The sequence below is a fragment of the Hipposideros armiger genome, unplaced genomic scaffold (assembly GCF_001890085.2).
Source record: "Hipposideros armiger isolate ML-2016 unplaced genomic scaffold, ASM189008v1 scaffold_61, whole genome shotgun sequence".
NCBI lineage: Eukaryota > Metazoa > Chordata > Mammalia > Chiroptera > Hipposideridae > Hipposideros > Hipposideros armiger.
Genome location: NW_017731411.1, coordinates 3,639,488 through 3,766,669, shown reverse-complemented (window position 1 = coordinate 3,766,669; position 127,182 = coordinate 3,639,488). Strand labels below are relative to the sequence as shown.

General features: G+C 40.5%; 4 protein-coding genes across 4 annotated transcripts in view; 2 read left to right on the top strand and 2 right to left on the bottom strand.

Annotated features, from left to right (window-relative positions):
• The first annotated feature begins 7,211 nt into the window (after nt 1-7,211).
• On the top strand, nt 7,212-30,265 carry ADORA2B (adenosine A2b receptor). The gene is made up of 2 exons (XM_019641490.1): nt 7,212-7,591; nt 28,565-30,265. The coding sequence occupies exons 1-2, from the start codon at nt 7,257-7,259 to the stop codon at nt 29,226-29,228; spliced, it is 999 nt and encodes a 332-aa protein (XP_019497035.1). The 5' UTR covers nt 7,212-7,256; the 3' UTR covers nt 29,229-30,265.
• On the bottom strand, nt 30,069-43,210 carry ZSWIM7 (zinc finger SWIM-type containing 7). The gene is made up of 5 exons (XM_019641492.1): nt 43,020-43,210; nt 40,446-40,467; nt 37,675-37,777; nt 32,647-32,751; nt 30,069-31,321 (listed from the first exon to the last, which is right to left on the bottom strand). The coding sequence occupies exons 1-5, from the start codon at nt 43,108-43,110 to the stop codon at nt 31,205-31,207; spliced, it is 438 nt and encodes a 145-aa protein (XP_019497037.1). The 5' UTR covers nt 43,111-43,210; the 3' UTR covers nt 30,069-31,204.
• Nucleotides 43,211-43,312: 102 nt separating this feature from the next.
• TTC19 (tetratricopeptide repeat domain 19) lies at nt 43,313-68,082 on the top strand. Its single transcript, XM_019641489.1, has 10 exons — nt 43,313-43,545; nt 43,631-43,764; nt 45,638-45,748; nt 46,200-46,238; nt 47,442-47,498; nt 47,818-47,879; nt 50,295-50,389; nt 64,560-64,714; nt 65,929-66,091; nt 66,771-68,082. Exons 1-10 carry the CDS (start codon nt 43,362-43,364, stop codon nt 66,902-66,904), a joined length of 1,134 nt encoding a protein of 377 aa, XP_019497034.1. The 5' UTR covers nt 43,313-43,361; the 3' UTR covers nt 66,905-68,082.
• Nucleotides 68,083-71,472: 3,390 nt separating this feature from the next.
• The window catches only part of LOC109382177 (nuclear receptor corepressor 1), a gene marked incomplete at its 5' end in the record, with an annotated part of 104,765 nt that continues 49,055 nt past the window's right edge, over nt 71,473-127,182 (bottom strand). Inside the window, 26 exons of the mRNA XM_019641488.1 lie at nt 71,473-71,830; nt 73,534-73,710; nt 76,292-76,513; nt 77,392-77,445; nt 81,806-81,948; nt 83,719-83,859; nt 92,836-93,059; nt 93,218-93,375; nt 93,798-93,926; nt 96,477-96,970; nt 97,172-97,337; nt 99,947-100,060; nt 100,568-100,717; nt 101,188-101,397; nt 103,666-103,893; nt 107,107-107,467; nt 107,734-107,990; nt 108,472-108,555; nt 109,915-110,055; nt 111,724-111,892; nt 114,138-114,238; nt 114,589-114,690; nt 114,794-114,914; nt 119,482-119,642; nt 120,423-120,596; nt 125,741-125,936. Of these exons, the coding sequence (XP_019497033.1) occupies nt 71,643-71,830; nt 73,534-73,710; nt 76,292-76,513; nt 77,392-77,445; nt 81,806-81,948; nt 83,719-83,859; nt 92,836-93,059; nt 93,218-93,375; nt 93,798-93,926; nt 96,477-96,970; nt 97,172-97,337; nt 99,947-100,060; nt 100,568-100,717; nt 101,188-101,397; nt 103,666-103,893; nt 107,107-107,467; nt 107,734-107,990; nt 108,472-108,555; nt 109,915-110,055; nt 111,724-111,892; nt 114,138-114,238; nt 114,589-114,690; nt 114,794-114,914; nt 119,482-119,642; nt 120,423-120,596; nt 125,741-125,936 (4,665 nt within the window). The remainder of the gene's footprint in view (nt 71,831-73,533; nt 73,711-76,291; nt 76,514-77,391; nt 77,446-81,805; nt 81,949-83,718; nt 83,860-92,835; nt 93,060-93,217; nt 93,376-93,797; nt 93,927-96,476; nt 96,971-97,171; nt 97,338-99,946; nt 100,061-100,567; nt 100,718-101,187; nt 101,398-103,665; nt 103,894-107,106; nt 107,468-107,733; nt 107,991-108,471; nt 108,556-109,914; nt 110,056-111,723; nt 111,893-114,137; nt 114,239-114,588; nt 114,691-114,793; nt 114,915-119,481; nt 119,643-120,422; nt 120,597-125,740; nt 125,937-127,182) is intronic.

Genomic DNA, 127,182 nt, shown 5'->3' with positions numbered 1-127,182 from the left:
AGCTGCCCTCCGTCTCACTCAGTCACAATCTCTGCTGGCTTTCACAACCAGAAATTATGGGGACTTTCCTCCCTGGCCTTGGAACCCTGGGCTTGGGTAGTGCTGGAACCTCTTGCTCCTCTCCAAGATATCCAAGATATCCCAAAGGCCATCAAGTAAGCAACATGAGGACCAAGAGGCAGGAAAGGGATCACAAGAGAGAAGAGTGTGCCATGCCACCCTAAATCTTGGAAATCCCAGGGTTCTCACACCCAATGGCATGCATGAGGCCTGCTGGTCAGATGCCAAAGGCAGCAGCACATGGAAAAGGCCCAGACGTAATAGTCACACGTGGGTGAGGGACTGCATCTCTGCCCCTCCTACCAGTCTTGAGGTGACTTCTTCTGCTTGTCCTTAGTTGTAGGGCTTCTGTTCAGCAAGATTTTAGGCAATTCTCAATGGTAGTTGTTTTGTAGTTTAGTTGTAATTTTGATGTGGTTGTGAGACAAGGTAAGCAGTGTTTACCTACTGTGCCATTGCTGAGATGGAGTGACAGAAGAGCAGTTTTCAGGCCCTCGGCCTCACTTAGAAGGGTGCTGGCTCATGTATTGGATGGCTGTCAGCTGTGACTGGTTGACCATAGGCTGTGGCCAGCTGACCATTAGCCACTGTTGTTTTGCATATAACTGCCACGGCTGCATTAGTAAATGCGGATGTCATGGGTTGTGTGGACCCTACTTCCTGTGTCTCGCCTGGTCGCCAGGGAGACTGTGACAGCAGGAAGACCCCTTGTTGGGGTATTGGTGGATGTTTGCTTCTTATGTCTCGACAGGCTGCCATCGAGAATATAGTGGTATGAACCCCCTATCTGTGGCTCTGTTGTTGTTCCTTTTTGGCCTCACTGGACTCGGCATGCATCTGCTGGGAGCTGAGCCCTGACATGACACTTGGCGTGACAGCCATCTTGACCGGAGCCCTCAATTCTGACAATATTTTTTTTTTAGCTGAGCCATCCTGCCACCTGTTGACAGCTCAGCGGCAGCTCAGCTTGGGCCGGGCATCGAACCACTGTTGCTAAGAGCTCAGACTCTTGAGCGAGCTCTTAACCAACTGAGCCACTCGGCCGGCCCCTGACAATTTTTGCTTTATGTATTCTTGGTCTCTGTTATTGGGTGCATACTTATTTATAGGGGATTGACTCTTTCATTATTATAAAATAGTCTTATTTGTCTCTAGTAAAGTCTATTTTGTCTGATATTAGCATAGCCACTCCAGTTCTCTTTTGGTGATTCTGCATGATATATCTTTTCCCATCCTTTTACTTTCAATCTACTCGTGTTTTTTATCTAAAGTGTGTCTCTTGTAGGCAGCATCTTTTTGGATCTAGTTTTTCTTATCCATTCTGCCAATATCTGCCTTTTAATTGAATGTTTAATCTATTTAAATTTAATTATATGCTGATAAGGTAGGATTTTTATCTACTATTTTTCTATGCATTTGCTATATATCTTTTTTGTTTCTCTATTCCTCCATTATGACTTCTTTTTTGTTAAATAGATATTTTCTAGTGAATCATTTTAATTTCATGTCAATTTTTGATTACATTTTTAGAGTATATAATAGTATACAAAAACTTTGCTCCTACATAGTTCCATTTCCACCTTCCTTTTTGCTAACATTGTCATATAAATCATATCTTTATAAATTGTGTGCCCATCAATACAATAATTTATAATTATCCTTTTATGCTGCCTTTTACATTTACATTTATACCATCTTTTATATTTACCTATGCAATTCCCTTTACTGGTGTACTTTATTTCTTCATGCAGATCTGAGTTACTGACTAGTGTCTTTTGTTTTATCTTGAATAATTCCCCTTAGTATTTATTGTAGGACTGCTAGTGGTGAATTTTTGCTTATTTACTCTCTTAAATTCTCCTTCATGTTTGAATAGTTTTTCTGGACATAGAATTCTTTGTTGAAAGTCTTTTTCTTTCAGCCCTTTGAACATGTTATCCACTGCCTGCTAGTCTCTACAATTTCTGATGAAAAGTCAGATGCTAATTTTATTGAGGATTCCTTACACATCATCAGTCACCTTTCTCTTGCTGTGTTCAAGATTTTCTTTGATTTTGGATTTGACAATTTGGCAATGATGTATCTAAATGTATATCTCTTTGATTTTTATCCTGCTTGGGGTTCATTGAGTTTCTTGAATGTTCAGGTTAAATTTTTTTTCATCAAATTTGGGGAGGTTTTCATCATTTTTTCTTTAAATTTTTTTTTCTGTTTTGTTCTCTCTCTCCTCTCCTTCTGGGACTCTCATTTTGCATAAGTCAGTACACTTGATGGTGTCCCACAGGTTTCTGAGTTTTTAAATTTTTCTTCAATCTTTTTATTTTCCTATTCTTTTAACTAGATAATTGCCATCAACCTTTCTTTAGTTCTCTGATTCTTACTTCTATTAGTTCATATCTGCTATGATCACCTCTAAATTTTTCATTTCAGTTATTGTACTTTTTAACTCCAGAATTTCTATTTGGTTCTTTTTCATAATTTCTATCTCTCTTTGAGATTCTCTATTTGATGAAACATCATTCTCATACTTTCCTTTAATTCTTTAGGCACAATTCTCTTTAGTTCTTTGAACATGTTCATAATAGCTGATTTTAATAATAAAGCCAACATCTGGGCCTCCTTACGGACAGTTTCTGTTAACTGTTTTATGACTGTGTATAGATCTTATTTTCCTGTTTCTATGTATGTCTCATGTTTTTTTGTTGAAAACTCGACATTTTAAACTATATAACATGGCAGCTATGAAAATAAGATTCTCTCCCCTCTTTAGGGTGTGTAGTTGCTGCTGTTTGTTGTTGTTGCTGTGTGCTTAGTGAATTTCCTGGACTAATTCTGTAATGCCCATACTCTTGGTTGTGTGTGGCAATTAAAGTCTCTGCTAAGTTAGTTTAGTGGTCATCTAATGACTGGACAGAGACTTCCTTAAATGCCTTGATTCCATAGGTCTCCCAGCCTTTGCAGAAGAGCTCAGTGTGTTTTGGGACATCCTTTCAAGGTCTAGCAGACAGCTTAAAACTCTACCCCAGCCTTCATTTTCTGCTTATTCAGAACCTCAAAGTCAGCCAAAGTGAGAGATTATGATATTTTCAGGTCTTTCCTGAGCATATGCACATGTATGTGGCTTTCTATATTCAGAATATGTCAGAGCTTCTCAAGCGCCTTACGGACATCTCACTTTCTGGTTTTTCTTTTTAAGTTTTTGGCCAGCCTCTTGTTGCCATCACCTCAGGCAGCTATACTGTTAAACTCCACTACCCCCCAATCTACACACACACACACACACACACACACACACACACACACACACACGTTTCTATACCTCCCACTGCCATTTCCTCAATAAAGTTTTTCACAATTTTTTATTAAACCAATATTTAATTATACATCAGAATTTCTTAGTGAGAGCAATATTGACATTTTAGTGTGATAGTTCTTCAGTTTAAAGGACATTTAACATCCCTGGTCTCTGGCCACAAAGTGCCAGTAGTGGGAACCAAAAACATGCACACATATTTCTAAATACCCTCTTGAGCTTAGGGGTCAGTATCACTTTTGTTAAGAACCTTTACTTCACAGTATTGTGACTATATAATTACATTTACTCTGAGACACATATGTATTCAGTTATTTCATTTTCTTTCTTGTTCAACTTCCTTTTCCCCCTAGTTACTAACTGCCTCCGTTATTTGCTTAGTTTCCAAGTATCTATCACCAATTACTTGCTAAGTTCTCCAAGTATACATAAAGTTTTCCTCAATAGCATCAAACATATCAGATGTTAGAGCTTATTTCTACTTTAATGGAGACATCCCTTCTATCTTCTTGCTCCAGTTGGAGTTGTTTATCCAGGAATCCTGCAGGGCAGTCATTGTAGAGATCCCGTCATTCTGGTAATTTCACTAAAATATTGTAAATTGGCAGATAGTTTACCTCTGTTGCCTGATGAAGTGGGAAATCAGAACAAAGTTCAGGATAATTTGGAGAATAAAGAAGTTATATTTTCTCTGACTGTCTTAGGGCAGAATGAATAAATGTGTGGTATTGTTTCATACATAAGTACAATAAGTAATTTTTAATGCGCCTCTATATTTATCATACAATTTGATTCTTATTTTAACTTTTACTCACATTTCACATTTGAGGTGCACTGCCTGGCATCCATTTTCCTCCTGAAATAATACATACAGTAACGGTATTAAGTGTTCACTATTTTGTGAATACTGTTCAAGGGCCCTAAGAAAAACAGTAAAGAAGAAATAAGAGACAGCCTTTTAGTCCAAGAACTTGAAATCCACCAGTGCTGGAAACAAGTGGTATGTGTGTGAATGGGCAGGAGTTTGATTTGACTTGTAGCTTCTTACTGTGTCCATCTCTGGGCTGAAGACCTGCATCTGGACACTTGGCAAGACCTACCCAACAGTTCACTGACAGAGGCTGAGGAGCCTCCTGGGACTGAACTCATCCTAAGGAAAAATGGGGCCAGTTCCAACTTGAACCACGTAAATCTTACATGTCAGAGGTCAGTAGGAATTCTGGGAATAGCAAGACACTCTCTGTAGACTCCCAGAAATGTCTGAGGGATTTCTGGGTAACTGGAATCAGGGGAAAGTAAGAACCAGTGGAATGTAGGCTGTTACCCCTGATGTGTCCCCATCTTTATATACAAGACAATGAGGCCTGGGATACTTAGGTTATAAGTTGGAAATTCCCTCTGACAGTCACACAAACACTGAAGGACAGTGTACATTGTCTTCTCTATTTCACATAAACTTGGTGAAGAGGAGAGGGTAGTTGTGTGAGTGAAAGAGCACTGTGCTAGGTGGGGGCTGGGCTGGGGAGAAGACAGAGAGGAGGGAGGCTCTGCTGTTGGGTGTCTGTCCAGAGATGGATATCAGTCATGTGGAACTCAGAGGACAGCAATACAGGCTAGGGGTAGGTAGGTAGGGCACAGGTGTGCAATGGGGATCCTTTCTACTCAGATGATTTGGGGAAGGTTTCATCAAGGAAGTAGGACTCTAGTAAGGGGAAATGGGGATTCCTGGCACAGAAAATGCTGGAGCTGAGCCCAGGGCCTGGAGGCTGCAGAGTGTACGGGAAGCACTGACAGCAACCAGCTGGCTTCTGTCCCACTGCCTCTTCTCCCTCTGCCAACTCTCCAGCCACTACTGCCAGGTAATGGTCTGATCCATCATGACCCTACGCAGGGACCTCCCTGGGCTGCTGTCCAGCACCTCCAGCAGATATAACCCAGCGCTCCATCTTGCTGGTTGAAGCCTTCCCTGGTCAGGCCATCTGTCTTTCTCTACTCTCCTGGGCATGGCTGTCCCTGAGCAAGCCCTTTGCATGACCTCTGCCCAGGATGGCCCCCTACCAAATACCTCCCCACTGTCAAGCATTACCCATTCTGCAAAAACCACCTCCCCAGGAAGCCTCCTATAACTCTTGCACCTTCTGCCTTGTCCAAAGATGTGCTTGGACAAATTTATTGATCTCTCTGAGGTTCTAGTTTACCATATACGTGGTAATAGTAGTTTGTGTCAACTGCTATGGGAATGTGAGTGATGGAGAAGGTGATATCAGAACTCAGATAGCATGGAATTTGTGGGCTTTCCATATTTTAACATAAAATTAAGTTTTGTTATTATAGAAGTAACAAAACGAGATGGAAAATGGAGAGAGAAAAAAATCCCCTATAATAACTTCACCCAGCCAGGTCATCTACTGTGAGTATTTTTGGAGACTTTGTTGCCCTCATTGTTACATAGGCAGATATTATTGCTCATGCCTGTTAGAGGTTTTCTTCTTCTTAATATACCATACAATCCATTCATTTAAAGTGTATCATTCAACAGTTTTTAGTATATTGACAGATCTGTGCAACCATTGCATTTAGAATATTTTTATCACCTTGAAAAAAAATCCTCTACCTTTTAACAGCCACCTCCACGTTTTATTTTTTATTTTTGCTTAACATTATTTTACAAGCATCTTTTCCTGTTGCCTGACAGTCTTCGTAATTACCTTGTCTGGTGACTGCTAGAAAAGGATTTTGGGTGGGGGAATGGCACCACCAGGTGTGCTCTACAATGATGATGTTGGTGAGGATTAGGGAACCTGGATGGAACAGTGAGTGGAGACCCAGGGAGAGATGAGGGAGGCGTGATGGCAGCAAGGAGGGACTGACCTAGAGTATGACTTCCCAGTGGAGAAAAGGAAAACTCTGGAAGCAGAATCCAAAGCACTACTGTTTGGGTTATCAGGAAGGATGGAGAAGGGTGTCAGCAGCCTTCCTGCATGGGTGAGGGTGGGAAGGGGTGGGTGGGAAGGTCAATAACTGAGTCCCAAAAGAGGAGAGGGCACAGATTTGGAGGAAGGTTGAAGATGAGCTTGATTTTGGACTTGCTGGATTTGGGGGTCTTGGGCTTCCCTGGCAGAGTTCAACAGTTTGCAGTGGGGTGCTCAGGTCTGGTACTGCAGGAGAGAGGTTTTGGAGTTAAGGGTGTAAGGGCCAAGTGTGAGACCTTGGAAGCCTGAGCTTATCCAGGGTGGCCCTGAAGGATAAAGAGAGGGCCTGAAGAACACTGGCACTTTAGGGAGAGTAGGAGAATGAAGGATGTGGAGCAGGTCACCAGGTAGGAGAGAGCAGAGCTGCAGCCTCCTGAGCAGTGGCGGGAAAGGAAGAGAAGATGCGAGGCTGGGGAGGCTGGCGAGCGAGTGCAGGGGTGGCGTGGTGCAGAGTTGCAGCATCGCACAGCCATCCTAGCCAGAGTGCTGCAACACGAAGGGACAGGTCGTATAGGAATGTGTGGCCCAAGGTGGCCTGCGACAGCTCGGGACACACCCACCGAGTTGGAGATTCAGGGAAAGTAGGGGAACTGGACTTTATCAGATGTGATCACCACAGGACTCCTCGAGGCCCCACGCCCGCGCTCCGAGATGCAGAAACTGGGGTGGCCCTGCGCTGGTTTTGGGCAAGGGGCGGTCTCTGCTGGGAGTCTAAGACGGACTGGCAGAACGGCCAATGGGCATCGCCTCCTCTCCGCGGTCCCGCCCCCTGGGTGCCGGCTCAGAGCATGCGAGCCTGGAGGGTCAGAAGCTGCTAGAGGACGCGCGGTCCGGGCGTTTGGGCCATGCCCGGCGGGGCCCACGCGGCTGCCCGGCTCTCTGTGCGGCCCGGGTAGGCGAGGCCACCGGCCATGCCGCTGGAGGCGCAGGACGCGCTGTACGTGGCGCTGGAGCTGGCCATCGCCACGCTGTCAGTGGCGGGCAATTTGCTGGTGTGCGCCGCGGTGGGCACATCGAGCACGCTGCAGACGCCCACCAACTACTTCCTGGTGTCCCTGGCAGCGGCAGATGTTGCCGTGGGTCTGTTCGCTATCCCCTTTGCTATCACCATCAGCCTGGGCTTCTGCACTGACTTCCACAGCTGCCTCTTCCTCGCCTGCTTCGTGCTCGTGCTCACGCAGAGTTCCATCTTCAGCCTCTTGGCGGTGGCCATCGACAGGTACCTGGCTATCCGCGTTCCACTCAGGTGAGGCGCGCCGCGGCCCTGAGCCCCATCGGAGCCCCGCCAAGGACCCCCGCTCCAGGGCCAAGTTCCTGCCCCCAGGCTGAGGCGCGCGGGGCGCTCTGAGCTCCGGTTCCCAGCCTGAAAGACACCGGCCATCCCCAGAAACGCGAGCATCTGGGCTGCCCAGACCCTCTGGGTGACCCGGGCGAGTCCCTAGAGGCCTCTGCTCCCGGGAATGCGCACGCCTCTTTAAGGGCACCTGCGTAGGGACAACTCTAGGGGTCCCGGGGAGTGTGGTCCGCGGGAGCCTGGCCTGCCGCGAGCGGGTGGAGGCCGGGGAGCGGATGGTTGGCTGATTGCATCTCTTCCTCTGCGGCGAGAACTGTTTCCTCACGCCCCTCACCCGCGGCCGACTGGCGGCCAGACGCGGCCCTGTGAGTGAGTGCTGGGGGTCCGGCAACCGGGGGGAGGTTCCAGGGCAACTTTGGACAATGGGACTTCGCGTTGTCAGAATGGATACTACTCACGACCCAACTTCAGAATGTACCTAGCACAAAATTGGGGCCAGGCCGCCCTGGGCGGAGAAGTGACAGTTAACTTTGGGGAATGCTATGGACATGTGTCCCTGCATTCTTACTGGTGACTCATATCTCCTCCATATACTTTTAAAAAGAGGTAAAATGCTCCTCTTTTTGCCAAGAGCCTTAGGGCCTCATGCAGTTGGGTAACCTTGTTTATCCCCGCTGCTCTGTCCCTGCAGGCTGAGAGAGCGCCATCAGGATTTTAGAAAACTGGAGAACTTACTCATCTTCTCTCTCTCCCACTCTGAGAAAATGTGGGATTCAGGGGATGGAGCCAGCCAGCAAGGGAAGTGGAGCCCCAATTGTAGCGATCAACGAATTCAGAGTTGAGCACTTTAGAGCAGGAGTGTTAGGGCTTAGTGACAGCATTTATGCTCTGCTTTGGCATTTCTGGGTTGGGTGAGCTTGGGATCTCTTTGGGTTTGGGGCTGAGACAGGAAATGGAGTCACAGGAGTAGGAGGGAAGGAAAGGAATTAATTTATTGAGTGACAACTGTGTGAAGCAGTTTATATCAAATTTATATTCTTTAATCCTTGCAGTAATTCCAGAGGGTAGGTACTATTACCTGCGTCTTATAGATGAAGGGATGGTGGCTCAGGGAGATTAGAGTCTTGCTCAGGATGGTGCATCTGGAATGAGTGTCGGAGCCGGGACTTGAACTCAGAGCTGGCACCATATTCCCACTGTGCCTTCAGGCTGTCTTGCAGGGGCTGTGTGTGGTATCAGTGTTTGGGATGTGGGCAGAAAGCAAACTGCCATTTCTAGACGTGGATCCTGCCTGCAGTAAATTGATGGTTGGAAGGGAAATGTGTCTGAAAGAATTGACTGGGAGAATGCTCCCAGAAGCCTTTTTAGCAGGCCGACACATTGAGCCTGGTCGCTATGGGTTGTGTTCTGGATGCCAATCTGAACAGGAACCTCCTGCTTGGCCGGGCTGTGAGCCTGATCTGCCTGTCTGGGCCTTTTCCATGTGCTGCTGCCTTTGGCATCTGACCAGCAGGCCTCATGCATGCCATCGGGTGTGAGAACCCTGGGATTTCCAAGGTTTAGGGCGGCATGGCACACTCTTCTCTCTTGTGATCCCTTTCCTGCCTCTTGGTCCTCATGTTGCTTACTTGATGGCCTTTGGACTGTTTGCATCCAGCAGGCAGTCTCAAGTCCCTACCCTGAGTTGCCCATATAACAGAAGCCCCTTGGGCTTGCCTCTGGCAATGGTCCAAAGAGACCCCAGCTCAGTGGGAGTTACTAGAAGAATCCCTTGCGCTCCTTGGAGCAGGAAGTTCCATTAAAAGTTTAAATCTGTTAGTTCTTGTCCTGGTTTGTGCTGGGTGGAGTCTTGAAAGAAATGGGTGTGGGTGTGTTAAGGGGAAAGAAATGTGAATCACAGGCCTCTAACTTCTCTTTTGCATCTGCTAAGAGCAGGAGAGGAGAGGTAGGGGTAGGGAGGGCAGAGCGCTCAGTGGAGAGTCACCATGAAGCTCATCCCATCCCTGCCCTCCTGGCCTACCCACGTGAGTTTAGAGGTCTGGAAGAGGTGTGTACAAGCAGCCCAACTCCCTGTCCCAGGAAGGTATGGGCCTCTGATCTGTCCCCACCCTCATGGTTAGAAGAGATGTACCGGTTCAGGGATCCTGAGCCCTCCTGGGGGCTGGTTCCAGTGAGCAGGCTAAAACGCAGATTATAGGTGTGTCCGTGTCCCCTCCCCCCACTTAGCCCCCAACCCTGGGCCCTACTGAATTAGAATCTCTGGGGTGGGGGTGGGGGTGTGTGATTCCAGTATCAGTATCTTTAAGTGGGGACTTCTTGTCCCACCAGAGTCTGGAAACCTTCCTGGAGTCAGGAAGACTTGAGGCCCCCCTTCACTGCATTGACATGGGCCAGGGGCCAGCTCTGACTTGGCTCTGAAGCCTCCCTTGAGGTCATGGAACTCCAGGTGGGAGTAAAGTTGGAAGTGCCCTGTTTGGGAGGAGGTGTCTTCCCCTATAAAGGCAGTCAGTGATGAAGATGAGGTCCAGGGAATGGGGGCAAATACAATCCTTGGACTTGTCCTAGGTTCCACCCAGTTCACTGGTGTGGTAGGTTTGGAGGGAATTTGGGTCCCAAGGCTCTGAGTGCAAGTCCTGTGGGGTCAGCTCTGATCACAGCTCAGGGCCACAGAGAACGCAGGCATTTACTAACCTGGGGAAGATTACAGTGCAGGAGGAAAGGGGAGCCCCGAGGGGATTCTAGGGACAAAAATGACAACTTTGGCCCGAATTGAAAAGGAGTAGTGTCTGCTCACATCAGGCTTTCAGAGTGAGGTGTACCTATAAACAAAAGAAAGTCCACCTCCTCTAGTTCAAGTCCACACAGTTCCTGATGTTCCTGGCAGAGGGTCCAGTCTCAGTGGTGTCACTGGGAGTGGGCAAGAGGGAGAGCGTGCAGGTACACACAGCAGAGCCAGATAGGCATTCCTGTCGGAGCTGGGGGATGTGTGCCCGTGGACCCCGTGTGTCTGTTCAGGCTGCTCCCTGACTCTCACTTCACCCTCACTTCTGACAGGAGCACTTTCTCCTCGCTAATCTTACCCTGTCCCCTTCTTGCCACTGCCCCAGCTGAGATGGGATGGGGAGGGTGACTGTGATTCACCTCTGTCTCGGGGCCTTCCTTACCCTACTCTGGACTGTTTCCCTGCACTGTGGTGTTGAGTGTCCAGTAGGCTGAGGCCAGCTGTTTCCCAGTGGGCTAAGGAGGGTGTTTTCCAGGGAGTGTTTGGCTGGCTGCATCCATCAACCGAATGAAAGGGGAGTGTTTGTCTGACCTGTCCATGGACTCTGAGCCTGTCACCCTCTCTTCCCCCTTTGTCACTTTTTCTGAGCCTCACATGTCTGGTCTGTGAATAGGGATTGAAGACTTCTTAGCAAGACTTGGTGCCTTGCGTAAACATGTGACCTCCTACCTCCTTTTAGCTGAGGAACAGTAGGGTGGGAGTTGGCAGGGCATTTGGGGTGTTTTTTCAAAAGTATTTTTTTTAATTGAGCTACATTTCCCATATGATAAAATTCACCTTTAATGTTGTGTTGAAATAAAACTGGGAAGGAAAATTTTGAACTCTGGGTCCTACCCCTCCAGCTTTTCCAAGGACTCCCTTCCTTGGGTTCTCCCTTCTCCACATGAGTATTTGTTTTTCTCTTCCAGATCATTCCTATTGTAGTGGGTTCAATGGTGGACCGCCCCCACCCTGCGCAAAAGATAGCGGTGTTCTAATCCCCAGAACCTGTGAATATTACCTTACATGGGAAAGGAATGACTACTTCCTTATATGGATGCTGAGAGGAGGAGCTTATCCTGGATTACCTGGTGGCCCCTAAATGCAGTCACATCCTTACAAAGTAGACGGGCAGAGAGAAGGAGGATGTGGTGTGAAGATGGAGGCAGAGACGAGCGCTGCGGCCACAGTCAAGGATGCTGGGCAGCCGCCAGAAGCAAGGACTGGATGCTCTCCTGCCAGCACCTTGATTTCAGGCTGCTGGCCTCTAGAACTGTGAGAGAATATTTTAAGCCACCAAGTTTGTGGCACTTTGTTACCGTGGCCCCAGGAAACCACCATTAATACATGAAAATGCTTAAGTCAACTCTCCATGAACTACACACCCTCTCCACTTACTGGTTTAACCTTTCTTTCCCCTCACAGTAAGCTTTTCCAACAGGTCATCCAGTTTCACTGCCTCTACTTTCGTTGTCACCACGGTGTCCCTGAATTGTTACTGTCAGGTCACTGTTGCACTGCTCCCTTTTTGGTAGAATCTAATGGTTGCTTCTTGGATGTTGTTGCACGTGTCCTCGTAGCAGCTCTCAGCCAGCTCTTGCGCGGCCACCATGGGCCACCTCATCTCTTCCTACTCCCCTATAACCATTCTCCACACAGCTGCCTGAGAGAATCATTTGAAACATGTGAGCTTACATCATTTCCCGGAGTAAAGCTGTGCAGTGATACCTAGAGTAAAATCTGAATGTCCTACCCTGGCCTCAAGGCCCTGCATGATCTGGCTTCTGTCCATCCATCTTGCGCCCCTTCCTACCTTACTTACCAAAGCCCAGCCATGCTGGTTCAAGTTCTTTCCCCAGCCACAGTCTCTGTACTGCCTTTCCTCACTTTCCCCCATCTGAATAGGCTTTTCTCAGCTACCACATTTATTTACCACTGACTCTATTGTTAAATTGTGTCTTTACTAGGTTATGGTCTCTTCCGGCCTGGAGCATGAGGTGAGGGTCTACCTCCGTGAGGGGAGAGGCTTGGGCTCATGTACCCAGGACCCAGTACTTGGCATGATGTCTTGCATGGAGTAGGGACCCACATTTTGGATAAATACATGAGTGACTAGGTGAAGAGTGTGTATTATGGAGGGAAGCTGGGGCAGTGTGGAAGGAATTATGCAAAAAATGACGTGGGGAGGGAGGGTCTAAGATGGCAGATCCCAGTAATGGGAAGAGCTCTCTGGTGACACGATGTCAGAAAAAAAGATCATCCAATAAGTTTTAGTGAAGAAATGAGGGGAAACCATCTTCTGAAAGGGTCTCTCACAGGTCCGAGGAGAACAGGCAGAGGTGCTCAGCAAGCCAGCAGGTGCTATGGGCAGGGGCTGGCCCAACGACATGCTGCAGTGCTCGGCGATGCCCCCTGCTCCTGGTCCTGGCTCTGGTGCTCATGCACAGTCCCGGGGCCATCCTGTTACCTGCATAAGGGGACTTAGCTCCCAGGACTGGGAAAAAAGTCACCTGGGACTCAGGAGGAGGGACTTGGGTGCCACTCTGCTGTTATTTACTCTCTGCTGTTAGCATACACGCTTCTCAACCCCACCTCCCAGCCTGGGCAGGTGCTGCCATTGGCTGTGGCTGAGTCCATGTCTGTAAGTGCTAATAGGAACCTCCAGCCTGGCTGGGGCTTGTTCCTGGGCACTTTAGTTCCCTGCTGGGCACATATGTGCCCAGGCAGAGGCTGAGGTGAGGTCTGGTCTGGTCAGTAAGGCCCTCAAGTACTGTCTCAGAACCTGGGTAATCCAATTCGGAGAGTCCCTGGAGGTCCTGTGCCCTTGCTGGGGTAGAGGCCAACCAGCTGGAGCACCTGGGAGCCACAGGGCAGGGAGAAGATGAAAGTGGAGCCTGTGAGCACTCAGTGTTGTGGATGAGAGAGTAGGGCTCCTTTGGGAGAGGGTGGCAGAACGGTCTGCCGGCCTGTCTGGGGACTGTGGCCTGGAGCTGCCCCCGAGGGCAGTGGGAGCACCGAGTGAAGCGCCTCTGTAGATCAGACCGCAGCATACTGCTCCGCGTTCTTGGAAGGGTGACGAGTCTGCCCCAGAGCAGCACTGGCAGCGAAGCAGCGCCTGGCCTCAGTCTCGAGAGTGTTTCCACAGAATTCTGAAAAGCACAGGTGGTTGCCTTTGATCATCTGAAATAGGCATGCGTAAAGGGACAAAAGTTAACATTCACACGACAGATAATCTGCGTTCCTTTCTCTAATGGCGTGCACAGGGTCTCCTGCCCTCCCAGCCTGGCACTGGCAGAACCAGTTGCTCTGTGAGACCCAGGCTCCATATCTCACTGTTTTGATCTGTCAGCTTGTCATCACAGCTGCAGGGACAGATATGAGGAATTATGTCCTCAGCTACCATGACATTAGAATTTTTAATATTGTGAACAGCAGCCATTCTTTGGGAGCCTTTTCTGTGTGCCAGGAACCTTACGTGCCTCACCTTGTTTAACCTTTACAACAATCTTATGGGGGCAGACACCTTCCCTCCTGTTTCACAGATGAGGAAACCAAGGCTCAGAGTTATGATTAGCCCAGGGTCACACAGAAGCCAGTACTGAGTAAGCCTGTCTTCCCAGGAACCTGAACCAGCATGTGAACAACTAAGGGGAGAGGCTCCAAGCACCGTGCTCATGCAGAAACACCTCCTTAATGAGCAGTCCATTCTAAGAGTGATGAGTGAGGACCAGCACATTGTGATTGGAGCACTTTAAATATTATAAGGAACAAAGACTACAGATAAATAGTAATATGGCTGACTGAGGAAGGAGAAAGCTATGCTTCGGCCAGTGTGCCCAAAATGTCACAGGATTTGACCAACAGCTGCAAGGACCTGAGGAGGATGTCTTTCTGCCTCTTCTTTCTTCAGATGGGGAAACTGAGGCCCAGCCTTTCCTAAAGCTTCAGCTTCATTGCTGACCTTGGACATTGGGCTTCAGACATAGTTATTCTCCCCTCAGCATTAACGGGTTGTGCTCCTGATCCCTGAGGCTAGCAGGCTGGAAGCACTGTCATAGGCAGCAAGAACTTAATGGCAGGTAGCAGATATACCTTTCTGACAAAGCTGAAGTTGAGAACAGACTGTCGCCAGCTCCAGGATGGCCTTCTCGCTCAGTCTGGGCTGCAGGAGGAAGAGGGAATGTTTTTTCTAGAGGGTCAATGCTGGATTGTCGGGGATAAATGGGAGGAAAGAGCATTCTGAGCTGAGGCAGAGCCTGTGTGCAGGAGCAGAGGGGGACACTACAGTCTTGGGTGTGGGTGGGTGTTTGAGAGCAGGCAGATCAAGGAGAACCTGGACGCTTGCTAAAGAGTTTGGTGTTGTCCTCAGGGTACTGGTAAGTCCATGAAGAAGGTGTTTTGTTTGGTTGTTTTGTTTTAACTTAGAAATCAGCAAGTGTGCACAGAAGTAAGTATTCACAAGTACATAAGGGCACAAAAGGGAAGGCGAAAGTGTCCCCTCCCTTGCCGCTTACCAGCCCCACTGCGGGCCAGCCCTCCCAGACTGTTTTCTGATGACATTTCTTCTGAGGGTCACTCCACTCTCTGTGGCAACACCTGGGCTTGTGCTGACATCTTTAAACAGAATCTGTTGACTCTACCACGTAACGGGGATTGTGGCTCACACAGCCCTCGTCCCAATGCTGCTCTTGCCAATTTTTGTTATACAGTATTTTTATGTTTTTCTGTGGATCATATTTCAGCCTCTATTTTTAATTCCACCAATTGTAGGCAGTATTTGTAAACTGTTAAAAAAATGAGGAAAAGTTTACTACTACCATTCTTTCGACATCTCTCCGCCTCCTACTATCAACTGTACCATTACTCTTAGCACACTACCTACCTAACAGAGGTTTTACTTTCAAAAAGGTAATTCATGCAGTTGTAAAGAAACCAAAACCACATAAAAAGGCAAACTGTGAAAGTAGTCACCAATCTCTGATCTATGTTTTCCCAATTTACCCATCAAAGGCAACCACTGTTTTACAATTTCTACACAAATTATGAACCGAACGCATTTATATTATACCATTATTTTTACAGTGTCAAGGTTCATACCATTTACATTTTATTCTATAACTATAAGAAAGTTTCCTGAACTTTGTAGAGAGTTTCTGAAAACTGAAAACTGATAATGGCATTTATGATGCTTTATTGGTATATTTCTTGTTCACCCCAGAACCGAGCAGTATGATTGGAGTAGGAAATGCACTCCTGTCACTAAACTTATGCTTCTCAAGAAGACAGGAGTAATGACCAGGTGGGGTGGATTCCATTTTTACATGCTATCCATTGCTCAGAATTACACCACATTTTGGTCTGTTTCATGTTTTGGATAATGACTTTCTCATTAGGAAATCAGAAGAAAGTTAAAGGAAGAACGTGGCTTCCCACATCTTTATGATGACCCAGCTTCTTCATCATCCTTGTCGCTGACTGTCCTAACATGCCTTCTGAGCATGCTGCATAGCTGTCAGTTGTGACTTCATTGTACTATTCGCATTGTTCGACCATTTCTTTTCTTCTTTTTTTTTTGTTTTAAGATTTTTATTGGGGAGTTGGGAAGAAGAACAGTGTTGGGGAATTGGGGAAGGGGAACATTGTGGGTTTTTTTCCAGGACCCATCAGCTCCAAGTCAAGTTGTTGTCCTTCAATCTTAGTTCTGGAGGGTGCAAGCTCAGCCCCAAGTCCAGTCACCGCTTTCAATCTAGTTGTGTGTGGGGGGGAGAAGTGGGGAGGGTGGTGAACCGGCAACCTTGTTGCATACTGAGCCATTCAGCCCTTTTGGCAGCCGTTGGCAGCGTGCAGCTGCTCAGCTCAATGTGCCATGTTCAATCTTAGTTGTGGGGGGGTGGGGGGGGAGGGAGACGCAGCCCACCATCCCATGCGGGAGTCAAACCGGCAACCTTGCTGCTAAGAGCACACGCTCTTGCCAGCTCAGCAGCAGCTCAGCTCAGGCACAGCTCACTGGCCCATATGGGAATCGAACCGGCCACATGTTGCTCAGAGCTCGCGCTCTTAACTAACTGAGCCACTCGGCTGGCCCATTCGACCATTTCTTGCATTCCATGTTTTCTTGCCCCTTTCTGGGACACCATATTTGTTTGTTTGTATACTCATCCTTAGGTAACCTTTTTAGAACATGGGAGATAAACTTCCTGGGTTCTCACATGCCAAAATGTTTTTATTTCTCACATGTGATTGGTAATTTGACTGGATGTGATTCAGAAGTTTAAAGGCATTGCTTTAATACGTATTGTTGCTCAAAAAGTCTGATGTGCATAAGATTCTTATTTGTGACTTGTGTTTCTTCTCTGGACACCTTTGGGATCATTTGCTTTGGCTTGGCCTGAAATTTCACGAGACTGAGTCTACATGTTGACTTTCAGCTTTTCTCCTTCACTGGGGATGGCACTTTTAGGCAAACTTTTCCGATCTGAAGACTTAGGTCTGTCTTTAGCTCTGAAATTTTAAAAAATAATATTTTCTTGATGATTTCCATATCTCCATTTTCTCTATTCTATCCTTCTGGGATTCTTAATAGATAGATGGATACTTCCCCTCCTTGACTGATCTTGTCTCTTAAATGTTCTCTTATATATAAATTTCTAATATTTTAGCTTTTCATTCTCCTCTCCTTTGAAGAGTTCCTTGACTTTCCCCCCTTAGTTCTTCTATTTTTTTTTATTTAGCATTCCTATTTTTATTTTGTTTTAAGGTTAAAATGTTTTAAAATTTTGAAAAGCCTTTTTTGGATTCACATGGCTCAGATTCCTTCATGTGACACTGAGTGTATATGAGTATAATCAAAACTCTTCCTCCCACCCCATCCTCCATCACTAGATCTCAAGCTTCAGCTTTGGGCAAGGGTGGAGGTGGGAATACATGCCCATCTCTGTGGTAGATGGGGGGACAATGACTGGGTAGGAGAGGCAGCCCACAAAGCTGATCCAAGCCAATCTTTCCCTTGATTTCTTTTCCTCTTGTAAATCCCATTCTGGAACCTGCTATCTGCTAGGCTGGAGCCTCTCTTCGCTGCCATCCCTGTTTCTGATCTAGGGCTTCATGCCCCATCCTGAAGATTCTATCTGCCTTCTGGTTTCTAGAAACTTATCAAAATCTCCTATTTGCTGATGTAACCCTCCACTTCTGTTTTTAGGATGGTTATGAATTTATTTCCTTTTGTGCCTGATATGGCCAGGTTTGCATTACAAAACAATGATGGACAGCAGGGAGGATGGATTGGAGGAGACTAGATTACGTAGGGTAGTCAGTTGTCATCCAGGAGAGAAGGAAGAAAGCATGACCAGGGCAGAGACTGTGGCGATAGGAGGAAGATTCTAGAGATGTTTGAGACATATAAAATCTGAACTTCTACACCAGAGAAGGTTGATATCTGAGGCCAGCCAAAGAATCTGACACTGTTTGGAGCAGAGGAGCCACAGGTAATGCCACATAGCCAACCAAAAGAGCAGGACAGAAAAGAATCCTGAGAACCAAAGATGGGACCTGAAACCACAATCAGTGAACAAGGACTAGAGACATGGCTGGTCAGGACCAGCTGGGGTGGGGCTTACAGGTGTGAAGCCTGCAGTGCCACTCAGCCTGTGCAACCGGCAAGAGTATCTGTGCCGACATCACATACTGCGTGGTATGAACTCTGACGATTAAGTTCACGAATGTGTTGCAACAATGTTGCTAACCTTTTTTGATGTCAGAGGGATTATTCATGATGAATTTGTACCAACTGGACAAACAGTTAATCAAGTTTACTATTTGGAAGTGCTGAAAAGACTGAGTGAAAAAATTAAGACGACCTGAACTTTTTGCCAACAATTCATGGCTCTTGCATCACGACAGTGCACCAGCTCACACAGCACTGTCTGTGAAGGAGTTTTTAGCCATTAAACAATTAACTGTATTGGATCACCCTCCCTACTCACCTGATCTGGCCCCCAATGACTTCTTTCTTTACCTGAAGATAAAGGAAATATTGAAAGGAAGACATTTTGATGACATTCAGGACATCAAGGGTAATACGATGACAGCTCTGATGGCCATCCCAGAAAAAGAATTCCAAAATTGCTTTGAAGGGTGGACTAAGCGCTGGCATCAGTGCATAGCTTCCCAAAGGGAGTACTTCGAAGGTGACCATAGTGATATTCAGCAATGAGGTATGTAGCACTTTTTCTAGGATGAGTTTGCGAACTTTATTGTCAGATCGCTAATGCTTGTGGCTGGAAGATGGGATCACAGGTGACAGCTCCTAGAAGACTTGCTGACTTAGCTGGATGTTGGGCATGATGCAGAGGGAAGAGTCCAGGGTGACTCCCAGATGTTTGGGCAGTGATACAATATAGTCTATAGTCAGATGTCCCCAATTATGCCAATCATATTCTTTATAGTTTTGTTTTTTCTATCTAGGTTCCAGTAAAAAGTCATACATGCATTTAATCCCTTTAGTTTCCTTTAATCTGGAATAGTTCCTCAGTCTTTTTTTTTTTTTCTCTTTTGAGACAGTAACATTTTTGAGGGGTCCAGGTTATTTGTTTACAGGAAGTCCCTTAATTTTAGTTTGGTTGTTTCCTTATGATTAGATTCACGTTAAAATGTTTTTGGTTGTTTAATGTTGGAATGCTATCTACATGATGTTGTATCCACTTCAGTCCATCACATAAGAAGGCATACTGTGTCAGTCTGTCCCATTGTTGGTATGTTAAACCTAATCGCTTGGTTTGCCAGGCTTGTCACTGTGAAGGTGTATTTTCCCCATTGATGCGTCTTGCCCAAAGCAACTACTACCATGTAAAATGGTAATTTTCTTTTTTCTTATTCCTTCCACCTTTATTAGTTGGCATTCTTCTGTAAAGAAGTTAGCCTTTTCCCTGCTCTTCCTTATCTTTTTAATATCAGCATGGACTTATAGAATTTTATTTTCATTTACGGTATTATAATCGATTCCTGTAACTCATTTTGATGCCCAAATTTGGCCAATGGGAACTGTTCAAGTTCACTTTTGCTTGAGTGCTCCCATCAATTTTGGGGGTACTTCCTCACTTTCTGGCTCAGAATGGTTTTTCAGACTCACGTGTTTTCCAGCTTGGGAATCAGCCATTTCTCCAAGGAGCCCTGCTTCCTTTCAGTAGAGAATGGTATTTAGAAACCAAGATTTGGGTGGGTATGCTTATTCCTACTGCAGCATCATTCCTTCTAGGCCCTTGCAATGAACAGAGCTAGGAGATGTTTTTCTTTTTAATAATGAGTTGGAAGAACTCTTGCTTATAGTAGAATGCCATCTAATTGACTAGGGATGACTGAGTTAAGCAAATCATCATTTGGCAACTTTCATAGCAATAACTGGTTCAGGCAAGAATCAACAGGTGCTAAAACTCATTGGTGAAAGTTTGATGAAAAGTAAAAAATTTACAAAGTCTCACAGTATCTATCACAGAATATCTATCTACTAATTGCAAAGGGAAAAAAATAGTTACAGTAGAGAAACCTAGCAGAGACCATGTAATCAAGTGATCAAAGTATCACCAGTAGTGGAACATACCGATATCATTGCCTCCTGGTATCTTCTTCTAACTGGTTGTTTGTGTATATGGAAGCCTATGCTTTTGACAATTAGTGTTATGTCTGAAGCAGTGTGTTTTTAACCCCAGTCATTAGAAGGGTACCTTTTAGGGGAGAGGACAAGGTATCTTTTCTTTTCTGATCTGGCTTTATGCAGCGGCCCTTTCTCTCAGGTCTCTTATTTCATGTGAAGGAGATCAGAGTCTATAGTGCAGGCACCTTGGGCTGTCTCTGAGTCCCACCTGATATATGAAACTAAAATGTGAGATTCACCAAAAAATAGCCTCAGTGGTGAACTCTGGGAAACCTAGTCCTGGCCCTCACCATCAATCTCAATGGGCTGAATCATTATCAGGTCACACTGCCTACTCTTGCCATAGTAAGCTGGTGGGGAGTGCTGGCAACTTTCTTTTCTGCTACCTGCATTCCTCATGCATTGTTCTTGGGTGACTGTGAAGGACAAATGGCATCTCTTCCAACCACCTTTCCATGTGGCAGTGGACTCAGCTCAGGCGCCAGCTAGGTCTACCAGCGGGATTCAGACATATCTGAACTTGTTGAAGTAGCTGAGCACATCTAGGAGCCAGAGTAGCTGAGGGTCCTAGCCTCCCTCAGAAGAAATTATCCTAAAGGTAAGCTCTAGTGAATACAGATTGCTCTATAGTAGATAGGAGGCACTGTCCTTTCCTTAGAATGCCCTGCAGACAGACTAACGCTATCACCATCTCAGACTGGAGACAAAGCAGATGGCCCTCAATATTTTTACCACAAATAGTAAATGAGAGACCTTCCCACTCTCAGACCTGAATTTCATATAAATAGAACCAAATGGTATCTACTCTTTTTGTGTAAGAATGCTTTTATTTGTATCTTAAATGTTTGCTAGAGTTCATTAGGGAAATCATGTAGGTCTTAAGTTTTCTGTGTTGGGAAGGTTTTTGGTTATATATTCTATTTCTTTAATAGATACAATGCTATTCAAATTTTCTATTTTTTCTTCTGTCCATGATAGAAAACCATTTAGTTCCATGAGAAATCTGAAACATGGGAAGCAACCACTCAGCATAAAAATTTCCCTCCTATACAGACAGCCTCTTGTCTATAAGCTGAAGCTCAAGACATGCTGACATTCCCCATGCCTTCTTTTGTTTGGAGTTACCAAGTGGGTGTCAAACATGTATGTGTGATTAAAAAGCCAGAGTTCTGGTCCCTTCTTATAAAGTTAGGCTTTTAATTCAGCATTTGCTTGCCAGGCCATGTTAGGTGTTTTGGATACAACAGAGAACAAGGTAGAGTCTATGCCATGAAGGAGTGCACGATTCGGTGGAAAGAGGAAGAAAATGCAGTTAAGTGGAGGTTCGTGAGGTGGGGGAACTGGGGAAATCGGTACCGTGGGAGCAGAGGCGTACATACTTCAGTACATACTGGTCTGCTTCCGGGTAAATTCCTGTAATGTGAACTAGTGCACGTGTGACAGGTACGCAGGGAAGGATATTAGTATAGTGCACACACCTGCTTTGGTTTATCTATGATTTTGCCCCAAGATTTGGAACAGTGGAAGTAGCATTACCGTCTTCAGCAGGGAAGGAAAAAGCCCCCAGTTTGACTGCTGTGCAGCAGAAGCCCTTTTGGGCACCCAGGAACAAGGAGAGAAATAACACTGCCTATCCTGGGCCTCCCTCCTCAGAAAGCCGCATCCCCGACTGTAGGTCTCAGGCACAGCTGGCCACACTGCCCGCCGTCCCCAACTTAATAACTGTGCCTTAGCTCAGGACTCCTTTCTCATTGACATTGTCTTGTCACCTATCAGCCCTGCTCTAATTAAAGTTTAGCCAGGATTTCCACTGGACTTTTACATCTCTAATATTTTATTACATCTCTAATATTCACTGTGGCAGCCTCTAGCCCTGCCGAACTGCCACCTAGGTGGTCTTAAGTATTTTGTTAATGCCTAGTTACAAAAGTTTGTAGGTTTTGAGTGGTCTGTCCTAACCCCGTTTCCACGTAAGTCCTGTTATTATTCAGGGCGATTTTAGAGAATATGAGGTTATTTAATTTTAGAGAATATGAGGTTTATGCTGCTTTATAGCAGAGATGTTTGTGTTACAGAGGAATGAAGCATGTGAGCTAAACAGAATATAAAGAAATAAGTCCCTAAACAATTTTAAGAAGCCGCAACAAAACTCCACATGCATTTACTTAGCGATTTACATTTATAAAGTACTTTGTACATATTATATCTGTGTTAAAAGCCCCAGCATGGAGGTGGATTCTGCAGCCACTATTATTGCCATTTTTCTGATGTCAGAGCTCAGACTCCATCCAGCCCCTGGCTGGACTGGCCAGGCTCAATGTCACTGCCCAGGGCAGCTGCCCTGAGAGCTGGGAACGCTGACTTCTAAGGCTGAGAGGGCAGCCTAGTTTCAGCTGAGGACTGCACAGCCAGGGAAGTCCCTGGCCCGGGAAAAGGCCAGAGACCCTGCTCTGGTAACAGGCCAGCACTTGTTATGCAGCACTTGGCGGCTCCCTTTTCATTATATAACCTGTGTCCACACTGTTCCCTTTTGTTGATTTCCCCCATGTGACTGTTATTCTAATAATCTCCTTAGCTAATGAGCCCCTTATATGGAGAATGGGTGGATCACAGTACAGCTCAGTGCACAGCAGTGGGCATAGCCACTTCCCAGACCGTGGACTTTCCCAGAACACCCCTTTTGTGTGGGCTGGAGCTGTTCTTGCTTGTTTGGAATAATAAAGCTGCCTGTTTCCTTTATTCCTTACTATACTGCCTTTCTGCACTTCTGTTACTTCTCCTGTACGTGGGGCAGATGTCTGGCTTTCCTGGCCTGACTGTTGTGCTCAGTATCCTCCACAGAAGAGCACTGGCTGGCATCGGGGCAGATGTAGGAAAGGACATGGTCCCACCTTTCAGGAATGTTTTGGACACACACACACACACACACACACACACACACACACACACACACGGATGTTCTGAGAGCCAGTGGTACACGTGGAGCAAGGCATAGGGTCCACAAGAAGAGACAAGCATTCAGGGAAAGGACAGAGGCACAGCTGGAAGTGGGAGATGAGAGGAAATGGCAGGTTACCAGCTCCGGCATCTTATGCCGGAAGCCCAGGGGCCATCCTGTCTAGCATCCTGCTGACTGCAGGAACACCTGTTTGCTTCCTGCAACATCCCTGTCTCCCACCTGTGCCTGGGCCCAGGCATGGGTCTCATGGGTACTGACTGTTCTGCCACTATGGAGCTGGAGCTCTGCTGCTACAAGTACTTCTGTCTTTGGAGGCCATACTTCTGCTGTGGGTCTAGTTGTGTCCAACAGAATAAAGAACATCTCTTTGTTGCATTTTAATAAAGGACTGCCTACCAAAGGGTAGCAGACACCTCTTCCTTCAAGTCCAATGCCCCCGTGGCTGGCTCCAGATGGGGTCTCCCTGGAAGCTGCGAGCAGCTTTGGCAAGGTCAGGTGTATCTAGAGAAGAAAGTGAAGCAGCTGACCTATGGCTGGGAGGCCAAGCAGAGGGGGTAGCTGGGATTTGTGAGAAGCGCCCTACCTAGGAACCTAGGGAAATGACTGCTTTTGGCAAAATCAGAGTCAGATAAGACTGGGTTTGTGTCCTAACTGCAATTTAGGGGCAGTGGGCCAATAATTCAACCTCTGTGAGCTTGTTTCCACATCTGCAAACTGGAGACAGCAGCTCTGACCTCCTGAGGCATGCACTGAGTGGGAGGTATGAGCCAGTAGCTTGATGAGTCCCATAGGTGCTCAGGCCGGGGAAGCTCTGAGTTCTGCACAGCTAGGGGTGGGGGTGGGGGGTGTCTGCAGGTATGTGTCTCCAAACTCTGGCATTTGGTCATATAGTTCAAAGGCTGCTGGAATGGGAAACTTACCTGCAGGTTAGGAAATTAGGAAGAACTTGTTTTAGATGAAGAAATGGATGATGAACTTTTACTTTTTTACTTAAAGCTTCAAGTGCCATTAATATATTAAAGATGAAAATATAGATGTGGGTTGGATATTTCAGCTTTAGCCAAGTATTTCAGGTCCTTAGAAAATAACTGAATTTATTTCCAACCCCACAATGCTCTATATACCTCTTGGCTGATGGGACCCAAAATCCCAACTCAGTTTTTTAAGAACTGTGTTCTCTGGGACATCGCCAAATTCCTATGTTCTCAGCCTCTTCTCTGAAGGTTCCCTCCACCACCTGGCCTTGACTGAGATCTGGCCCTCCCCCACAAGGACACTGCTCCCTTTCTTGTACCTTGGGCCTCAGGTGGGGACTTGGGCTAGAGCTCTTTTTCTTGATTCTCTCCACTCTCCTTTCCAGAGTAGTATACCCTTCACTCCTGCAAAAGACCTGAACCTTTGAAGTTCCCATTGTCCAAACCCACTCCTCCCCACCCCCCTACCCCCGCTGCCATCCCCAGTGCTGTCATCATTCTTGCTGACTGCACCGGCCACCCAGCTTGAGTGTTCTGTACCTGATTTCAATTCTCTTGTCTCCTCAGTCTTTCTCTCCCTCTTCCTTGCCTTTGATTCCCATAGTCCAGCCTGCACCTGGTCAACAAAAGCCACACCACCCTCAAAACCACAAAGGCAATCTGCTATACTTTTCTAGCAAGCTCCCTTTTCCACTCCTTGAGACAACTCAAGTGTCCTAGTCTTCTAGGTGATGATTTTTTCATACTTCTCGGAATAACAGCTATCCAAGGGGATGCTGCCCTCGTCTTCTCACCCCACAACCTTCACCTCCCTGCATCAGCCCTGTCCTTTCTTTCTCTTGCCACAGCAGAGAAGTGTCCCTCCACATGTGCCCTGGTCTCTACGTCCTCCGACCTCCTTAGATTCTTTGTTTTTTTAGTAATCTTACCTTTTTTTCCTGCATCTTCTCTCTTTCTACTGATCATCAGGATAGTAACCACCACCATTCTCTTGATCTTAATCTCCTTGCAACCCAGTCTTTGCTTTAATAGTTTCAGTATTAAATTTTAATACATTGGAGGACAAAGCCCTGGGAATCATCCTTGACTCTTCATCATCCTACATCTGATCCATCTTCGAGACCTGCTGGTTCTACCTCCAAAGTGTGTATCTATTTGCACCATCTCTGCTGTCACCCTGGTCCAAGTCAAGATATTTTCTTGAATTAACCACCAAAAGGTGTTCCCTAACTGATCTTCTTTTCTTTTTGCTCCCCTAAAATTCAGTCTCCACACTGTGAGCTTTATAAAACATAAATCATACCATTCTCCTGCTTCAACACCTTTAGAACTTCCCACTGCACTTTGACTATCAAAATCCAGATTTCTTCCTATGCTTATGAACTGACTCCCCTCTCATCTTACGTTCGTTCACATTTCCTTTTGCTTCTTTAGGAAAGTAAAATCCTTTCCTGTGAAAAGCCTTACACTTTGTCCTTTCTGCCTGGAATGCTCTTCTCTTCACTTTTCAATTTTTTTCACCCCTTCTCAGCCTTTAGCTCTGCTTAAGAGATGTCCCATGTCCAAGGTCTTCCTGTTTTCTCTTATCTGCATCCCATTTTGGTTTGGCCAAATTCATTTTGATTTGTAATTACACATTTGTGTGTTTACTTATTTTGTCTCTTCCATTAGTTTTACAACCCATGAGGGCTGTGATTGTTTCTAGTGCCTAGCAGAGTACATGGTACAAAGAAAGAACTCTGAATGAAATAATGAACCAACAGGGAAGAAAAGCTGTGATGGGGATTCAGAGCTGTGACCAACTGCTTCCCTGATGGAATCAGCTGCTTTTCCTTATCTAAGACAGTTTAGCATAAAGTAGTTTTTCACATGTGCAGGATACAGCAGTTTTGACAAGTTCAGATGTGGGTGGATTCCAGATGTTGTTTTTAACTGTAGTGGGAAGCCACCCCCTGTGAGTCCTCCATGTACAATATTGCTTTTTTAAAAAGTCAAGTAAAAGAAGCAGTATAACATGGTGCAAGGAACACAGGCCTGAGAGTCCTGACTTAGCTTTGGTCTTCGGTTCTTATGTTGCCTTTGTCACTCAAAGACTTTGTCTTTGTTTCCTTATTTGTAAAATAAGAGAGGTTGGACTAGAAATAAAAGTTCCTTCCAGTTTGTATGAATATGCTTTTGACTGCAGGTAACAGTGGCTTAAGCAATCAAGGCATTTAATTATCTCTTGAACTACTGGGTTATCGGAAAAGTCATGACACATTTTTGCAACGAAAAACAGAAAAAATACATCATGACTTTTCCGACAACCCAATAGAATATGGAGCCACAATAGCTCTAGGGTTGGTGTACTGGTTCAAAGACGTCTTCAAGGGCCTGGGCTCTTTGCCATTCGCTTTGTCTTCAGGCTTGTCCATCTTTTACAGAATGGCTGCTGCAGCCCTAGGCATAACAGCCTCTCACAAGAGCATCCAAAGCAGAAAGAGATGGGCATGGGGTATAGCTCTCCTCATGGGTCCCTCTCCTTTTATCAAGAAGTGAACTCTTTCCTGGGAGTATCCTCACAGACTTCCTTTTGTTTCATTGCCAGAACCACCTCATGTATCTACCACTGATCATTACTGATGAGAATTTGCTTACCCCAAATATAATTCTCCCCCCAGGGCTGGCCTGTAATCAGTTGTACTCAATTTAATACAGGTGAATCCTGTAAACAACAAAGGAGTAAGGCAAGGCTGTTCATAGATCTGAAGTCCTGTAATTCTATTGATAAGTGCTTGACCTTTCGGAGGCTGCCTTGTTATCCTGCAGGCACTAATTGCATTCTTCATGTCTCTGGTGAGGCAATGGCTAGGAATAACATTTTTTAAGGAATGGTTTTACTTGAATGAGGGGGGAAGCAGAAAGGGTTTGGAAATAGGTGGATTAATTGGCCAAGAAAAATTCAGTGAGCAACTAAGCCCATCAGGTCTTCTGAAGTAAAGGTCCCACAACCGAGCTGCCCACTGCTGAGGGATGCCCTCATAGGGAGCACAAGAGATTAGGGATCATTTCCAACTATGAGGCAAGATCTCAGTTAACTTCCTCAGCAAACTCGCTGAGTTCTGCCTGTCCAGGCTACAGCATTACATACTTCTAGTAAGCAGAATCCTGTTTGATAATCAATCAGGTAACAAATGAGAACTGTATCCACAATGGCCATATTATTAAAAATCTACTATGTGCCAGCACTGTACTAGGTCCTGAGGGTACCAATATAAAGGGACAAGGTCCTAGTCCTTAAGAGGTTGACATTCTACAATAATTGAGCAGAAAACAAATATAACAGAACAAGCTCTATGACAGTTGTGTGTATGGGGCCAAAGAGTGGGAGTGGCCATTTCTGCCTGATGCCTGAGAGGCGATCAGAAAAGGTGACACTTTAAACAAAAACATGTGTTTTGTCTGATGTTGGGAGCAGCCTGAGCCAGGAGCCACTGATTAGGAAAGGCAGGCTCTGGGTATGTGGGGCTGAGTTCTGGAGGGCTTTGTGGGCCATGCTGAAAAGTATGGGCTTTATCCTGCAGGCAAAGGGAATTGGACGTTTTCCATAGACAAGTCTTAAGGTAATGTGTATCAGATTATTTCCCCATTTTCCAGAGTTTAAGGTAAGATTTTATTTCACTTAATATGTTATATTTAATACATATTATGGACCAACTATTAATTGCTATAAACCACATATAGACTAGTTTATAACAAAATGTCTAAAATATTTTGATTTCTAGTGATTTTAAATAAGATTTAAGGGTTTAAAAATTACTAAAAAATGTAATATTTGCTAAGTTATCTCCCAGTTTTTATCAACTTTGCTGCTAGTAGACAGGGACGTTGCCAGAGCTCTCGGCTCTCCAGCAGGTTAGAGGCATTCAGGCAGGAAGCTCCCCACAGTCCAAGGCAAGCCTCTGCGTGTTTGTGGGAATCCCACCAGGCAGTGCTGCCTGACTCCAGGGGGCTCCAATCTTTACTTCCTGAGGCTTTTGGTCAAGTGTCATCTTATCATTGAAACCTCCCTTGACTGATATCTTTAAAACTAGTCCCGGACAGTTCTGATCTTCTTGACTTTGCTTTTTTTTTGTACTACACATAAATCCTTCTATCATGCCATGTAACTAACTTAACGTTTATTGTTTCCCTCTACTAGAATGTCAGCCCCTTTAAAAACAGGGGATCTTTGTGTGTTCTGTTCACTGGTATATCTCAACCACCTAGAACAGTGCCTTATAGAAAACTGAGACCCAAAGATCAGTATCTGGGCATTCAGAAAGCACTTTAAGATTTCTCCACTCATTCTCATTGATCATGACTTGTCACTAAACAGGTGAGTGAATGAGTCAAGAATGAAAATCTTACTGAGCTTGTTAAGAGTAAAGCTGTTTATACCTGTTTGCATATCTTTAGCATTGAGGATCAAAGGCCACAGTGCCCTGAAGGTGAACCTCAGAGGCTGTTAGGAGTAAAGGCTGTGAACAGCAGAGGTGGGATCCTGGACTTTGGTGGCAGAATACTGTCAACTGATTGTAACAGATGATATTCTTTTGAACAGGTATAAGAGTTTAGTCACTGGGACCCGAGCGAGAGGAGTCATTGCTGTCCTCTGGCTCCTTGCCTTTGGCATTGGACTGACCCCGTTCCTGGGATGGAACAGTAAAGACAGTGCCACCAACTGCACAGAGTCCTGGGATGGAACCACAAATGAAAGCTGCTGCCTGGTGAAGTGTCTTTTTGAGAATGTGGTCCCCATGAGCTACATGGTGTATTTCAACTTCTTTGGGTGTGTCCTGCCCCCACTGCTTATAATGCTTATGATCTACATCAAGATCTTCATGGTGGCCTGCCGGCAGCTTCAGCGCACTGAGCTGATGGACCACTCGAGGACCACCCTCCAGCGGGAGATCCACGCAGCCAAGTCCCTGGCTATGATCGTTGGGATTTTTGCTCTGTGCTGGCTACCAGTACATGCCATCAACTGTGTCAGCCTTTTCCAGCCAGCTCGGGCTAAGGATAAACCCAAGTGGGCAATGAACATGGCCATCCTCCTGTCACATGCCAACTCAGTTGTCAATCCCATTGTCTATGTCTACCGGAACCGAGACTTCCGCTATACTTTCCACAAAATCATCTCCAGGTACGTTCTCTGCCAGACAGATGTCCTCAAGAGTGGGAATGGGCAAGCGGGAGTGCAGCCTGCTCTTGATGTGGGCCTATGACCCAGGTTTTGTCCTCTTCGAGAAGGCACAAATTCACAGTACACAAACGACAGGACATGAGCGGCTGAATCTCATTGTGAAAGACAGCTACACCTCACAAGCATATGGGTTGCCTCTTTTGAGCACTTACCCGGAGTTACCACATATCTAGCTAATATGTATGTGTTATTAGTAGGTTCCAGAGGTCAACAAATATACATGGTTCTGTGTGGCTGCTCTTACTGTGTGGATGATACGGACGGTCTGAATGCATTGCAAAAGAATAACGTTTTTTTGAAATCTGCCTCTTTCATGGTAGAAAATGATTGAAACTATTTTACTGTGCAATACTGTGAACTATTATAATACAAATATTTTTTAAACTTAGAGGCAATGGAAAAATAAAAGTTGGACACACTAAAAATATATATTATACTTGTTCCTGGGAAGGCGACCAGGAAAATTAGAAGTATAATTCTTTAATCAAGAAACAATTTATGGAAATGATACTTTCATAAGTTTTTAAGAAGATTATCATAACAATTTTGATAACATTCTTATCCATATACAGCAAATTACCCTAGAGAAATAGGGTCCCTCCTCTACCAGATTCCATTTTCCCCTCCTAGAGCTAACAGTTAATTTTCTCTCCTAAGTTCAAGTTTTGCTGGATCCCAAAGTGTGAAAATTTTACAAAATAAAATTATATAATTATGTATGTATATTAGGCAAAATAAAAATAAAACTTAAAAAAAACTTAAGAAGTTTAGGATGCTGCATCAGCTTGTCATTCAGAGCTGCATCTATCTTCTATCCTTTATCCTGAAGACTGCTTAAAAAAGTAAGTTTATACCCAGCATGTTTCCCAATAGTATAAAAGTCTCGATAGATTTTATTTGCCACACTTCAGTATAACAAAAGGCTCTGCCAACCACAGAACACTGCAACATTTGTGGCTTTGTCACACATTCATTCAGTAGTCCCTCAGGTTTTGGGTACACAGGGTTGGGGGTTTCCTAGGCTGTAAAGTCACCTTTTCATCTGTTTGTTCATTGCTTCAGTTTTTTTCTGCACTATCCTTGCAAGGAGACTGTAGGTTTATGAACCCTTACAGAGACAGGCAATTCCTGTCCTTCTATGATCTTATTTTGGCTGTCGACAGCTTTACCTAAGTTCTTGTCCTGTGCTGAAGTCAGTCTCATTTCATTATGACTCTTTTTCTCTGCACTCTCTTGGGGTCCAAACAAGTCCCATTTCTCTCCCTTCTAACACTCCTCTTGGTATCTCTTTCACCTTTTCTCCTTCAGAATGGAAAACCCTAGTAGTATCTTTAGCTTCCTTCAGGACATGATTTAGCTTCCTTCATTTGGCTCATTCTAAAGCTCAGAAACGCATGCAGTGCAAAACCAGTACTTCCTTGTTCTAGATATTATTACTCTAACAATACAGCCTACTTAAGCTATTTTGGCACCAACGCCACAGATATGTCAAATGTCAAGCTCAGTGAAACCAGAACCCCAGCGAGTCTTTTCATACTTGCTGCTTTTTAGCCACATCTCTGCTCTGATCTTTTATTGTTGCAGAATAATTTTCTGAACTTAAAGAAATAACACTTATTCATCTAAATTTCATCCTATTCAGTTTTGTCTATCATTTCAACCTCTTAAAAATTACTAGTACTTCAGTTACTTAATCTAGTTGTGGACGTATGTGGCTTTGAGTCTAAAATGCTTGATCTATGTAGAAAATTTTTTACCCATGTGGCTTAAAGGCTGATTCAGATTTTTCATAAGGAGACTTGTACAAGGCTTCAAACCACACACGCATCCTGGATTACAACCCACAGTGCCTTCTGCAGTCTAGGAGAGGAAAGGGACAGTAACACGAAGTCTCTAGAAGATCTATTTCACTTCTCTTCCGTGCGAACCATGATAGGTTAAATGTACTTCTTGATGGGACTTCTATTTTGAAAGATAATGATGCTCAAGCTATAGTTTTTATGCTTCTTGTTTCTTTTCCATCAATAATATTTCAGTCAATTGGTTGTCCGAGACACTTAGCTGCCGACAGGTGCTCATAACCTGACTAAGATAAACTGCCAGGAGATGCTTGCACTGGAATGCAAAACACACAGACCATTAGAAATTGGCAGGGCCAGGCTAACCAAGACCTCTCACTACCAATACATTTAGTGGGAAAGGAGTGGGGCACACAGATTATGGGCCTTTAACACACTGCTTAAAAACTGCAGATAAAGATGACACAGATGTATTCTTTCTAGAAGTCAGAGGGGACAAAGAAGTTTTACTGTCAGCTGTTTTGGGAAACAGTTTAGATCCAGCTGGCACAGGTTATATAACCCAGACAGGCTCCTCATTTTAGTCCTGAGTTATATTTCTTTCTTCTTTACCTTCAGAAAGCTGTTAATAGCAACGGGTAACATTCCTTGAGATACTGTATTGCTAAGAGCTTCTCATACATTATCACATTTAAATTTGACAGCTACCCCATGAGAACGGCTCTTCTCCCCATTTTAACCATGTGCTCAGAATTTACAGTCTACTCCCTTAACCACTGTTATACTTCTGGGAGATGTGGGGGTGTAGGGGGACAGTGGTGGTGCTGCAGAACCCTCACATATAAAGGGCCTGTACACACCTCTCGGGAGGTGATCTATATCGGACTGATATCACAGAACACACAGCTTTAGATATTGAAGGGGGCCTGGTTTGTGTCATTTCACAAGTGAAATAAACCTATGGCACATCACCTATGAATGTGTCCTTTTATACAATGGGATACTCAATTTGCCACCCAGTTCCCAAGATGTTTAATGAAGTTAACAGTATAAAATAAATGGGTAGAATGGAATGGATGCTATTAATTTTCTTCTTTGGCAAGACTTAAAATATAGCTACCTGCTCTCAGGTGGCTAGTGCTTTCTCCTTTGAAATAAGGAGTCTTGTTCCTTGATTGATGCTCTGGACTCCTGTGAAATCAGCAAAGCATCAATGTGCTCTCCTGTCTCAGGTGAAAGTCAAGCATGGCTAAGTGCCAGGCTGTCCTACAGGTAGTGGGAAGAAACACCTCATGGCTAGAGTTGGGGGTATGCAGAGTTGCCAGCACCCAATTTAGTTCATATTTTTATTGGGCCACCTAATTCCCCAGTGCCAGCTTTCAGGATTATCTTGCTGCCCTCCCCAAAGCTTTGTCCATGACCTTTTAAATAAAAAATTGGGGTTGATATAGTTCTAAAAATGACACTGCAATTTTGGAGGGTAAACCCAAAGAAATGACTAACTGACGTCAAGGACAATAAACTACTACTCGTTTCAACATGTAGTAAAATTCTCATTTTCTACAACTCTTAAACCATAAAGTAAGGGCTAACAATAGTCTCCTAATCCGACTATAGTAGGAAGAGCTTCCCCGTCCTCACCAGTAGGCTGTCACTCTTCCGTAGCACTGAGAAGGCAAATGCAGGACATGAACAGTAATGACAAGAAGTCAAACATATGTATGTTTTACCAGAACTTCCAAGTACCTAGAAAGAAAAGGACAGATAGGATTAGACTTCAAAAGGTATGCTGGAAAGCCGCCTCCTTCCCTTCAATTTATCTGATAACTTAGAGTTGCTCTGCAAATTGCACAGGAAGAAACACAGTAATGTTTTACACAAAAGTGGAAAGTCAACTTCCCTGCGTGCAGACTCTTCTCTCCTTCTCAGTGCTCTGCCCTTGAGGACTTCATACAATGAAACTGAAGAGTTTCAGGCTAAACCATCCACACAAACCATTTTGTTCCTCTGCCTAGTGATTTGGCGGGCTGACCTCATGGGATGATATGAAGAGGTGGTGGGGAAAGCTCTCTCATCTACACTGCATTGTGGTGTTTCTTAACCTCTCGCATTTTAACAGATGTAAGTTTCTAAAGCTTCCACCACACATCTGACGAAAGTATGAAAACAAGTAAGGGGGAAAATAGTGAGGCAGAAAGACAGGTTTCAGAAGAAAGTGGAAAAAGGTTTTTGAAAAGAATTTGAAAGCAGGGAGAATAAATAAAGAATCTGCGAAAGGGGTGACTCAGCCGCTCAGGATGGAGGTCTCAAAAGAGGCAAGGCCGGGTCTGCCTATTCATCTAGCAGGACGCAAGGAAGACACAGATAAGGGAGAGGTTGGTAAGAGGCCCAGTCCAAGAACCAACAGCCTTGTTGGCAATTGAGGGACAAAAAAGGAATGTATAGGGAAAGTATGATGCATCTGTGGTATGACTAGACAAATTTATTGGAGAAATCACTTGCTTAAGTTTCTCTACCACAAAGCAGCCAAGAAACAAAAATGTTGAGAGCTTCATTCCTACAATTATTTTCCAAACTGGAAGTGTAAACTTAGTATCCAAGGGAAGCAGAAACATCTCAAGCGTTATTTTACAATGAACTGCCACTGAGGAAACTGTCACAGGGCTTTCAAATTAGTGTTAGGCTCAAGATGGCAATCTAAATGAAAAGGCCAGGACTTCAGGAGTTTTTTGAAAAATGATGCCAGCACTCCCAGGACTCTTCCTTCTTTCTCTACACACAAAGTATAAAGCAACAGGTAAGTCTTCAACCAATAGCACTGTTCAAGTGTTGTGCTTCTGTTTGTCAAATATCCAGTGGTTCACGATGTGGCGACGTCTCTATGGTTTTTTTACCAACACAGTTGAGTTCCTCAGGGATTGCTAGATTAACAGAAATGGTCAATGGCTGGGTAAGATGCTTACTGTACCCCTTAAAAATTTCAGCCCCAGTTACAAATTATGTATCAAAAAAAAATCACATTTTATGTAATTTCCAATTTCGAGGCACTGACATGTTTTAAACATCACCTATGCCACTGAGTATCATGGAAGAATTTCCCTAGTGTGTCTGCAAAACTTGTAAGTGAGAGCATTGAAGCAGACTGTTTTCTACTTAATCCTGGAAGAAAATCAACACCCACCAACACCCAGCAGTGACATGAACAATTCTTGGGTCTCCAAACTATTATCAATGAATAAAACTTTAGATTTCTTCATCCTGTAGTTATCTCCTGTAACTCTTCTCTCTAGATCTAAAGTTAAGCAGGCATAAGTCTCTGGAATTCCACACTGACTTGAGTGGTCCACTGGTTCCTTCTTATTGTGGGTCCCGTATCTATCAGTACTCTCTGGACTGTACTAAATACATATGTATTGACTTAGGGATGGAGAGAAATTCTACAGAGATTCCCTTGCTTTATCCTTTCAAAGGCTGGCTAAGACTAAAAGTAAAATAACTGCCTGAGGCAGTAAATACCATAAAGAGACAGCAAACTTGAACTTGCCCCTTCTTTAACTAGCAGTGGACAACTAATGAACCCAATAATCAGGCAAAAAATCTGAGTTAGAAATGTTTTGAACTGGAAATTGACCTTAGGGATCACCTAATTTAATTCCTCCACCCTTCAATGGAAAAATGACTTCCTTTTACAAGAATTGCTCCCAGTTCTTCCACTCCTAGTCTGGAATGTTTATCCCCAGAAGGGGAGAGAGCTTTTTAAAAAAAAGAAACATGCAGGAAAAAGGATACCCAGACCCATGACTGGACTTGTATGAACCTCACTTGGAGGAAGTCTGCTGTGGTTTCAATTAGGTCCTCAGGAGGGTGACCCACCTTAGATGGTCATCCACTCACAAGCACAGTTTTATGGCTGCTCCAAGCCTCTTAGGACCCATCACATTGGTAAACTATTATTTATTGTCCTCCATGTTCGGTGCCTCTTGCTGAAAGAGGATTATACATTCCTGCCCTATTAAATAGAGGCTGGCTATGTGACCTGCTTTAGCCAGTAAATGTGAGTGGCCAAGCAGAAACATTAAAAATTGGCACATGCCACATCCTCTGTTTTTTCTGCTATGAGATCCACAATGAGCTCGATAGGGAGGGGCTACTCCATCATCTGGAATCCCTTAGTGAAGATGTTTTAGAACGGAACTGCATTTGACTCTTAATGGATATGTAGCATGAATAACATACAAAACTGTTTTTGTAAACCTTTGAAATTTTGAGGTTATCACAGAATAACTTAGCCTCTCTTGACTGAGGCATCCCCCTTCTTAGGTGAACCAAAAGAGTTTATAGAAAAGCAACTAAGGTGACAGCAACATTGGTCACTTTAGCATAATTACAATTATAACTGGAGGACAGTAAGAATATTAGATTTAGCTATGGAAAGATAACTAGCAGGGTATCAAGGCAATGTCTGACTCAACTTTTAACATCTCATATAACCTCTTAATTAAGCCAAATTCTTACAATGCAATGAAACTATTATGGTTAATTTGAAGGTGTATATAAGATTTCTACAGCCTCGTTTAATTCAAAGTCCAAGCTAATAGCCATCATTCTAGGAAGTTAGCATTTTTATGATGAATAAAACAATGTAATACAATACAGGATGTAAATGACGAAAATTAAACAAGTCAGGGTAATCCTGGAATAAAAAGTCCACAATAACTGAAATATTTCAAATAAAATCTTGAAGATTTTAACCAATAACTAGATCACAGAACTAGAAGATAGAAATCCGCTTGAGCAAGTCAAATGTTATGCTGATAATACTAGAACTGAGAGAAAAAATGTGAAACCAAAGTCATGGTAAAAACTCAAAGGCCCTTCTCATTTAGGGTACTTTAACTATATAAAAAACAAAAATAGGGCCAGCCGAGAGGTGCATTGGTTAAGAGCTGGCTTGGGACGACAGCTCTGAGCAGCAGGGCCCCAATTCGGATCCCACATGAGGGCCAGTCACACTGTGCCCTCTACAGCTAAGATGGTGAACAACTGCTTGACCTGGAGCTGGGCTGCCATGAGTCGCCGGCGTTGGCATAGGCTGCAGCCCCTGCTGCAGTGGGCTGCTGTAAGTTATCATGAGTGGCCACAGCCAATGTGAGTGGCCAGCAGCTGACGGGAGCTGCCATGAGGCTCTGTGAGTGGCTACCCAATGGCTGGTGAACGACTGCCTCACCAGGGAAGAGCGCAATGATAATGCCAACATGGGCCAGTGAAGCACCGTCCTCCATAACTAGACTGAAGAACAAAAGGACAGCAATGTGTCTGTTCCCCTTCCCTGATTCCCCAATGCTGTTCCCATCCCCCAATTTCCCCAAAAAAATCTTTAAAAAAACAAAAAAACAAAAATAAAAACACATGGAAAAAAAATGGAAATACCTCCTCAGATACAAACATTTAATAGCTCTGATTATCAATCTATAAATTTACCAGGAGAAAATTCTAATAGTACAATACAAAAAGTTTAATGGCAGCATTCAACACTAATTACCCCATTTTCCTTAATGAAGAAATGTGTGAAGATTTTGCTAGGTCAGCTAAATTATGCTACAGTGTGGAAAGGCAAGTTAATTCGCTAAGCAAAGGCACCTATCTGCCCCAGCAGGCTTTGCTCAAGTCATTCACTCACTAAGAATTAATCGACATGCTCTCAGCTCTGAGAAGTTCATCGAAAATAAACCAGAATCCAAACACTGAAATACTTACCCCTTCCTGGTCTTCAGCAAGGCCTGGATTACATTTACAAGAGCTGATGCCTTCTTTTTAACCCTTCCAAGCCAGGCACAAAATTTTGGAGACCAGTCCCTATATATTTTCAGTTCGTATACACTATTATTCCCTTCCCTCAATCCCAGCTGCACTTATCATTGTCTCATATAGCTAAACTGGGGTGGGGTGGGGTTGGAGTTTGTCCCACTGTTCATATAAAAACAGGCAGTGTGGGACAGCAGTTATATAATAAATCCCAGTTGCCAGCTGTGACTATAGTTTACTTTCCGTATTTCAGTTTCCTGAAAAATACACTACTGGGCGTTTCATGAGAATTATCAATAACACATGAAAGTAATTGAGAGCCTGTTAAGGGGCTGTACTTTACAAATCCACCTATCTTAAACTCTACAGGGCAAAACTAAGGTCCAAGCAGGCGGCCTGCATTCAGCATAGTTTGATCCTGAATAAATACTTCCTGACATCAGTTTTAAAAGATCATTTCTAACACATGAATGTGAGCATGTGGAAAGATCCCCAAAATGCCCTTTAGCTTTTGCTTGTAAGCAAGAGGTAATGAACAAGATGAAGACATCAAGACATTTTTTTGGGGGGGTGGGGTGGGTGGGGGAGACTACCTCTACTATCAAATAATGGGAAAGCAAAAGCCAGCTATACTCCATTAGATCTGAGAAAAGTGCCTCTCCACATCATTGCTGATTCTATACATTGCTACAAGGTAGAGTTAATAGGTCACATTTATCTAATTTTAATTACTAATACACTAATTTTACTAAGGTGGGTCAAATGCTTTTCAACAGTGCAGGAAATACTTAATGCTGGTTATCAGCTTCCACGAAGATTCTTGAAAATTTTGTCCTAAGGGGTTTCTGTAGAGATAATCCCCACCTGGTAAACTTGCCTCCCACTGGGTGATGAGATTAAGGTGATGGATTGTCGATCAACTAGGTCCAAGGCCTGGATGGCTGAAGAGCCAAAGATGAACTTTAGTCTAGGAAACAGAAAGGCTTTAGATGAGACTGCCAGACTCTCAAATGCACCTCAGTAACCTGACCCAAAGGATCACGATCATCATTTAAAAAAAATTAGTTTGGAAAAAAAGATAATACAACAAAAACCCATGTAATCAATACCCCAGAATAAATGTTAACATATTGATTACGTATAAAGAAACCTTTATACTTGGTGGTGTTTCCTATTCTTCTTCCCAGCTTCCCTTCATCCCTGAGACAACAAGCGTTTGTTGGTTTCCTTCCTGTTAATGGTTTTATAAGTTATTATATATAATGTGTGTGTATATGTATACACACACACACACACACATTATATTGGGTTGTCAGAAAAGTCATGACGTATTTTTTCTGTTTTTCATTGCAAAAATGTGTCATGACTTTTCCGACAACCCAATACATATGGTATTGTTTTGTGAGTTTTAAAACAAACGGTATATTGTAGGTTTTTTGGCAACTTTTTTCCTACTCAACATGCTCTTAAAAATGATGCCTGTTGATATACATGTAGTTTAAAAAATTTAACTTTTGAATAATATTCCATTGTATGTACATACCACTTTTATTTAAGTACCCTATTAATGGGCACTCCGACTGTTTCCATTTTACACTATTATAAATAATACCCAAATATCCCTGTGCATGTCCCTTGGTGTGCATATATCAGAATGTTTCCTATTATATAAGTAAAAGCAGAGTTTGTGGGTCTTCAGATATGTGCAATTTCCGCTTTTAATAGGTGTTGCCAATAGCTTTCCACAGTGGAAACAGCACTCCCACCAGCACTGTATTAGAGTTCTATTTTCTCCACATCCTCACCAACACAGGTATTATCAGACTTTTTCATGTTTTGACCATCTGATGGGTATTAAATTTGTAGTTTTGATTAGTAATAAAGGCTATTCAGCTGTCAATTACATACCAGAAAAAATTTATGTGGGAAAAAGCTGTATGTTTAGAAACGCTCAATCATGTTAAAATTTTTTTCTTAAAAAAACTACAATTATGTAAAAATAAAACTTTTTTTAAAAAGACAGTAAACCAAAATGTAACAGTGATTATCATTGGGTGGTATGATTGCTGATGCTTTTTATGTTTTATTTTTCAAGGGCTTTTTTTTTTTTTTTTTACAAGTATAGGTTATTTTTATCAACTGGAAAATAAAATGGCTGGGTTGAGCTAAATATGAAAAGTTAATGTTTTAAAGAACCCATATGATTTGACACAAAATAAAAACTACTAAGAGTTCAAAATTAAAATGTCCAACTTCTTCATTTTCCAACAAACTAGTCTCTTTATATAATAAACTATTGGAATGGGAGGAGTTTTTCAAGTTTTTAACATTAAACATATGGAGATTACCTATGGACAAAGAAAAATAAAAAAATAAAATCTGGTGATAACTCGGAGATAATCACAGTTAACTTTAAAAATGGATCTAATAAAAAATTTTCAACGTGCCTTGTCCACCTTGTAACATATTGTGAATATCTCTTGAAGGCAATATTTTTCTATGTCACTTTTAATTGTTACAAAGAATTCCACTGTAAAGATGAATTACTTTTATTTTTCCCAAATTCTATTTTTGGATAATTAGAGTTTATTAAATCTAATCTGCATTAGATTGTTTCCAGTTTGGTTATTTTTTTTTGCTACTGTAAACAACATGGATGAATGTGTTCACTGTAAAATGTTTATGAACATCTATGATTACTTCCTTGGGATACATTCTTATAAATAGAATTCTGAGTAAAAAAATATGTATATTTTAAAACTCCTATTGCCTATTGCCAGATTAACTTCCAATTTACACTCCTACCAGCAGGGTGTCAATTATCCTTTTCTTCATGTTCTTGTCAACATTTGGAACATTCTTACCAACATCTTTTCTGTGGTGGCCAGTTTTATACATGGAAAGTTATCTCGTTATTTTAATTTGTATTTTTCTGATCACTAGTAAAATTTATTTTTTTCAAAGTTTTTGGTAATTTGTTTTTTTTATTTGCCTATTTTCCTTGTTTTAAAAGTAGTATTTTTGTTCAAATAATGTATCATCTTTGTAAAAACAAATTAAGAAATAGACAAAAGGTTAAAGCCTTTCTCTAAATTCTACCTCCATCCTTCCCCCTAAGAGAATCACTAGTATAGGTTGGTGTATATCCTTCTGGACTTTTAAATATAAGTATATATATGCAATTTAATGTTATTTATTCCTAGGTAGCTTTCACTTTTTTGTAATTATATTTTTGAACTTTGTGTATGAAGGAAAACCATTTTTAATTTCTATATTAAAAAATAACTATTGTCTTGGTTTTTAAAAAGTAGTTATATCATCTACAAATAATGATAACTGTCTTTCCTTGCAGATAGGTAAACTTCTAATTTCTTTTTTATGTGTTGGTATAACAGCTACAACTTCTAGAACAATGTTAAACAAAAGTGACACATAGGACAATGTGGGAATGCCTTGTATAATAAAATATGGTTTGGGCTATTCGCTTGAAACAGATTTTTAATAATCATGTCAATAAAATATTGTTCCTAGTTTAGTAAGAATATTTTTAAAAACCAAGAGTTGATATTGAAATTATTTGGCTTTTAAAACATATTAACAGCTAAACCCCCCCAAATACAACAGGATATACTTACGATAATAGATGTTCATCAGGAACTGTATGGAAAGAAAGTCAATCATATTAAACCAGTGACCACAAACATAAAAATCTTAAAAAGGCTATAACCAAAAAAACTTTTGTGAAAGATGGTGAGTTGAGCCTACGTATCTCATTTTCCTCCTTCCCAACATTCCACTAAACAACAACAGGATTTTTTTTCAAAGTATAAACTCCCAAGGAAGGAAAGAGAGAAACAAGAGCTAAGATACATTGGAAAATAAATTTATAAAACCTGAGAAAATGGAATTCTAAGCTAGCAATAATGAGAGCCAAACAACAACCTGATTTACACTCGAGTCCATTATACTCCCCCCATCCCCCCACCCCCAGAAAAATCCCTCCGAAATTGGTGGCACCAGATAGCTCTGGAGGTAGAGATGAAGCAGGGGGACTAAAATAAGGAAGACTCTTTGAAAGTTAAGTTTAAAAAGCTAGAAGTTAGTGGAATAATGCTTTCAGAGGGCTTTAGAAATATTCTTTCCAACATATAATTCAATACTTAACCGAACTACCAATTAGGTGTGGGGTTAGAAAAATAACTTTTTCAGACATGCAAAGCCTCAAAAAGTACATTTCTTGTACTTTCTTCAGGAAGCTACTACAGCATGTGCTCTATAAAGGAGTAAACCGAGAAAAAGAAAATTGTAGGTTCCATAAACATAAAGTTCAATATTGGTAAAGGGAATTCACCGGATAATAATGGTGAAGGGAGATCTCAGGAGACAGATTGGAGGGCAGCCAGTCCATATTAGAGCAAGTCAGAAGGCTCTAGGAGAGACTTCTACAGGAAAATGAAACTGATAAAAACATAATCATCTGAACATCTTAATAGAGAGAACACTGATAAAGAGTTTGAGGTTCAATTAGGGATAAATATGTAGAAAACTAAACAAGCAAATAAACACAACCACAACAGTTGTAATTCCAGGGAAAACGAAAAGTTACACAGGAAAAGAAAAGTAATCATAGATAGCTTCCTATATGGCTCAGCTGAGACTAGATTTTACATCATCATACAAGTATAAACTCAGAATCTTCATTTTAAAAAGTTAGCATTGAAGGATGGGGGTCAGGAAGAGTGTATGACTATCTACAACAAAGATTTTTAAATAACAGAGAACCGTTCTGCTGAAAAAACATGAATCAACGGCAGTTGTCCATCTGTCTGAGCCATGAGCATCAGGGACATGTCTTCAAAATTGTCATAGTGTATGGATTAATACATTCAGACAGAGCCCACTTATGGCAACCACTGTAGGAGCTGACAACAGATTGACCTTTTTCCCTACCCTTTTTGGGAGAACATGTTTGAATACCTGGCTAGCCTAATCTTTTAAGCATATATATTATGTTAGTTTTAACTGAAATGAGAAAAAAAGTTGGCTTACTCTTCTCAAGCCTTTAAAAATAGTAACTCAAGATAAATACTTCCAAAGTGCAATCCTTTTTTATTTTTTTTCATGCGGAGTCGAACCGGCAGCCTTGTTAAGGAGTGCACATTCTATCCACTGAGTCATCATCCAGGAGGTAGCTCAGCTCAAAGTGCAGAGTTCAGTTCCAGCCATGGGTAAGCCTAGCCCACGCATGGAACAGGCAGTCTTGCCATTAGGAGCCGTGCACTCACCAGCTGAGCCATCCTGCACCTGTTGGCAGCTCAGCCCCGGCGCAGCTCACTGGCCCTGGCCCATGTGGGAATTGAACCAGCGACCCTGTTGCTCAGAGCTCGTGCTCTTAAGCAAACTCTTAACCAACTGAGCCACTCTGCCAGCCCTGCAGTCCTTTTTAAAACAAAAGCCATCCAAGGGAATAAGCAGTGGCAATTTTGAGGCCTAATCTGCTATTTAATAAAGACCCATTTTTACATTGGTTGAGTATTTCTAATTAGTGGATGCATTGGATTAGAAGCATTCTCTTAATATTAGTTATGCTGTGAACATATCTTGAGATCATCTTGGTGAGCATGGTCACAGAGCATCCTCTGCTGGTGAGAGGAAAAAAAAAGGTACTTTCACAATATTCAAATTTACTCCAGTCATTGCCTACGCATTTGGGTTTTGTGACCCTAAAATGTTGATTTACTGAACAAAGTGTATGAGAGGATTAATTTTAAAGTTAACATAACATTTTGAGAAAAAAAGATTACATGCAAGTTTAATAATTTAAAAATGTATCTTTCTATAAGCCCCTGTAGTCTCCTGTTCCTTCCACCTTCCCGGACCAGGGCCCCTTCTCACGTGTTTTTTGGCAGCGATCAGCACACTTCTGCCCCTGGTTCTCCACTGGCCTGCTCGCCCAACTGAGGGGCCGCAGGGATAACTGCACTGTTTCCTGAACAAATTTACTAGCTTTCCTCTCTCTGTTTTACGAACAAGGGGCGTTAGAGATGGAACCACATGGGGAAAACAGCTCGGGCAGACCGGGGCGAGGAGCGCGGGAGCCGATTCACGAATCCAGCGCTTCGCAGGCCCAGAGACACTCTCCTCCCCGCCCGACGGCGCAAGGTCCACGGCCCACAACGCAGCTACACACTCCTCCCTCTGGCCCGTACTTCGCGCGCCCTCCCGCACCGCCGCAGCCATCTCGCTCAGGAGCTCCTCCACGACACTCGGCAACGTGACCGCCGCCAACGCGACGGCCATGGCGCTACAGGATTTGGCCTCCTCAGAGCGCACAGCAAGAAAAACACTCGAACAAATTTGTGGAGTCCCACCACCAGCAAAGGGCGGGGCGCGGCGCCATGACGTCGGCGTGCGTCACTGCGCATACGGACGGCAAGGGTGATTCTTTCTCGTACGTCACGGCCCGACCAATCAGGCGGGCGCTCGGCGCTGGGGGCGGGACGTCCCAGAATCCCGCCGGGCCTGCAGTGCGCAGAGGACGCGGTCGCGGCATGTACCGGCTCCTGATCCCGAGTCTGGGCCGAGTCCTTCTGCGGGCCGGGGGGCGGCAGTGCCGGGTCTGTTCGGCGCGCTTGCCACTGGGGCCAGCAGGACGCCGGGCGCCCGAGGTGGAGGTGCCGCCATCCCGAGTCGCGCCGCACGGCGGGGGCTCGGGCCTGCTGCCGCTGCTGGCAGGTGAGGGCCGGGGGCCGGGCAGGGCCGGCCGGGCGGGAACCGGGGCGCGGGCCAGGCCCGGTGACTTCAGAGCCCCTTCCCACAGCCCTTGCGTGGTTCTCGAGGCCCGCTGCTGCAGATGAGGAGGAGCAGGAGCGGCATGGAGCAGGCGGGGCCGCCGCCGAGGATGCAGCGGATGAGACCGAGGCCGAAATCATCCAGCTGCTGAAGCGAGCCAAGGTGAGGCGGCCTTGTTGCGCATTACTCTCCAGTTTGCGGTAGACTAGATGGAGGCTCCGAAGGTAAAAGTGCGTGGAATTAGGTGGATCATGGGGTGGGGGTGGAGAGTGGGAGGTAGGGGGGTGGTGGTGGTGGCGGCGTTGGAATCCAGCCAGGCTTGTCAGACTCTATTAAAGCCTGCAGTAAAACCGCTGCAGTTTCAAGAGCAGATGGAAGTGGCACCACAGGCATCATTCTTTTATCTAAACAAAATTAGCAGAAATGTGTTGTAGTTTTTATCCCTGAATCAGCCAAGCTGAAAGGACTGGCATAGAGAATTTTTTGCATACAATATGTAGCGTCCTGAAAATGCAATTTGGTGTTGGTTATGAGTGGTTTGGTTCTCTTCTTTCCAAACTTCCTTTTCTGCACATTCTTTTTTATTTTCTCTTCTCCTCCCCAGGTTATCTCAGCTCTTCTATTGGGCTAACCACCACCTTGATGCCAACAACGTCCAATTTATATTCCCATGCTGCAGTGTGCTACTGACATTCCGTCTCCACCTAGAGGTTCCGTCTGTCTCTAATATTTAACCTGCCTAAAACTAAACTCTTCATCTTAAATGCCTCCCCAATACATTCCTTCACCGTCTTCTCTTTACTACCATCTACCCAGTTTTTCAGCATGGAAATCTTACAGTCATTCTTAAAACTTGTGGTAACTTACTACTGCTGCCCAATGCACTTACAGTCCAGAAACAAATCCTATTGCCTAAATCAGCCCCCATTTTCTATCTCCCCTGCTATTACCACAGACTACTACCTAGTAATCTTGTCTGCCCTTTTGCTGCCCCCCTCCCCCCCACATTCCATTCTCCATACAGCAGCCAAAGTGATTTTTTTTTTTTTTTAGCTGAGCCATCCTGCTACCTGTTGGCAGCTCAGCGGCTGCTCAGCTCGGGCTGGACTCGAACCGCTGTTGCTCAGAGCTCAAACTCTTGAGCGAGCTCTTAACCAACTGAGCCACTCGGCCGGCCCCTTAAACTTAAACTATGGGTTTTTTGTTTTGTTTTTTTAAGAGGGCAGCGTCACTGGCCCTCACATGTGGGATCCGAACTGGGACCCTCTGGCATCCCAAGCCATTTCTTAACCTTCGCACCACTCGGCCGGCCCCAAAGTGATTTTTTTAAAGTAAATCAGATCACAGTACTTCCTTGCCTAAAAATTTGGAATGATTTCCCACAAGACCCTACATGATTGACACCTCCCTACCTTGCCCACCCTTTTGGCAATACTCCTCTGGCTCACCATCCTCCTTTCTCATCTGTTTCTTTGAATTTCTCATTTTCTTCAGCCTGTAGGGCCTTTGCTCTTCATTATTCTCTGTTTAGGTCATTTCCCCCCATAATTCCTTATTTGGTTGACTCTTTTTCATCCTACCTCAGTTTAACTGTCACTACCTTAGAAAGCTTTTCTGACTCCCATTTAGAGGAGGCCTTTATTGTTCCTTTTCCAGTGCTTCTTTCATAGTTTTTATCATTAGTTGTAATTAAGGTTACTTGTCCTACAGGGTCATTTCTAGCCTGCAGGAAGAAAGGATGTAGGACAAGTAGCTTACTTATAAAATATGATGTAAAAATTGCTCACATTCCGCCTGTCTGCATCTGTTGGCCAAAACCCTGTCATATGGCCACACATAGCTGCAAGGGAGGGTGCCCTTGAGCATTGTAAACATAATGCCTAGTACATAGTAGGAATTCAGTAAATATTTGGTGAATGAATAGCTTCTTTCTGTGTTTTGGGATGTATAGTCATACCCACTTCTGCCTGGTAGCCCATGCATCTGCTTTCTTTGCATTTCATTTTCTATTATTTTCTTTGTTTTCTCTTTTCAGTTGAGCATCATGAAAGATGAGCCAGAAGAAGCTGAGCTAATTTTGCATGACGCTCTTCGTCTTGCCTATCAGAGTGACAACAAGAAGGCCATCACTTATACTTACGATTTGGTAACTCTTCTAACCAATCTGAGACACTGATGAAGGATAGATGCAAGAGAATGGTTGTTAGTGCTCCTGATTTATATTCCTGAACTTCAGGATGTCCTAAAGCTCTTTGGTTTTTTTTTTACTAAGTTTTGTTTTTGTTTTTTTTATTACCCTTGGGGTGTCACTTAAAAGAAGTCTCAATCCCAGTCCAAAAAGAACCAAATAACATTAATATTTGTTTCTTCAAGAATGAGTGGATCTAGATTTAGTTTGACATCAACAAATATATGCAAATCTTTTTTCTCATGCCATTGCTGTACTTTGCTTCTAGCAGATTAGTGACATACTTTTCTCTCTGAAATATTTTTTTTTGTTTGTTCAGAAGGTGAAAAAAAGTCCTTAGCTTAAAAGTTTTGAAGTAAGCAGGAACACAGTGCTCTAACCTGAAAAACAATTTGTAATTTGTTTTCAGATGGCCAACTTAGCACTTACACGGGGTCAGCTTGAAAATGTAAGTAAATCACTTTGTAATATCATTGATTTTTTTTTTTTTTAAGATTTTATTGGGGAAACGGGGGAGGGGAACAGACAAGTTGCTGTCCTTTTGTTCTTCAGTCTAGTTATGGAGGACGGCGCTTCACTGGCCCATGTTGGTATTATCATTGCGCTCTTCCTGGGTGAGGCAGATTGGTCGCCGGTTTCTGGACGGCCGCTCACAACAGCTCATGGCAGCTCACACCGCTGCCAGGCCGCTCACGCTAGCTGCTGGCCACACACAGTAGCTTATGGCAGCCCACTGCAGCAGGGGCTGCAGCCTACAGCGTCGCCGGCGACTCACGGCAGCCCAGCTCCAGGTCGAGCTCTTGTTCACCATCTGAGCTGTAGAATGTAGTGTCACTGGCCCTCATGTGGGATCCAAACCGGGGCCCTGCTGCTCAGAGCTGGCGTCCCAAGCCAGCTCTTAACCAAGTGGCGCCACTCAGCCGGCCCCACTTTGTAATATCTTGAATTTGTGAAGGACTAGTTTCAAGGAAACCCTGTTAGTAAGGGTACTGGCTAAGCTGCTGTAACAAAGAGACCCCAAAATAGAATGACTCAAAAAAGAAGGAGGTGTATTTCTCTTTAATGCATTAGTCCAGAGGTAGCTAAACACTGAAGAGGGCTCGGTACCTTTGCTCCATGAAGTGGTCCAGAAGCCCTGATTCCGTCCAAGATAGGTCCTTACCTGCATAAGTGAGCTGTCTCACCTCCAACCTGCAGGAGGGAAGAAGAGAGGATGGAGGGCAAGCAGCTTCCTTGTAAATATGATTTAAAAATCATTTGCATTTTTTTCTGCCTATATTTCTTGCCCAAAACTTTATCATATGACCATACCTAACTACAAAGGAGGCTGACCTATTAAAAACTAAGGAGATCCCACACCTAAAAAGATGAAGAGGAAAGTGAATTTTAGGGGATCGTTTACAAACTGTCACAGTGGGTTTGGATGAGAAGTTAATTTCTGAAGTTGGTTTCTACTCATCACAGAATAGTTTTTAAGATGCCCAGAGGATGTTTTCCCCTCACAAGGATACTTGTCTCTGTGTATATATGAATGTGAATGTGTGTATGATGTGTTTTACAAGGAATGATGCATCAGACTAGTACTTAGAATCCAGGGTCATATAGATAGTGGGGTCCAAGTAAAAGAAAAATTTTTTCCTTATGCTTTTAGGCGGAAAAACTTCTTAAAGCAACAATGAGTTACCTGCTTGGAGGGGGCATGCAACAGGTAAGGATGTTGCCTAGGATTTGGCCCTAGCTGAAGCAGTTGTCAAAATAGCCTTGCTTCCTGAAAACTCCACCCAGCCCCCAAAATGTGCTTTGGCCAAAAAAAAGGTAGATTTTTTTTCCCCCTAGGACTTGTATAAAAACTGCCAGTCTTTTCATTCATGGAAGAGCATGGTAGCTGAGGAATCACATTTGCCTAATTCTCTAAAAGGACTGTGACTATGGCTTTCAGGCCAGAGTTCATCTAGAAGTTGATTTGAAATATTCCATGGGAAATTTTACTTGTCATGAATTTCCTTCATTTTTCTTTTTCCCCACAGGAGGATAATGCAATAATTGAAATCTCTCTAAAGTTGGCCAGTATCTATGCTGCACAGAATAGGTAAGTATAGTCAGAATCTAGGTGTGACAGCAGCCAAGGAAGTAGGGCTGTGGACAAGAAACTTTGACCTTGGGATGTTATATAATTTTCATTTACCTACTAATCATTTGGGTCTCCAAAAATTTGTCACAATCAAAGTGTTTTTAATCCCTCATCTTTGAAACCTTTAGTATTTCCCAGTTTTGCCTCTGCTGTTTCCATGAACCTGTTGAGTGAGGCATACAGCCCTCACACCTCTGGCTACACTGTGACAAAGCTAATCAAGTTTCCTGTTCCTGTTTGAACTAGGAAGAGAAGTTACAGTTAGAACTTTAGTTTAGTTCCTCCTAGAATAGGAGGGAGCAATGTAAAAGGTGCTGGGGATAATAAACTTTTAAGAAACCATTTTGCTTGTATAAATATTATCAAACCAAGAAATTAGATATAAAGTTAAATGATGAGAGAGATGCTATGGGAGAGTCTTAATGGCTAGTTTGGTGGGCAGTGTTTTTAAAGCAGGAAGCTAGGTTTTAGGAAGGGGAAATATCTAGGACTAGAGAAAAGACCTCTGGATAAATAGGACAGGAAATTGGTGCTAATTTATTTATTATTTATTTTTTTTAGCTGAGTCATCCTGCCACCTTTTGGCAGCTCAGCGGCAACTCAGCTCGGGCCGGGCATTGAACCGCTGTTGCTCAGAGCTCCAACTCTTGAGTGAGCTTTTAACCAACTGAGCCACTCGGCCGGCCCGGTCCTAATTTAAAAGTATTAGATGAATCTCAATTCTTATAAAGAAGAAAGTCTGCCAGCTACACAGGAAAGGCTTTAGAAAACAGTTTGGATGTGTGCCAAAGGTCAGGAATTAATGAGTGAGGCCTGGTGCCTTTCATTCTCTGGGTGGAGTTCAAAGAAGAAACACCTAGGATGTAAGCAAAGAACTCTAGAGAGTTATATTTTGGGGTGAATTTAAGGACAACCTAAGACTAGCTTTTCCTTAGATTTTTAGTTGCTGCAGAACTTTGGTATCAGGCGTTTGGAATAACATTGAGCCTGGTGCTGTAAATGAGTGATCATTGAGGCAAGGGACCCTGGCACTGGTCCCTGCTGCCCTGGTCACCAGCTCCTTCATTCTTAGCAGGAAACGTTTAGTCTCTCTGCATTTGGTTGGACACTAGACAGGCTAGAGCTTTTGAAGGCCTTTGACTTTAAGTCTTTTGCGGACCTTTGAGGTTGGCCCATTCCAGGGAGTATTGCAACTGGGATCAGTCTGCCTTTGAGGAATAACAAGCAGGACCAGGTGTTGGTGTATGAACTCCTAGGGTAAGAAGAAGCCCAAAGCTAGTAACACTGGAGAGTAAGACAAATGCATGATCTTGTAGAGGTGAAAGTTTGTGTAGTAGCCATTAATAATTAGCCTGTAAATTACTCTATACTCTCCTCAAAAGTGTTTTTTCATTTTGTTTTATTAAGAGACTCATGAGACTAGAAAATATATGGCCAGATCCTGAGGCTTGCAAAGACTGATATTAGTCAGGAGGGGAATTGTTCATACACGTTCCCCTCTGTTCCACTCTGACTAGGCGCATACCGTGGCCAGCCTCCCGTGTTCCCGTGTCCTGGCTGGATACCAAACCATGTCTGCCAAAGTTTGGGTCAAGGGAAGCTTCTGTTTTTCTGAGAACAGAGCAAAACAGTGGAGTCCCTGGCAAAACACTAGAGAAGAAGGGGTAGTAAGCTTTGTTGTACCACTTTGGGTAAGAAACTAGAAATAAAACAAAGGAAGAACCAGGGCTGAGCTTCTGGATGGGGAAGGAATTTCTGTCGTGTTTCTGTGTATCTCTTTATAGAAACCAGCAGGTGATACTTGTTCTATTCAGTCAGTCTGCCTGCCACCTGGGTGTCCTCTCCCAATTGACTGAGGGTCCAGGGCTAGAGTCAGGCTAAATGCCCTGTAGTGCCATACTTAGGAGTTCATTTCCATAAAAGAAATTGGCATCAGAGACCTACAGCTTGGGAGAAGTATAAAGGTAATATAATAAAACTCTCCAGAAATTGTATGAGGTCAGTAGTTAGACTTGTAGTGCAGGGTGGCATTAGCTTCCATTCATATTATTGTATTGAGCAGGTTTAGTCCTTCATAAATGGAGAAACTGACTCACTTGAAACTGTTAGTGGGAGATGATGAAAATTGCAGGTTTCTATCAGTTATTAAAAACTGTGGCTGCTTTTTAGGTCTTAAGTTACATTAAATGGGTGACTAGAAAAAAATACATTTGAGAAGTGGCAGATTGATACCCTTTGGAGGCTTTAAAGAAAATTCCTCTTCCCATCTTACATGTCCTTTATTGATAATACTTAAACCCCAGTTGGGAAAATGAGGATAAAAGAGGAGTTTTTGAAAAAGTGAACAGCCAATTGCTGATCTTTGCTTTACAGACAGGAATTTGCTCTTGCTGGCTATGAATTCTGCATTTCAACTCTAGAGGAAAAAATTGAAAGAGAAAAGGAGTTAGCAGAAGACATTTTGTCAGGTAGGGACACTTGACTGTTGTCTGGACATCGCCTTTTTGCCACAAAGGGCTTCACTGTTGCTCTGTGATAAAGGGAATTGGGGGAGGGAAAGTCATCCATTTTAGAATTTAAGTGGCTGTTTTTAAGGTCTCAGCATAGGGTTTGGAATGAGATGTTTTGTTTAAATGACAACCACCAGTGGTTTTTTTTTTTTAACCCCTTGGTGACATGTTCATAATTTAGCTGTTGACTTTTATTATATATAACCTCTGGAAAATTGAGATGCAGAAAGGGAAGGTTCAGCTACCAGTCACAATACTAATTAATTATCTTTTGGTCCCAGATAAACACCAAGTTATGAAAGATGAGAGCAGCTCATGTTTTTGCAGTTCATCCTCATTGTGGAGGGAAGAGCTTAAAGAGTCAAGCTAGGAACAGAATGGGGTGGGCAGGAAGCTCTTTACCTCTGGACCATTTGAGTTTCTTAATTTGGTTTGAAGTATTGGGAATTTTTGGTTTTGACATTTATTCTTTTGTTTCACATTTACTCTATACCAAGAGCTAGCGAGATGTTTGAGGTAGAACGGTGAGCTCTTTGTCTCTAAGCAATAAACATGCCTCGAAAGAGTTGTCTGTACTCAGTTGTCTTCCAGTTCTCTCTTGAACATAAACCAGTTTTTCTTCTCCATCACTCCACTGAAGCTCCCTTTTTGAAAGTTCTCATTCCTTTTCTTACCTACTATACTTATTAGGAGGCAATCTCTATCTCACCCAGGAGATCACTATCTCCTACTGGAAACACTGTATTCACTTGGCTTCTGGGACATCTCATTGGTCGCTTGCCTCCCCCTTCACGACCTTTAAAGTAAAGACAACCCTCAGGGCTGTCTTTGTCCCTCTTCTCATTTTCTCTCTGCCCTCACATCCTAGGAGATAACATTTAGTCCTGTACCTTTCACATCAGTTTTAGATCTTCAGCCCCCAACTTTCACGTGAACTGCAGCCTTGTGGGTAAGATTGTATACCTGACATCTTGACCTGAATATCTAATGATTGTCTCACATTTATCATGTCGCAAATGGGTCTCTTGATTTCTGCCACTTATAAACTTGTTTCTGTACCACTTAGCCTCAATTTAATGAATGGCACCACCTTTCACCCAGTTGCTTTGGCCAAAAACCTAAAAATCATCAGTGATTTCTTCCTCATTCCCTATAAATCATTCATCAGCAAATTACATTGGGTCAGCCATCAAAATATATCCATTTCAGACCACGTCTCATCCTCTCGCCCTACCTCTTTGGTCCAGGCCATCATTGTCTCTTGCCTGGACACCTGTAATAATCTCCTCACAGGTTTTCCTGTCTCCCTTCACACACAATCTATTAACCATGCAGCAGGCAAAGTGATCTTTTAAGAACTCAGTGCCTTTGCATCATTTGGAATAAATTCGGAATCCCTGTGTGGACCTGTAAGGCCCTACATAATCTGACCCCTAACTGCCTCCTGTACATCATCTACTGCTCTCCCCCTTACTCATTTCACTTTCATCACACTGGTCTTTTTTTTTTTTTTCACTCTTGTACATTCCAAGCTCGTTGCCATCTCCAGGCCTTTCTACTTGCTGTTCCCTCTGCCTAGCTTGTTCTTTCATGTCTTTATATGGCTAGCTCTCTTCATTTAGTTCTCTGCTCAGATATCACTTCCTCAGGAGGCCTACCCTGACTAAAACAATTATCTCTTCCCACCTTAGTGTCTCCCTAGTGTTTTATTCTTCTTTACTTTCCTTAATCACACTTGAAAGTAGTTGTGTGTGTGTGTTATGTACTTGTGTTTGTATTGCCACTAAAAGTATTTTCGTTCAAGTGTTTTTATTGGGTTGTCGGAAAAGCTATGACGTATTTTTGCGACAAAAGCATAGAAAAAAATACATCATGACTTTTCCAACAACCCAATAGTATTTGTGTTCCCTTTCAAACAGGGCTAGAGACTTCATTTGTTACATTAACTGCTAAATACTCATATCTAGAGCAGTGCCTGGCACATAATCGAGGCTCAGTAATTGTTGATTGAAAGAACAAAAGACCCAACAGTTACAAACAATAAATGTTTCAGGGCAATGTGGAAGTTCTTTGAGGAAATCCACAAAAGATACAAAAAAAGTCTATCAGATATGTCACTTTTGAACTGTTCACACCCTTGCTATCTTATTTTTGTCATTGACTGGACAGTTTCTTAAGAGTGTAAAGGTATCTTTTCTGATTCCATAATACCAGTGCACTGAAGAAAATTCAGGAACGCATTAAGTAAATAAAGATCCATAATCACATTACCAAGAAAAAACTACTGTTTATTTTTTGGTGTATTTCTTTCCAGCTTGTTTTCACCCTGTGTTATTTACATTTTAAGAAGCAAATTAGGGATCATACTGTATATACTACTTTGTAACCATATGTATAATATATATATATAATATATATATATATATATTTTATTTTTTAATTTTTATTGCGGAATTGGGGAAAGGGGAACAGACAAGTTGCTGTCGTTTTGTTCTTCAGTCTAGTTGTGGAGGACTTTGCTTCACTGGTCCAAGTTGGCACCATCATTGCGCTCTTCCTGGGCGAGGCAGATTAGTCGCCGGCTTCTGGATGGCCGTTCACTGCAGCTGCTAGCCGCTCACGCTGGCTGCTGGCCACACACGGTAGCCCATGGCAACCCACTGCCACAGGAGCTGCAGCCTACGCCGTCACCGGCAACTCACAGCAGCCCAGCTCCAGGGTGAGCTGTTGTTCAGCATCTTAGCTGTGGAGGGCAGTGTCACTGACCCTCATATGTGGGATCCGAACCGGGGCCCTCTGGCGTCCCAAGCCAGTTCTTAACCATCGCGCCACTCGGCCGGCCCTATAGATATATTTTTAATTTCTTTAGTAATATATTGTAAAACCACTTTTTTCCCCAAGCAAAGGAATTCTTGTTGTAGAGAGCAAAATTATAAACATTATTGTTCCATTTTACTAGTTATGCAATAAACAAAATGTGTTAACATTATTCTTTTTCTTTTTTTTAAGATTTTATTGGGGAAGGGGAATAGTGTTGGGGAATCGGGGAAGGGGAACAGACAAGTTGCTGTCCTTTTGTTCTTCAGTCTAGTTGTGGAGGACGTCACTTCACTGGCCCATGTTGGTATTATTGCGCTCTTCCTGGTTGAGGCAGTTGCTCGCTGGCAATTGGACGGCCGCACATGGCGGCTCACAGCAGCTCACGAAAGCTCATGCCCACTGCCGGCCAGCCCCACTGCAGCGTACGCTGTCACTGGTGCCTCACGGCAGCCCAGCTCTAGGTCGAGCTGTTGTTCACCATCTTAGCTGTAGAGGGCGCAGCGTCACTGGCCCTAATGTGGGATCCAAACCAGATTACAAAACAGTATAATTAGGAGGAGCCTAATTAGAACAAGGGCTGCATGATGATAAAATGTAGACAGTGATTCTCTGGTTGGTAGATTTATGTGGGGTTTTTATTTTATTTGTGTCTTTCTGAATATTCTGTAATTTTTGTAACACTTTTTTCTTTTTAAAATTACTTTCTATAATACCAAAGAATATAAAAATTTAAATATAGCATTTCCTTGCCACACTTCTTCCTAGAGTCATTTTCAACTCTTAACCAATTTCTTCTGGTATTTTTCTTTATATTTCTACATAACATACAAAATTATTATTTCATGATTTATTATTTTTAGAATCTATTGACTTACAGAAAAGAACATTTAGTGCAATTTTTTTATTGTGTCTACATTATTTTGAACATACTCGTATATGTTAGTTGCTGAGCCAAGTAACATAATTACATAATTACATTTTCTTTTGTATGTAACCTTTGGTTTCCTCTGAAGTCAAAAGTTAGATTTTTTTGTTGCTTGTTTTTTTATGTATATGACAAATTCTTCTATTTACCATAGTAGTTACTTTAATTCCTAAGCTTTTTTGGGGTTCTAGGGTACAAATTGGATTGCTTTTGACTGGCATAGCTGTCTGTAGGCATTCAATCTTCTCTTCCTTTCATGTGCTTAGTCACCACTTTTTTCTCTGCTTTTCATCTCCTGCAAATTTTTGTTCTTTGTTATATCCTTTGATTTGTTTTTACTTTTCCTTGTATGTTTTTCACCATTTAACTTTGATTTTAGTGGTGTTTTGGGAGGGCGTGGAGATAAATAACGTCGTATCTGCATGTTAGTCCAATTATCTGGTATTGAACATAAGGTAGTGTCCAGACCTGTTTCTTTAGCATACATTCTTAGCACTGAAATTTCATGTCAAAAGTAGCACATTTTAAGGTTGTTCATGAATATTGCAAGATTGCCTTTGAAAGGATGATATTAATTTCCATTTTCTGGTTCTGCTAATTTATTTGCTTTGTGACTTTGGTCAAATTAGTTAATCCTATGTGCTTTTGATCCTCAGAATGGGATTAAGAGTAATATTCTCTCATAGGACTGTCGGGATTGACTGAGTTAATATATGTAAAGCACTTAGAAAAATGTGTAGTACATAGTAGCTACTCAAAAAATATAACCCTTTTTTTTTTGTGATAAGGCAGCGTTTCTCTTCTTCCCCAAATGTATTACTTTGTATAACTTTGTCAGACTGATGATACAGCATTGATGCATTTACCAGCATTTCTTTGATAAGCAGTGAGGTTAGTCATTTATTGATGCTTTTTTTATAAGAATATTAACTCTATCCTGTTGGCTTCTTTATTTCCCTTATTTGTGTGTATAGAGTTAGGAGTTGGGGGTTTTGTCTTAATTAATAAGAAATGTGAAATTAATATTTGTATAATTTAAAGAATAATGAGAACAGGTAGTGACCCAACATTAACAGGACTTTCAAAGCCCTGTGTGCCTGGCCCCAATCCCATTGCCCTTCCTACCTTAGAGATACCACTCCTGAATCTTTATCATTCATTCACTTTTTAGTTTTACTTCTATACAAAAGATATTTGGTTTTTACATGTTTCTTTTTAAAATTTGTACAAATGAATCATACAGTATGATTTGTATGAGTCTTTGGTGGGGGGGTAGATCTGAATTCATTTGTTAATTTTCTTCGCTTCTATTAATATTTTTTTAATATATTTTATTGGGGGAACAGCCACGGTCATTAGTTACACATTGCTTTCATGCCACAATGGTATAGTTGGCTCTCCTAGGGAGGGCACAGCTCACAGTGGCCCATGCGTGGATCGAACGGCAACCTTGGTGTTATCCGCATGATGCTCTATGCAACTGAGCTAACTGGTCACCCCCTGCTTCTATTAATTTTTAATACATGCTGAGTAGCTATTCTATGCCAGGTACTGTTCTAGGATTTGCATAGAGGCAAGTGAGGCAAAAGTCCCTGCTGTTCCAGAGCTTAATGCTTAGAAAGGTTTTTTTCTTTGAAATCAGATAAATATTCACCCATCTTTCCTTCTGATTTTTTCTTTTTCTTCTAAATAGTTTTAACATTTCCTTTTTTAATATATATGCAATTTACTTTGATGTGAAGTTGGTAACTACTTTCTTAAAGGTAATTATCATTATGTACTTACATATTAATTACTTTGTGTTTGGCTTTCTTTTGGGGTTTTCCTGATTATAAAAGTATACATCGTTTGAATTATATGGTAGTATATGTTTGAATTTTAAGGTAATAGAGATCTCAGACATGCTTCTTCTGCAAAATTTCTCATTTTATTTTCACATGAATTCTAGATATTTTCACATGAAATTGAGATCATTTTGTCAAACCCCCAAAGTGCTGTAAGACTAAACTTATTAGATTTGCATTATAGCTAATAATTCGTAAATTAGTTTGGGGATATTGTTAAAAGTTGGCATTCGACCACAAGTAGCAGAAAATTTCAACCAAATTAAGTTAAACAGTAAGGACACTTATCTCATGTAACTGGCAATTCAGCAAAAGGGGGCCATTTGTTGCGTTAGTTGAAAATCCTGAAGGATAAGTTTCTTTCTGTCCCTCCTCACTGTCATTCTTAAGTGTGTTGGCTTTCTCTTTGTGCTCCCTTTCTTTGATGTTTCTCTTAGAATGAAGGTAATCTTTTCTAGAAGTCCCCAAGTAGATTTATCCTTACTTCTCATTGGCTGGAACTGGGTTACATGGCATTTCTAACCCAGTCCTTGGCAAGAGAAGTGGGATTACCATGATTGGTTAAAACTGATTAGGGTCCATTCCTAACAGGATGAGGATCTCCTACTTTGGAAAGAGTACATGTTGGGACAAACAGCAGCTGTGCAAGCAAGAGAAGTCACTCTCTACACTGTCTTTGTAGTACTGAGTCTTCCCATTGAGAAACATGGTTTGGCTCTTGCTTAACAGATTTATTCACATAGATGGGACAGCTGTTTTCTTACAGTTGATTCCAAGTGGACACTTTACTAAACTATTTGCTTTTCAGTTGGTATTCACACTATTTCCAGATATATAATTATACATTTGGGAAATCATGATAATTTTTTCCTTTTAGATAGTTATACTTCTGTGTCCCCACCGCCCCACCCATTAAATTTAGTGCATTTGCTATAACCGCTAAACAACATTAAATAATGGTGGTGATGGACAACTTGGTCTTATATCTAGTTTGGTGCCAAACTGTATGAGTAGATTTATTTTTCTATATCTAGAGCAAATCAGGCTTGCTAGTAGTTGGTTACTTGTTCAGTATACTGCTGCATAGTATTTAATGCTGAGATTTTATTTAGAACTTTTGGTTTTATTTTCTTAATGGGAGATCCACAATTTATTTCTTGAGCTTGTCATTGCAGGATTGTATTAATGTGATAAAATGAATTAGAATGCTTTCTGTATTTTCTGTTCTGGAATAGGTATGCAGTATTACATAGGAATGAACTATTCCTTCAAAGTTGTGTGATCTATGAAACCATATGGGCCAGATCTCCTTTAGAGTTGATTCTTTGGCAACTTTTATTCTTCCTTGATAACTCATACATTGAAGTTTCTTCCATTTTCTTGGTTTAATTTCAGTACCTAGGACAGTGCCAAGAACAGTGTTAATAAATGTCTGTTGAATAAGTGAACACATGGATGAAAGAATTATATTTTCCTAGAAGAAACTTTCTTATGGAATTATATTTTGAAAGCATAGTTGACTCTATTCTCTATGTACCTGAGAACATATTCCTTTCGCAAATTTAATTTTACAGATTTCCTCTCTTTAAGAGATTTTTTCCATTGATTCCTTCCTCTTTTTCTTGAGCTGAAGATTTCATTCATTTTCATATTTTAAATGAAAATTGAAGTATTTTCTGGAAAGTTAAAGTATTAATATTTTTGGTGGCATGCTTGTATTTGGCTTCATGAGTCCTTGAAGTCTGGAACCTGAGTTCGAAGTCTGACTCTTCCACTTATTAGCAGTGTGACGAAAGACAAGTTACTTAACTTTCTTCAGTTTCCTCATCAGTAAAATAATAGTAAATCTACCTTATAGAGTTGTTATGGGAATTAAATATTCTAGAACCGTGACTAGTATTCATTAAGTACTATGTAAGGGTTTGCTGAAATATATATTTATTAATATAATTTATTAAATGGTTTAGCTCCACTGTATTATGTTTACCAGTCTCAATTTATGAAGGATTTTCCTGATTATTTTATTCATAGTTTCTCCTTGGTTTTTGTCAGTTTTGTTGATCTGCCAGCTTGTGGTTTCATTTTCTCTATTGTTTTTATATTTCATTTAGTTCCATTTTGTTATTATGTCTCCTGCTTGCTTTGGGTTTATTTTGCTCCTTTTCTAGTTCATTAGGTGGAAAATTAGGTTATTGATTTAAGATTTTTTTAAATATTTTTTTTTATTGGGGAATGGGGGAGGGGAACAGTGTTGGGGAATCGGGGAAGGGGAACAGACAAATTGCTGTCCTTTTGGTCTTCAGTCTAGTTGTGGAGGACGTAGCTTTACTGGCCCATGTTGGTATTATCATTGCGCTCTTCCCGGGTAAGGCAGCCGCTCGCCGGCCATTGGATGGCAGCAGACAAAAGCTCACGCCAGCTGCTGGCCTGCCCCATTGCAGCCTACGCCATCACCGGCGACTCATGGCAGCCCAGCTCCAGGTCAAGCTGTTGTTCACCATCTTAGATGTAGAACGCACAGTGTCACTGGCCTTCATGTGGGATCCGAACAGGCGCCCCTGCTGCTCAGAGCTGGCGTCCCAAGCCAACTCGTAACCCACGCGCCACTTGGTTGGCCCAAGATCTTTCTAATAGAGGCATTTACAACTACAAATTTCCCTCTTGGTTTAGCTACATCACATAAATTATAGTATGTTGTGTTTTCATTTTCATGTCTTAAAGTATTTCCTAATTTTTCTTGTGATTTTTTTTTCTTTGATCCTTAGGATATTATGGAGTAAGTTGACTAATTTCCATATATTTATGAATTTCGCAAATTTCCTTCTCGTTGATTTCTAAGTTCGTTCTGTTGTGATCAGAGAACATGCTTTGTATGGTTTCAGTCCTTTTAAATTTACTGAGTCTTGTTTTATGGTCTAGTATATTGTTTTTCCTGGAGAATGTTACATGTGCATTAGAGAAGAATGTGTATTCCTTTGTTGTTGGGTGTTCTGTATGTCTGATAGGTCTAGTTGGTTTATAGTGTTGTTCAAGTCTTGCTGATTCTGTCTAGTTCTAGACAACATTTTTTTGTGATTTTTTTTTTTTTAAAGATTTTATTGGGAATTGGGGGAGGGGAACAGACAAGTTGCTGTCCTTTGGTTCTTCAGTCTAGTTATGGAGGACGTCACTTCACTGGCCCATGTTGGTATTATCATTGCTCTCTTCCCGGGTGGGGCTTTCGCTCGCTGGTCATTGGATGGATGGCCACTCACGGAGGCTCACAGCAGCTCACGAAAGCTCACACCCGCTGCCGGCCCACCCCACTGCAGCCCACGCTGTCACCGGCAACCCAGCTCCAGGTTGAGCTGTTGTTCACCATCTTAGCTGTAGAGGGCACAGTGTCACTGACCCTTATGTGGGATTCAAACCGGGACCCTGCTGCTCAGAGATGGCATCCCAAGCCAACTCCCAACCAACGCCCCACTCAGCCGGCCCTTTGATTTTTTTAATACATATGTCTGTGCTGTTCAAACGGTCCTAGATATATATATATATATATATATCTTCGTCAGAAAAATGATTCTTTCTTTGTCCTGTTTTTCACAAATTTTATTTATTTATTTATTTATTTTTTAAAGATTTTTATTGGGGAATTGGGGGGATGGGAACAGCGCTGGGGAATTGGGGGAAGGGGAACAGACAAGTTGCTGTTTTGTTCTTCAGTCTAGTTGTGGAGGACGTCGCTTCACTAGCCCAAGTTGGTACCATCATTGCACTCTTCCCGGGCGAGGCAGATCAGTCGCCGGCTTCTGGACGGCTGCTCACAGCAGCTGCTGGCCGCTCACGCTGGTTGCTGGCTACACACGGTAGCCCATGCAACCCACTGCCACAGGGGCTGCAGCCTACGCCATCGCCGGCGACTCACGGCAGCCCAGCTCCAGGTTGAGCTGTTGTTCAGCATCTTAGCTGTAGAGGGCAGTGTCACTGACCCTCATATGTGGGATCCGAACCGGGGCCCTCTGGCGTCCCAAGCCAGTTCTTAACCATCGCGCCACTCGGCCGGCCCTGTTTTTCACAAATTTTAGTTTTACATTGTTGGCTATATCTTTTAACTTTTTTTGAGTCACTTTGTTGTCAGTGTGTCTTGTAGAACACTGTATTTGGATTTTGAAAAAAAAACCAATTTTTGAATATCATTGTCTTGTGATAGAGAATCTTAAAACCTTAAATAGGTATTAAAAGTAATATTTGGTCTAATTTTTGTATTTTAAAAAAATGCTTTCAGCTTTTGTCATTTCTTTTGTTTTCAGGGCCCTCTTTTAGGGACTTTTTCCTCACTAAATCTCCATTTATATTTTGGAAGGAAGCAATACATATGGTTTTCAGTTCTATTAGAGGTAACCTAAAAATTTCTTCAAGCATTTTTGACTCAGGGAAAAACATTTCTGTTTTCAGTTTCTTCTGTGAGTACAGTATAACATTCTTCCACCTTCTCCTTTCCCCAGTTGTTTTTTCTCTATGACCTGGAATTTTAGACCCAGTGGGATTTATTGCAGAGAATTCTGAAGCCAACTTATTTGCTTTCTTTTGTAGATGCTTATTTTCTCCTTCCTGGTTGCTTTATAGGAATCAGAAGTTTTCTTAGCATACGGTTAGGGGATTAGGCTTCTGATGAATTTCACCTGGTCTGTGGAGAACTTCTGTTTTTAAGATCCAGTTCTCTTGAGCTTCTGTAATACATCTTTTGGTGATTATTGCCCAGTTCTACTTGCTGTGGTCTTTCATTCAGGAATTTCATTTTACCTGTGTATTGGCCTCTCTTCTCTTTCCTATATATTTACCCTATCCTCCCTCAGTTTTCTTGTCTGTGTTTTGGAAATTTCTCAAGTGTTGTAGTCCACATTACTGACATCATTTAGAAAAGTCAGTTCTGCGCTTTTCTTCTTTTTAAGATGTCAAGCAAAAATAAAATGCTGAGACTTTAAGAAATACCTGTATACCTTCCCCTTAGTTTTGTCAAATCTAAGTATTTTACTGTATGTGCTCCAGAATTTTTTTTTGTTTGTAAGCTTAAACCCCTGTGGACTCGTGCTCAGTGTAACTACTACCTTAAATTTGCTTTTGGTCTTTACCATTCTTATACCTATTTATTATACTTGTATATATCAGTAAACAATATACAGGGAGTCTAATAGATTTTTGAACTTTATAGGAGTGATATACTGTACAGTTGCTTTTGCAGTTTGTTCTTTCACTCCACATTATGGTGTGATTCATCATGGTGTCACTTACAGCATCTGTTCCCCTAGCACCAAGGCCATTTGCTGGCCAACCCGCATGTGTGCTGGGCTGCCTTTGTCCAGAAGGAGGAGACTTACTCTCATTAGCCCACTGGAGTGAGGGGTGAGGCTGAGCCTTTTTCCATCCTCGCAAGGAGTGATACAGGCTAGAGGTGGCCCTGATTGGTTCATTCACTGCAACTGCAGTGTAGTATTCCATTGTATGAATATACTGCAGTTCTCCTGTTGATGGATGTGTAGGTTCTACATGCTTTGCTGTGAAAAATAGTACCTCTTTGAACCTTCATGGACCTGTGTCTCTGCACGCATGTAAGCTATTTCCTAGGGTCCGTACCTTAGAGTGGAATTGCTGGGGTGCATATACTAGATATTACCAAATTGCTTAGGAACATGGTTTGCCAGTTTGTTTTCACTAGCAGTGTGTTAGCGTTCTTGTTGCTCTGTATCTTTATTGTTGCACTTAAATTTTTTGATCTGGTGGGTATGAAATGGAATTTTATTGTGGCTTCAGTGTGTGTTTCTCTGATTACTAATGAGATATAGAACATCTGTTCATGTATTTATTGACCATTCAGATTTCCTGCTCTGAAAATTCTTTACATCCTTTATTTTTTAGAAGGATTGTCTTTTAATGATTTGTGAGAGTTCTTTATGTATTTGAGCATCTTATATTTTGTAGGTTACAGATCTCTTTGTGGCCTTGTCTTTTCATATGTGGCATTTGACAGAGCTTAAAATTTGAATGTAATAGAATCTTTTGATATTTTCCCTTATAGTTTGTGCTTTTGTGTATCTTTAATAAAAATCCTTCACTCTTCTAAGGTCAGAAAGATAGTCTCTTCTAACTATTTGGCTTCTTTACACTTAGTCTTTAATTTACCTAAATTTTATTTTTTGATATGGTGTGAGGTAATGATATAATTTTTTTCCTTTCTCATAGACAGGTTTTTAGTTCAGGACTGTTTTTATTTGTCCATCCTTTCTTCACTGATTTCTAATAACAGCTCTATATTGAGTTTTCATAGATTGATGGCGTGCCAGTGTTTAATTCTATAAATAAAATTAATTTTATTTTCATTTAGTTTCATTAAATCTTTCCATATTTAGTTCAGTATCTTTATGTTTTTAATTTTTTTATTTGTTCATTCATTCAACCAGTCAAGAAATACTTAATTGAATGCCTGTTATGTGCCAGACACATTAGTAGGCACTGAGATAAAGGTTAAATAAAACAAAGTCGCTGCCTCATAGAGCTAAGTTTCTAGTGGAGGAAAAAACACACTGTCCAGTAAATTGATGATATATCCAAAGATGATTAAGTGCTATATAGATATGTACACATGAGGGCATATGTCTATAGGGGGTATGTTGGGGCAGTGTGCTGTTTTATAGAGGAGTCGGGAAAGGCCTACTTGGTAAGAAATCTGAGGAATGGGAGGGAATAAGCCAGTGACAGTCTCTAAGGGAAGAAAATTACAAGCAAAGGTAGAACAAGTGCAAGGCTCTGAGGTGTGGAGCATACTTGACATATAATTATTTTAAACCTACTTACATAGTCTGGGATTGTTTCATTAGCTAAAATTCTTAAGGGTGAGGCCTCCTTTTTTATTGTCTGCTGATTCTCATTTATGAGACAAAACTCATCTATTTGTTATTGTTCTCTAGATCTGTGTTCTCCAGTTCTTTTTATGTGGCACTGGATGTTTTTTTCAGACACTGTGTAGTCAATTCTGTAATGTGTCCATAGGCACTATATCATTGCAGCCTCAATTATTACTCTTCAAAAAATGGGTCATCTGTGCTTTAAATTTGGCTTGTCACTTTCCATTTCAGGATTCTAATGTTCTGTGGTTTCTTACTACAGTGCCTTTTTTTTTGCACCTTAAAACTTTTTCATTGGTCCTAGACTTTCTTTGTTGTTAACTCATTCTCTGAGTTTATCTTCATATGTATCTGCTAAATATTAGTTTCAAGCTAAAAATAATAGTCCACATTTTAGTCAGTGTGTGAACTCAATCTTGTTTAAGATGTGGGGAAAAGTTTGTCATTTAATTGGATGTTGCAATAATTGTGATTTATGAGACATACATTTTGGTCATCTGAATGACTGACCAAATAATCTTTGGTCATTCAGATGACCAAAATGTATTTCTCATATTTATTTGGTCTTTGCCCACAGTTCCTACCTCACTCACAGGCCCCAAACCCTTGAAATTTCCTAAATATTGAGTGATAAAGATTTCTTTTGTTATGTTAATGAGGCAACTTTTATAAAGCTCCTGAGAGTGCCGGCCAGTTGCCAAAAGAGCTGACCACATGATTAGAGGGTTAGAGCTTTCAGTCCCACCCATGACCTCTGGGAAAGGAAGAGGGGCTGGAGGTTGAAGCATTGCCAGTAGCCAGTGATTTAATCAGTCATGCCTCCATAGGTAGTGAAGCCTCTATAAAACCCCGAAAGGACAGGGTTGGAGTGCTTCTGGGTTGGTGAACTTGGGGAGGTGCTGGGACAGTGGTACACTGGAGAGGCATGGAGGCCCCGCGCCCCTTTGCCCCTTGCACATGCCCAGGCATTGCCTCAGTCTGGCTGTTCCTGAGTTACATCCATTTATAATAAACCGGTGATCTAGAAAGTAAAATGTTTCTGAGTTCTGTGAACTGCTCTAGCAAATTAATCAAACCCAAGGATGGAGTCCGGGAACCTCTGATTTACAGCCAGTCAGTGAGAAGTACAGGTAACAACCTGGACTTGGAATTGGCATTGGCATTGAGTTGGAGGGGGTCGTTGGAACCTCCAGTTTGTAGCTGGTCTGTCAAAAGCACAGGTAACAACCTGGGCTTTCTACTGGTGCCTGAAGCTGGGGAGAGGGGCTTGCAGCCTTGTAGGACTGGACCCTTAACCTATGGAATCTGATGCTATCTCTGGGTAGATGGCATCATAACTGAGTTGAATTCCTGGACACCCTGCTGACATCTTGAGAATTGTTGGTGTGGGGAACCTGATGCACGTGCGAGCGCATATGTTGGAATTGGGTTCAGGAACCAATTTAGATATCGATCCACTTAAATTGTCACCTTTGTGTAACAAAGTATAAGGCTAGAAAGTACTTAAGTGACATGAAACATTCAGTGGGTCATGTACTATTAAAATATTTGTGGGTCTTGGTAGAAGAAAAATGATGGGTAGGGTGGCCAGTTCTTTGCCTCATTTTCTATATTGTACTTCTTACATCCCTGCAATGCTCTTATTTCTTTCTTAGTGGAAGAGAAAGCCAATACCCACCTCCTTCTTGGCATGTGCTTAGATGCCTACGCTCGCTACCTTTTGTTCTCCAAGCAGCCATCACAGGCACAAAGGATGTGTGAAAAAGCTTTGCATATTTCTGAAGAAATATTAGGAGAAAGACACCCACAGGTAAGAGGAAAACAAAGACTATAAAACAAAGTATTTCAGAATTTATGGGTGTGAAGTGCCATACACTAGGAACAGATAATCAGATGTCCTGCTTATGTCCTCTTCTTCACACCCCAGTCCATTCATTTTCCTGCCACCACTCCCTCCACCTCCAACTATTTGTTTCAAAAAGGATTTGAGACTGCTGATCAATTCCTGGGTCTGCCGGGAACAGTTTGCCTGTGTATTGGTTTACACGCCAGAGCAGCCTTTCTAAAATGCATGTTTAAGCAGGCACCATGTGCTTCTGAGGGAGGCTTCTGAGTACACAGCACAATCTTTCAGAAGATCCTTGCCTTCCTCACCCCACAGGTAAAATGACTGGAAAGTGGAGGAAAGAGGGACTGCATTAAAAAAAAAATTATGACTGACAGAATTAAAGCACACCATGCAAAGCTGTTAGAATAGAATAGTAAACACATTGAAGTCATCTTTGTGTCTCCTCTATCAAATTAAGTTTGTAGAGGTAAGAAGTGCTTCACTTTGTGAATGCTTGGTACCCCAAAGGACACAAAAATTTTACCTGGACTGAACGTGTCCCAGGGCTGGGATAGGTGAGCAGGGCAAGTTACTGGGCTATGATTATCTTCAGGAAAGGGATTTAGGACTTATTATAGAGTCCCCTTAAAGGAATATCACTGAAGAATAAGACAAACATGGAATTCAAATCACCACGTACTGCAATTGGGGCCTTAGCGGATGGCTTCAGTGGAAGAGGTAGGGCCTACCTCTCTTAGTACCAACATTTAAAAAACTCTTAATATCTTCCTAAAATCAATGATATATTTCTTCTTAATGAGTTTTCAGGGTTGCCAGTAGGAATGACATAATATAGTACGGCCCCGAGGGCTGGCTTCTCGAGGTTGCCGAACCTTAAATGGGATCATATAAGAGCTTCTTTTTGCCATTATTTTTCATTTGGTCCTTCTAATTTAATAGTTATATTAATATTCTTCCTGTTCCCTAGTTTCTAGATTTGTATCTTTTCCAGAGGGTCAAACTGCTGTCCATTATACAGTGTGAATGATAAGGGCTGATGTTCTTCCCCTGTTGTGGGTTGCCAGGAAAGATGGAATCTTAAGTATATTCAGTTTATCAAACTCCAGATTAGCATTAATTATGTGTAGGGTTTTTTTTTTGTTTTAAGAAAAGGCTGTTTTTTCTTTCATGCATAGACCATTGTGCTGATGAGTGACCTGGCTACCACCCTGGATGCACAAGGCCGCTTTGATGAGGCTTGTGTTTATGTGCAAAGGGCGTCAGATCTGGCGAGACAAATAGAACATCCTGAGCTCCACATGCTGCTCAGCAATCTGGCTGCAATTCTGATGCACAAAGGTAGGGAGCTGTGAGATCCTGACTGACTGGCTTTAGAGAAGGAGTTGCTGGATTTATCAATTTGTGAACTGCCGTTTGGGAGGGCAAGGGGCAGTGAGGAAGCCCCAGTTAATAGGCTGGCTGAGTAATACAAAAAGGATGTGTGTTCGGTTGAAATGCCATTGTGCTCAATTCACATTAACTTCTAGTTAATAGTCCTGCACTGGCCCATTGAACCACATCAAGGTGGAGAAAACTTTGCCATGATAGTACGTTTCTAAATGTTTTCACATATATAACTTCATTAGTTCCTCAGTGTACTTACAAAGCTGGTGAGACAGGGAATATCAGTTTGACAGACATACTATGCCATACTACTCAGGGCTTCACATGTAATTTCCAGAAACTTGGAATGACATCCTCTTACATATAGCACCCTAAGTAAGTACTTGGCCAATGGAGTCAGGGCCCCGGGGTATAACTGACTGGAAAAGCAGGTAGGAGTCCTGTCCGCCCCCTGCCAGCCCCTAAAGCCTCTCTAAGCGCCAACGTGTCCAGTGAGGAGGAGATGAGGCAGAACTAGCCTGCCACTTAATAAGCACACAGTAAATTAGACCTGAACCATCTCTAGTGCTCTCTCTTCAGAATCACTTTGAAAACATACATTTTCTTCTTCTCCCTTCTCTTTGGGTTATTTTAGAACGATATGCACAAGCAAAAGAAATCTACCAGGAAGCACTGAAGCAAGCAGAGCTGAAAAGAGATGAGGTTTCTATACAGCACATCAGGGAAGAACTGACTGAGCTGTCCAGAAAAAGTAGACCTTTGACTTAATTCTATCAAGCTCTAAATCACTTTTGTTGTAGGGACTTTCCAGTAACAGCTTATTATTCCAGTCTTAGTGGCACCCAAATCAATGTTTAATCCCCTTTGTCCTTAGAATTCAAGTTTCCTCAATTTATCCTCAGTGAAGGACAAGTTGTATACACTTCCACTTTTGTTTTTTAAAGGAAAAACAACTTTCATCCCCGACTGCTTTTCCCTTCTAAGGATGGATGTCAGGTGAAGTAGCATATGGTTAGGTGCTGTCTATGCTGGTTTAACTATAGATTAAGGTGGGATGGTTTTCCTCAGGTGGACGTGTGGTAATTCACACAGGCACCTTTACCAGAAGTTTCTGGTCCATTGATTTGCTGCCCTTTTTTCTCTGATCAATATCTGGCAGACCAAAGCTACCTGTCATGGCAAAGGGGGATTATGGTGAGTTATTTTTCTTATAATCTATTTCATGAAGCCCAGTGTGGGATTTAATCCATAGAGGAGGAAAAGTAATATCATCTTGGTTTGCCACCAGCATCCAGCATGAAGTTTTAAAGTAGGATTAGGCACTTGAAAAGTATAGCCTCTATTTGATCATAAATGAAAGTGAACTGTATGTTTTTGTATGTATCTAGCTATATACACAACTATGAAAAAAATGGGGAAGGGGTATCATATAATCTCATCAATGCTCTCTGAGCACTCCATTTCCTTTGCAACCTCCGTCACAAACACTCATTTAGGAGCTCTTTAAAGATACATGCCCAGGCTGCACCCCAAACCTTTTGATTCAGGGTAGGGCCCTACAAGTGTAGTATTTAAAGCCTCCCCAGTAATTCTGTTATGCACCACAGGTACAGTAGAACTGTCATTGCCCTGGATCCTAGTCTTGGCTTTTTGAATTTGGGTCTCAGTATCCTCATCTGTAATGTAGGGAACAAATGAGATTCTTTCTTGGCTGTGGAAGAAGGTATGAATAGACCGCTATGTTGAAAGAGCTTTATTTTATTCTGCTTCGAAGTCTAGAAAGTGTATACAGATGCTCCTCGACTTATGATGGGGTTATATCCTGATAAACCCATCATATGTTTAAAATACCATCAATCAAAAATGCATTTTAGGGCCGGCCAAGTGGCTCAATTGGTTAAGAGCTTGCTCAAGAGTGTGAGCTCTGAGCAACAGCGGCTCAAGTCCAGGCCCAAGCTGAGCTGCCAACAGGTGGCAGGATGGCTCAGCTTTAAAAACAAAATAGCATTTTATTTTAATACACCCAACATTGTAGCTTAGCCCAGCTGATTTCTACTGAATGCATATTGCTTTTGCACCGTCATAAAGTCAAAAATCGTAAATTGAAAAAATTTTTTAAGTTGAATTACCATAAGTCAGGGACCATCTGTAAATACAGGATCTGTAGGTGGGTGTTTTTACCTTAGCAGTCTTGCAAAGAGCCATTTGCCTAGGTGAAAGGTAATTTTTCTATGTACCATGAAGGAACACTGTTATTATTGGTATGCCTTTGGGGTTGGGGTGAGGTTGGGGTGAGGATGGGGTGAGGATGATAAACTGGTATTTTTGGTTCCTATGTACACATTGGAAGAATCCTTTCACAATAAACTAGAGACTCTACAACAATAATGTATGTATGCTGTAATCTTTGAGTTTCTCATAAAAAGTAACTTATTGAAGAGTTAATAAAAATAAAATACTAGAATCCCTGAGGTCCAAATCCTCAGGGATCAGACTTAAAGTAGAATTTTGTATTTTGCAAATGTAAATTTCTTCCCACTTACCATCTAAGTGCATCTATTATTTATTACCCAGCTAATTCCTTTAATTAAGTCTTAACTCAGACAAATTATAATATAAAGCAGACTGAGCTTCAGTGCAGCCCAGTCTTAATTTATTGGTGATTTTAAAAAAAGCAGTAAACTACTCACCTTCTACATTGAGAATATTTTTAACTTTTCACAATTGGAGGGGTTAGTGAAAGTTAGTTAGGTTTTTCACTTCAGGTTTTATTTAAGACTTTTTGATCCTCCACAATGATTCAGCTCATGGTCCTGGAGTTTTCAGAAAGACAATCATCTCTTCATGTGAATGTTCTCAGTCAAGTTCATTTGCACTCTTGTAAAACAAGGTAGGAAAGCAGAATGAGCACTGACCAGTCTGAATTCCAAAGGGAATTGTTAAAAATAGTGTAGTTTAAATTTTTGAACTTTGTCACTAGAGTGTTCAGGGCATAAATATCCTATTTTTAAAATGGAATCTCTCAGCATACCAAAATTAAAGCATTATGAAACTTCCAATTATAAACGTGCATGGAAATTGGGCCATCAGAATATTTCTATGTATATTAGGAAGACCTTAATTTAGTTCTGGGTGCTAAGAAATCTTGTATAAGGATGTAGCTTCAGAACACTGAAATCTCAGCCTACAATCAGTGTTACACCTTGGTTCACAGCTAACTTCAACAAGTAATCAGTCACTCTCAGAGCTGTGCTTGCCGTTTTCAGTCATGCTAACATGGACCTCTAGCCCTCTCAGGTTTGGTCCATAGGCATGGCATGTGAGAATTCTGTCCTTTCATTGTTCTGAACTAAGAAATGATAGTGGGTTTTATCTCCCATTCTGAAATCTCATCTCCAGGTGATGGCAGATGAAATTAAACACATGCATTGTGATAAGGATGGGATGAGTGGTTAACAGCCGCTTACTTTGGGGTCCTCAAAAGGAATGGCAAAAGTCACAAGTTAGGCTCTGATCTTACATGTTCTCAAAAACCATGGAGACAGTTTGGAATAGGTTAAGACCCTCAGGGTCATAGAAAAATACCATCATAACCTCTTTTGGGTTAGTTGACAATATAAATTGTTAATGAAGTCAGTATCTTAAATTTCAGCAGAACACTGTTAAATAGAATATTTAGTTATTTTTCATTCACATTAAAATTTTACATATATATATATATACATATATATATATATATGATAAAATTAAGTGATACCAACTTGCCAAGTAGTAGGAATCCAGTTACTAAACCTGATCTGAAGTTTATTTTGAGGATCTCAAGTATACAAGAGTAGAATAGTAACAGGAATGAAGGCTTTAACTTCAGACACATACGGGTTTATGGCCTATTTTTGATGCCTGTTTTAACTATACGGGTAAAGTACTGAACCTGGGTCCTCGTCTATAAAATAGGAATTAGACATCAGTGCTACAAGGTGAGGTGAGGGTCTCAATCACACATAGTTAACACTTCATTACAAAGGAGGCACTCAGTCAGTGGTTATCACAGACCTGTTTTCTTTAGAGGCTTGAGTACTTTTGTTAACAAGTTTAGGTCTACTTAAAAGTCTATAAAGTGCTAATTTTTATCATCCTGAGAGACCTCTACTCTCCCCTTTCTAATCAGTGGTATTCTCCCAAAACTTAGTATCTATATGCTATGGAAGGATGCTTTAATGCTATGCCTAAGTTGTATGAAAAACTAAAAATTCAACAAGCAATTATTAATGAAGGACAAAACTGACCCTCTAGTACCATAATTAGTTAACATTCAGTCTTAAAACCTTGAGATTCAGTGAAATGAAAACATTCTACAATAAACTCTTGTCCACAAGGAATTCCAGTGAGAGGAAGCACTGGCACATATGAGTAGGGAAGGGGAAGGACCCTGATGTTCACTTTGAGAGTGCAGGATGCACAGCACAGAGGAAATCTTAGTAAGACTGAGATGCTACACAAATCATCATCTTCTAACTCAGCCAATAACATATATCAAACTAAATGAAAGTGTATAAGTTTTTCCTTTGAAACCTGAGACATCAAGAGCCTTAAATCACAAATAATCTACTGTACCTATGGACAGGGCAGTCAAATTTATTTCAAAAACAAAAGCTTTGTTGGGCTGCATCAAATGAAGGAGAAAAAGAATACTTAGGGGCATGGTTAAATTACCAGTGTGTATAACATGAGGTATGCCTCAAATAAGCCTTTAAAACTTTAAAAACTGAACTATAACATACCCATGCAATAATATTTTTTCATCGCTACTCATTAAAAAAAATTAAAGCCTGCACTGGAAATTTACAATATGGCAGAATTTTGTTTCTCCTACCTTTTGACCCTAATACATTAATGTACAGATTTCATTACAGGGTCTCTCTTAAAAATCTAAACATTTCCACAAGATTTTAAACATCACTTGGGAACCTGAATTGAGAGGAAACAAAATAGGATAAAAGTACAATGCCCGTGACAGCCAACATTATGTAACTGGGCTGTATGAGGTTGTTTAGAAGGCAAGGGTTAAAAAGATAGAAGATTTTTAAAAAGTACCCCCAGGGTTGATGTGCTGATTTGAACATAAGTACACCAGATACTACAGCAAGGGGAAACACTGCAAAAAGATAATCTATTTACAGAAGAGTGATTTAAAGACATTATGGTTTTCTTTACAGATGTAAGAACAGGAATTGTCCACTTTTTAAAAACTCTACATTTCAACCCTCCACTATCAGAATCCACTGAACTGCCTGTATCAGAGGCAGTGTCCTGTTTCCCCACCCCACCCCCTCCCGCCCCCTTTCCATCATTTCTTCATCATCCATGATCCAGGCTCTCCTGAAAAGTCTCTGGACATAAATCATAGGAAGGCAGGTTTTTGACCTGCAATTACAAATAAAACCACCAAAAACTAGAGATCCCTCCCCAAGAACCTGGCCCCACCCAGATCCCTTTTCTGTGTAGCTCAGTCATCACTATCCGACAGTGTCTCGTATTGTGCGGAGAGCAGCGGGGCAGGCTCTCGCTCCCAAATCCTGTTCTGTTGGTGAGGAGCTGCTTGGTTCACAGAAGAGGGGGCGCATGCAATCGGTGTTGGTGGTGTACTGCTGAGCATCCGCATAGTCAGAGGATTATAAGGAAACTGAGTCGAGCCTGACAAAATAAAAATTAAGTTTCACTGTCATGAGCATAGTTACTGTTTCATCCAACTTTCAGAGGATGGAGGAGGGCAGGATTATTCCACTAAAATGGTCTGTGACATTAAGCAAAATGAAACAACAGGGGAGGGCCAAGGTTTCACCACTTAGGTTGTAGCCAGTGATAACGCAGCAATCTGTGAGAGTCTGGAAAGGACACAACATGAATCAGCATATAAGGCAAGAGTTGCTGAGCCTAGAAATGAAAGCTCAAGCCTGGATTTTTAGTTGTTGAGTCTATAACTAGGTGTTTCCATGGAAAATCCAAGTAAAACTATTGGATAGTAAGCTCTAACTAAGAGACTGGTTACACCAAAAACTCTTGACTCTTACAGATAAAAAGCACAGTTCTCAGAGGATGAAGAGGACAAGTACCCAAGAATTTCAGCAGGTCGAGGGGCAGCAAGATGCAGCAAGGGGCAGTGAGATCCATGTCATTGGCTGGATCTCACTGGGCAGATTTATCAATGTTCAAGATTTAGAAGAGGGATACACAAACCTAATGATAGCACTGCTACCTTTTGTCAGTTTCTTTATTGTTTCACTGTCCCCAGAAAGTCTCCTCCAGCTTAAGATACTCTAACAGAAAACATACCATTTCATCAAGTAATTTTCATGAATGGTCTACTAATAACTCCTCCCCTAAGAGATTTGAGAACAATCAGTCACTAGCCTAGGCTGGAAGTTTTCAAATCAGTCGGGCCGGCCGAGTGGCTCAGTTGGTTAAGAGCTCGCTCAAGAGTTTGAGCTCTAAGCAACAGCGGTTCGAGTCCAGCCTGAGCTGAGCTGCCGCTGAGCTGCCAACAGGTGGCAGGATGGCTCAGCTAAAACTAAATAAAAAATAAATAAAAAAAGTTTTCAAATCAGTATATAACCACTTTACATGTCATGTGAAAATTTTAGAAAGCAAAAGTCTTAAATTGTGCTGATATAATAGCCATATGAAATTTATAGATGTCTTAAGGAATTTTTTCAGTGATGTATATAGATATTTCATTTCTAAGGAAAGGACAGCTTATAATTACCTGAAACCCTTAAATCCGTAGCAAATATCCTAGTTTTATTTAACAAAAAAGAAAGTTGGCTTCAAGATGACCCATTACTGTTATATACATATAAAGCTTACATACAGGCACAAAACGGAAAAATGGAAAAAATTAATAAATATCCTAGAGTATTGTTTTTCTTCAGTGTGTGTAGACGTGGTGAGCCTAATATAGATTGTGACTTTTAAAACTATTTTTCCCATTTCTGACTGATTTCTTAGTATTTCTCTAAGAACCTTCTCTAAGAATGTCTATACAAAAGGCTGAAGGAACAGCTGCCTGGGAAATGTTTTAGGTAGAGTTCAAGAAAGAAATGAAACCACAGACTTACTTGCTTTACAAACAGCAGGTATTGGTTACACCAGTATAATACAGAAGTGAGGGGAATGGAAGAGATATTTTTTCATAGCTCTTTTTTCATGGTAATCAGATCCGCATTCTTAAAAATTTTAAGATTATATGTATTCAATTTCTATTCTGGAAAGCAAATTTATTAATGATACAGTAATGGAAATAGAGTTTTCCAATCAAAGTTTCTGACTTTAGAAGAAGTACTAACAAAGGCACTAATATAACTGCTTTAAGACGCATTTTCTAGCAGTCTGCTCCTCACCTGTTGAAGAGGGCCTGTCTTCCCAGGTCCACCCTGGCGTCTGCCTGTGGTAATCCCCTTCTGAATGTACAGACGAGACTGAAGAGGGCCGCTCAGTTCCCAAGTAGCCTTGCCCAGGGATAGGAGATTTAGATTTCCTGCTGTTTGACTTGTTGATCAGCTTTGATTTGCAAACTCCTGAAAGTGAAATAAATGATTGTTAATATATAGTAAATATGTTCTCAACTTATACCCTACCAAAATGCTGATAATATAATGGTAAGTGAAAGAAACAGGATGGTAGCATGAAGAATCCAGATCCTACTACCCAATGAAGTAAAAAATATTTAAAAGAAAGTCAGAATTTACTTGTGGCAACCAAAACAAAAAAGGAGTATGTCCTCATGCCATTAACTTAAAACATGTAACCAAGGAATTAAAATTTATGGACCACCATTTCTTTCCTGACCCTGGAGCACAGAAACTGCTAAGGAAATTAAAACAAGTTGACAAAACTCTTAAATTCTCACTACCTCCTCCCCCACAAATTTAGGGAGAAGCAAACAGGAGTTATTTTACCACCCCAAGGAAATATGTCAAAGGAAAACAACTGTAGCACAGAAGCCCCTTCATGGCACTATTGGACCTCAGCAGAAGCTTGGCAAGTCTTGGTGGCCCTTTCTGTTTTTCCAGGCAGTTTAGTTGGTGAACTCAGCAGAAATTCACAGGAGTGGGATGCCCCGACTGGGCTCTAAAACAAAACATTAAAAAGATCTCAGAAGAGATCAGAGCCTAGGTCATCAGCAAACGTTTTCCTCAGCCCAGCAGAACAATTTCATACTGCCCCAAATCCTTCAGTGTACAGAAAAAAAGTGGGTGGAAAGCAACTTCTATCCCTTGAACTATCTGGAAAGAGAAGAAATGCAAGTTCTTGATGATAAGAATAGAACAAGGGGAAAGGTGTTAAGTATACTGAAGAAAAACTCCAAAATACACAAAGCTAGTAATGCAGAAGAAGCTCAAAGAATAGATAAACTAAGAATGAGGTGAAAAGGCTTAGGAAACAAAATATAGCAAGGATCAGAACAGACATAACGAAAAGGGAATTATTAGTACAAAGGAAAAACTTGAGATACAGTAAAAGCAAAAGAAAGAGATCAAGATGACTAAAATAATTAGTAACAGATAATGGGGGACGACTATCCAACAAAAAGATAACTGTGTTTCTGAAATGAGAGCCCAACAAAAGAAACAGAAATAAGAGACACAATTAATAGCATAACATTTCCCTGAGTGCAGAACTCAACCTGTAAATGCAAACGCCCTCCTGTCATCTGGAAAATCTGAATGCTAACACACACTAACATACTGATGGTTAATTTGTTAAAATGGAGGGAAAAAGGATTCTTCAGGCAAACTGTCACCCACCAAAAAGGAGGTGAATATCTGGCCTTATTTCTTATTACAACAATGAATACCAGACAAAAAATGTAAGTCTACAGGATGTTTTCAGAAAAGTATCTGTCAAGAACATTATAATCTGCTGACCTCATTTCAAATATAAAGACAAGAAGACATTTTTGAGCATGAAAGATCTTTTAACAGCACCCTTTGTGAGAAATGCACTGTGAAAACCTTACCAAAAAGAAATGCCACAATAAAAAGATCATACAACCAGAATAATTTTAATTGTTTAAATCATCAATATTATCTTAAAATACACATACTTAAAATCAATGAAAATCGGAAGAGTAGAAAGGGGAAGACTGCTTATCTTTTCAGAGCGGGAAGTGAATCCATATTATCCTAAAATTAATATATGTAGGTAAAAACAATAAATAAAAACCTCTAATCTCTTTAACATTTTTCTTACTTAAACTTAGTGAAATCTTTTGCTTGATGATAACAGAGGAAAATAAACCTAAACTAAACCTGAAATACCGCTGATCTTCAGGTAATTCTTTAATCATAAGAAAGATTCTCAAAAGATTAAGAATAAATGTTTATATACTGGGGTGCCAAAAAAATGAATACACATTTTAAGAGATGTTATCTATGTATTACTTTTCGAAGTTGAATTGAATTACGGTAGCAGTGTGTAGTACAACGTTTGCTCAAAAGATGGCATGAGTCAAATGAATGCTAGCGTCATTCATTGTATTACAATTTTAATACTTTTTCCTTTCTTAAAATGTGTATATTTTTTGCATCCTCTGTATAAATATTAAAAGCTTACAGTCATTTTTTTGGTGTGGGATTTATATCATTAACAAGATGTATAAAATGATCTCATTCTATTATTTATCCTTTTATATGTGTCTGTACAGTGACATGTCTGGAATGATGTTCATCAAACAGTAACACCAGCTTTCTGGATAATGTGATCTGAAGGTTATTATTTTTTTTTCCTTACTCCTTTCTATGGCTTAAAATTCTTTTATACTAAACCTATCATTTTTATTACAATAGTAAGCCACTTCTATTCAAAAGCAGAATATGAAATTGCACTTGAATTATAATGTATGCATACCGGTAAGGACAAACAAAAATAAAAACAGATCTATGCTGGAGGGTGACATTCTGGACAAAAATTTTTGTTTTCTGTTCAGGTTACTAAAATGTCTGAGCAGGTCAAAAAAATTTTTTTTAAGTAAATAAAACCCTCAGAGGTGACTCTGAGCACATAAATGAAATCTCTTAGTGATGGATGAGAACTTGGAAAACAAACAGGCTTTTTCCTGGGAAAGGCAGCAAAAGAGCACTAAAATGAAAACTTTACCTGAATGAGGTGATGGGTCCCCTTCTTCTCTCCGTGTCTCACCACTGGTCACAACTGAGGTGTTGGCACCACCAGGCACTACTCCCACAGGCTGGGACATGACAACGCCATGATCCTCAACCTTGTCATCAAAGCTTCCCATGAGAGCCTTCCTGATGATGTCTTCTAGACCGAGATTACTGGCAGGATCAGCAAAAGAATGACCTCTAGAGCTAACTGAGCCTGAAAGAGACAACCATAACATTTCAGCTTATTTCTGAGGCGGATCAGGTAACAGAAATGTACAGACTACATACACACAGCACCTAGCAAGTTGCCTAAAACCCCCGAGTACTTGAGATCTTGCTCACTGGCATATGTTGTCAGTTTAGCTCAAATAAACTCATAAAAGTTCAAAAAAGGGGGGGCCAGGTGGCTCAGTTGGTTTAGAGTGCGTGCTCTGAATAACAAAGTTGCCGGTTTGATACCCACATGGGGCAGTGAGCTGTACCCTCCACAACCAGATTGAAGACATCGACTTGAGCTGAGCTGCCAGTGGGCAGCCAGATGGTTCAGGTGGTTAGAGCATGTGCTCTGAACAAAGTTGCTGGTTTGATTCCCGCATGGGATGGTGGTGTCCCCCCTGCAACTAGACTGAAAATGGCGACTGGACTTGGAGCTGAGCTGCGCCCTCCACAACTAGACTGAAAACAACTACATGACGTAGAGCTGATGGGTCCTGGAAAAAAACACTGTTCCCCAATAAAGTTTAAAAAACACAAAAACAAAACCCGAGAACCCACACAAGATGTCTAAATCCACCAACAACTCAAGGAAATTTGTTTTTCTTTGCTAAATGAATCAGTCACCCATTTGTGTTCAAGTTACTTAACAACAGTCTTCTCTTGTCTATTTCCTACTTTCTATGCTGTTCTTTAATAGTTTTGATTCTCTTTGTTTGTCTTTTTATTATAGCTCAATTCACTTTTTATTGCTACTATCTCCCTGATTAAATTATGGGCCTTTATTCATTTTTGCATACTACTGGAGCAGCCCTCTGGTACACAGTGACTGCTACCATACCAATTTCATATTGGCAAATAATGTATTTTAAATCTTACCTGAAGTAGTGACTGCTGGCAGGTTAAAGATCTCAGTTCCTGGCTGAGCAGCTGCTGTATTTAAACAAACATTCAGGTTAACTGAGATGTGATAATCATGTACATTCAAAGAGAGAAAACTCTCAAAAAAAACCCTACAAAATTAACCTTATTTTCCATGATTTCAACCTTATTTTTTACCCCTTAAGTGAAGATCTCAACCTTATTTTTTTACCCATAAGTGAAGATAAAGTGAAAGGAATAATTTTTTGTAAAAAGGAAATCAGGAAATAAAGTGGGTGAGACAGGAAAATCAGAACAGGAGTAATATAACCCAGACGAAGGAAAGAGACTTTGCACTGCTGGAGAAACACAAGTAGGAAACAAAGTTGCTGTCAGCACAGGACTCCAGGCTTGCTAAAGAAAGCTTGGATTCTAAGGTGACCCCTGCAAATATCAACAGGTTTGAGGCAGCCTGAGATTAGGGGAAAAACAGCTCAATGAATAGTATGAAAATGACCATGTGCTTCCCTACCATGGTTAATTGGAAACTATTCTTACATTCCTAGGATGAGACAGATTCTGCCTGTTGAGTCTTTTCGTTCCTGCTAACTAACTGTACAATCTGTAATTTGTAGTTTGGATGACAACAGCTGGGACAACCTGGGAATTACCTATAGGGCACTGTGCACTCGGAAATAGAAGGAATTTGAGAATATAAATGGTGTTTTTCATCATGTCTTCCAACTTGATGCTGAGAATTTGAAAGAGAAAGAATATAAGAAGTAGGTAGGTGACTAAACAAATGATGTCCCAGAGAAGAATATGTAGTTTTAGATGAGACCACAGAAGGATGGATTCTTCCCTACAAATGAGACCTATCATCTGTGAAGATGAGGAGTGCATGTGCCTAGAAACAACCTTTCTTGATCAAGGAAACTTTAAACTGTCAAGAGGAGAAGGAGAAAAATCTTCAGGAAGAACTATAAAACAATAACTACGGATGACAGTCTCCTCACTTTTGGGCCAGGTAACACTAAACCTGAAATAACAAAGTAATAAATATAGCCTCATAGTTATCACCAAGTTTGTGGAATAGGACACATTCAGTCATTTTGTAAATATTTATTGAGCAATTATTTGGCTGGATCATAATAAAAATCACCATGTTAATAAAAAATGGTTAGATGAAGACAATTTCCTATAGTTCAATCTATAATACTAAGGTACTACACTTAAAACGCACTCCTTTTTCCTATGGAGTTGGCAGTTCAGTGTGGTACTGAGACCATCAAATCAGAATCAACAGGGTAGCTAGCAGTAAAAGTACCAATTTCCTAGACTCCTGGGGCCCTGTAATTCACATATTTAACAAGCACTCCAGGTGCCTGTGATGGATAATCAAGTTTGAGGGCCTGCCTCTGGTTTAAAACAGATGGGCAAACTTAATAACACAGAGTGAGGGAAAAGGAAGATATTAGAGCTATTTAGGAGGCAGACTTGACAGGAGGAGGCAGCATCATCCATCAACAGGTAAAGAATGAGGGAGAGGGAAAACTGCCAAGAAAGTGATTAGTGGAGCCACCATAAAGGTAAGCTTGGTAGGTAGGAAACAGGAGGAGGAACAGATTTCTGTGGGGAGAGGTAGAATGTTAATCTAATTTTACACATTTAAGGAGCCAGTAAAATATTCAAGAAGAAATGAGGTCTGCAAAGATATGTAAGTACAGCTTAGTAAAAAAAAGTTGAACTCTAGATAGAAGTTTGGGAGTTTTCAGCACACAGTTTAAGCTCCCCAAGTGGATGAAATGAATCAGAGAGAGAGAGAAAACTAGGAAAACCAACATTCAAGGGCCAGGCAAAGCAAGACTGTCTAAGGAGACATAAGAAATAGCCAAAAAGTAGAGAAAAAAACCAAAGCCAACAGAAGAGACTATTTCTGAAGAGGGAAGTGGTTCACAAGTGTCAAGGGCTACACAGAAATCATACAGAGTACGTTTTAAAGCTTTAAGTTATTATTCTGAATAACGGTGCTGATGTCCTCAGTGGAACAGTGAATTGAGAGACACTGAGTTGAAGCGAAGCTATCTTGGTTGCTGAGGGCTTTCACAGTTACACTTCCTGGGGAGGACTGAATGTGCACTGGGGTTCCATGAAACCACTGGTTCCTTAATACAATTCCTTAATTGTCCCTTTCCACAATCAAAACAAGTTCTTGCAATAAAAAAAAAAAATCCCCGACTTAAGCAATTTTGTTAGTATTTGCCTCAAGACATTAATAACTTATCTTCTGTTAAAGTTAGGTATTGTTTCAGTATACATTTTCAGAGAGTAGAGCCATCTGTCATTCTAAAAGCACCCAACATAGTGGCCTGCTCAAGAAATAATTGTTGAATTGAGGATTGAGAAAGCTACTGCCTAAGGACAATGGAAACAAACGTAAGAGGAAAACTATAAAGTAGGCTTCTTCAAGTCATATGTAGCATTTTTCTGTCAAGAATTTTCCCCCCACTAAGATGGCAAGACAGAGACTAGAAATGATGAGTGCAAAACATACAAAGGTGAAACAATTAACAATCGGCTGCTCTAAAATCTGTATGTCCCATGCTCTGACAGATTCATCTCTGGGTTCTGAGTGAATCTGAAAATGACAGCACATTTTTGTTGGTGACATTTGAGGAGCTGTAAATAACATGAAACCACTGAAGACTGGAAACAAAAATGTAATGACAAAATTTTTTTTAAAAAGAAGAAAGGATATCTATAAGCCTAATAGCAATTCTGGTCAACATTCTAGAATATTTATCTTTTAGATGATCTGTTGCCACTTAAGGTAATCTGGTAATGAAGAGCTAGGATAAGTTCATGAACAATAAGTGACACTGGGTTCATCATTTTTTCTTCTTGACATTCAACCTTTATTAATCAAAAAATGTCACAGACCCAAACACATCTGTCTACGTGGCACTTTTACAGTTCACAGCCCATGATTTCCTTTCTTTAAACAGGGTCAGATTAGTAGATCATAGATCACAGAAATAAAGGAGGTTGTGGTATACCCCGATTTCTGCAAGGCATCCAACAAAGTCTCTCTTAACATTGGATATACTTGAGGAAAAGATGGATAGCACTGGGTGATAGGATTAGTGTGCTAAATAACAGTATGAGGAAGATTTTGATTAACACATGTATATCAACCAAAAGGAAAGGTTTGGATGCCACAGAGCTTTATCCTACTGTATATTTACCAAAGATCTGGGTAATGATGCTATGAGTACAGAACTATTAGAAGCCAGTTAATACATCATTAGAAGCATGGACTCTGGGAGTTGGGATGCCTGAGTTTGAAACACAGTCCATTACTTACTGGCTATGTAAGTTTTAACCAGTTATTAAATCTCTGAGTCTCAGTTTCCTCAACTGCAAAATGGAGATAACTATAATATGTAACATGTACGGTTGTTATGAGATTAAACTAGTTTAGATATACATTCTCCCATCCAAGTACTAACCAGGCCCAACCCTGCTTAGCTTCCGAGATCAGATGAGAACTGGGGCGTTCAGGGTGGTATGGCTGTAGACTATATATACATTCTTAGAATAGTGCTGAGAGAGCATAGTGAGTGCTATATACAACATATAACTTTGCTACCACTATTATTGATATGTCTTTAGGTAGTGGTTTATCAGATTTGCAGATGAATGCTGAATGACTAAGTTGAGATCCAGAAAGACACTACTAATACGGTTAGAAAAAGCTGGAATAGTGCAAGCACAGACTGCATCATCCTATACTTGGAGCTAGTTAACTCCAAAAGCACAGCAAGGGAAAGGTACGGATCAAGAGCAGCACATCAAGAGACCTTGATGTTTATATTGATACTAAGTACACTATAATGTAAAAAAACATAATACAATCGTAGGCTCCCTTAATAATGATGAATCTCAGAATCTACTGAAAAGCTAAGCTAAATAAAATATTTTTAGTGGGGAGCAACTGAGATGGTATGAACACTCAGAACCAGGCCGTGTGATGAACAACTGGGGATATTTATAGAGGTAAGAAGACTCAAAGGACATGACTTGTCTTCAAATAGCTGAAGAGATGTCATGTAGAGACGGCCCAAATGGATAAAACTAAGACCAGTGGGTAGAAAACTATGGACAGCTAATCCAGCCCCACATAAGAAAAGTTTCCCAGACCCAGCACTTATTCAAAGAAAAAATGGACAGCTTCAGAAAGTAGGAAGTTCTTGTTCCCTAATAGAAAATCTTTATGTACTGACAGACATTTGAGAAGGAGCCTTAGGATCAGATGTAGTTAGGTAGATGGCTATAAGAGCCTTTAAACTCAAGGATTACACAAGAGGCAGCTTTGGAGATATCATTATTAATGCATGTTTTATTTGAGGTTTATGAAAGAAATCCCACTTACCCATATCGGAGTCACCTCCACCAGAGGAGTTCAACTTACGAAAAATCTCCTGCTTCTTTGATTTAACCATGGGTGACGTGTTTTCTAGCTTGGTGAAGAATGAAGGCAAGTAGTTTATACTCCCTGGTGAGCGGGAATCATTCCTATTAGGAACACAGTTATGTCTGTTATTATCACGTACTCCTAACCTGGGGGATTTTCCTATCAACGATGATAGCAGTCATAGAGTATGTGGGAAAACTACTACCTCCCCATCTTGTGTGTGTGGTTACAATCCTAAGGAACAGTATGTGACCAGAGCGAGTTAGTATATCATATTTGAAGACACAAATATTTTAGCACTCAAAGATGAAATCATAAATGAGGTCTGGCATGGAGAAAATCTATAACAAAGATTCTTAACAAAGAATGAATAAGCAGCAAATGGATATTAATAGGAAAACTCAAAAACAGCTCATCATGAAGCTGTACACGTAACAGCACAAACACTGATGTATTTATGGTTACCACATCAACTGGGAACTGTTTTACTAGAACTAATCTGAAGTACAATAAAATTGTAATGAACAGCACACTTGCCTATAAATAATAGCAAGAATTCACACTTAAGCAATCAACCATTTGACTTAAACAGAATAACTACAATGTAGAAATTGTTACAATCATTTCAAAGTCTCCTACCACAGGAGCTGAGTTTCATGTAAAGGGTTTCATATTTTGTTGGCAGCTTCCTATACAAACACATTTAAAAAAATAAGTTTCCTATAACACAGTTCAAGACCACCAAGGATCTAGCTAGTGCCAGAGATAATAACACAGAACATAATCTAGTCATGTGGATTCATACATCATTCAAACATGAGAACAAGTTAGAACCTACTATTTGCCAAGAAAGACGAATAAGGAGATTGAAAAAAAAAAGACATGGTCCCTGTCCTCAAAATATTCACAAACTTAGGGGAAAAGATGTAAATACACAATTAAATTTAACATCAGTCTCTCTTCAAAAATGGATTTTCTTCCTCATTTCATTGAAAGGTACCAACATCTATTTGAATGCCTATGGATATACAAGTAAGTAAATAACTTGCAACATTGTAAGAAATGCACTAACAGTTTGCAGTGAGACAGATGTTGGTTTAAAGCTGGGCTCTCTCTTACTTTATGTGACCATGGGCAAATGTATTCACCTCTCAGAGAATCAGGGGAGGGTGTTCCACACCAAGAAAGCAGCATGACTATGGACTGAATGGAATTCGGGGACAATAAGGAACTTGATACGGATAGAGAATGAAGTGCAAGAGAGTGAAGTAGCAGGAAATGCTATGAGCAGAAGCCTGGTCAGACATAAAGGAACTCAAATGGCATGCTGACGACTCAGTGCTTGATTCTTTGAGTTTTAGACAAATCATGCTAGTGGAAGCAGGCTGGAGAGGGGCCAAATCAAAGGTGTCTAATCAAAGTGGGAATAAACATGTAATAATTCATAAGGTTGGGCTAGGGTTAGAAATGGTAAGAAAAAAAATAATATAAAGCACTTCATGGGTGCTCCTCATTACTGCCCTTCCATAAATAGTCTGCAACGCTTGGTGCATGGTAAGCACTCAAATGCTGGTTGAACCACACACACACACATGCACACACAAAAGTTTTAAAAAAAGATCTAGAAGGACTTAATTTCAAGAAGAACAATGAACAATTTTTTCCTATAACCTATTTAAATTTTTTTTTTCCATTAAAATCCACTAGCATTAGAACACTAGGAAAACAGGCTAAATGATCCTTCGAGAGTCCTATTATGACATATAACCCAAGAGAACAAAGGCACAGGCTTTGAGGAAAACTGCAAGGTACTGGACACACACATGTATACTCATAACGGGAGTTAGCTGGCAGTCCACCCCACTCCTCACCTCTGTTCTGCAGGCTCTGCTCCTCTCTGAGACAGGAGCAGCATGCTGTCCTGTTTCTCATGTACAACTGGAACCTGGGGTGGGGAGATGGGCTCATAGGGCTCTGAAGAGACATGACTCCTCTCTGGCGATTTTCCAGGCCTAATATTGTAACATAAAATATTAGATTGTGCTCCTAAGGTTCACCTACAGCTTACCCTAAACAGAAACTGGTTAACTCATTACTTTATTCAAAAGAAGGGACAAATTTTGCCAATATACATAAAAAAAAGCTTCTAGTTATCAAAAAAAGGGTCTGTTACTGCTGGTTTATCCATGTATGCCTGGCAGATTGGGAGTCCATCACAAACAGCGCATGGGACAGACAGCAGCCAAGGTGCTTTGGGAGGTTACTCTTTGGGGGTCTGCTTCCACCAGATCCCACCACCTTACCCTGGGTCAGCTGCTCCAGGTGAACCCTCATGGGTTTTACCGCCGATTCTGAGTCATGACTTACCAGGTCTTTCCCCATTAAGTTAAAAGCTAAAGGACTTGAGTACTAAACTAAAACCTAAGGAATTAGGCTCTAGTCATATACCATTTTAGGGCTGAGCAACTCTCCTCAATTTAATGTTCTTCCTCTGGATACGATGTTGGTAGGGATAATGTGAGATAAACACACTGTTTACACCAGAAAAGTTTTTGGCTTAGTGATTATTCATATTAAGAGATAACTGTGACATTTAACATCTGTTTTGTTACTATTATAGTTAAGTGCAATTATATACACACACACATTATGTCATTTCCTTTCCCAATAGACCTCACCCAATTCTTAGAGGTGGCCATTTTTGACTACATTTCTTTTATAGTTCCTTGGTTGTTACTTAAAACTAAACAATCTTATACCTTTCTTGATTTATCAAACTTGAAACAATATTAACTCCTTTGCATGAAAGATGAAGAGCTTAACTACCTTCTCTATGTTGTTGCCCATTTTATTTTACTCTTTGTCTATTTTTACTTTATGTGGCACATTCAGCCATTTTTATGTGATTTATAGCATTTACATCCTGTCTAGAACTCTAGGAAAACTGCTGTGTGTCGCTTATAGATTGAAAAACCTATTAATGGTGTTTTATAACACTGTGGATTGTATGAACATGTTAAACTATAAAACCAGGTAATTTGACTAAAACCAATGAAAGAAATGTAACATTCCTTATTCAAATGCACAGGTGTCGTGATGTATAAATTACAAGTGAAAATGTCAAATGCCATCAATTGCTTAAAATCTGCTACATGGTACTTTGCATCAGGAATGGATATACAGCTTTCAGTTTTTCTTTGATAACTGAATTTCTTTTCCTTTTTGGGTGAAAGAAAATAAAGGTATTTTCATCATATCCTTAAGATCATCCAGTGTCCTGAAATGATTATGTCTGAGATTTGCTTCAAAATGATCCAGTTTGAGGGTGGACAAGTGGGGATAAGAATAAAACAAAATTGGCCTTATCTGATGATTACTGAAATTGGGCAATAGATACATACAGGCATATTATACTGTTTTACTTTTGTGTATGTTTGAAAAATACCACAATTTTTTTTTTTAATGCAGACCATTATGCTTCTTAAATAAATTACTCTCACTTCTTTATGTTTTTTGCTCAGCTGAGAGGCTGGTAGGCAGGCTGGAGAAGCAGCCTACTACAAACTGCTCTTTTTCATGCTCTGAATTATGGCTTTCACTACTTTGCTTCATCAATCTACTGTGTGTCTTCCAGATATTTGTCAGAATCTTTGACCTGCTGATATCCCAGGCTTATTCTCAGCATTTTTATGAATTTTAGGAATGTTCATGCTGCTTTACTATAATTTAGCACGTGCCAATGTTTAGTCTACCACATTGAGACAAAAACCCTGCCTCCATTTTTAAAAAAAACCCATATGCAGAACATTGTGGAGAAGATAGTTTGAAGATGCAGCTGCTGCCTGACCCGCGAGCTGGACCTGGGCCAGAAGGGGAAGGTTGCTCCTACAGACTCCCCCTTACCGACTGTCTGATCATAATCGATAACTGTAGCAACATAAACCAATACTCCTCCCTTACTTCCTACTGAGTGCTGGTTCCTGGAACAGGCTGTTGTCCAGACCTGGTCAAGCATGTCATTTCCCATACCAGGTAACAGTCACGTGTAGTAGTATCTGTGACTGTCCCCCTCTTACCCTATATAATTCTTTGGCACCTGCCAAGCGGTAGAGGGATCCATTTCATCTTACAGCTGCCTAAGAAGTGCCTCATATATAAGTATCCCTTATAAACTCTATTTAAATTACCAGACTGGGGTGGCCAGCCTCTTTCTTCAGTCTTCTCCTGCTCTCCACTCTATAGAGGTAGATTTTCAGTCCCGGATCTTTCCCTGGGTCTGCGTGTACTAACAATTGGCGAGTCAATCATGAGACTGAAGAGATGGGCCTTGGGAAAGAGGCATCTGGGGGGAAAATCCCAGGTGGGCCATCTACTTCTATGGGGAGGGATGGACTGTATGTTACGTGAGTATGGGGACGTTCTGAAAATGCTCGCTGGTCTCATGCATTTGAGGAACTAATTACGCACTGCACACTGCATCAAGGAGGGAAAGCGCATGGCCACAGCAGTAGGTTGGCCCCTCTAATGGGCAGTTCGGCTGATAACCAACACCCAGCTGGAGGCAGAAGCCAGGGTTAGGAAATAGGAGGCAAATCTAGGGGAAAGCAACCTGTTTCAAGAGTACATCTGAAGCTGTGGGAAGGATTTGGAACATGGAGGGAGAGAAAGAAAAAGGGGGAATAAGGGCAACAGGGAAGTAAGGGCCTGTGAGGATAACCTGAAAGCAAACATGGCAGGATCTGGTTGTGGCAGGCATCTCTAAAGAATGATGTCAGCCTAATGCAGTGCTAGTGGGATTATAGGAAAGCTTTAAAACCAGTACAACAGTTCCACCCCAAACCCTCAGCTCTCTGAGTGGAAACCTCAACAGATTCAGGGGAGCCCCTTGGGATTTCACCCTACTCTGGTTGGGTGCCCCCCCCATCTCCCCACCCTTTGTCCCCAGTATAGACTGAAGGCCAATATCATCCTCAGGTGAGGTCCACGGGGGCAATCATAGGCCTCACATGGAACTCACTATCCAATAGTTCTCCAGAAATGAACACAGGGTAACTGCTTTGGTTGACACTGGTGCTGAATGTACCCAACTACACAGTAATTCTCAGAAATTCTCTGGCTCCCTCAGTGCTATAGACAGCTATGGAGGCCAGACTGTCATGGTCAGAAAAGTCCCCCTTGTTCTGCAAATTGGGCGCTCCGACTGCCAGAAATATGAGGATATGAGGTCTTTACCTCCTCAATTCTGAAAACATACTGGGCATGGACATCTTGCAAGGCCAGCACCTTTACAAACCTCTATCGGGGATTTCGCCTCAGAGTACAAGTAATCAAATCAGTACTAAGAGGCAAGGCCAACAAGGAGCCAGTTAGTTTACCACCACCACAGAGTTCTTGGGAAGACACAGGAAAAAGGAAAGCTACCCAAGAGCTCCACTGTGTGGGCATTGTGTGCTCTGCACACGGTGCCTGGAACAATCCAGTGTGGCCAGGAAAAAAGCCAGATGGCTCTTGAATAATGAATGGACAGTAGATGATTCAGAGCGAAACAGGGTAGTGCCCTTTTTCATGTGGATGCCTAATACTGCCACTATTAGGTAAGTTGGCTATGGTCATAGAAACACTGGCTGGGCTGGACCTGGCCAATGCCTTCTTTGGCATATTCATGGCTGCCGAGTCCCAAGATCAATTTACCTTTACTCAGGAGGGGCAGCAATTGACCTTCCAAGTGCTTCCTCAAGGCTATCTACACAGCCCCACCATATGCCATGGAATGGTCGGGATGTGTCAAAGTTTTCTTTCCCAACCCCAGTGACATGGGCCCATTTCACTGATGACATAGTGGTAACCTGTGAAGATTTGCCACTGCTGCAGAAAACCTTACAGGCTTTGCTGGACCACCTATACAGAGAGGATGGGCAGTGACTCCACAGAAATTTCAAGGTCCAAGCACGGGAGTAAAGTTCTTGGGAGTGGTATGGTCGGGTAAGATCCACAGATCTACATTTGTCTCTGAGGTAGTCACAGACAAAATACAAGCCTACCCTATACCAAAAATTGTGAAACAGATACAGGCTTTTGTGAGGATTCTGGGGTATTGGTGAATATTTATATCCTATTTGGCACAATGTCTTCACCCATTATATTGCCTACTTAAAAAGGGACATATATGGGACTGGGGAACAAAACAACAGGCTGCCTTTAGGAAAGCAAAAATACTGGTCAAACAGATTAAAGCTCTTGGAATCTCACAGGCAAGGTTGCCATTTGAATTAGATGTTTTAGTTACCATGGAAGGTGTGGGATGGGCATTATGGCAAAAACAGCAAAGGAGAGAGTGCCCTTTGGGCTCTCGTCTCAACTTAGGAAGGGGTCAGAGATCAGGTTATCCTGAAAGAACAGCAACTTCTAGCAGCTGATATAGTGCTCCTGCAGGTGGAACCTCTTACTAAGAACAGATGGTTATAGTGAGGGCTTCCCTTCCCCAAAAAGGGTAGAACGACAGTATATTCCACTGACCTGCCTCTGCCACGGCTCAGACACCTACACTGACTACACGATGTGCCTGTTACAGCAGAGGAGTATCCTGTCAAATAGCCCCGTCTTTAGAGATGCAATAACTATTAGGCCCCGATGAATACATACAGACCCCTCAAATGCTCCTGGTCCTATTCTCATGTTGGCCCCTGCAACTGTAAAATGGGAATAAAAGAAATCTCAGCCAGACCCTGACATACCCATGGTTCTAGTTAGGATAAACAACCTACTTGGATGACAGTTGCCAACCAACCATCCACTGATACTATCTGGATGGTAAAAGGAACAAACCACAGTAGCCAGTGGGCTCAGGTAAGAGCTGTCTGGTTAGTAATCACACATGAACCTTGGCTGCTAATCCTATGTACTGACAGTTGAGCCATTTTAAAAGGATTGAATCTATGGCTTGGACAATGGGAAAAGGAGGGGTGGATGATTATGAACAAACCATTATGGGGACAAGAGATATGGAGAGGTATTTGGGCTCATCTGTAAGAGCCCGAGGCAGACCTCGTTGTTTTCCATGTCCCTGCCCACAAGGCATCCACACCTCTGGGTAACCAGGAAGAAGATGCCTTGGCAAAAAAAATACACTTTAGCAAGTGACCCCTCAGATTGGGTACACTGGAAGAGTGGGCACTATAGTGCCCAAATAGAATGGCACATATCTAAGGAGACAGGGCTGCCTTTAACATACAGTGATCTAGTTAATGCAGCTGCACCCTGTCCTGTCTGTTCCAAACAACACCCTAGACAACAGCCACAAGAATCGGGGGCCATCCACCAATGGGTAAGGGACCGACCAGCAAATTTTGACCACACAGGCCCTCTCCCCTGGGTAAAGGCTCCAAATATGCTCTGATGTGTGTCGACACAAACTCTGGTTTAATTCAGGCCTTCCCATCTGAGCAAGCAATCAAGCTGCCATTATAAAGGAACTAGAAGTTAAATACTATGTATGGGCACGCCCATTGACTAGATCAGTGGTTCTCAACCTGTGGGTCGCAACCCCTTTGGGGGTCGAACGACCCTTTCACAGGGGTCGCTGGGTACTCGTATGTGAGCGTGTATCTGCATGTGGGCCTGGAGACGGATAGAGGAGCGGTGTCTCGGTTCCTAAGACCATCAAAAATATGTGTTTTCCAATGGTCTTAGGCGACCCCTGTGAATGGTTGAGAACCTCTGGACTAGATAGTGACCAGGGGTCACACTTCAAAGAACATGATATATCAGAATGGGCAGAAGAATACAATATTGAAAGGCGATTCCACCTCCCATAAAACCCACAGGCAGCCAGATAGGTGGGATGAAAATTAAAAAACAAAACAAAAAAAAACCCCCCAAAAAACGGTATCCTTAAACAACAGATAAAGTTACTAACTGGAAAATCTACTTTGGCTGGTGGACAAAGGTAACGAAGACCCTTTCCAGGCGTTAATACATTTAAATGACCAACCCATGGGGCCTATTGCCCCATATGCCAGGAACTCAGGCTGAGAAACCCAACACAGTAAAAGTGTGGAAGACAAGGGACACAGCGATAGTCACAATGTTTGCCACAGATCACTGAACTATGATACTGAGGGCACTGAGTCCTATTGTCCCTGGGAAGAGGGCCATTTACTAGAATCTGCAATGGGACATCCCACAGAGGTGGGTCAGTTACTTCACACCCATGGGTGGGGAGAAATTCATCAACTTCTGGTGGTATCCTGTTATTTTAATGCAATCAGGACCTGTGGAGACAAACTATATATGGATTGGGACATGCACCATTAAGAGAGGAGAGAGTTGGGAATGGGCGAAAAGGGGAAGGGATTAAGAAGTACAAATTGGTTGTTACAAAGTAGTCATGGGGATGTAGGGTATAGCACCAAGAATATAGTCAAGGGCCGGCCGAGTAGCGCGATGGTTAAGAGCTGGCTTGGGACGCCAGAGGGCCCCGGTTCGGATCCCACATATGAGGGCCAGTGACACTGCCCTCTACAGCTAAGATGCTGAACAACAGCTCAACCTGGAGCTGGGCTACCGTGAGTCGCCGGGTGACGGTGTAGGCTGCAGCCCCTGCTGCAGTGGGTTGCCATGGGCTACCGTGTGTACCCAGCAGCCAGCGTGAGCGGCCAGCAACCGCAGTGAGCGGCTGTCCAGAAGCCGGCGACTGATCTGCCTCGCCCGGGAAGAGCGCAATGATGGTGCCAACTTGGGCCAGTGAAGCAACATCCTCCACAACTAGACTGAAGAACAAAAGGACAGCAATTTGTCTGTGCTTCCTCCCCCAATTCCCCAGCACTGTTCCCATCCCCCCAATTCCCCAATAAAAATCTTAAAAAAAAAATATATATATAGTCAATAATATTGTAATAACTACATATGGTGTCAGATGGGTACTAGATTTATCGGGGTGATAGATGGGAGGGGGGCTAAGGGGACAGGGTGAAAAAGGTGAATGCATTAAGAAGTACAAATTGGTAGTTACAAAGTAGTCACGGGGATGCAGGGTATAGCATGGGGGAATATAGTCCATAATGTGGTAATGACTACATAGTGCCAGGTGGGTACTAGACTAGTCAGGGGGATCACTTCTTAAATTATACAAATGTCTAACCACAATGTTGTACACCTGAAATTAATATAAAATAATACTAAATGTCAACTAAAATTGAAAAATTAAAAAAGCAGGGGGAAAGGTGCAAGGGAATAAGAGGTTCAGATTTCCAGGTATGAAACAAGTCGTGGGGATGTAATGTACAGCATGGGGAATACAGTCAATAATGTTGTGATAGCGTGCTATGGTCATATGGTTGCTGAACTTATCATGGTGATCGCTTCTTTAGGTATATAAATGATGAATAACTATGGTTTATATCTGAAACTAATACAATATCATATGTTAGCTGTATGTTAATAAAAATCTAAAAAAAAAAAAGAGGGGCAATTATAGGGGTCCTGGTCAGGCATATTCCCCCTTCTATTCACCTCCTTACACCAGAAAGCACTACCTACCCTGGCCAATATGTATGGTTTGCACAGCCTGGCCAGGTTCCCAAGGCTGGGGCCACATTAACATCCAAAGACCAGGGTACAGGTGTAATTCTCATAGAAGAAGAAGACCTCTCAATTCAAGTTCCCACTAAATATGTATCTTTCTGACCTTAGACTTCTGCGATTTCTGTAGCATCCAGCTACAGGGTAGTACCTGTGCCATCATCCAAACTGAATGTTGTGTTTTTATACCAGATGAGTCTGCCAATATCTCCTCTTTACCAACACAGACATAAACACCAAGTGAATGCTGTAAGTGACCCGGCCCCAAGTCTAGGTGACCTGTTACCACACTGGTTTGGGTCTTGGGGGGCACGGCAGAAAAACTGTTACTAATATTAGTTTTCTTGTATGTGCCTATATTGTTGCTGTGGGCTAATGTGGCCAATGTGTCCAATCGGTGCCTAAACAAGCTACCTCCATGCTAATGAAGCCCCGGGCTGACCACTCAGGGTACACTGGAGAAGAGGAGGGCATGTGAGATAGTTTTAAGAGCCAGTCACGAGGGGTGGAGTGTGGAGGAGAGAGATGGTCCTAAACATGACCACTGCCTGACCTGTGAGCTGGGCCTGAACCAGAGGGGGAGACTGCTTTCCACAAACCCCCCTTAGAGACTTTCTGTTTATAACTGACGTTTGTTCTGACATAAACCAATACCCCACCCTTACTTCCTACTATGTGCTGGTTTGTGGAACAGGCTGTTGTCCTGACCTGGTCAAGCATGTAAAGTAATTTCCCGTACCTGGTAGCATTCACGTATCATTTACCGGTGACTATAACCCCCTTTAACCTAGGTAATTCTTTGGCACCTGCCAAGCAGTGCAGGAATCCATTTCGTCTTGCAGAAGCCCAAGACATGCTTTGTATGTAAGTTTCTCTGTTCTCCACTATGGAGGTAGATTTTCGGTCCCAAGACCTTTCCCTGGGTCTGCATGTACTAAAAATATTGATAAGAAGATATGCTCTTTACCAAATGGCCCTGTGATATAAAATGTGTTTCCCTTTATGGTGCCTCTATTGGCCTCATTTTCATTATTTAATGTCAGCTTCCTTAAACATCTACTGCTGACCCAATAGAAACCACTGAGAGAGAAAAACATTTTTATGATTCTGAAGGACCACTCAAAGTGTCCCTAAACTACTACCAAACTACACATTCTTCATTACCGCCTTTGCAAACCCACAAACCGAAGTAGCAGCAATCAAATTTTGAATACATATTAAAGATATAGTATTAATTGCCCAGACTGTGGACGTTCCAAGAATAAATGAGGAAAAATCTTCATTTACACTTTCCAGGAAATTAAGGTAAATAAACTTCGGATGTAAGAAATAAATCCCCTATCTTGTAGATATATTCAAATTGTTTTACTGTTGGTAAATTTACATATGATTTCAAATAAACACCATACCTTCCCCTGGATTTGTCCACAAGATTTTCTGGAGAGACCCTTGAACCTGGTCTCTGATGGTGGACAGATTGAGACTGGGATTCTGGGCTGTAACGATTTGATGTTTTAGTCCTCACAGGTGTAGACACCAAAGCAGATGGTGAATTTTGGAATGTTGAAGTGGGAGGCTGCTGGGGAGGCTGTGAGGAAACTTGATTTCTAGCAAAATCTTGTGTGATAATTTGCTGTAAATGAGAAAAGAAGGAATTGGTTAAACCCATTGAGTACTTGCAAAAAATGTAGCATAAAAAAACCAAGACATCTTTATTGTGATTCTATGTGAAATGTGCCTTCTGCATGATTTTAAAAAAAGAAAAATTAATAAGAATAATGAAAAACTTACACAGATATGATCAGCAAGTGTGATCAGTCGGTGGGTCCGGGGCACCTGCCCCACGCCCTCGGCCTGTGAAGAAGGCGGCAGCTGCTGTTGTGGAGACGGTGATTCCTGCTGTGGTCGGAAGTGATGTAATGGTCCTTCGTACTGTCTGGTGGCTTCATCTATTAGAGGAAAGATAGATGTCTTACTCCAGAGATGCCCCTCCTTTCACTCATTATCAAAGATTAAACACAATTCAGGGGAACACATGAAAGGGATGTGGTACATATCTCTGAATAGAATTCTATCTTAATTTTGAAGAAAAAATATTTATTTACTGAATAAATAAAGAAATCAGAGGACTAGCATAGAATAAAATTTAGAATCAATAAGTGGGTAAAACAATATCAACTATTTTCTATATCATTAAAATATAAACAAATGAGTCATCAAATAATAGCTTTAAAAGCTTTTCATTAGTACAGATTACTCTAAAACAAAACTAATAAAATAAGTTATTTCTTAATGTGGTCTGGACAGATAATTAGAAGCAAATGATAAATGCAAATATGAAAACGTGAACTGGCGTCTAAAGAAGACATACTTTCTGCTTGATTTGCCTTAACAACCTCTGGTTGGTAGGCTTGTAGTTTCTCCTGGGGTGGTGCAGGTGAACTGGCAGGGCTTATCACCTCAATAGCATCGCTAGGTGTTTCATACCGATGAGAAGATACTTTAAGAAAAGAAAATAGTCTTATTTTAAAACTAATCCTATGAAAAGTTTAAAAAATCCAAGATCTTCAAACCTATTTACATATTTTCATTTTTTATTCTCAAAAATGTTCCATGGCAACCAGGTTAATGATTAAAAAAAAAAAAAAAGCTCAATGAACTGGTATTAAAGATCCATAAGTGCTTCCTCGGTATTCCTAATCTTGATAGGATACAGAGTTTTCTGGAATTTTGTGGGCTCTAAGACCTTTAGGCAAGGCAGAATAGAAAACAGATTTGCGACATTCTCCTGGGAGCTGGAAAAGAAAATCACCAGGAAATAAACATTCATCAGAACAAATTTAACAAATGAGGAGAGATCTCAACAGTTCATTGTTTCCAATAATTTCAATTCTGTGGGATAGTGAGCTCTTAGAAAAACTTTGAGGCTACAAAGCTGCTTCATTATCATGATGATTTTAAAGTTATAGATTAACATGTAATTATTTTCTCAAATCATTGTAGTATTGCTGACAAAAATTATTCCAAACAACTTTTTTAGCACCGTATTACACTGTGAAAACAGACAGAAATAGTAGGGAATGTCTGAAGGGAAGCAAATTCTCTTCGTTGGCAGAAAGGGAGGATGCCCACATCAGAGAAGAGCCCCTCTTAGATGCAGTTCCTAAGGTAACTGATGGCCTATGCAGTAGAGGTCTTTTCACAGTCCTGCTATGGCCTCAGAGCTCAGAATGGGACAGAGGCAGATGGAACCTCCTACTCAGGAACCTTCTGACTTTAGTGTTCTTTGTATCAACAGGCTGCACCAAAGAACCTGAGGAAACTGTCAGAGGCCCAAAAGGGTACATGACCCTGGCTGGATCAGGTAGTGCGATCTGTCTGTGTGGTCCTGGACACAGCTACAGAGATGGCAATGAGCTCTACTACCAGGCCACCACCTGTTCCACCAGGACTCAGCTGCACAGCCCTTTCCTCCTACCTCTCTCCAGAACATGGAAGTTGCAGTTCCCTAGGCTCCAGTATGCTCAGGAGAATAGAAACCTGATAATTGGGATGGAAATTATCTTTGGGGAACTACAATGAATCACTATACTCAAAGTAATTTATACTACTTTGCAACCTCTGTATCTGCTGGTACTCATCACGCAACATCCTAAGTCTGCTTACCACATCCACTATGGAGTCAATGGAAAGTCTGAGGCTAAACTGTGTTCACACTGCTCTTGAAGCCTTAAGGGTAAGGTGAAGGCTCTGTGCTTCAGCTTCGGGGGGGAGGGAGGCTCTGAAGATAAAAACTGAAAACCACACTGAATGACTGCAATAAGCTTGTGGGCATGCAAGTAATTTACCCAATGATGGAAAAAAATATATCCACACTCAGAAACATGAACACTCAGTAAAGAAGCCAGACTTCCTATTTTCAGACCTTCTAAAAGTCAAACTCCTAGAGCAAAACTTGGTTTGTAACACAAAACTGAAAGTGTTACCCAGTGATTAGGGAACCACGTGCTACAGCATTCCATAACCACAGGCTGGGTCACCATGTGTGCTGGTGACTTCCCTCCAAAGGGCCTATTTATATAATAACTATGGCTCTTCCTCAACTAGCAATTTCTGCATGTATAATACCTATTTTGCAGATTTTCTTGTCCAGGCTAAAGTAAATCTGTCTACACAACTATGAAGCTGCCCCCATCTCTCCAAAAACCTCAACAATGGGGGAGATATTTATCCCGAAACAAATTAAATCCAGGCATGGAGGTAAAAAGAATTGCACATAGCATGCTGGTACACCAGAAATCATTTTTTCATTATCTCCAACTCAATTTCATTAATGAAAACAATAGAGAGATGGCTACGGATGGTTAAATTGCTTCCCAAATTAGCAGATACTTTATTTGAATACCTGCTTGTTCCTTCAGGAATTCGATACAAAATTTAGGCAATAGTTAAAAATAAATTTAAAGTAACTTTTCTAGCATTTTACTGTAGATTTGTGAATTGATAGAGACCCACAGGGTAGACATCAAATGACTAACTGGACTTGATCAAAATCCAACTTACAAGAAAGGTTCGATGTAAATACCAATTACCAACAATAAGGTGGTCTCACTTTTAAAAACTCTATACCTTAGAAGAAGGATGTAAGAGGCTTTGGGATATTGGCCTAAATACTGAATCATATCCCAGAAAACACTGCTTGAGAAATCAGGCTTCCACAACCGAGAGCTTGATGATACATCCGTCACCTTCCAGATGCCTGGGAATGTCAATAAGCTCTGCCCTCTATCTATCTATTTACAACTTTAACTCTATAAAGAGCATAGTTTTCTCATGGAAAATACCTTCATAGGTATACATAAGAAACTCTGATATTTAAATCATAAAAAATAGAAGAGACATTTTTGCACTACTAACCCACAAAACCCTTCTATTACATTTACTATGAAGATTAGGATTTTCTTTATACTATATTGTTCTGCTTTTCCTAAAGAATAAAGTAATTCTTTACTCAGATATCACATTGCGAAACTCAGAGTGAGATACATACAGCTACTAGAAGAGTCTGAACTTTGAGAGCCACGTTCCCTTGCATCCTTGTCCGAGGCAATTTGCCGGGTGATGATCACGTCTATGAAGTTAGCTGCAGTAATGGTAGTCTTCCCTCGGGTCCTTAGCTCTTCCTCATATCTGGATTTTGGAGGAGGCCCTTTATCTTTCCCAGCCTCAGAATAAACTACTGAAGAATGAGGCTGGGGCTTGCCACTTGGAAAGGCTGAAGAAGTGTACAGACACTGAACAGATCTCTTCTCCACCTCCAGGGTTTTCTGCTCTAGCTGCTGCTGTTCACTAACTGCTGCTGACCTGCTTCTCAAATTTTCTTCTAACCTGGCAGCTTCATGCTTACTCTCTTTTGTTTTGGAAACATCCATCTGGGGAGCAGAAGCTGCGGCATCCACAAGAGCAGCCAGGGCATCTGCAGCCGTGTTGTAACGCGAGGCTGGCAGGCCTTGGCTTATTGAAGGGCCCCCAGCAGGCAGCGGCCTGTAAATAAAACAAACCACAGCTCCGTGAAGGGGAGACTGTACTTTGGGGTGTGGTGGGGAGATGAAAGGACAAATGGCAACAACAAGAAAATGTTGAGTGGGTAGTAAATGATTACTAAAACTACTGCAATCACAAACTAAACGGTGTGTATGCAGGAGACTTGTATTATTTTTGTCAAAATGTATACAATAGACTTACATGATTCGTAGCTGAGCACTTGGATCCAAAGGTGTAATTACACTGGTTCCATTGGTTCCCTGGAAAACGCTGGGTCTTTGGGGCAACATGGTCTCCTGAACTCTTACTGAAGGGGATGGGGAGCGAACATATCCATGACTGCCAGGTCGACCAGGCTGTTCTGAGCCTACAGAAGGGGGGGGGGGGGGGGAGAGACAATCCATAAGGAAGAAGCTAGAGACAGCAACACTTAGGGATTGTTGATTTCCTAATATTCCTAAATAGAAAAAAGGAAAATGAGACAAGAAACCTGATATTCTACTTTCTGGTCTTTATAGAAATATTTTCTGTAAGAGTTTCTTAACACTTTGTAAGCGGGCATTTTTCTCTATACGACAAGTTTACTCGTTTCCCACAAACAATGTGTTAATAAAGATGCAAGAAAACCACACCACTAACTTGAAACAAAAACACGTTATCATTTACTGTCATTCCCATTTTTGTGACAAATTTCTGTCTTGATTCCAGACAAAAAACAAAAATAACACCAATAATGAAGTATTAATGCAAACAAGATAAGTTTATCTCCCAGATTTTTCCTCAAATTCTGGTGTGCTTATCATTTCCAAAATCAAATTCGGTACAACTTGCTAAGGATAATAATGAAGATAATTTACTACTGCGACCCCAGGGTTTGAGGCTGTCTCATTCACCACAGTCCTTCCTGCTCTACTCCTCTCCTGCCCTGCCCTCCACAGGTAACTTTTCTCTCAGCAAGCTTTCTTCTGACATGAAATCATTCACACTGCCCTTTGCAAAAGTGCAGCTCCACTAACTACACTTCTTTAATATTTGAGACACTTTTTCTTCACTTAACCTCAGCTCTCTCGTAACAAAGCCACAACTTGGACTTGGTCAAAACTACTTTACTTGGAAGATCTCAAATTTCCTCTTTAGTCATTTTCTTCTCTACCCCCTCTTGTTCTATGCCCTCTCTCTGACTTTCTAACTTGTTCTTTGCCCTCATAAGAGCTAGCAGTTTTAGTATACATAAACCTATATTCTTTTAGCAGGTACCACCCAGGGCATCCTTCAGCAATTTTCTCCTTTCTGACCATACATCAGCTTATAGGAATATTTCTACAGGGTATAATCCTAGAAATGGAACTGTTATTTAAATTTGTATCTCTCTGAAAAGGCTCTCCCCATTTACACTGCCATTGACAATGTAAGCGAGTTAATGTTTCTTCAGACACTCCAACACAGAGTGTATATCAACCTTCTAAATATCTGATGGAGAAAAAATGGTATTTTATTGTGTTAAATCTGCATGTTATTCATCAGTGGGACCACAAGCATTTTCAAAATATAGTTCCTATCAAAGTTATCACTTGTACATGGTTTTAATTAAATCAACTTCCATATTTTTATACAATCAATATTATAGTGCTACCTCACAATTCATTGTTTCCTATCATTAGACACGGTGTGATTTTTTCCTACATGTAGACAATGTTACATCTAAATATCTTTACGCTTTGCAGTCACTGAACTGTTTAAGATAAATCCTCAGGAATGATATTACTAGGTCAAATATGATGGCTAGCTTTTAGGCTCCTTCTCTATAGTGCCATCACTTTGATTTCAAAGAGTTTGTCTCCTATGACCATATAAATGTGATAACCTCCTCATACTGTGCCCTTCAGTTCTGCACCAACCTCTCTGACCCCATCTCTGGCTCTTTTGCCTCCACCTATAACATCCTTCCCAGTAACATCTAAGGGCTGATATAGTCCTCTCTTCATATGCTTGCCCCTTGGAAATCTCAGTCAAGTCAGAGTTTTAACTCTTGCAGATGACTCCTAAGTCATAATCTCCAAGTTCTGTCTGTTCTCCTAACTGCCAGATTTGTATGTCTGACAATATGGACATGGTAAATGATTCACTGACGGAAACAATATAAAAAGACAAGTATACCATGAATAAGAACAAATGTTCAAAGACACTTCAGATTAAGTATGTCCAAAATAAAAATCACTCTTTGCTTTCACTAATCCTGCTCTATCTTAAGTGCAGACAATCTTGTTTCTCATCTCTTCCTCACTCTGCATATCTAGTTATGAAGTTCTTTTAATAACTTTTAAGTCCTTTTAATAGTCCTTTGCATATAAGTCCTTTTGAGCCACTTTAACAATATTCTTCCAAGCAGTTCCTTTCTAGCCATTCCCAGTGTCATCCTATCCTAGGCCATCATGAACTACCAACACGGCTTAACTGTTCTGGCACCAGCCCATGCCTACCTTCAGGGTTCTAATCCGTCTCATGCCACTCTTGTGTAAATGTCCCTCTGATCATGTCACCTACCTCCTACAACAAAGGGCAGCACTTCACTTATCATTCAAAATGTCGCATAACCTTCTAACCATATTTTCCATTCTTCTTTTAAATTCCAGCTCAACAACACATGTCTTCATGTCTATGAGCCTTCTGCTTGGGCTGTTTTCAGCTTCAGTGAGCTCTGAACCCAGTATCTTCAGTCCCAACTGTAGCCAATTGTTGGGGCCAAATCAGAATGATAACTTCATCATGAAAACTTCATTTTCCTGCTTAAAATTCATATCTGTACCATTTTAACTTCTACAGCACTTTTAACCTGTACACTTCACTAAAGGCGTGTAATTACTCTCTCTTATAATTCTTATTTGTAAGAACAACCTGGCTTCCCCACAACATTAAGCACTACATCATACTACATACTAAGAAATGTCCACAGAATAAACAAAGCCATCCACTCACCTTGCCGTAGGTAGAGGTCTGAGGAAGCCGCAGCAATCCGTTCCCGTTCCTTCTCCCGCTCTCTTTCCCGTTCTCTTTCAGCACTTGCAGCTGCTGCAAGGTGTGTTGAGTGTCCTGTAAAACACAGAAATCTGCAACTTAAAAGACAAAAATATCAACCTATCAGATACATCAAACAACTTTTTTTTTTTTTTTTTAGCTGAGCCATCCTGCCACCTGTTGGCAGCTCAGCGGCTGCTCAGCTCGGGCTGGGACTCAAACCACTGTTGCTCAGAGCTCAAACTCTTGAGCGAGCTCTTAACCAACTGAGCCACTCGGCTGGCCCCATCAAACAACTTTTAAATTCTTAAGTAACTGAAAATTTTTCAAGAAGTTCCCAATTTGAGATGTAGAAAGTTCATTTTATTAAGAGTCTTCGATGACAACAGGAGTATAAGACAAGCTTTTAGGATATTTCTAGAGTATTCAGTGAAAGATGGCACATGGGGACTATTACTAAATATTAAATGTAAAACAGCAGACCAAATGGGGAAAAAGTGCCCAAAATACCTTCAAAGGCTATGCTGTAAACACTTGAGTATGTTGGTCATATCAGAGAGGTATGTGACTGTGGACCCTTACCTGGAGACATAGAAGCAGAGTTGTATGGCCTGGGAGGGAAAGTAATCTGTGTACCAGGAATATAAGTGATTCTGTCCATGGGAGGAGTACTTGTTCCCCCAGGATGAGGCACTAAAATTGTTGGAGGCATATTGGTCAGGTCAATGATTCCTGCTCAAAAGACAAATAGAATAAAATTGTATTAAATGTAAGTGTTATTCTAAAGATCCAGAACTATAAATGGCTTTTTTTGTTTATCTCTATAACCCACTGATACTTTGTATACAGTATAAATAAAAATGTAAGATCATCTTTATTTTGTAAGATCTTCTTTAAATCTAGAGAAGGATATGAAATACTCTGCTCCATATCAAGAACCTAAAAGCATGGCCTTAAAGAGAGACAGCAAACTGGTAACACAATGACTTCAAATACCTAGCACAATGATTTCAGTGTTCACCAAAACACCCTGTCTCAATACATTACTCTGTTTGCCTTCAAGGGCTAAAGGCTATAGAAAGAATGATACAGCCTTCTTTACTTTCTTTCTGCCATTCATTCAACAAATATTGATTGAGTACCTAGGAAACCCTGGGTACACATAGTAAGTTCTATGAAATATGAACTGCAAAGACACAGACCCCTTGTTGCTGGGTATGGGAGCCCCAGCTGCTGCTCTCGTGGGGAGAGTCCTCTGGCCACATCTGGGCGCAAGTTCACTTGCATCTGCTGTGAGGTAATGTAATCATTGAGGATTGTCTGTCTTGTGTTCTCCATTGCATAAAGCTGATATTGACTTGGGTAACCTGGAGTTGGTGAAAGCTGTCTCTGAAACAGGTAAGCAGCAGCTGCTGATTGAGAGAATAAGAGAAAGGCATTTCATTTAGTCTGGGTAAAATTCACTGGCTAAATATCACCCACAAAAAAGAGTAAGGAAAAAAACAATCTGTTGAGTTAATGTGCACATGGAACTTTTATTAAGCATGGTGGGCGGCTACAGGGATTAAGCTGGATTCATTTTCAACCTTGATATATCAGCAATATTAATACATACATTTTAATGTCAGAGTAATGGAAAACAGAAAGTAGACAAAATATGAGTATTATTAACCTTTTTACCAGTGGAACAGTAGCTAAAAAAAACTCTCAAGCAGTTTTACTTTCAATTTCTGTCGTGCAACTTTATTATATTTTCACCTGAAGTCTCCAAGAGCTATTTGAAAATAAAATTATTTTTGTAGTACTGATTATCCAATACAATCAGATGGAAATAGATGTGAAAATGCTTTGTGACAAATAGCAACTTTACTTCCTTGGGGGGGTGAAAATGATTAGTCTATAAGCATTTAATCAGTGCATGTATTTAGAGCATGATTAACAAACTTTTTCTGTAAAGGGCCAAATGGAAAATATTTTAGGCTTTGTGGACCATATGGTCTCTGTCACATCTATTCAACTCTGCCACTGCAGCCACAGGTATAAACAAATGGGTGGGGCTATGCACTAATAAAACTTTATTTACAGGCAGCAGCAGAATTTGGCCCCCAGGCAGCAGTTTGGCAATCCTAGGTTAGAGCACGACACAAGATACTAGGAAGAGGTAGGTACAATAAAATAAAAAAAGAAGATAATGTCCCTATCATCAAAACATTTGTAGTCTAGCAAAAGCCCCAAAATGACAAGCAAATAAAACTGCTATAAAATAAAGGACTATGATAAAAACTAAATGAAAGTATAAACATTCAATTATGTCTGAGAACTTGAGTGAATTATTTTATATATATAAAAAACAATAAATGACAAGTTTTCTGGAATGTTTGCTTCCCTTTCATCTAGAAAACCAGCCAGGTAAGTCTGTCAGCTGACTCTGTGTGAACTTCCACCTCAGCTCTGGACAGTCTCTGAAGGACTAGGTATGGATTCCTCTGAAACCTAATGTTCTCAACAAACAATTTGATGGCAGCAATGCAACTTTCAGATGAAATATTTTCTACACATACCCTGCTACTATGAAATGTAAATAACCCTTAGAAATCTTAGCATACTGGTAATGAAAATCACTTCCTTAAAGACCAAGATAAAATACAAGTGTTCTGTATCCGAATTTCAATTTGAAGGATATAACAAGCAAGCAGAAAAGGTATGAGCAGAAAATACATTTGAGTGAGTCTGAACGGGCAAGAGGAGCAGGGACTGGGACCTGGGAAGGCACGGTGGAACCCACACAGCAGGTGGGGCATGACAGCCAGCCAGCCCAGCAGAGACGGACCTCCCTCCTCTGACCTGCTGCTGATGGTGTTGACAGGACTCTTCTCCCTTTGCAGAGCACGTTGCCCTGTCCTTGGCAGGCAGCACTGTGCCCAGTGCAGACTGCTCCCTAGAAAACCTACACACTTCTGCACCTACCAGAATTCTGTTTACTCAGTCAGTGGTGTCTGTTCAAAAGTTTCTTCTAGCTATAGTTGCTACTGTAATTATGTAACTTAATGAAATGATCTGTAAATCAATGAGAGAAGAATGAAAAGAGTGGTTTCTTGGAAATTAAGTTGACTACTTTGGAAAGACTCAATACAGAAGTTGAATCAGGCATGGACTAGACAATTTTAAAAGACAGGAGGAAAAATATCTTGAAGGATTCTGTATTTAGATTGATTTGAAGTTCTCTAAATTCTAGCTTCACGTAAAAAAACAAACCTGGAAATGTAAGCATTGTTTATATAAGAAAGACAATGGTGAGGCTTAATCAGTGGACCTTAGATCAGAACATTAGTAAATGAATGCCTATGTTGTAAATTAAAATGTTTAAGGTATGCCTGTGCCATTTAAAAATAATTCTTCACATTAAGCCACTTTTTTAATCAGCTTAAACAAATGCCATAAATAAGAGGACTTTTCATATACCTATTATTTTTAATTCTTCAAGGAGTACTGGTAATATCTGTTTCCTGATTTGGATGCTGGTAACATGTGGGTGTACAGTTTGTGAAAATTCACTGACCTGTATACTAATGATATGTGCAATTATCTGCATATTGTATACTTTAATAAATAGAAAGTTTTAAAAGTCATGCAGGTATATTATTTCTTTGCCATAAATTAGCACTATACACTGTGCTTACCGGGATCCAGAGCCCTGTGAAACGGCATGGCTGGATCCAAATGTGTGGGAAGATGGCTCCGATAAACCTCTCCTGCGGTGCTGCCCCTATGATGGGGATCAAAAGGACTGTGGCTTACTACAGGGTCCACACCAGGTACTGGAGACTTTGCTGGTATGCTTTCCCTCTGGGTAGGGGTCAGTGTCGATTTTCTTTCATGATTGGTAGACTTGCCAGAACAAATCGTAGCTGGAAAAAAAAAGAGCCAATACCACAAATCCTTAAGAAAACTTGCTAAGTATGATATTTATCCATTTCTCAACCACTCAAATGCAGACTATAGTCATATAATATTTTGCTCTTCCCTGTCCACTAAACATTTAACATCTTATCTTGTAAAATATGCAAATGTGAAGAACTAGCCAAAGATCTTGAGATTTGCAGATTATCACCTTTTGGATCATAGCACCAGTGTTTTACCACCTAATGTTAAGATTGAAATGAAGTTCAACACTCCTCTTTAAATCCCATTAAAAATGATTTTGTTTTCTGTATGACTTCAGCATTCTTAATTCTTTTGATCTCACATGTATGAATCTCAACTTCCTCTCCTTGCATTACCCAGCCTCCTTGCTGCCCATTAGTCACTAAGTTATATAGTAGTCCTCCCAACCTTTTTTCTTTTGCATTCTGCAGCTTCAGTTACCTAGGTCAACTGTAGTCTGAAAACATTAAGTGGAAAATTCTAGAAATAAACAATTCATAAGTTTTAAATTGTGCAGTGTTCTGAGCAGTGTGATGAACTCCTGTGCTCTCTGGCTCTTCTCCACGCTGTATAAGCTATCTGTCCATTAGTCATTTTGCCATTTCTCTTATCAGATCAACTGTTACCATACTGCAGTGTTTTTGTTGAAGTAACCTTTATTTTACTTAATAATGGCCCGAAAGCACAAAGAGTAGCTAGTTATGTTGGCAATTAGGACATGCCAAAGAGAAGATAAAGTGCTTCCTTTAAGTGAAAAGGTATGTATGTACAGGAAAAAACAGAGCATCTATAAGGTTCAGTACTATCTGAGGTTTCAGGCATCCACTGGGGGTCTTGCAAAGTATCCCTGCTGATAGGTGGGCCTACTGTACTATTTTTCCTTGCTTGTACTTCCACAAAGAAACTCTCATTACCTCACCAACATCAATCTCCTCCCTCCTCCAGCCTCTTTTCTAAATGATGTTATTCAGAGGTAAGCTCTTCCCACCAATGTCTATCAAACCCAAACGCTTACTAGCCAACACACTCAATTATTTTAATAATTGTGGTAAAACATGCATGTAATATGTGATTTATAAGAAATAAATACCGAGGGCGCCAAAAAAATGTATACACATGACTTGTATACAAGTCTTTTGTTATCGGTATATATTGAGTATTACAATTTTAATACAGTTCTTCCTTTCTTAAAATGTGCATACTTTTTTTTTTTTTTTTGGCACCCTCTGTTTGTTTCTTTATCCACAGTTCCTAACTCACAGCTCCCCAAACCCTTGGAATTTCCTAAGTGTCGGGAGGGACAAAGGCATCTTTTGTTATGTTAGTGAGGTGACTTTTGGACTTAAGGATGTGTGTTGGTTGCCAAGAGAATCAATCATGTGATTAGAGGGTTGGAAGTTTCAGTCTCACACCCTGTACTCCAGGAAGGGAAAAGAGGTTGGAGGTAAATTCAACTGGCAACAGCTAGTGATATAATCAACCATGCCTATATACTGAAACCTTCATGAAAAACCAAAAGGACTGTGTTCTGAGAGCTTCCTTGTTGGTGCGCAATGGAGGTGGCTGGGAGAGTGGCGCCTGGAGAGGCATGGAAGCTCGGCATACCTTCCCCCATACCTTGCCCTATGCATCTCCTCCCTCTGGCTGCTCTTGAGTTACATCCATTTTATAATCAACTGGTGATCTAATAAGTAACATGTTTCTCTGACCTCCATGAGTAATTCTAGTAAGTTAATCAAACCCAAGGAGGGGGTCATGGGAACCTCTGATTTACAGCCAGTTGATCAAAAGTACAGGTAACAATCTGGACTTGCGACAGGCATCCTGTGTTGGAGGGTGTCGTTGGAATCTCCAATCTGCAGTCAGTAGCACAAGTTAACAGCCTGACTGGCATCTGAATTTGGCAGGATTGGGGTAGGGAGAGGGGGGTGCATAGCCTTGTAGGCTGAACCCTTAACCTGTGGAATCTGATGCTATCTCTGGGTAGATAGTGTTGGAATTAACTTGAATTCCTGGACACTACTGATGTCTGAGAATTGTCTGTTGGTGTAGGGAACACCTCCCACACCATTTTGGAAACTGGGTCTCAACACCCTAAATACACAGAACACAAAATTTACCATTTTAGCCATTTTAAAGGGTGTCATTCAGTAGCAGTAACACACTCATAATGTTGTACAACCACCACCACCATCTAATTATTAATATTTTGATAATATCGATTTTATCATGATCAAACAAATATGCCTGTCACAACCCAAAACATCACACTCGTTTATTACATCCCCTTCCAAACCCAACTTGCTCAAAGGTGGAATGCCTTTTCCCTCTGTAGGGCAATTCTTCAAAACTAGAGCTAAACGGTTTGGGACTCACCACCCTACCCATAAGCAGGTACTTCCTTTTTCTCCTCCCTTCACTCTACTCCTTCTCCTACCGCCTAAATCACTTCACCTTTACAACTCTCACAGTGTCCAGCCCTGAACCTTGCAAATGAGCCCTCAATAAATATGTATTGCAGTAAAATTTTAAATAAGTGGATAAATTTTTAAGGGCCTCAGGTTGTTCTGAGGGACCACCTGATAAAAATCAATGTGTCTTACCTTACTGATATACACACCAGTAACAACAGTTCACATTTTTTTGTGTCCTTCAAACTTATCAAGCACTATTCTTTTAAAGTCCTTTAAACATATTACCTCATTTTATCTTCACAACAATCCAGTGAGGTAGGTCTTAATATTAGGTTACCATTTTATAGATGAGGAAACTAAGGCATGGAAAACTTATGTCACTTGTCCAAGTTCATGCAGAAGAAGAACTTTAATTCAAGCTTAAACAGTCTTGCTCCAGACCCTAAACTTTCTACTTCCACACCAGACCGCCACTGAAGAAACAACTGTCAAAATTAGCTTCCAGAAATCCTTATAGAATTAGCTGAAAAAAACCTCTCTAAGAATATGCTTATTCTAGACTCTAGCATTTCTGGACTCCATCATACTCTGCACTTGATTAAGATATTAGGTATTTTACCCACAATTATGTCTATTTTTAATTTGGTAGCACCCCCTAGGCCTAGCATCAAGCACAATCTACAGATTCTGTGACAACGTAAAGCTAAAAATTCAACATTCTCTACTTGCCCAATGTGAAAACGCACCCTAAAAATGATCAGACAGGATACAAGAATAACATACCATCAGAAGCTCTGCTCATCATGGGTGAGCCTCTGGACATGGAGCTTTGATAACTCACAGGTGTGCGCCGGGCACTGGCGTCGTCATAAATCCCCGGGCTCAGCTGTGCTTTGGGAGCTTCATGAAGTGTTGACCTAAGAACTGAGGGGCCAGAGCTTACCACCGAGGTGTGCCGGGAACGCACTGGCTCGCCTGCTTTCACATCCTCGTATTTCCCCCGTTCTACCACTTTTATGTTCTCTGGCACAATTTCTAGTGGAGGCATTACACGGGATACTTTGGTTGACCCCGTGATTAAGGATTTGACATTGTGTTTGATGGCAGACTGACCCGAGTTGCTGTCATACTTTATTGGTGTACCCTAAAAAGAACAAAACAAACATTACAGGTAGCCCAAAGCATCTGAATATTTTTCCATCTCAGGTCTATGTCTGGCTCATGGCAATTACAGCATGCTGTAGTAATCTTTTTTGTCTGATAAAGCATACATAAAACTTTCACATATACTTCCCAGAGATCTGACATCATAAGAATTACTAATAATGATTAAGTTGTACTTTTTAAAAATGCTCCAAAAATATCAGTTTCAAGTGGAATGGCTGACAGAAAGAAGCATGATCTAGTTACCTGGGAGATGGAACCCTCAATTATTGGCCTCGAGCTCTGGACTACTTCTGGAGTTTTTCTGCTTTCCTGAGTTAAAATATCTTGCCGTGGAATCTCATGAATGGAACGCCCCATTTCTTTGATGGTGGTAATGCCATCATATGGTTTTCCTTTGGTAATGGCACCTTCAAATGCTCGTATGGGAGGACTCTCCCTTTTAATCTGTTTGGGATATTTAAGGCCATCTTCAAAGCTTTCAGTTGTGGCTCTTGGTGTGCCTTCAAGAAAGTATTCAACAAACATACTTGTTAAAATAATGCCAACGGCTGCATAACGACACTGAACTATACACTTAAAAATTGTTAAAATAGTCAATTTTTTAACACATATTTTATCGCAATTTAAAAAATTAATGCTTTGCCACCATGCAGTTTATAATCAATTTTCTGTTTACAACAGATCCTTAAATATTCACTCATTATTTTTTAGGGTTGTTCAAGATTTAATACATCATTCATCACAATCACAGAATGTTTCTTACAGAATGAAGATGTCTCTATACTTGAAGATTAGGTAACTATCATCTTCAAATAAAGTATGTAGTTCAGAAACAGAAGATTTATACTCAAGCCTTAAATATCTAATATTTCAAAAGGAAAAATGGCTTGAAAAGCACGTTTCATGCACTGCAAATTAATGTCAAACTACTTTTCCCGTGAGGCAGTCATGAATAAAAACCAAAACCAACAAAAAGTTTACCCTGCATTATCGAACCAGACAGCACGGTCCTTTCCTTGAGATCAGAATGAGGGCTCCCTCTGGGTAATGCTCGGCATATAAGCCCTTTCAAAACAAGAACAATTCAAGCATTAAACATAATGTGCATATCAATTCACATATACTTTGTACTGTCCTTAGAGAATATATTGATAAAAGCTCTATGGAGAAAGAGAAATCATTTTAAATTTATGAACTACTCAGAAGAATGTCACAGAAACAATAAAAGTTGGAAGTACCCAATATGACATCACTTATTCCTTTTGAAATGTTTTCCTACATAGAAAATGCCCACAGAAGATATCCATTATAGGTCATAAAGGAAAGAAAGACTTCAAAGCTTAATCTAAAATCCCAATGCTTCTATATCAAGGTGAGAGAAAATACAAAGGGACTGGAAATCATTATTCAGCTTTGAAATATACCTGTGAGAAATGGAAAACATGAAAAACAGATACCTCAAAAATAGATCAAACATACAAATCAAAATGAAAGAGTTGTAAATAGCCTCTTAAGAAGTTGCACGTTATATTGCTGATAAATTTTATCCTAAAGTAAAGGGAAGTGAGATTTTTTTTTTAATACAGAGAAAATTCAGCTGTTAGAAAATTACATAAGACTTTTAAGATTGAGGAGTCCTTACTCTGTTTTTAGTATTTCATCTAGCTTAAAATTAAACAGTTGAGGCAGGTTAAGATTTAAAGAAAGTGAGTCACTAACAGAACAAAACCATACTATCAATTACTGAAGGCATAGCACATGATCAGCACAAGTTGGACACCTGTCTCTAATCCTCACACAATGGTAGGTACAATCCCTTAATTTACAGAAGAAACAGGCACAGAGAAATTCACCAGGATAGGGTGAAACTCAGATTCAAATACGTCTTTGTTCTACCCATTACACTACTTTATCTGCCTCACAATAAATACAAAGTTGTCATAATGAATTTTACTTTTTTTTTTTTAATTACCTGAGCCATCCTGCCACCTGTTGGCAGCTCAGCGGCTGCTCAGCTCGGGCTGGGACTCAAACCGCTGTTGCTCAGAGCTCACACTCTTGAGCAAGCTCTTAACCAACTGAGCCACTCGGCCGGCCCGAATTTTACATTTTTAAACTCAAACAGGAATAATCTACAAATTATATGAGCATTCTAATAGCTACCTATGATGTGAACAATTATGTTTAATTTTTACTCCCCTCCACAGCCATGCACCACTTGATTTATATGTCGATAGGAATATAAATTTAAACATATATTAATGTTATCTATTTAATATGTTATACATATTAATGTTTCATTTATATATTAATAGAAATATAAATTTCAGGTAGAAACAACAGACTAAATATAACCTAACCCAACAATGCAAATTTACTATACAATGTTAACTGTATCTAAATAACATTCTGGAAACGTTTTACCTTCTAATGGTGCTGATACAGGAGACTCCCTCATTGACAACCCTTGCTTTATATTTCCTTCCACTGATTCATAGCTTCTTTTTAAACCGATTTCATGAGCTGTTCTTGGACTCCTTGTCCCTTCTCGGGCATTCTTAATATCTGCAGAATATAGAAACAAGAATTGCTCAGAAGAGCCCAAGGCCTATTGTACAGTAGTTATCATAATTTTATAATCTATCTTATAAAAATAACAATATAAAAACTAGGTTTAACCTACAGGATACATCTGTATAGATGATATTTATAAAAATCTTTTCATTCATTCAAATATATTTATTGAGTTCCAGGCATAAGGTAGGCTTACAGATAAGGTTAACAAATCAAGTCCCTTTGCTAATTAAACTTACCCAATAGTGATGGATACAGATAAATTAATAGGCAATTACAATAAAGTGTACAAAGTACTATGAAAAGAGAAGGATAATGCGCTATGAGCATGTTGGAAGGGAAATCTAACACTTAAAGGTACAGATAAGGCTGCCTAGAAAAAGTAGTGTTTACGCTAAGAAGTGTAGGATAAATCAAGAGTTGTTTAAGTCCAAAGTAAAGGGAGGAGGAGGTGGTACAGGCTAAGGGAACAATGAGCACAAAGACTCCGAGGCAAAACCAAGTATGGTACTTTAAAAGAGCTTAAACTCAGTTAACAGCCAATGTGTAGGGTGGAGCTGGGACAAAGCGTGTAGGGAGAGTAAGTGCAAGAGGGCTAAGGGGAAAGGTGGAAAGAGACAAGCTGGAAGCAGATCATAGAGGGATGACTGAGCCAAGGTAAGGGGCTTAACAATGACATACAGGTCATGCAGGAAGTGACAAGATGTACAGTTCTGATTATGGTTTAAAACTGAAGGCAGAGAGATCATTAGGCAGCTACCAAGTTCTCCAGATGAAAGATGACAGTAACAGTGGGTAATAAACAGAAATGGATGGATTCCAGGGACTTTAAGAAGGAGAATAGAAACAACTTAGTGATTGACTGACTATGTGGAAAGCTTCAGAAGGAGGAGTCAAAGATGACATCGAGATTTCTGGCTTAGGCAATGTACATTAATTTCTTCCCCCAGAAACAAAATGTAAACTAATATATGCCAAAAGGTTAAAATAAGGATGGAAATAAGAAAATTACTATGCATTTTGCATCAGGCACTCATACTTTATTTCTTTGTATTCAAAGAGAAAGACAAAGCATGACTAATAACTACTCAGATCAGTCACAAAACAGTCAAAAATGAGAACTTAAATTTAGTTCATCAATTGGCTTTAATACCATAACTGAGTCATCCTTATAAAATAATATTACTGGGAAAATATAACAAAAATACATCTAAAGAAATGTTTTCATATAGACATTAAAATAGTTATATTTAAAGAGAATTTAAATTCAGTACTCTTTCCAGGATTATCAGGCTATTAGCTACTCCTGAATTCTAACCTCATAAAATGGGAATCCATTTAAAATAAAGTGATCCCATTAAAGCTAACAAAGATGCTTTTCCTAGGCTAAATCACCTGACCACAGCTGATGTTAGCTACCACTTACAGGACACTTACTATAAGCTCTGTGCTGTTAATCACTTTTCATTGACTGTCTCAGTTCATTAATCACAAACGTTTCCTGAAAAGGCACTATTATTAACTCCCTTTACAGAGAGGAAATTTGGGATCACAAAAGGAAAACTAACTTCCCTAAAGCCAAGTATGTGGGGGAACCAGAGTCCATGCTTTTAGTCACATGTTATAGTGTTGGCTTCAGCATAAAGATGTAATACTTACTATCATAAGATAAGATATGTCCACTTTTGCCTTCATAAATAACATGGCCTTTGGATGCAGCTTCCTCTCTGCCTTTCTCAGGACTGTTTTCTTCAATGGGTATTCTAGAAATGGATCCCTTCACCAAAGCCTCAGTTGGTATGCCAGCCTGGGACAGAGCTGGGGTACCCTGCCATCAAATAAAACACAAGTACCAGAGTCACTTAAGTTTAGAGGAAATGCAAAACATTCAGAAAATTTAACCTACCACACTGAGAGTCAGATCAACCCATATCTTCAAAGAATAAAAAAGAAGCACATGACAGGAAATCAGACATTAAATTTTTATAAACAGAAATACTGTATCTTTGTCCTGGAACCCTGACACACAAAACTTCTTAGAATGCTGACAGGTATATAAGTTGAAGCAGCTTAAGTAAAAGCCTCTATATGAAGGCACTTAACTCAGTAAAATATTTGTCTTAAGGCCTGTCATGCAAATGTAATAAAACTTTTTCAAAATTTCTAATAAAACAATAAATTAAGTTTTAAATTTAGAATACCACAACTTTCTCTCATAATGTGTAAGAGGAAAAAAGAACTTTCAATTACCAAAGTGTCTGCCGGGTTAGACCTATGATCATCATTAAGAGAAAGGGAAGAAAAACACAGACGCCTTCTTCATTTTTTGATATGGATTCAGTTTAGGTCCTATCATCTGAATTTTCACCATCATTAATCCTCTTCTGGGTTGTCTATGACCATGACTCTTTTACCCTTCCTTTAAGCAGTAAGCCCTTCCCTTCAAGGAAAATCATTCATGAAACCTAGTATGTAGAATACTTCGTACAAGTGAGCTGCTTGGCTTGAAATGAAAGTGGGATGCCACACCTAGCCCACTCACACATTAGAGTCTTCCAAATTCTAGAGAGGACAAGCTGAAACCACATGCTTCCAGCAAGAAGAATGACGAGAACAATACATTTACTCATCCAGCCATTAAGTAAGCTCAGTAGTAAATATCTGGAAATCCTCAATACCCACTTCAGAAGTGCTCATGTCATATGGACAAACTACTTTGAAAATAATCAGATAAAGCCTAGCCTCATTTGTTCTACTGCATTCTGTCTTCCTATCCACAGTTTAGATACTAGAGTAAAAATGAAGAAGAAAAAATAATATGCACAGGCCATTTATTTTTCTTCTGTCTATATTAAAATGATTGCTTATCCTGCAAACTAATTTCAGGAAAACATATACTTCTTTGGTCAAATGTGGGAGGAGAAATCTGAAGAGTTAATATGTAACTTTCTAGATCACTATATGCCATATACTATAAACCACGTCTTAAGGAGGAATTACTCACTGGGGAATCTTGTTAAAATGGAGATTCTGATTCAACAGGTCTGGAGTGGGGACTGAAATTTCTGCATTATTTTAACATGCTTCCAGGTGATGCTGATGCTCTGGAGCACAACTACACTTAGTCAGCAAGGTCCTAGGGCATGGTTCTCAAACAGCCACACAGCAGAGGCACTGGAGGGCAGGAAAATCCAGATTGCTGGGCCCCGCCCCCATGGGTGAGGCTTCAGTATATCTGGGGTGGGGCCTGAGCATTTATATGTCTAACAATTTCTCAGGTGACACTAATGCTGCTGGTCTAGGGACCACTTTAACAACCACTACCCTAGGGAACTGGAACTAACGACCAAAAAGAGGAATAGAACAGAAAACCTGTGAAAGGTACAACATGCAAAAGCACAGGATTTTATTTATAATGATTTCCCGAAATAGAATTTTCCTTTCCCAGATCTACATTAATAAAGAGGCTAAAGACTGTTTTACATTTCAAACTAAAATTAACATCTAACTGAGGAAAAGAAAGACCTTTTATTAATTAAAATTGGCAATTTATTTAGCCAAAATCGGAAGAAGATGCTTGATTTTTGGTGCTTTTGTCAATGCCATTCGTATTTCCTAGTTTAGCAGTTCCTAGATTTTAGAAGGCACTTACATACTGAGACTGCAGACCTTCCTTTGCTTTCACAAGGGGCAAAAGCAAGCAAATAGCTTATAATGATTTTCTTCTCAACTTCTATTTAAGCTAAGCACATGAAAAAGCTTTACCAGTAAGACAGTGAGATCTGCATCAATTAGAACTTGTTTCTTCTGCCAATTTTCAAATAATTGACCTTTCAAATGATAGGTTAATATAGATAATACAGCTTGTGGTCAAAATAATCACATTAATGTCTTTATGCAGACAGTTTATGGATCTGGGATTTATCATCACCGAGACCGTGTCTCATAACCCAGAAAAATGAACAACTTAATCATAAACCTATATTGCTGGAACAGCCAAAGTTCTTGAGACTTCACCTCCAGTGTTCTCTCATTAGCTGTTCTTCAGTATATCAGGAATGACTGTAACTAACCTGAGTGATAGAACCCCGTAGGGATGGGATGCTTTCCACGGAAATTTTGCTGGTTGGAGTGCCCCGAGTTATACTTCCTTCTTGAATGGCTCCTGCAGTACCTGAATAAAAACAAAATCTTTAGCAAACTACATCTCCCTACCCCTGACAAAGAAAAAAATCATCTCCTACTTGGGAGAGGGATAAGAATAAAAGGAAAACAGCAGCACAAAAATAAAATAGTTTTTGTTTTACTGAAATCTACTTTTAAAATAATATTGCAGTTGTTACAAAAGACTGCTGAAATACAGAATTTCAAAGTTTTTAAGTCATTTTTATATGGAAAGAACATTTAAATTTAGAATTTAAAGGCTCTAACGCAAATACCCACCGTTAAAACATATTAATAACTTACTTTAATAAATTTATTGGGGACAAAAGTTTAATATTTCTGCCAAACAGCATATTTTACCTCTGACCACTCCTTCATGTTGTGCCCTGACCAATAAACCCTCAGGTTGTGAGTTTTGGCTTCGGGGAGAAAATTCTTCCTGCTTGATATAGGGCACAGTAGCTATGGTGGATCAAAGCAAGAGAAATATGAAACATCAAGTGTTGAATTACTGACTGTGATGCTACAAATTTTGCAGAAACATTATGAGTATTTACTCACTGACCTGATTTGGCAGATTCCTGTGGCCGTGGCAGTCCAAGAGAGATAGAGCCCACAGAGGGCTTAGCTGCTTCTTGAGTGTAGGAAGCTTGATTATGAGAAGTCAAATAAGTGCCGGGTGTTCCCTAAAAATAATTTCAAAAGACTTAAAATAACATCGTCTTTTCACAAGGCCAACTATAAATTTAATGTTCATGTTTCTATTTATAAAAATCTATACCTCCATACCCCAAGTTAATAATAGGTCCTTGTAAAGCAAGAAAATCCTCATATGGTCAGTCAGTCTATGCTTATATGGTCAATTAATAAAATGCCAACTAATATAAAAATTAATAAAATGGTCAACTTAAAAAATGGTCAATTAATCTAGACTTATATGGTCAATTAACCTACACTTACATGTCCAATTAATCTATGTCAAAGAAGGCAGGAATATCCAATTGGAAAAAGACAGTCTCTTCAATAAATGGTATTGGGAAAAATGGACAGATAGAGGCATACAAAAAAAATGTTAACCTGGACTACTTCCTTTCACTATATACACAAAAAATTAAAAATGGATGAAAGACTTAAATGTAAGACTGAAACCATAAAACTCCAGGAAGAAAACCTAGGCAGTAAATTCTTTGACATCAGTCTTAGCAATATTTTTTTTGGATATTCCTCCTCAAAAAAGGCAACAAAAGCAAAAATAAACAAATGGGACTACATCAAACCAAAAGGTTTTTACACAGCAAAGGAATTATCAACAAAACAAAAAGGCAACCTACTAATGTGAGAAAATATTTGCAAATGATCCATCCAATAAGGGGTTAATATCCAAAATATATAAAGAGCTCATAAAACTCAATTAAAAAACGGGCAGAGGATTTGAACAGACATTTTTCCAAAGAAGACAGGATGGACAACAGACACATGAAAAGATGCTCAACATCACTAATCATCAGGGAAATGCAAATCAGAACCACAATGAGATATCACACCTAAAACCTGTTGGAATTGCTATTATCAAAAAGACAAGAAGTTAGTGAAGATGTGGCGAAAGGGAACCCTTGTGCACTATGGATGGAATGTAAATTGGTGCAGCCACTATGGGAAACAGTATGGAGGTTCCTCAAAAAATGAAAAATAGAACTACCTTATGAGCCAGCAATTCCATTCCTGGGCATTTATCCAAAGAAAATGAAAACACTAATTTGAAAAGATGTATGCATCCCTATGTTCACTGCAGTATTACCACAGCCAAGATATGGAAACAACCTAGGTGTCCATCAATAGATGAATCACACTATTCAGCCATAAAAAAGAATAAAATCTTGCCATTTGTGACAACATGGATGAACTTAGAGAGTATCATGCTAAGTAAATTAAGTCAGACAGAGAAAGGCAAATACTGTATGGTTTTACTTATATGTAGAATCTAAAAAACAAAATAAATGAACAAACAAAACAAAACAGAAAAAGTCTCACAGAGACAAACTGATGTTTGCCACAGGGGAAGGTGGCAGAAGATGGGCAAAAAAGGTGAAGGGGATTGAGAGGTATAAACTTATAGTTATAAAATAAGTAAGTCACAGGAATATAATATACAGCATAGGGAATACAGTCAATAATATCATAATAACGTTGCACAGTCACAGGCAGTTACTAGACTTATCATGGTGATCACTTCATAAGGTATATAAACGTCAAAGCACTATGTTGTACAACTGCACGTAATGTAATACACATGTCAACTATACTTTAATAAACAAAGAAAAAAATTCTTGTTACAGATTGCTTAAATTTAAAAAGATTTAAAAGGGAACAAGGTGTCTTCAAAAATTTCATGTATTCATTATCAACAAATTACATAAATAAAGCCACTTTCAGTATACTCAAAATATAAGCTACCATTATTAATGACATTTACTCCTCTTAAAATGCTATAGGAGGGCCGGCCGAGTGGCACGTTGGTTAAGAGTTGGCTTGGGACGCCAGCTCTGAGCAGTAGGGCCCCGGTTCGGATCCCACATGAGGACCAGTGGCGCTGCACCCTCTGCAGCTAAGATGGTGACCAACAGCTCAACCTGGAGCTGGGCTGCCGTAAGTCACCACCGGCGATGGTGTAGGCTGCAGCCCCTGCTGCAGTGGGCTGCCATAAGCTACCGTGAGTGGCTGGCAGCTGGTTTGAGCTGATGTGAGCTGCCGTGAGCCGCCATAAGCAGCTGTCCAATGGCCGGTGACTGACTGCCTCAGCCGGGAAGAGCGCAATGATAACAACAACATGGGCCAGTGAAGTGACGTCCTCCACAACTAGACTGAAGAACGCAAGGACAGCAACTTGTCTGCTCCCCGATTCCCCAATGCTGTTCCCCACCCCCAATTCCCCAATAAAACCTTTAAAAAAAAATCCTAAACCTACCTCAAAAAACCCAAAAGCAAAACAAAAAAAACCCTACTAAAAGCAGCAGTAAGTGAATGCTTCAGGAAATAAAGTCAAGATATAAAAATCAACTGTTGAGGGCCGGCCAAAGAGCTTGCTCAAGAGTTTGAGCTCTGAGCAACAGCGGTTCAATTCCCGGCCCAAGCTGAGCAGCCACTGAGCTGCCAACAGGTGGCAGGATGGCTCAGCTTAAAAAAACCCTGTTTTTCTATATATTAGCAATAACTGAAATATGAAAAATTTTTAAATATCATTTATAAAGACATAAAATACATTAAAAATAAAATTATCTTTAAAAATCCTAACAGTACATGTACAAAACCTCTACAGTGAAAACTATAAAACACTACTGAAATTAAAGACCTAAATGAATGGAAAGATAAACATATTCATGGATTAGAAGACTTAATATTCTTAAGATATTCATTCTTATCTTACAGATTTAATGCAATTCCAACCAAAATTCCAGCAGAATTTTTTTGTAGAAATTGGCAAACTAATTAAATAATTTATATGGAAATGCAAAAGACATAAACAATCTTGAAAAATAAAAGCACCACAGGACTTATACTACATGATTTCAAGACTTACTATAATATTACAGTAATCAAGACTGTACTGCTGATATAAAGGATGCGTAAGTAGATCAATGTAACAATCAAGTCCAGAAACAGACACAAATATACAGTCAAATCATTTTTGACAAAGGCACTAAAGCAATCAAATGGGAGAAAGAAAAGATTTTTCAACCAATGTTACTGAAACTCAAATCCAAATGGATAAATGAATGCTGATCCTGACCTCATACTGTACACAAAATTAATCTGACATGACCATAGACTGAATGTAAAAGCCCAAACTATAAAGCTTTCACAGGAAAATATCTCCACAACCTTGGAGCAGGCAAAAATTTCTAAAGAGAAAAGAACTAATCATAACAGAAAAAAATTATACTACATGGATTTCATCAAAATTTAAAACTTCTGCTCATTAAAACACAGTAACAAAATAAAACACTCAAGCCACAAGCAGAAAAAATATTTTAATACATATATCCAACAGAGAACTTTCATCCATAATAAGAACTTCTACAACCTAATAACAAAAAGACCCAGTAAAAATAAATAGTAAGACTTAAATAATCACTTCACAATCAGATTTACAAATAGCCAGTAAGTACATGAAAAAGTGCTCAACATCATTTGTTTCCAGGAAAATGCAAAATAAAACCACAAAAATATTACACACCCACTAAAATGACTAAAATAAAAAAGACTGACAATAAGAAATAGAGCAACCGGAAGGCTCTCAGGCATTGCTGGGGACACTGTAAAATTGTAGAACCACTCTGGAAAATTATAAAGTAAAACATACATATATACCAGCAATTCCACTCTCAGGGAATTATACAAGAGAAATGAAAACATATGTCTACAAAGAGCCCAGTTCAAGAATGTTCACATCGGTTTTATTTATAGTTTCTATAAACTAGAAACAGCTCAGGTTTTCATCAACAAGAGAATGGATAAACAAACTAGTTCAGTCATACAATAGAATATTACTCAGCAATAAAAAGGAAGAAACTACTGATCACACAAAAACCTGGATGAATCCCTAAAACCATTATGCTAAGTGATGACACTGAAGAGTGCACACTCTTCCATTTATGTAGTTCTGAAAAAGGCAAAAGTAATCTATGATAATAGAAAGCCGAACAGTGGTTAGTTCAGACAGTGGAAGAGGAGACTGTCTAGGAAGGGGCATGAGAAAACATTCTGAAATGATGGAAATGTTAGAACCTAACAGGGTCACTGGCTGTGCATGCTAGTCAAAACTTACTGAACCACCAAATCAGGCCTGTTTAAAAAAAAAAAAAAAAAGTAATGCCCCACCAGAGAGAGAAAGAGGCCAAGTCAGAATAAACTCAATCATCTACAATTCAATATTTAGAGTCTTTACAACAGTCAACAAATATTCTAGCTACTTGAAAATATTCCATTTTTCAGTTACACTACATTAAGCTTCAGGCACATGTGTGCCTTTTGGAAGTTAAACCAGACTGTGCGTCACAGTCACTCAGTCTGGGCACAGAACTCACAGAAACTTCCTGTGTGTGGCATGGAGTACAGTGACTGCTGCATTTTCTGGTCATTGTCTCTTTACATATAGACAGAGTTTTATTTATTAGGACAAATTAGTTTGCAGAAGAAAGCTTTTACTAAAGCCATATTCAACAGGAAAGCTACTGGGAAGAGAAGCCATTTTACCTGCGAGATGGAGCCTCCCAGAATAAAAGATGGTTTTTCTGAAGCCACTGTGGTTTTGGATGATGGGATGAGAGGAGGAGGTGGCCTAGTGGGTCGAGTTGTTGGAAGGCGAACCCCTTCGGGAAGATTAGTTATCACTTGATGTGGAGCAGGCTGGAGGACTTTTAAAAGGAAGAAAAAAATGATTTAAAATAATTTCTTAGTCTGCAACATTTTACCTACCTCAGTCATTTCTGAATTTTTAAATCACAAATTAAATTATAAGTGCAAGGTGAAGCCAAGGACGAACATTTCTATTTTAAATTTCTCTGTCACTTGAATTAAACCTGTATACATATTCAGGTCACTAATGGTATTTGTGAGGTTGAAATATTCAACTCCCTGTCAAACCAGAGCTTTCAAGCTAATGCTCATTTCAAACTATTTCTGTTCAGCATATGCAAATGGCAATCTTTAATAATTTTTCCCGTCTCTCCATCACTCTTTGGACCTCACAATAGAGGTGAGGAAAAAAGGGTGCTTCTTAGGAATAGCTGATATTAAAACTTTGGATAATTACAGACATGACTGACAACCAATTATATGTCCTCTGCATCTCCCATAATTAGAGAAACATTTACTGACTCTGGCTGTCTCAGACTTGAATTTCTGGGAAGGGTGGGGGTGGGATGTGGAGATCTCAAGATTCTTATAAAGTACATGTATTCATAAGAGAAAAGCCACTCAATGTCACAGTATATATGTGTCAACACAAATTTCCCAGTGGCCCAGTGAATCTCAGCTGAATATAACTGATGATGGAATGAATAAAAACAAGAAAGGAATTTCGAAATAGCAAGGACATGTCCTAGAAGAGTACTTCATTCATGAGATTAAACCACCCATGTCTAACATCTGTAGGTAGATGGCCAGCAGCCACAGCACAGAGGAACAATATTTACCTGGCGGGACACTATAGCGGGCTGAACTCATATCGGGCTGTGGAGCGGCTTTACTGACTTCTCTCGGAGAGAGCCTACACGGTGATGCTGACCTTGCTGCGGTATTGTACATCTGTGCTTCCTGTTCTAGAGCACGTCTGACCTCAGCATAAGGCATATAGGCGACTGATTTTCCTACGGAAGTTAAAGTTATCAAAATAAGGGAAGAACCCCAAATTAAAATAGTAAGTGTGAAAGGACCAAGCCCACACCATCCAGGGGCAGATCCGACTATACACTAATATCAAGGTCTAAAATACCTCCACAGAGAGGTTAAGAAACCCTGTAAATCTAAATCTTCTGTGTACGCACCATCACTACGATCTAATAAAATCCTCAAAAATTCAATTACAATTTTTCCCTTTAAAAGGACAAAGAACTTCTCTTTCCTCTCATTAGGAAAATCAAGTGTTTTCACATGCAGTAAAGATCTTAACAGGCAAACATCAGATTATCCAGCCATTCTGTGAATTCAAGTCTGGCCTGAATTAGAGGTCAGATCTCTGAGGATTCCAAAATTACAATTAGCCTGTGGAAGATCACTGCTTAATATTCAGAGCAATAAACACAAGAAATGGAAGACACCTTTCAAATGATGCAGATTGAACTAATACAAAAAACCTATACAAGCTTATAAAACTATGAATTTTACTGCAATAATGCTAATGAAAGTTATTCCACAGAATTTATCTCCACATAAATTGTAAAAAAACTTTAAGCATTTAAAGAGGACCTATCAGATATGCAGGGTCAAATTAAAAAATTTAAATATATGTGATTTTACACATAATTTTTAAATGAAATTGACATGTAATTTTGGGAAAACACAAAGAAGAAAGTAATCTAGACAATTTAGATTTGTGGCATTTTAATGTCTACCAGAACAAATTCCTGTTCATTTTATTATTCTTTTGTTTACCTTGTCCTATCCATTTATTCTTGCAGATAAATCTAAATTTAAAAATATTCTGAATACTTCCTCCCCTAAGTATAGCTGGAATTTTTATTGGATTTGCATTAAATTTATGAATACAGAAGACTTGACATTTTATAATGAGTTTTCTAATTGAGGAACTTGTATTTTTTCACATACATGTATGTCATACATTCTTTGTTAAAATTTATTTAAAGGTATTTTATATTTTGTTGCTAGGAAAACCATCTTTTTCATATAGTATGGGCACATAATTGATTACTGCAGATACATAGAAAAAGAAAGATGTGGATGGATTTCTGTATATCAATTTTTTCTTAGAAACTTAATAAACTTTCCTTTTAGCTCTAATTACTTTTTAGTTGATTCTTTTAGGCTTTCTAGGTAAATAATCTTATCTTGTGAATAATAGTTTGTCTTCTCCGTTCAAATAACTAAATTTCTTTTTTGGTTCCTTTTTTCCTTAATGCACTATAAAATAAGTAATAGTAGGCATCCTGATAGAGCCTATCCAAAGGGTAGGTCTCTAGCATTTCCCTATTAAGGGGAAGGTTTGCAATTGGTTTCAAAAACAGATTCATTAGCACAAGGCATAAAAAGATCTTTGGTTTACTGAAATATATTTAAAAACCAAGCAACGATTATAGCAATGTTAGCTAATATTCAGTGTTACTATGTGCACAGCATTGTGTATAACATGAGCTGTCTCATTTAGCCCTCATGACCAGTAAGATTATTAACACCATATTACAGATGAGGAAACTGAGGCTCAGAGAATCACACCTAAGCTCAACTAAGGTCATACTACCAAGGATTTTCCAAAAGCAGTATAATTTCTGACCCTGAGCTCTAAAGCACAGTGCACTAATGTCTCTCTGAATCACTAGGTGTTGAATTTCAGGTGTTTCTGACCCATCAAGATAATGGTACTCTTTCCTTCTTTGACATATTACTATAATAAATTATATTATTAAGTGTCCTAACACTGCAAAGATTTATGAAATAAACCAACTTCAAAAAAAATCATTACTTTCTTACTAGAGAATTTACATGATAGTGCATTATAAATTCAGTGTCTGTTTTGCTATTTCCAGTAAATTTATAATTACGTGGAAAACTCCACTTTGTCATAGTAGTATAAAAAAGGTGGAAAGTTAAATGGTTCTAAATACAGCTATTTAAATCATCATGTACTCAAAATAAAATAAACAAACTAGATTCATAGAAGCATTAACTCTTATTTTGATTAGATAGATTTTGCTAACCTGCATTAGAAGTTCAATTCTAACACTATCTCTACATGTTAAGTTTGAGTTCCTTCATTGTAGGAAAAAGGTTTTAAACTAAAACAGGGATGAACTTGTGTAGATGTTACTGGAAAGTGAAAACAATCTCTAAGATTTTTTCAAGCTTTTCGACAGATGGAAAGGCTTTGAGTCACTTAAAAAGGGCAGATCTACAATAATTATTTGTACCATCGACATTAAGAGAAAATGAATATAATCAAATAGCTGGAAAACAGATGCTGACTATTACTTTCTAAAGAAGACCATGACGGGAAAAGTCAAAACGATGGTCCTAATTCAGGTGGACTTTACCAGCCTGGTTTATATAACCAGTAGTGGTTTGTTTATATGTAAATACATGTTCTCATTATATTTAACATTCTATAAAATACTCTATGATGTTGCACTAAAAACATTTATATCAAACATATACATATATACATACATACAATTTAACTACAAATAAATAAATGTTATTTGGAAGATTATCCTTTACAATAAATTCAGGAGAGACTGCAGGCCCTTGTTAAATAAATTACTGAATGAAGAAACTAGGTAGATCAGTTAAAACCAAACTTAACCTTAGGATAAAATGTTATCAACTGTCCCAGTTTGTAGAGCATCACCTTAAACCAAATTGATGTCATATTAATAAAAACCTTGGCATCATATTAATAAAAACATATAAATACAGTTTGGGTTTTAAGACCACTGCATTATGATTAAAAATTAGGATGCTGTGCAGATCTAAACCACATGAATTAATGTTATTGACCACAGAGAAATGCAATTCACAGCTTGAAATCTCAGAATTTGGGGCTCTAACCTGGTTCAGTCCCTCCAACTCCCAATACAACCCATTTTGTAAAGTAGATCAAGAAAAAATATTGAGGTTCTAAAATAACTATATGATATACATATTAGAATGATCCAGATATTACTAATTGAATAATGTTAAGCTTTAGAATGAGTTCAGCAAATGCCATTTGAATGTCATTTTTTTCTAGGTTTTAATTCTTCCTCACAAAATTTATTCTAAAGCATTTATGTAAGAAATAGATCAACAGACTTTTAAATTATTCTATAATTTATCCTTTTCATAATGACAGACTTTCTCCTAACTGGAATGCTCTGAAGCACTTCTGCTAAAGCCATTTACACTCTGTAGTTCATTTAATTCATTCCTTCTATGTGTAATTACTGAGTACGCATTATGTCAATTACTGAGTTATGGATAAAGCATTCTCTAGACATAATATACTAAAAACTCAAAAGTTATCTATGTTTTTACATTCATTCAAGAAATACCGTATTGCCCCATGTATAGGACGCACCCTTTTTCAAAAATTTTGGGGTCTAAAAACTGGGTGCGTCTTATATAGTGGTTGTAGATTTTTTAACTTGCTTTTCCCACTTTTTCATGCTTGTTGTCTTTGCGCTCATTGTTTCACACTTGTTACCGGAATATTATGGTAGGTTATGTTTTGCCACATTCTGCCCAGAAATGGCTCAGAAAAGGTTTCGTACACTGCTGAATTCAAGTTAAAAGTTATCCAGTTTGCAAAAGTGAATGGAAATCGTGCTGCTGAACGTGTTTGGTCCTCCTCCAACTGAGAAAACAATCTGAGACTGGCTATGGGAAAAAGAAACCCTACTGAAAACGCCACGGCAGAAGAAGGTCATGAGAGGCAAGTCAGTGATTCGTCATCAGACACACATGAGGACAAGCTAATGGTTGGGAGTTTTGACAGTGATAAGGAGTTTTATGAATTTTATGATGAATAAAACTTGAGTTCAATAACTTTATGTAACACATTTTTTTTTCAAATTTCGGGCCCCAAAATTAAGGTGCGTCTTCTACATGGGATCATCTTATACATGGGGAAATACGGTACTCATTTACCACCTATTATATTACACAGCCTTGGTGGGTATTAACACTCTGGTTCACATTTTTACTAGTGTATATTTAAAACACTAACAATCTTATATTTAAAACTCTCACAGTGTGTCACGTAACTAATCATTCATTGCTGGTGTGACTGGGGTGGGAAGACAGCAGGATCAGGTAAGTACCACGGTTCCAGTTTTACATTAAATAGCCCTTGAAATGCATGGCATTCTATAGCTAATAGCTCTTATCTATACAAGGCACTGCAAAGAGTCTTCTGAATCACTACAAAAAAACTAAACCATAATCACATAAAACCTTACTATTCTTATATTCTAAGCATACGGTAGTATCTGGTCCATAAATTTACTATCAACCAGAACACATGTGCCATTTTCTAACCATGCCAGAAAAATTTATTAAAATTTAGAAATCGCTCCCTTTCTTCTTTTTTTAAAAGAAACAAGTGTATCATGTACCAACTAAAAAAAAGCATGCACAGCTCAAATCTGTCATTTGAAATAACAGTCACATAACAAGGATAACAGTACCTTCATGGTATCTATTTATACTACGTACATACTTAGATACTAACCAGTATGCACTATTATACATTACAATATATATAAAATAAGACTGAGTCACGTGTTATAAAACAATGTGAGTGTTTGTTCTTTCTTACAGGTTGTAATCCCAGCAAGGCAGGTAGGTAGGTAGGTAATTTGCACTTTACAAATGATAAAACTAAAGCTCAGACAGGTTAAGTGACCTGCCCATGGCTACAAACTGGTAAATGCTGGGGTGAGGGTTGAGCTATGGTCTGATTGGCTCTATATACACAAGGTTGTCTCCCATCACATCATAGAATATTACCCCGTTAAAGCTGATTTTCTTGGAGGACAGAACAACAGTTCACACTCACTCTGAAAACTCAGATGAATGGAGCATAAAGCATGGCAGTCTTCCAGCATAAAGATGAATATCAGAAAACTCAATATTACTAACATTACTTAATAGTTTAACTGAAGTCAATTTAAAGAAATCTTATCTACTCGGGAAAAGCGTAACAAAGCAATCGCTATGCTGATACATTACAAAGCACAAAGCACACTACCTTTGATTATAGCTGTGTTTCAGTCAAGTTCTTTACAGTCATAGCGCTACCTACCTTCCCATTCTCTGTTTGGACTCTTGGAGGTGCCACATGGACTTGTAGAACTTCTGCATTCCAAATCTATCTGTTCTTGCCTCTGCCGCTGCTCTTCCAGGAGTGCTGACTCATGCATTGCTTTAATGTGTCGCTGGTAGAGGGCATAGCCGCTCACCGGGGTTCCAATTGGTATATTACACGGGGTACAGGAAACCTACAGAAAGGAAAAAAAAATCTAAATACGCCATGACCAACATATTAATAATTACTATCTGGTGCAAGTAATGCTTATTTCTATATTACTGGTTGAAGTGATTTTACCATTTTACCATTTTTTAATCAAAGTAATCTTCAAGTATAATGCTTAAAATGCTAAACAGTTACTTTCAGAACTGAACACAATATAAATCACAAAGCTGTGATAAGAGAAATCAAAATCAGAAGTTAAAATACTTCTGTCTGCTTCTAAATTATGATGGTCAAATCCCAGTGGCTCAGCCCTGAGTCCTTACCCTTCCTCTCTATGTCCTCTCACCAGGTTATCTATCCACTTCTGTGGATTTAAATGTCATCTATATGTTGACGACTCATAAACTTCTATTTCTAAGACATTTTTTCCAAGTTCCACACTTATAAAATTGCCTACCTACCTCCACTTGAGTATCTCAAAGCACCTCAAAACTTATATCCAAAACTGAACTTTTCATTTTCTAAACTCAATGCTTCTCCTTGAGTGATCTCCATCTTAGAAAAAGCAACCTCAGCAGTTTTGATACTCTGGAGCTAGTATCAATCTCCAACCCTTCCACAACCAATTCATTAACATATCAATTCTCTTCCAGTTGGAATTTAACTGTTACTTCTTCAGACAGGTCATTCCTTACCACTCAATAACATATTGTAACCCCCTTCCCATTTTCCTTCTTATTGCAGTCAGTTCATTTCTTTCACAGTCCATAACATGACAATTTGCAATTATATATTTGTTTTCTTTGTTTATTTTGTCCCTCCCACTTCATGAAGGAAAGACCCAAGCTACTGCATCCAAAACTAAATAAACAGTCCCTGACCCAGTCTATTATTTCATGAATACTAAACAGTCCAGGGAAAAGGAAAGACCTGACCTTTTTTAGAACCTGATATCTAAAGACTTCCATGGTTTTTTCCTGGTACTATACACAGGAGTTTTTACTGAATGTGAACACACATAATTTTCCTGCTTTTGTGCTTTGGCTTATATGCAAACGTGGCTTTTCCTCCTTTTGCTATAAAATGAACTGTTCTAGTCTAACCACAATACTACGGAATATACTACTAACCACAATACGGAAGTGTGGAGTCTTTCTTATGTGTCTCATTAAGGAAGAAGCTCTCGGGCCCGCCGAGTGGTGCGTTGGTTAAGAGCTGGCTTGGGACGCCAGAGGGCCCCGGTTTGGATCCCACATATGAGGACCAGTGAC

Coding starts and splice junctions, on each gene's coding strand:
- ADORA2B (XM_019641490.1), top strand. CDS start 7,257: ATGCCGCTGGAGGCGCAGGACGCGCTGTACGTGGCGCTGGAGCTGGCC. Junction 7,592..28,564: donor GCTATCCGCGTTCCACTCAG/GTGAGGCGCGCC, acceptor TCTTTTGAACAG/GTATAAGAGTTTAGTCACTG.
- ZSWIM7 (XM_019641492.1), bottom strand. CDS start 43,110: ATGGCCGTCGCGTTGGCGGCGGTCACGTTGCCGAGTGTCGTGGAGGAG. Junction 40,468..43,019: donor GGTGCGGGAGGGCGCGCGAA/GTACGGGCCAGA, acceptor CTTTCCATACAG/TTCCTGATGAACATCTATTA. Junction 31,322..32,646: donor GGAAGAGTGACAGCCTACTG/GTGAGGACGGGG, acceptor TTTGCATTCCAG/TGCAAGCATCTCCTGGCAGT.
- TTC19 (XM_019641489.1), top strand. CDS start 43,362: ATGTACCGGCTCCTGATCCCGAGTCTGGGCCGAGTCCTTCTGCGGGCC. Junction 43,765..45,637: donor AGCTGCTGAAGCGAGCCAAG/GTGAGGCGGCCT, acceptor TTCTCTTTTCAG/TTGAGCATCATGAAAGATGA. Junction 47,880..50,294: donor ATCTATGCTGCACAGAATAG/GTAAGTATAGTC, acceptor TTTGCTTTACAG/ACAGGAATTTGCTCTTGCTG.